We start from the raw sequence: 144179 nt of genomic DNA on the forward strand, positions 1-144179 counted from the left end.
AGATATATAGGGGATGAGGTATGGCATGTGGTCTCTAAAAAGGTTTACCATCACTGGCCTTGAGTGATTTCCTTTTCCCCTTCCATTCTCGTTTCTCACTTTTCCCCCAGTACTTTTACCTTTGAGCAATACCCTTAGCACTTACACCACTCACTTGGCATTACTTTCTGTTATGATTTTTGTTGTTGTCAGTTGTTTTATTTGTATATAACTTTTTGTGACCCTATTTGTGGTTTTCTTGGCAAAGACACCAATGGTTTGACATTTTCTTCTCTGGTTCACTTTATAGATGAAGTAAAAGGGGGTAAAATGACTTATCCAGGGTCACACAACTACAAAGTGTCTGAAGCAAGATTTGAACTCAAGAAGATGAGTTTTCTTGACTTCAGGCCTGGCACTCTATCTGCTGAGCCACCTAGCTGTCTCTATCATTTGTTTTTATAGCTCTCTCATTAGACTGTGAGTTCATCTTATAGTTTCTCCTCTATATACCCATTGTTACTTACTATAGGGATTAAGGTAGGTGGAAAGAAAAGATAGCTAACAGGACAGTTCCTAAATGAAGGAAGCTGACTTCTATGAGGTGTGGAGTCCCCTCAGCTCAGAGATTTCAGAACTGGGAGGACCCTCAATGAAACAAAATCTACAGCATATATAAAAGAATTCCTTCTACAACTTCCCTGTACAGGGTCAGGCAGCTTTTGCTTAAAGACTCCCAGCAAGGGAGAATCCACTATCTGAAGGAGGGAGCCTAGTCAGGCTACTTTTGAAAAGCTCTAATTGTCAAGAAGTCTTGCTGTTCTTTGTTGTTTTGTTTTGTTTTTGCTTAACATGGAGGCTAGCCTTGCTATTTTGAAACTTCCAATGATTGGTTTTGCTTCTGTCTTCTGGGACTAAACAAAGCAATTCTAATCCTTTTAATTGATCCATATCATATCTTTCTCCTCATGCTAGGAGAAGCATGAGATGAAGAAACACAATTCCCAGCCATTTTTTCTTTGCCCCTCTTCTCTACAGAATGAAAGAGAGTAGATGTAGTTGCAAGATTATTTAGAAATAAATTTTTGTTTATGCCGGTGTTGGAGTGTGCTCCAAAGAACGAGGTGTGCTTAGGCAGAAAATTATCTTATTTGCCTCTGTCAGGAGGATAGAACTCTGGGCCAATTCAGATTCAGAAACTTATTACATAAGTGATCTTTGACATTTACTTCTGCCTGCCTCAGTTTCCTCAACTGAAAAATAGGGCTAAAAACACCACTGCCTAGATCCCAGGGCTATTATGGGGATCAAATGATATATTTGTCAGAAAACATTTAGCACAGTGCCTGGCACATGATACATGTTTAATAAATGCTTGTCCTTTACCTTCTCCACTTTCCCTAATGCAACCCTGTCACTCCCTCCTCTGGGCAGATAATTGGTGCTATGTTGTTGTTCAGCCATTTCAGTCATGACCCCTTTTGGGTTTTCTTGGCAAAAATACTGGAGTGGTGTGCCACTTCCTTCTCCAGTTCATTTTTCAGATGCTAAAGGAGGAGAAAATGTCCCTGTATTCTAGAATAGTCAGGAAATCCTTCATGGGATTGGTGGGTCATCAAAGAAGTACTGGATTTTGATAGGCTGAGAATGGTGGAAAATGCATCACAGATAACTGAAGCCACCCCCCTCAAAACAATTGTCTACTCAACCTTAATGGGGCTTCAATTGTTCATTTTGGGTTTGGGGAATTTATTTCCCCTCGTGCCTGGTTAAATGCAGGTGATATCAGCCATACTTTCTTGTTAAGAGGCAACAAAGTGGTTTGAGGCTCCGATAGGGAATCATTTGCTGCTACAGGAGATGATAGGAGCATGGATTTAGCCATTGTCCGAATGAGGAAACTTGAGACTGAGGATTTTAGGTATTTCACTGCTTATTTTCTTAAAGCATCATTATGGAGTCATTGACAGGGAGCTAAAGTATTTGAATCTTAATGGTATTCATTATGAAACTTGATTCTCCTCTAGATTACCTAGACCCAAACAATCTTTTTACAGAGGAGGGAAACTGAGGAGCAGAGAGCTAAAGTTGCATAATGAGTCTATGGGAGAGCCAAGGCCAGAGACTACAGGAGAGCTGAGGCTCATGCCTCTCCTGGCATGAGGTTCAATATGTTTTCTACTCCATTAGGAGATACTGATATTTAAGAAAGACCAGGAAATCCATGAAAACAGGAAAGAGATTGGACAGGGACAATTGAGAGGTAGGATACAGATTGGTAAATGTTTTTTAAAGGATTATATAAAGATGGAAACTTTTACAGAGCTTTGTGAAAATTCTGCCTGCTACTGCTTTCCTGTTCCCATTTAAAGATTCCCTCAAGTTCCTGGAGACATCTGACACCCCATACATCAGCAGCAGATCCCACTTTATTTTTTATGCTGTCTGCCTCTGGAACAGCAGGGTGGGAGCCAGGCAGGCTCCAGAAGGCTTGGGACCCCTATTTTCAGAAGGTTTCAAATCATCCCAGGCCCCTTGCTCCTGGGACCGATGCTGGTTGAATCAACATTGCAATCTATAATGCTTGCTTGTGTGAGCTCCTTCTTTTTTTCCTCTCTTTCCCTCGCCACAAAGGGAGTGGTGTTTCAGCAAAACTTCCCAACACTGGGCAAAAATCAATTATGGCTCTGACACTTTCCAAACGAACTGTTTAGAAGACTGAGGGAGAACAGTGAATAAGACTTGTCTTTGTGAGGGCAGCAGCCATGGAGAGCTTTATGGGCATTAAAACAAAAGCCCATAGTTCAGATCCCACTGGAACGGACTCCACAGATGAACAGCACCACACAATAGTGATTGATGGTGCTGCATACCTTTGTCCCAGAGGGTCCTGGTGAAAACCCCCATGTCTCTCCCTAGTAAGTTGAAGGACTCTGAGCTACTGTTTTTGGATTTGCTATGAATGGAAGTGTGTCGCTTTGGGGTACATCTTCCATGTCTTGGTATCACTCTATAGCCTTCTGTTACCTTTCTGCCTTGCCAGGATGGGATGAAAATTCCACTTGGGGGATACTGTCTTTGTTCCTAACTGGAAAGCATGCGTATGTAGTGGAAAGAAAACAGTGGTATGAACTGGGAGACCTTGTTTTTTAGTCCACTGACTCTGCCACTAACTCTCTGTGTGACCTTGGACCAGATATTTCATAGGATCCTAGGCAAAGATAGAAGGACCTGAAAGATCATCGAGTCAATTCTCCCTTCAGTTTTGTGGATGGTAAAACTGTGGCCCAGATAGGTTTAGTGATTTGTCCACAGTCATTAAGGTTATAAGTGGCACTGCGTAGGGAATATGGAAATACTTATTACATGAATAACTATGGTGTAACCTGTATCAGACTTGACCTCCTCTGGGAGAGGGAGAAGAAAGGAGGGAAAGAAAGAGAGAATCTGAATTCAAAAATGTCAGAAAACAATTGCCAAAAATTGTTTCTCTGTGTAATTGAAAACAATAAAATTTAATTTAAAATAGTTATCTCGTGACAGAAGTTGGATTCAAAGTCAGGGCATCTAATTCCAAATTCATTGTTTTCTAAAATTTAAATCTTGATGATTCTTTCTTGTATATCTGTCATTGTCACAGAATGTAAGAGCTGAGGGACCTTTAAAGATCATTTGATAAATACACATTAAGTGAAAAATGGCAAAAGCCCCTACCAGAGGACTCACTAGCTTGCAATACCTACTGATAAAAGTATACCTCAGCTACCATCATGCAGGAGTAATTAATTATACTGCCATCTTAGATTAGAAAAAGAACCAGGACCCAGGACAGGGCAGTATAATGATAGAACTGTGTTTGTAGAGATTCCCACTGCAGAAGATGGGTCCCAGGGCTGCCTTTAATATATTATTGGTGCCCAAAAGGATACTCAGACTGGGCAAGTGACCTGTAGGGAAGACAGGGTTGCCAGTCAGAAGTCTGAGGGAACAGAGAGGGCGAAGCAGAAAAGCATGGAACGTTTCAATAATATGAATGTCATCTTTGGGCAGGGACCATGCTTCGAAGCCCTGCATCATTCCAATTTTAGCATATGCGCTGCCCAAACCAGCACAATTTATTATATTCTTGTAGTAACCACTAGATGCCTTGAAATTTCCTATTGAAGTTGTATCCACTGCCTCCTAACTTTCCTCATCATACACCTTCTTTCCCCATCAGTATCAATGCATTATGGTGTGGAAGCTGCTGGATTCCTGCGGTGTTTCATTCATGACAACGGTGATGGCTATTTGGTGAGTAGGACTGAATGTCTTGACAATTAGGAAAAGGAGATGCTGGGGGGGAAATTTTTTTTATGTTGGATTTGCTCCCTAGAAAATGTGTTAAAAGATGGTCTGAGGAAGTTTGAGAATTTATTGGAACTCTATTGGGAAAACATATATACATATACATATATATTTACATAAAGAAATTATACAGTGATTATCATGTAATAGTAGTTGTTCATTTTGACAAGGCAAAAAATATATGGTGGAAAAAAAGATAGAAAATCATGATAAACATTTTTACTTACTAAAACATGAAGATATTCCTTTTGGGGAGTCTTGATTTATTAGTGAGAAGTGAAATGAGACATCAGAGGCCTGTGTAACTGGATCAGGAAATTCATCAGTCACAAAACAAGAGCAAAGGACTAGAGAGACATGGCTTGAGAATCTTTGAATTATTTGAGGCTAGAGGAATGTATCAAGCACATGGGGAGGCTCTTTCATGGAGGATTCCTAAAGAAAAATGGACATGTTTCATGCTAACTGTGAAAGTATAGGAGGATCCCTACATCACTGAGGTCATTCACGAATTGAAAAAAAAAAAAAAAACCCTTCTTCATAGAATTTTGTCATGAACTCCTTTGACCAAGCCCAGAAGGCAATCTCTAGCAAGCTTTCATGAATACAGATCTTAAAATGAGTTTTAAGCAAAGAAAAATAAAAAAAAATTGAATATTATTTTAGTGTTGGAATAAGATATTAGAGGTAACTAGGTAGCATAATAGATAGATCTCTGGCATGAGTTAGGAAGACTTGAGTTTGAATCCTACCTCAGATAGCTGATAGCAGTGTGACTGGGCAATTCAGTTAATTTCTCCCTACCTTAGTTCCCTCATCCATAAAATGAATTGAGTTGGACTCACTGACCTCCCTTTCAACTTTGAATAAATGAACCCCTTAAACTTTTCAACTCTTATCTTTCCTTTTTCAGGGGAGCCATTATAGGAGCAACTTTAGTCTTCAGGGGAAAAAAATGATGCTTTCCCCATCCTTCTAATCTTCCGTTACAAAGTTCCATTACAAAGAATCACTACGTGCTTTTATCACTAGTGTTATGAATAAAATCAATCTCAGGAACTTTATACTAAATTACAATCATTATTTAGTAAGGAGAAAGAAGAAAATTTTACCAACCTAACTTCCCAAAGGTATTATCCAAATGCCCATGGGCTCTGGTTCAATTCATAAGCCAGGGCCAGGGGATCGAGCTACCCACATGGTTTATGCCAGACTAGTTAAGGCCAGCCAAGGGTTAGGGTTCAAGAAGAGATTAGAGCCCAAGAGACCAAGTTCCTGGATTCCTCCCCCTATGTGGCCACCTGCTGCACCCCTTGACAGAAATAACTTACACAGATAAGCACTGACCCTCTAGCAAGATAGAGCTCTTTTCGAAAGCCCCCCAGTCATCAGTCATCATCGGCTTCCTTCACACACTGACTTTTTAAGGTCAGTCTAAACCCTTCCCCTAAGATTTTCTAGGTGGCCTGGGTTTCAATTCAGTTCCTACACATCACATCCCTTGACTACTGCTGACCAGGATTCTTGTCTGCCCCACTGGCAAGTTAAGATACATGGCTCTGTGACCCCCAATAGGTGAGACTTCCAGCACTGGACTAAGTTGGAGGTCCCCTAGATATTTAGTTCTCACACTAGAGACAAAAAAACAAACAAACAAATAAAACACTATTTTCCTTATGTAGGACTGGAATTTTTTCATCAGTTGCTGTTCAATGATGAATTATTTGAAGGACATATTGGTCCCTTTTAGAGAAGACTTTAAATGCTTTGCAGTGAGGACATCACATGAGGTCTATGGATGGTGTTTGGACAGATGTCAAGAAGAGGACTGAAAGAAGTCAGAGAAGAGAAATAAATTCCATGTTCAATTGTTTCAGTCGTGTCCAACTCTTTATAACCCCTTTTCTCGGCAAAGATACTGAAGTGGTTTGGCCTTTCCTTTTCCAAATCATTTCACAGTTGAGGAAACTGAGGCAAACAGATAAATGACTTGCCCAGGGTTGCACAACTAGTGTCTGAGGCCAGATTTGAACTCAGGAAGATAAGTCTCTGTCTCTATCTCTATCTCTATCTCTATCTCTATCTCTATCCAGCATTATATCTAATTTGTCACCTAACTGCACGAAATTCCATATTAGGGAAATTCTAAAGTAAAGAATGGGCAAATGATCAATGATTAGTAAAGAGGAAAAGCCACAAAGTATCAGAATATTATGACATGAAATGTTATCTTTTATCTTGGTTGGTAACTTAAAAACTTTTTTACTAAGTTATGAACAGATTCCAGATCATAATGAGTCCTGAAGTCATAACTAGAGTGGGGCAACCAGACATCTGTCCCAGAGAACTAAATTTAGAGGGTGCTGCTATCAGCACTCAGAGTCCTTTAGCAGCCCATAAATGTGGTTTAACATCTAGTAAGGAAGTCAGAGGCTAGACCCAAGATCTTTTCAAGGAATTCTCAGATGAAATGATTCACTTTACTAATGGTGCAATATGTATTTTTAGAAAATTGCCTAAGATTAATCTGTGCAATGATATCCATGGTTCCAGAGATGAGGGTCTTAAAATGAAAAATAAGATATTCTGGATTAATGTGGGTATTTGATTGTGCATATTTGTTATGAGGGTTTTCTTTTTTATTGCTCACTTGAAGGGGAAAAGTGGAAGGAAGCAAAAAAGAAATGCTTGTTAATTAGAAAAAAATAATAATTATAAAAACAGAACAGAAGCCATAAAAAAAAAGAAAATTGCCTAAGAGCACTGGGAAATTAAGTGACTTGCTCAGGGTTATACAGATGATATTAATCTGAGGCAGGACTTAACTCTAATCTTTCTGGGTTCAAGGCCACTATATCAAGTTTGCATTTTGTGGGCAAACATACATTAATTAAATAGAAAGCTACCAGATGACAGGCTGGGGTGATCTTCCTGACCCACCCTTGTGGCAGCTTCCCCAACAGTGGCCTTGAAACTGTGTCTCAGGGTTCCTGTCTCCCCAACAAGGGGCAGGAGCAGGTCCTGATTTTGCCATTTGCACTGAGCATGAAGATTCCTAGTTCCTTTTCCAAGTTACTTTTCAGACTCCTGGTTCCAATAAAAAAGGTGGGGGAAAGTCAATATCTCTGAGTGGATTATGAAGAAGTCAGTTCTTTTATTATGACTTCTATGGCATATTTGCAACTGTAGTGACTCCTCCCCATGTCTTTCAATCTTCTTCTTGGCCTTGACTGGCAGCACTTTTTTGATTAAGAAGAAAGGTTTCCACAATCAGCAAGTGGTTATCACCAGACCCTCCGGCAAAATTTTGGGAAGAAAAATCCCAAATGAAGGTTATAACTGGATAAAGTTCTGTTTATGGGAGAAGAACAGATGGAAACTTAGGCTTTTTAAGACTCTGGGTTAAAAATAATATAGTCTATCCTCAGGGAAGCTAAATATAGTTTTTGGTACTATGCCAACAGAAGTAGCAGGATCATAGCACTGAGAGGAAAATTCTCAGGAAATCAGGGCTGTGACAATCCCATTCTTGGTTTCTTCTCTCAAGAAAGGACAAGTAAGGGTTTTTCCTTGGAATCCACACAATGAGCAAATTCTGCTAAGCTAATTGGTGTCATGGACATTTATGCTGCAGCTGTGACTTTGATCTTCTTTAGAAATTATCTGTTAGGACTCTGGTAAACACATGGCCTCGTTAGCAATAGTCCATTAAAGTTCAAGAGAAAGAATAATACTTATTGCTTTAACCACCACCTACTAAAATCTCACACTGTTTTGCTTCTTCAGAGAAGACCTGATTTGGTTGAACAACTTTAAGGAGAATATGTGAAAAACAGTCAGAGCCTGCTTCAAATATTTGAATATAGGGGGCAACTGGGTAGCTCAGTGGATTGAGAGTCAGGCCTAGAGATGGGAGGTCCTAGGTTCAAATCTGGCATCAGACACTTCCCAGCTGTGTGACCCTGGACAAGTCAATTGACTCCCATTGCCTAGCCTTTACCACTCTTCTGCCTTGGAGCCAATACACAGTATTGTGGTAAGGTAAGGTAAGGGTTAAAAAAAAAAAGAATATTTGAATGTAGTGAAATATTTTACCCTATTTCTGTAGCAATCAACCATTAGCAATTTATTGATTCTCTACTATGTGCCTGGCATTCTTGATGAAATCAAGATAGTTCATTAAAAAATCCCTATGGAAGCTTTTCCAGATTTGAAAACTTATCCAATCTAACAGTCACAGAATTCAGAATGTACCCATCTGTTCTGGTTCTACATCCAACATCAGAAGTACTGACAACTGCAGAAATGACTAAACGACCTTTGGTCATGGTAGATATGAGCGAGCATGTCTACACTAGGTAAAGAAACCCTAGTCTATCCAGTCTCTGCTAGAAGATTTCTAATAAGGCAGATGGGTAGGTGGGTAAAAAGAATCTCTGTCTCGCTTTTTCTGTTTCTCTGTCTCTGTGTCTGTCTATCTGTCTGTCTCTATCTCCCTCCCCTTCCTTTCTCTCCCCATCTCTCTCATTCCTAAGGATAGTTCTAATCAGTCTCAGTTTCCTTATTTATAAAATGGAAAAAAATAATAGCATTTACCATATAGGTTTTTTTGGTAAGGATAAAATGAGATTATATTCAGATAGATTTAAAATATACACACATGTGTATAAATATTCATATATGTATGTATGTACCTGTATCTATAGCTATCTCTCTATATGGAAACATACAGACATATACATCATAATTTGCCAAACTTAAAGATTTATATAAATGTCTACTATTATAGGAAATTGTTTTTCTCCTTCCACAAAGCTGACATTGCTTCTAAAATCGCCTCCCTCAAACTTGCTCTTGGTTCTCCTAATAAAACAAACAAAAAGTCTGATCCTTCTTTACATAACAGACCTTAAATCTTTGAACTTGTACAGCGATACCGTGGTTTTAATTTACATCAGTTATTGTTAGTTTCATTTTTCCTCGATTTTTTTTCCAGGAAAAATTTGTCTTGGTTTTCCTTACCCTGTCCACATGCTCTCACTACTAATTTTGAAAAAAACAAAGAGCAATCCATGTATTCTGCTCAGTGCGGCATTGTTTCTCTTTGTGTGAGCATCACCCAAATGTCTAGACAAACAATTGCATTCAAGGATCCAGGTGGGCACTCAGTCAAAGAGCCCAAAACCCATGTCATATTCTGCTATTCTGAGGGCAACAACTCCCCACCAAAGCCAGATTACTGCTCCCCTGCACTGAGTGATCACTTCCTCCATGTTTTAGCTGCTGAACTTACCAATGACATTAAGACACTCCTCATCTGCCTTGATGCTGATGCTGTCTAGGATCTTCTTCAGGTCCTTGGAGTTGGGGAAGTCATTGCTGCCCAGGACAGCCAAAAAGCAGGCAGCCATGCAGTACTTCCTGATGGTCTGAGTTCCATTCAGGTGTTCATTTATTCTTTACACAAGTCTTTGATATTGTTTTATATTAATTTCTAATTGTTTTTATATTAAACACTATATTTATTCTCTATGAAATGTGTCTTTGATATGTATTTTGGAGTATCTAGAATGAATTCTTTGGATTTACATTGATTCAAATGAAAATAATTGTTTTGATTTTCATCAGTTTTGAATTTTGTTGATTATTTTCAGACAAATTATCAAGGAAAACCAAGGTATCACCATACTCTCCTTTCCAGGCTAAACATCCCGAATTTCTAACCAAACATTTACTTAGCATCTGCTATATGCAGAGTATCATGTTAGACATGAGGTATACCATATATAGTTCAAGAGGCCATCTCAGAAAAGGACTCCAATTCTGGGCTCAGGTTGATGAGGTTTTTTAATAACTCCAAAAACTTCATGGGAAGCCAGCAGGCAAATGAATAGGTAAAGTTTAAAAATGTAATTGTAGCCTGTAAGAGTTTCATGATTAGGCTGATCTTAGGGGGGACTTCACAGTCATGAAAACAATGTGAAATTACTCTCTCAGCCATTTTTCTAATCATGTTAATGAGTTACAGAGTACAATGCAGTACTTGTGGCTTGTAGAGACATATACTTGCCATAAAAGAAATTCAGGAACTTTGAGGGCTTTAAGGTTTTGTTTAGGGTTCTATAATCTTAAATTGGGCTATATTTATAATGAGTTGTGACCAAAACACCTCTTATACCCTAAAAGTTTAGAAAATAAAAAATGAACTGGAATTTTTCAAGAAATAAATTCTTTCATCTTATAGAAATTAGGGACAATTTTTTTAAATTGGAAGATTCAATATTCAGATTGATTTTAAGGGCTTACTAGGTACTCTGCTACAAACAATGGAATCATTCTCTACTCTCAAGGAATTTAAAAGCCTGGCTAGGGGGAAGGGAAGAAATAGGGATAAAGATGACTAGAAACAGGTCAGTTGAATAACCTTCCCCTTTGCCAGGACACTGCAAAATGTGGCAGAAGTCGAAGCTAATTTCTTCCTGAATAACTTAAGATCTTGTCTTTGAGATAAGTCAGCAGAGTAGCTCTAGGCCAAGAGCAATTGGCTTTTGTCATAGGTTATTGGAAGAAAAAAGGAGATGAATTAAGGCAATGGTGTTAAAAGAAAAATTGATTTAGAGAATCACTTTGCAGGGAGGGAGAAGGGATATTTTGTAGTGTTAATTATAAGGTCTACTTGGCTTATTTACAGTATCTCATTAAATTGGTACCCTTGAGAATAGTAATACTATTGCTCTAACATTTTCTGTTGCTATATTTTATATTTATCTATCCATACATGTGTGTATGTGCATGGACACACATGTGCATGTGTATGCAGCTTCTTGAATAGTTTGATTCCATTTCCTGAAGCATTTATTTTCACTGAATTTCCCTGGAATTTACATAATGAAAGATAGACTGTTTGCATTTATGAGGAAGATATATTTGGAAAAGATAGCCAAGGAGATTCAACTCCAGAACTGAAGTATATGGAGGAATTTTGTTCATGGGAATCGAGTAGGAACCTAAATATTGGGAACAGCTTGAATGACTATTGTCAGACACAGTGTTATAAGTCTTGAAGAAGGTTATGTAAATACATTCTAGTCCCATTGTACAACCAAGAGTTATAAGCCAGACTCAGACTTAAAGATACATATACCATGCTATCAGAAATGATAACAAGGTGGTGGCAAAATGGAAAGAACTTGACTTGGAGTAAGAGGAGCTGGTTTAAAGTTGATGCTCTATCATTTATTTATATGACTTTGGGCAAGTCATTAAACCTTGCTTGTAAAAGGAAAAGGCTAGACTAGATAATCGCTATGGTCCCTTATAACTCTTAATCTATGATTCAATGTAGAAACTCAAATAAAAGTGGATAATCTACACCTGTTCTTTCCTGTCCTTGTGACCTTTACTTACAGCATCCCCAGCAATGGAAAGGTTCTATTCCTTGTTTCTATCCAATTCATTTATGCTCTTTTAAATCCTTCTTTCTTCAAAGATGTTCTTCCTTGAAGCTTTCCCTGACTCTTTATTATGGAAGCAATCATTACAGTTTTCTAAAGTTTTGAGCTTCTCTTCTACATATATAATTTGTTTATTATATATTTATATATGGTACCTTCCTCAGTAGACTATATAAAGATCCTTGAGAACAATCTTAATTTTATCTTCATGTCCTAAGCAATGTGCACAACAGTGCTAAGCTCCTAGTAGGTACTACATCAAACCAATATAAGTGTTTATTTCAAGTTAGGTTCTATGGTAAAGGTGCTAAGAAATGGGGAGATGACTAAAGGGAAGACTTTCACTGACAGAAGAGAACCAGAGTGATTGGAAAATTCACAGTCTGAGCCCTTGACTAATTTGTTGAATATATAAATAACTATAGGAGTTCCAATAATGTTCATAAATCCATGACCTTGGATATTGGCATACCTGAAAGACTGGAAAAGACTCCATCAACAGGGACATGTCTCTGACCTTTTGGTCCATGGTCAAAACCAGCCAGGCAAAGCCTAACAGTCAATCTAAGACTTTATATTTGGTACAACTTAATATATAAGACTTTCCTTAGTACTAAGCAACAAAGGGAAAGACCAATGGACTTACAAGAAAAACTGTCCAAGAAACTGGACTCCTTAAAGCTGTATCACCTCACCACAACAAGAACTCACCTCAGCTTGTTACTTGATTTTGCTCCTATTCTAGTTAAGATTCTCAGTACAGTAGTCATAGAATCAGCAAGGTGTTGCAATGGAGAGAATACTGGGCCTGGAATAAGGAAGACTTGAGTTAAAATCTAGCTTTAGGTACTCAAAGTTCTGGGCAAGTCATTTGACCACTGTCTGCCTCAGTTTCCTCCATTGTAAAATGGTGATAATAAAAATAATAACACTTGCCTCACAAGGTTATTGTGAGGATCAAATGAAATTATATTGATAAAGTGCTTGACATATAGTATTTAATAAATGCTTCCTTGTTTTTTTCAGTAGAAAAAATGCTTTTAGGGGTACCAACTCAGAGAGCTAGGTTTTTACTACATTTATAAATATTCTGTATATAGTTAAGACCATGAGAGAGATGATGGCTTTTCATTTGTGTCCCTCAGTATTATTTCCCTGACTCCTTGATTACACTAACAATAACAACCATTTCTCAGGATTTTATTTCAATGCTTTCCTTTTTCCCCTTAAGAGATATATAGGTAGGGCAGCTGGGTGACTCAGTGGATTGAGAGCCAGGCTAGGTTCAAATCTGGCCTAAGACACTCCCAACTGTGTGATCCTGGGCAAGTCACTTAACCCCCATTGCCTAGCCCTTACCATTCTTCTGCCTTGGAAGCAAAACCCAGTATTGATTCCAAGATGGAAAGTAAGGGCTTTAAAAACAGAGAAAGAGAGAGAGAGAGAGAGGGAGAGAGAGAGAGAGAGAGAGAGAGAGAGAGAGAGAGAGAGAGAGAGAGAGAGAGAGAGAGAGACAGAGACAGAGACAGAGACAGAGACAGAGAGAGAGAGAGAGATAGGTAGTAAAATAAATACAACAATTAGAAGTTTATCTAATATTCTTTAGTGGAATTGTTTGTTTCTATATTTAAGGAGATATTTGGACTAGATCTCAACTCCAGGGTAGTTTAAGAATTTAAGAACTCAATGGACTTTAAGGGTCTCTAGAATATTAATAGCTCAATTGAGGTCAGGCACCCCAAGTCTGAGTTTCCTAGATTATTTAGGCCCTTAAGGACTAATTAAAGGTAAATTTAAAAAGAATGAAGGGAATCAATTATGAGATAATTGGAAATAAGACCAATTATGGGAATTCACTATGGAACTTCTTTAACTGATGATCATCCTTGGATCCCTTTATTTTCAGAATACCCTTTATGTCCTTTCTACATTTTAGATCTTCTTCCTTCTCTACCAAGACTGTCACTGCTTTTTCTAATACTTTTTAGGTCAATTCTTTTGCTGCTAAAAATCTACACTCAGAAAATGTTGCTTAGGGAAATATTTGTCATGTTAACACAACTAAATACCATGTTTGGTCCCAGTTCTTGGTCCCCTCAAATAGTCAATCATTACTCCAAATGATTTGTTCTGGGTATGGACTGATTATAACTTAAGTGGTTTTAAGTATTTCTCAAAGCACAATGTGTCCATTTTAAGTTTTTTATTCTATCGTACTACAAGAGATCAGATTTGGCACTACTGAGCCAATATATTATAATAGAGAGAGCATATCCTCGAGATATAAGAAACAGACCCTCTAATTCACTGTTGGTAGAGTTATGAATTGGGCCAACCATTTGGAGAGAAACAAATTAGATGGTGTTGAAAGTCATTTCCTGCTCTAAAATGCTGGGGTTGATTCAGTCAATTGCTTTTAGAGTGGTACAAATAAAATTTAGATTAAGGTAGTAAGTAAAGTTACAAAAGTAAACTCTTTAAGGGCAGGGACTACTTCAGTTTTACTTTGTTTTTGTATCTCCAGTGCATAACATCATGTGGGACATCATTATTTGATGAATATTTGTGGATTGATTGATTAAATCATTTAATTTTAATCTGCCCCATGGACAAAATCTACAGGTCTTCCAATTCAGAAATCCATGCTTATTATTATAAGAGGGACAGAAGATACACAGGCTCTCATACTCATATGATGAAGTATTTGATTCCTTCCCTTAACAATGCTCCCCACTTCAAATTGCCTTTCCTGCTAGATGGTCCAGAGCTCCATGACTACCCTTCTCAGTGATGCTGGAAAAAAAACCATAGTAGATCAAATTGTTAAAAGGAAGGATGGTGTAATGGGTTGCTGGATTTCAGATAAGAAGAACAAGGCTTGAAATCCAGTTTTGCTACTTATTAACTGTGTGACAAAAGAGAAGTCATTTCACTCCTCTCTGAATTTTATTTATGATTTAAAAATAAAATCAAAACCTGTACCACAGACTTTAAAAGATTGTTGTGAGGAAAGCCTTTTGTTAGTGTAACGTATTCCCAAAGTGTGAACTCTGGTTATTTTGGAGGATGACTGAGATTCAGTAAATTAAAGGTCTGAGGAATGGGGCTTCATGCCCTTTGGTTCAGGATTCCCCAAGGAAGCTGCTCTCAGATGAAGTCGGCCATTATGCTCATACAAGATTGAATATGGTTCTGTTCAAATGGCATCATTCCTAGAATACTAATGCATTACACTCAGCATTTTAAATACAGAGCAAATTTCTCCTCAGTCTTGGTTAGAAAGTGTTATTTTGTTGTTCTTTTTTGTTTGTTTGTTTGTTTCCTTTCTAGCCTTTTGAACTGATGCTTTAATTTCTATCTCTGATATTCAGATCCAAGTCACACTGAACTGTAACATATATTACAACTGACCAATTTCCATATAAATAAAAAAAAACCTCAGTGTATTCATAAACTGTGCATTTGAAACTTGTTTCTTAAAGATGCATTGCTAGACTTTACTGCTAAGAGGTTTATTTCCCCTGACTTATCAACAATTTTATCCCCTCAAAACACTCTTTACTATAAATTATTCATTGCCCAGTTAGTAGTAGAATGCCTGGGATCCTTACAGGATGCTTCCTTTTCTATTTAACTGCAAGAGTTTGATTTGTAAATTTTTGAGGAAAAGAAATAGGGGAGAATTCTTAGACTTATAAATGACATCTTACATGTAGTAGATGCTTAACAATGTTTATTGAATTGAGTTGAAGGGACAGAGAATTTAAACATGTAGCCCATGGTTCCAAATAAAAGGTTCTTTGTTGTTAGTTTTGTTTTGTCTTATATTTATGTCAGAGTTTAGTCTTGGGGACATCAAACAAATGTTCATTTTGGTTAATACTACCACCAGAATTCCTCTGGGATTATTGAACTTGTCTTGCACACTACCTTCCCTTCCCCTCCTGGTTTTCCCTGGGGATATAGAAATTTTGTTTGTTTCTAAATTGATGAAAAATGAGAGAAAAGGACCCTCAGCTCCACATAAGGATTTAGGCTAAGAACAACAAAAAAGTTAGGTTTTATGCACCACTAAAAATATGCAAAAGTCTTAATCTGAAATACTTAAAAAACCTTTGTGTTCTCTTTTCTTCAGTGGTTCTCTATCACTCCCAGGTATCTTTACAGTTCTTCAGAGTCATAAAATTATCCTTTCTTTAAGACTTTCCCCAATATAAAAACATACTTCAGGTTGCTGGTAATTCAAGCTATCCCTTCTTACAATGATTCCAACACTACTGAATATTGATATAGACAACTTCAGATTGATGTTTCTAGTATAGTCGAAGAAGTCTCTTGTTAAGGGATAGAACTCATGATTTTTAGAGACTCTACTAATAGAGCCTAATGTTCCCAGCCTTCCAAGGAACCTTTGACAAACTCTTTGACAAGTTTATATTGCTTCCTTGGTTAGGGTCTCTGTGAAAATGTTGTAGCTGACAGCCCTCACTCCCAAGATTTGCAGAGTTCACATAGCTCACAGAATCAGTTAACAGTAAAATCGATACTTTGTCCTCCAAATCATGGCTCTGATTCTTGTTATTCCTAACTTCATCTCTGGTTTCTTTCTTTCTCTTTTATTTTTTTAGGATATTTTTCCATGGTTCTATGATTTATGATTTTTCTCTCCCTTCTCTCTTTTTCCCTCTTGGACCTGACAAGCAATTCCACTGGGTTATACATGTAGCATTGTTCAAAACTGATTTCCATGTTACTCATATTTGCAGTTGAGTGATCTTTTAATATCAAAACCCTAATCATATCCTTATCAAACCATGATCATATGTGTTTCTTCTGTGTTTCTGCTCTCACAGTTCTTTCTCTGGATATGGATAACATTCTTTTTCATAAGATCCTCTGGATTATCCTGAGTATTGCTATTAGTAGAAAAGTCCATTGCATTTGATTATGTCACAGAGTATCAGCCTCTGTGTAAAATGTTCTCCTGGTTGTGCTCCCTTTGCTCTGCATCAATTCCTGGAGGTCTTTCTAGTTCACATAGAAATCCTCCAGTTCATTATTCCTCTCAGCACAATAGTATTCCATCCTCATCAGATTCCACAATTTGTTCAGCCATTCCCCAATCAATGGACATCTCCTCATTTTCCAATTTTTTTGCCACCATAAATAGCATGGCTAAAAATATTTTTGTACAAGTATTTTTCTTTATTATCTCTTTGTGGTATAAATCCAGCAGTGGTATAGCCAGATCAAAGGGCAGGCATTCTTTTAAAGCACTTTGCCCTCCAGAATGGTTGAATCAATTCACAACTCTACCAGCAGTGTATTACTGTCCTGATTTTGCTACATCCCCTCCAACATTTATTACTTTCCTTTGTTGCCATATTGGCCAGTCTGCTAGATGTGAGGTGGTACTTCAATGTTGTGTTAATTTGCATTTCTCTAATTAGGAGGGACTTAGAACACTTTTTCATGTGCTTATTGATAGTTTTTATTTCATCCTGTGAAAATTGCCTATTCATGTCCCTTGACCATTTGTAGATTGGGGAATGGCTTGATATCTTTATAAATTGGCTTAGTTGCTTTTGGGAAATTATTTGGGAAACTATTTGGAAAATTAAACCTTTGCAGAGTGTTTCATTATAAAATTTCCCTCCAGTTTATTGCTTTCCTGCTAATTTTAGTTGCATTGGTTTTGTTTGTACAAAAACTTTTTAATTCGATATAACCAAAGTCATTCATTTTACATTGTGTAATGTTCTCTATCTCTTGCTTGGTCTTAAATTCCTTCCTTTTCCACAGATTAGATAGGTGTACTACGTTCAATTTATTTATGATTTCATTCTTTACATTTAAGATATTTAACCATTTTGAATTAATTTTGGTATAGGCTATAAGATGTTGATCTAAATCTAATTTTCCCCATACTGTTTTCCAATTTTCCCAGTAGTTTTTGTCAAATAGTGAGTTCTTATTCCAAAAACTGGGATCTTTGGGTTTTTCAAACACTGACTTGCTGAGGTAATTTCCCCTAGTCTATTCCATTGGTTTACCTTTCTGAATCTTAGCCAATACCATATTGTTTTGATGATCACTGCTTTATAGTACAATTTAAGATTTGGTACTGCTAGGCCTTCATCCTTCACATTTTTTTCATTATTTACCTTGATATTATTGATCTTTTATTCTTCCAAATGAATTTTTATAATTTTTTCTAATTCTACAAAAAAATTTTTTGGTAGTTTGATAGTTATGGTGCTTAATAAGTATATTAATTTGGATAGGATTATCATTTTTATTATATTAACTCCTCCTACCCATGAGTAATTAATGTTTTTTTTCCAATTATTTAGATCTAGTTTTAATTGTATGAAAAGTATTTTGGAGTTGTGTTCATATAATTCCAGTGATTTTCTTGTCAAATAGATTCCTAAATATTTTATATTGACTAGAGTGGTTTTAAATGGAGTTTCTCTTTCTAACTCCTGCTGCTGAATTTTATTGGAAACATACAGTAATGCTAATAACTTTATGTGGATTTATCTTGAACCCTGCAACTTTGCTAAAGTTGTTAATTATTTCCACTAGTCTTTTAGTTGATTTTCTAGGATTCTTTAAGTATGACATCTTATTATCTGCTAAGCATCTCTGGATTCTTATTGGTGTATGTGAAGATTGGATTTAGCTATTTCCTGATTGTAACAATGAAGATATTTAGTTTAACAAAATCAGGAATGTCTTGGGAACTCTAAATTACTCCACCCTACTTAGACCGTACTTTAGGGGAAGATAAAGTTGTAATCTCCTGATTGAACAATGAAGATACTTAACTCTTACCTTATAGTGAAGCTAGAACTTTAAGCTAAGTCTATTTTAAGATCTTAATACAAAAAAGTGTTAAGTAACTATAAAGGTTAAATTAATCACAAAAAGGTTAAGTAACTCATAAAAGGTGAACTTAACAAAGAAGTGTTAAGTAACTAAAGATATAATCTAATCAAAGAAGATGAGAACTAAAAAGAATGGGCATTTAGAGGAGGAAACACAAGAGTGAAAGGTTTATATATTAGCTTATTTCCTCTCTCTGGTACCTTTGGTGGTGGAGAGTTGGCTGATAGCAGCGTGCTGGGCCTTTCAGTATCTTAGTGTGGCTACAAGCTATTGTCTGGTTTGGTGGTGAGTTTCTGTCTGAGTTTCTCTCCTTTACTTTTCCAACTTTATCCTTTTAGAAGCCTCTAATCTTCTTCAGAGACCTAGAGGTGGGAATTTTAAACTCCCCCTGGCACAGGCCATGCAGGAGAAATCCTATATCCTCTTCCCTCCTCCTTAAATTCCTTCCCTTTGTTTTGATGCCTATTGTTTTCATGGGTCTTATTTCACATTGCATTAATTCACATGCCTTTTGTAATGATTTGATTATTAAAACAACCCTAGGAGAAAGATTGTGCAAGCATTGTTATTTCAGCCATATAGGTGAAGAAACCAATCATTGGAAAGTCAGTAAGGGAGTTAAGCTGGAACCCAGGTTTTCTATATCTTTAGATCAATATTTTTTTTAACTTTACACACTAGATTACAGAGTTGTTAATGGATTAGAGGGCTATATATATTAATTAAATCACCATAAATTTCTAGACTGACTTGGGTATTTTATTTGGAATTTCCCCTGGCGGCCAATTAAATCTAGATTTTAAGACACAACCCTCAAATTATCTTCACAGTCATAACTATTCTACTTGGTCCAATAGCTGAATGTTGTCTTAGAAATCTCGTTTTCCGTGAGTCTCAGTCCAGCAATTTTTGCTTTGGTCTAGGAGATTAAATCAAACACTTTCTTTAATAAAATAACTTCACTAATGCTGGAATGAATTCCTTTTGCTCTTGGCTTAACCAAGGAGATCTTCGCCACTCTCTCTATTGCTACTTTCATCTATTGACCTCTCTGTGATCATGGGGTTCCCTCCTGTCCTGGGTCCATGTGGTTATTCCTTGATACAAATGGTTACACATTGTGGTTCCTAAAAGAGAAGCCATAAAAACCTCCTTCCAAAAAACTAGGATCTTTGTACTGTAATTCACCTTAGCCATCTCAGCTCTGGTTTTCACATTATATCTTCATCTGATTTACTCCTTTCTCCATTCAAAAAAGTCAAGTAGCTTAAGTATATGACTAACTGTGACTTAATAATCCTCAACTGCTATTATTTGGGATGTTTTTAATTTGTAGAACAAAGTTCTCATCCTTTAATCTTAACTTTCACTAATATGTTGTTAACCATGACCAGCCTCTTCTTAGGTATATCATTTTCAGAAAATTACATAATATTGAGATATATCAATATTTCAAAAAGATTGTTGTTTTTTTCCTGTGGGTCATTCTTCTATGGTGGCACATTTCAAACTCTCTATAATTACATTTTTTTTTAAAAATATTTCTGTGGATGAAAATTTCATTGCATTATGGCCAACCTATTGATAAGTCTTTGAATTGAGCTAGGTTGGTTCTCAAACAGAAGCCCTCTAATACATTAACACCTCTACAATCTAGTGTGTAAAGTTAAAAAAAATATTGATCTAAAGATATAGAAAACCTGGGTTCCAGTTTAACTCCCTTACTGACTTTCCAATGATTGGTTTCTTCACCTATACGGCTGAGATAACAATGTTTGCACAATCTTTCTCCTAGGGTTGTTTTAATAATCAAATCATTACAAAAGGCATGTGAATTAATGCAATGTGAAATAAGACCCATGAAAACAATAGGCATCAAAACAAAGTAAATGGAAAGATCCATAACAAAAAAAAAACCCTAAATGTTGCCTAATTGTCATATGTAAGCCTGGAATCAAAGAAAAAGTGAGAAAATGTGCCTTCTTTTCACTGAAGAGGTACAGAACTATAGAGTTGGAACATTGCATATATCATTATACTCAGATAATGCATTAGTTTTTACTCCTGCTTATTTAATGTCCATTGACACAAGGAATAGCTCTTAAGAGAGTAAAAGAGAAGAAATATACTTAGAAATTAAAATATGAAAAACAAAATTATTTAAAAATAGAAAAATGAAAAGGCTACATGTATACATGTATCTTTAGTCTATCATAACTATAATTATAAGTTATATGCTATCAGTAATGTTACTAAATTTAGTTCTCCAAGGGAAATGTGTTTCAATCTATGGGTTCATCTTGGGCACTGATATAATAAAGGGGAATATGATAGATTCATATATTTGCCTCTTTCTCCCTTCTAATCCAACATAACATGATTTTTATAATTTTAAAACAACAGGAGTCCAAAAAAAAACCCCCCAAAAACAAAAGGAGTCCAATATAACTCAGTAATTAGTTTTAAGTAAAATCAAGGTGTACCCTGGTTAGAAAATTGGACTACATTTGAGGAGCTTCAATTCTTTTTTTTTTTAAATGCTTACCTTCCATCTTGTGTATTGGTTTCAAGGCAGAAGAGTGGTAACGTCTAGGCAATGGTCAAGTGACTTGCCCAGAGACACACAGCTAGTAAGTGTCTGAGGCAGATTTGAACCCAGGACCTCCTGTCTCTAGGCCTGGATCTCAATCTACTGAGCCACCCAGCTGCCCCTGAGGAGCTTCAATTCTAATTGTACTTCATATAATTCTTCACTGTTTGTATCACTAATATATTGTTTTTCTGCATTTATTGACCAAAGATAACAGCATTTTCTGTCTGTTTTTCTCTGGAGAAGTGCTTTGCAGGTTAACCCTACTCATCCCCTGCCCATCTATGGATGGAAGTTATACTCCCTGGTTGTTATATTAGAAACAAGAGTCTATGAGAATCTCCTTAAGCATTTTACTTGTCTAATTATTCATTTAATTTGGGACAGATCTGTCCTGCCTATTTCTTAACTCTTTCTGCCATATGCCACTCTGTTCCCCACGCCCTCACACTCTCATCTCTAATTCCCTACCCCCAACAAGGGTTCAGGACACTGATGACACCATTATTGTTATAGCTTTAGTTGAGGGGATATTTATCAAGCTCTTTGGCATCTTTGGAAGAATACCAGCTAAGGGAGGGTAAAACAGAGTATACACTCAGAGCTTGCCTTTGGAAGCCTTAGGAGTCCAGATTATAGAAAGTTGGCTCTTGTGTATTAAACTGCCCACTTTGCAGATGGCCTGGCATGAGAACGTGGTTCAACATGAGACACAATTGAGACTAATGTGAAGATTTTGCATGGCTTCACATCCTGCAGTCTAGTGATTGAATTATTTTTTCCCCTGTACCAACCAGACTGAATTTGGGAAGGGAACTTTTAAAATATTTTATAAAATTGTTGCTTTCTGACACTAGGCAGAAAGAAGCAGGCTACATTTCTCTCCGTTTTCAAATGAAGTTCTCAGGCACTGGCTTTATAAACATCTTCAGTCTTCTGTATCTTGTCAACATTATTTCATTGGCCTCCTGGCCTTCAAAGAGAAGAGTTCTAAGAAGAGCAGGCTTCAGACTCTTTCTCTTGTTAGTGTTATCATGTATAATGATTATCACTTCCCATTACCATGTAAAACAATGCCAAAAAGACAGAGCACAGTTTATACTCTCTCCAGTCTAATTAGATGTGTTTTGTTATTTTCTGGATCATTCACCCTTGGTTCAATTTGAGTTTATTTTAAGACAGCCTAATCAACCCTTTAACTAGAGAATCCCTGGCTTCCTTCTGCTCTTGGGAACTGATGTCAAATCATGTAGCAAGAGGAATTCAGCTTTGGACAAAAGAAAGACAGAAAATGGAAGAAACAACCATCTTGAACCAGTCACCAAAACTGAGTGGTCAAGTGGGGACTTGGAGGTGGGCCCAACATGAATCATTAACCTAGCAGTAAGCAATGGGTTTGGCACCAGAAGACCTTGGCCAAGATCATGGCTATGGGACTTACTGTCTATATGACAACAAACTAATCACTTTACTAACTATTCTGAGCCTCAGTTTTCTCCTCTAGAAAATGGAGAAATTAACAGTTTTACTGCTTTCCTTACAGAATTGTTCTGAAATACATGAAATGCTCAATTGATTCAATTCAATCTAATTACAGGCACATTTATGAAGTGCTTTAGACACTGTATAAAGGACCAGTGATACAAAGACAAATGTATAATCAACCTTGCCCTCAAGGAGAGTATATTTTATTGAAGTTAGAAAGATTTCAGGACCCTTAAGAGGAAAGAAATCAATTAAAATATAGAATCTGAGGAAACCAAATCCAATGACCTAAGGGATAAGCATAGATTGATATAAACAGATTCTAAGTTTCCTTTCTGACAAGTTATACCATATAGCAACAGAAGTAGTAAGAGAGAAGAAGCCTGACATCTTTAGAAGATCAATACAAGACAGCAAAAGAAAAACGACTGCTGCTGAAAGGGTCTGATCCCTTGAACTTCATGGGTCCCCCTGAAGATCTTTCCCATCCCTTGACCTTCCCAAAAAGGACACTTGATATCTGTTTTGTTTAGGATAGTAATAGTGATTAGAGAGGAAGGAGAAAGAGAAACTGAGGCTGAGTCATTTGACTCAGCTGAAAGAGGACAAAGACAATGTGTAGGTTCTCCTATTCCCATAAACCTATTCTCCGCCCCTTTTATTACTTGAACTTTATATTGAAGAAACTTGCAGTCATATTCACATCATAAAAAAATAAAGAGAGAGAGGGTGTTGGGCTAGGTAGCCATTTAGCCTTGACTCACAACAAAGCCAACAGGGACTGTCAACCTGCCAGACAAGTGGGACTTCTGGGGTTAGAAATACCAGCCAACTCTTGAGAGAAGTAAACTCTATTATACCCCAGAAGCCTACTCATTGAGACACAGTCCCTGGTCCTCTTTGCCTTAACATCAGCTCAGGGGTACCTCTCTCTTGGTTTTGAAGGGTGAGAAAAGGAGAGAATCTCACAAATCATCTCTCAGTCTGGGGGATCTCTCCCTTTGCCTCATCAGTCCTCCTTATTCCCTTTGTCCCATCACTCCATTCCATGACACAAACTCTTCCTCATTCCCTGTTCCAAATCCTTACAGCATTCTTCTTTATGAGAATGAAAACTTTACTCCATTCCAGAATGGAAACGTTTTATCCCATGCTAAATATCCCATTGTATCTCTATTTCTTGACCTTGGTCAAGGTCAGGTTAAAAGGTCCATTTTACATTAACTCCATTTCATCCCATGATTCTTGTTAACAGAGGTCCTAAATGATATACTAAAAGAAGACATGGTTGTCCTCCATGAGATAAGCCTTAAAATTGTGTCTGGTTTAATTTTTCTTAGTATGCATTTGTGACTGTCATTCATACTTTCATCTAAATGCTCCTTGAATCCATTTCTGTTTCATGCTTTTCTCATTTCTTGGAATAAGAACTTTCCCATGTTCATTTTATTCTATCTTAATTTCCTTAAATTCACATTAAATTTTATTGAATCCCATTGTATTATAATATCGGGGCACATGAGTGTGCATATTTGCCTTGTTCACATAATTCATCATGTCATAGATTTTAAATATGTTTCTCCATCTTTCCTACTTGTAGCTTCTCTTTTTGACTGTTTTAAGCCAAACTAAGTCATGTTGGGTTCTTCCCTTGACCTCTCTGAGCTGAAGTTTCTTCATGTGTAAAAATGAAGAGATTAGATTAGATAACCCCTAAGATTCTTTTCAATGCTGACATTTTGTGAGTATAATAATCTATTAATTTAGTTGAAGCTCTTATTGAGGAATATAGTAGAGATAACTATTGAATACACAACATTAAGCTATATACTATTTGGTACCATCATTAATATTGATCAAAATATTAATTAATCCATTTATATTTATGGCACAATTTATACAATATTTCTCAGGAAGAAATATGGAGTAATGTGAGCGTGAATTTGAATCAAGGTTTTCCAACTATTAATTTAGGACTTGTTCCTTGGTACCACTACTTTATAAGTAAAGTAAGAAGCAACATACCAAGAAAAAGAGATTTCTTTAAATTTTTTTCCTATCCAATACTTTATGTATTCATTATTTTGGAGATATCATGTATTTGGTCAGTATACAAATGAGATCTTATGTGATAGATTTCCTTCTGTGAGATGAGGTTTGTCATTGAATCTTAAGTCAGCATGTTTGCAAAGACATTTTCACTTTGGTCACAGACTTTGTGTAGTGGTTTTTTTTTGGTAATATTTTTTCCATATCTTTAGTTATGTATCAAAAGTGATGAAAGAAAATAATTGTTAGTATAATTGTTTCAATGGCTGCATACCGCAGCATCTTCTGGAAGCCACCAGATGTCACTCTGACAGATGAGGTCTAAATGGGTTTGAGAAGTTCCTTACTTACACACATTTTAACACAGATCCACACAAAATATCAAGAGACCGTGAAATTCACTTATTCATATCCCCTCATTTCACAGAGGGACTTAGTGCCCTGGGTCACACAATGGATCCAGGATTTAACCACCTAGGGTTAATCCTCTATCTATTATGATTGAGAAAATCCCTTTACTGTCATTTTGTCATAACATCATAGATTGTTAAAGCTAGAATTTCTTTAGAGATCATCCATCTTGTCCACCCCCTTCATTTGACATAGGGAGATATGGAAGTCTAAAGATAGAAAGCTTTAACCAAGATCATCTAGCTAATTGGTGGTACTGACCAGACTAGAACCAGGTTTCTTGATTCTTAGCCTAATATTCTTTCCAAATGGGAGGGAACTAAGTGCTTAGAAATATTGGCATTCCTTGTTCTGTTGAAAGAGACTCTTAGGCATCTGTAACCCAGAATAGCACTGGCATCCTCTGTAAAGTTTGTGGAAACTTTCCATTGTCTTTATCCCATTCTTCATGATGATGTATGGGAAAGGACATTTTTTAAGGGCAGTTCTACATAGCAGGGATTATGACACTAACCACCCCTGCCCCCACCTCCAACTTACTGTCTTTTGATAGTACCAAACAATAGATGAAACACTCTAGTCAAAACCATACTATCATAAAAGTTAAAATTAATAATTCCAAAATCCTGTATGAAATATATGATTTAATCAGCTTTCAATTGACCCGGGGAGTGATCAACTTTAACACAACATTCCTCAGGGGCAGGAAGAGATAGAGTAGTTCAGTCCTAAGAATAGTTAGATTCAGAGCCAAAAGTCCTCTATCACATGTTCTGGATTCGAGTCTCTCTGGAATCAAGTTTTTGCTTTGCTTGTACCCTTAGGAAAATCATTTAATGTCCCTAGTCTAAATCTCTTCTGGAAAATGAGGCAGTTGAAGTTGAAACAAATTATCTCTGAGGGCCCTCCCAGGCTCTGAAACTCTGAAAGGACATTTCATTTACTGATATATGAATGCCAATTTGGATATAAATGCCAGTTTGGAGGGCAATGGGGTTATGTATTATCAGGTAGATTCCTACTTGAAATTAATTATTCTCTGAGTGTTAAACTCAGTTGTTTATATGCTAGTGCAAGAGCCAAAATACTATTTGTACCTTCTAAATTTCAGAACCCAGAGAAAAAAGCAACTCTGTCACTTGAACACTAAATTTGCATTGATATCTTTTGTTCTCATATCACCTACATTTTGTGATGCATGGATTCCCTTTTCCCTATCCAGTAGTAGTAGCAGTAGTAGTCTCTCAGTAACAGAGGATGATGATTGTCTTTGTGCATTTTTGTGCACAAAGACACTCGTGCATAAAGATTTAAGTGGGAAAGTCTATGCACAGAGACAGTCCCACTCTCTCAGTGTTGGAAGCCTGGATCCAGTGGCACAAAAAGTCCTTACAGCTGGAGACTTCCTCAGCTGCATTGGATGGCTGTGTTGTCCTTTGTGCTCCAACACACCCTAAGCACCCCACAGTGCCTTGCTGCATCGCCATCTCAGCCGTTGAAGCTTCTTATTGGTTTCTTCCGCCTGTTCTGCTGAAACAGTCTTCACATGCTGGGTGAGCAAAGCCCTAGTTCACCAGGGGTTGACGAGGACCGGATGGCTACCCTCACAAGGGTTTAGCTGGCCTGTCAAAGCCATTGCCTGGGGTGTGGCTGCTGCTGCATGCTAGCAGCTACTGGGAGCCACAAGTGAGAGCTGGGTGTCAGGTGGGGGTCAGAGGTTGGAGAGCTACCCTAGGGCTACAATTTACCATTAAGATGGAAAAAAAGCATTTCTACAAAAAGAGGCATTTCTACAAAACTAATTAACATGTCAGCTGAGTCTGATAATATATGCAATGTTCTACAGTCCTAGCCCACCTCTGCAAAGAAGGGAAGAAGGGACATTTCTTTATCTCTTTTTGGGGGCCAAGTTTACTCATTCTAATTTCACAGAATTGAGTTTTGTTTTTCTTTCCTTCCATTTGCATCAGGATATTTTCCTAAATAAAATAAGAAAATGAGCAGAATATAGAAACCTTTGGAGAGAAGAGGATCACAGATTAAAGCATAGTTCTTGGCAAAAATAGGTGCTTATCAGCATTTCCTTATTTACAGGTTAAAACAATTATTACTCTTTACCACATGAAGCCAGGATCCTTAGTGTCAACTATGAGTTGCTCACTCAGACTTCCCAATAAAGCTTCCTTATATATAGCTCTGTTCTCATAAGTTCTTTGCCCAAAAGCCTTTGACATTCTAGTGCTTACAAAATGAAATCCAAACTCTTTAGTTTGTTATTTAAGGACCTTCACAACCGAGAATCAGCCTAACTTTTCATCCTTATCTTATTTTCCTTATAAGAACTATACATTCAAACTAAAATGAATATTCATGGTCCACCTATGGTCATAATCGGTCCCCCCAAAATGTTCCCTCTTTATGAGTTTCTGCTCTGCCCATTTCCTTATGTTGTTTAGAGAAATAACCTGATGTAAGTGGAAGGAACAAAAAATAAAATTTGATGAAGTGAGATTAGAATGACTAAGGTCATTCTATTTCAGAGAAGAGATAGGAAAATGTACCTTCTTCCCTTCTTGAGAAGAGGTAGAGGGCTAAGACCATGGAACCACATGTATACTATATATCTATATTTATATGAGTAATGTACATATATATATGTATAATTATATATCATCAAATAATATTTGGGTTACTTTTGTTGAAATGATTTTTTTTCCTTTTAATGTTAGTGGTAAGTTGTGGTTCAGTGGATGAAGAAGGGGAATATATATATCCCAAAATGTAGGTGATGTGAAAAAAAGAAAAGATCTCAATGCAAATGTATTGTGCAAGTGATAGACTAATAACTAGCAAGTTGTAACTATGGCTTTGCCCCTGGGTACTGAAATTTAAAAGGAACAAATAGTATTTTACCTCCTCCATGCCTCTGTTCATGCCAGTTACTATGTTTCTCCTACACTTCTGGTAGTTAAAATCCTGCCCATCTTCCAAAATCCAGCTTAGATCCCATTTCATTCACAGAGGCTACCTTGATCCTACATGGTGGAAAATAATCTTTCCTTCCTCAGATGTAGCTCTAGCACAGCGTGTTCATCTTAGTAGCTACATAATAAGTTTTCTGAACTGAACATAACTGGATTAGGAACAATCTTTTGCCATTGTTACGTGTACATCTTGTATCTCTCCACTGAATTGTAAACTCCTGGAGAGAAAGAACCTCATTTATTTTTATTTGCAAAAAGATGATAATAATACTTATGATCCTTATGTCACAGGGATGCTGTGAAGAAAGAATTTTGCACACTGTAGAGCACATAAAGAAATATGTTTTGTCATTATTGAACTGATTATTTTGAAAACACTCACTTGTTTTACTCTAATATTCATTTTCCTTACTCTTTAAACCCAAGTTGTATAGTTTTTAATGATAAATTCAAAAACTGTTATATCTCTCTTTCTCCATATTTCTCCTCCCAGTTTTTCTTTTCTAACTACAAACATGTACAGGTCTCCACTATCAAAAAACATAAACCTAATATCCCTCAAATATCATCTTATATCTCTCTTCCTGTTCACCATCAAACTTCTAGAAAGAGCACTCCCACCCCAACTACTGTTATCATTTTCTTACCACCATCTTAGCTAACAGTCTGAAATCTGATTTCCCTCATTATCATTCCCACAATTCTATTAAAATGTTCTCTCCCTGGTCTCCAGTGGTCCCCAAACTGCTAACTACAATGTTTTATTCTTTGTTTTTTTGTTTGTTTGTTTTCATCTTCATCATCTTGAACCTCACTGCGGCACTTCTCATTGTTGATTATTCCTCTTTCACTCCTTTGGCTTGTACAACACCATTCTCTTCTCACTTCCCTCCTACCTTTACAATGGCTTTTTTGGTCTTACTGATTCATCATTCTCCACCCACCTCATGAATTTCTCCCCAAAGCTTTGTCCTAGATTCCTTCTTCTTTTTGTTTTTGCTCTATATTTTCCCCTTAGTGTTATAATCTACCCCATGGCTACAGTTATTGCCTCTGTTTAAAATAACTCCTAAATCTACATACGCAGCACTGATTTCTCCCCTAATGCTCTAGTTTAATCATTTTTACACGTTCTCCCAACACATTCGATCATTTATTAATCCCTCTCATTTATATTTCCATAATTAACTCTTGCATCCATCCCCTATTCTCCAATTACATTGCAATCATCTTATTACTTTTTGCTCAAACTGTTGTAATGGTTTCTTAACTGGTTTCCCTGACAAACTCATCAATCACTTCTCCAATATGATCTTCAAAGAGCTGCCAAAATAATCTTCCTAATGTGCAGTTCTGGATATGTCATTCTTCCCTTAGAAATCTTCAGTAGCTCCCTATTATCTAGAAGATCTGTACAAATTACTTAGGCTAACTTTTAAAGTTGTATACAATCTGGTTATAACTTATAATTTTATCCTTTCTTCCCTATCATGAACTGTGTTTTTAATTGGCTAGATTGCTCTCTGATCTCATCTGTCCCACATTCATGCATTCAGTCAAAGCTTTCCCCCATGCCATGTAGGGAATAACGGTCTTTTAACATCTTTATCTACCACAATGCTTCCTTTATGATCTGGCTCAACAACAATTGCATTGGGATGGCTGATTAAGGTCCAAAAGATGAAAGTTGGGGCAGCACTAAATCACAGAATGTTAATTGCTCAGGAGGCCCCCTTTAAGATTCCCACAGGCACTTGGATATAAAAATACTCCACTGTCCCCTGAAATTTCAGAAAGTTTGGCTGTGCTTGATGTAGCCACAAAGATAAACTTCTCATTTGACAGATTTTCATCTCCTTCCCATCTCTACTCCCAACAAGAGAAATGTAAGTGGCTTATTAGGTGAAAATAGATCTATAAATGTTTTGCTGCTTTGGCAGTATTCCAGACATATTTCAACAGATCCCAGTCCTCATCCTATATTAGATAAGAAATTCTGTCAGAGACAGGGCAGTCTTGGGAATATATTGTGGGATCATCCCATCTGTAGGATCAATCAATCAATCAAAAGGTTGCAAAGACTCAAAGCAAATATCACATGTGGTGATCAATAACAGTACCTTGTCTCCTCCCTAGTGAAAATGCTGGGAAGCCCCAAAGTGGAAGCCAAGAAGGAAGGGGAAGTAATAAAACCCCAGACAGGAGTATAAAAGGACAAAGATGGGATATTAGATTGGGCTATCATCATCCATAGATGTTTCCAGGTTTTTTTTTTTCCTAGTAAGTAACCATATAGGCTCAAGAAATGAGCCTATACAAAAAAGAATGTATCAAGGGAACAAAGATAGACAAGATATATTAAAGCCAAGTTTCAGTAGCTCTGGAATGTGAATCTTTTCAAGCATCTCTAAATAAAAGGATAAATAAGTGATTGATTTTTTCCCCCAATGTTAAAAGGAAGTGCTGTGGTACTGATCTCAAAGTGGGGAGGTACTGATCATGCTGATCTACTTGGCAGAGATTGGCATTGTGTTTGCCCATTTTCCAGATTGCTATGAGGTAGGCTGTCCCAAACACCAACACTTATAAGAAGCTTCCCAGATTCCCCAGCTCATGATACTTCACAAAATCACACAATCAAAGAATTTGGGAGTTTTAAGAGATCTCAGCAGCCATCTAGGCCATCATCATCAAAAATAAGTATTTATGGAACTTGCATTTACATATCCTCCTTCCCTCCTTCTTTTCAATGTTTGTTAATGGCTTCTAATCCCATTTCTTGCATGAGAAATATATTCATAGTTGATGTAAAGAAATATCTTGGAAAAAAATTAAATAAAAGAAGCATAGTCCAAGTATCTTTTTATTTTTTTAACAACTCTAAAATCAATCATAGACTTACTAAATATACTTGGTTACAGTGAATTTCTAAGTTCCTAGGGCCTTTGGCAGGTGAATTAAAGATACAAAAATGCACAGATTATTTTACTCAAAGAAGGGGAATGAAACTGCAGCTGGGTGGCTCATTGGATTGAGAGCCAGGTCTAGAGACTGGAAGTCTTAAGTTCAAATCCGACTTCAGACACTTCCTAGCTGTGTGACCCTGGGTAAGTCACTTAAGCCTCATTGCCTAGCCCTAACTGCTCTTCTGCCTTGGAACCCATACACAGTACTGATTCTAAGACAGAAGGCAAGAATCTAAATAAAGAATTTATAAAGTACTTTCTATATGTCAGGCATTGTGCTGAGAATTGGACATATAAAGATAGACAACAACACAATCCTTGCTCTCAAGGAGATCACATTTTAATGGGGGAGACAATTATGTACACACAAAATATATACAGTGTAAGTCATCATGGCAATACACATGTATTAAGTGTCCGCTATGTATAGGCACTGAACTAAGCACATGAAATAGAAAGACGTAAGAGAGGAATTTATCTCCAGGACTTCATAGTCCAATAGGGGTGACAGCATATAAACACTGGTTCAGACAAGATGAGGTAGTCTTAGAGGAAAGCCACAACAATTAAGGAGGACTATAAGGAGGACTGGAAGTGGTTTCTTATAGAAGGTGGGACTTTAGCTGAGAACTAAAGGAAGCCAAAAGGCAGAGCTGAGAAGAGAAAGAGTTTAAGCATAAGGCACAACCAGAGTTGGGACATAGAATGTCTTGGTCAAGGAGGCCAAAATCTCCAGATTATAGCAGAGTACTTGGAGATTATTGCAGAGTACTTGGAGAAGAGGAGGAACAATAACATATGACAAGCCTTGGAAGGAAGAAAGAAGACACATTATAAGAGATTAAGAAATTCTCAAACAGGATTTAAAATTTTATTTTGAAGACAGTAGTGAACCACTGACTTCGATTGAATACAGGGATGGCAAAGTCCTAATCTCAGAGGGAAAGTATACAGTGTGTGTTAGGTGGGGAGAAGAGAACCTAGTAAAGTTTCTTGCATAAGGAGGAATGTGAGGAAGTCAGAGAAGCCAGGTAGAAGAGAAAAGGAGGGAGAGCATCCCAGGCATGGGGTATAACTGATGAATAATGAAAATATTTAGGAGATGTAAGAGTGTAAGGAGTAGCCAGAAGCCCAGAATCACTGGTTCATCAAGTATGTTGAGAAGAGTAAGGAGTAAGAAGAATAGAAAAGTAGGAATGATACCAGTTACAAATGGCTTTAAAGGTCAAATACAGATTTCATATTTGATCCTAGAGGTAACAGAAAACCATTGAAATAATAAAACAAACAAACAAACAACCCAATTCTTACCTTCTGTCTCAGAATTGGTTCTAAGAAGAATGTCCAGGGCTAGACAGTCAGGATTAAATGACCTGTGTAGGGTCACACAGCTAGGAAATGTTTGGGGCCAGATTTGAACCCAGATTTTCCCAACTCCAGATCTGTCTCTCTATCTACTGAATCATCTAGCTGTCTCTAACCAAAGGGATTTATTTAATGTGGTGGTGGTTACATGATCATATTAGCACTTTAAGAGAATCATTTGTATGGGAGGGATGGAGGAAGGGGAGGGAGGAATAGAATGTGATTTTTGTAACCAAGGAATAATGTTTGAAATTGACCAAATAAAATAATTTTTAAATAAAAAAAAAGAAAGAAAAAAAAGAAAATCATTTTGTAGTTGAGTGAAGGATGGATCAGAGTGAGGATTTAAAGTGGAGAGACCAACCAAGCAACCATTACAATAGTCCATGTGTGATGTGGTAAGGGCCTGGACAGAGTGATGACTAGGTCAAAGAAGGGAAGGGGGCATATACTAGTAATATTGTGAATGTAGAATCAATAGGATTTGTCAGAAGATTAGACATGGGGCATAAGAGAGTGAGGGGTTGAGGGTGACATCCATGTTGACAGCCTGAACTGAAGGGAGGCTGATGGTACCCTCAAAAATGAAAGAGTTCAGAAAAGAGGAGAGTTGAAGGATGAGGGGACATAGTGCAGAGAATGAATTCTATTTTGAACATGTTGAGTTTGAAATGTCTATGGAACATCCAGTTTGAGATATCTAATAGGGAAATGGACATGTGAAATTAGAGGTCAGACAAAAGTTAGGGCTGGATGTCAATGTGACAATTATGTGCATAAAGATGATTATTAACTATATGGGAGATGATGAAATATCCATGTGAGATAGTGTAAAGATAATTTTAGAATTGTGACTTAAAATCTAAATTAATTGGTTGCCAAGGAAAAAATCCCAAATAAAATACCCAAGTCAGTCTGGAAATTTATGGTCATATAGAGGGAAGGATTTAAGGAGAAAGAGGGAAGAGGGTATAGGTTTTCTTCTGCCTGGCCTGTGCCAGGGGGAGTTCAAGATTTCCGCTGCTAGGTCTCTGAAGAAGATTAGAGGCTTCTAAGAGGATAAGTTTGGAAAGTAAAGGAGAAAAAACTCAGCCAGAAATTCACCACCAAACTGGACAATAGCTTGTAGCCACATTAAGATGCCAAAAGGCCCAGCACACTGCCACCAGCCAAATCTCTGCTGCCAAAAGGTCCCTGAGAGAGGAAGTGAGTCAGATATATAGATCTTTTACCCTTGTGTCCCCTCCTCTAAATGCCCATTCTTTAGTTTTCATCTTCTTTGATTAGATTATATCTTTAGAGTTACTTAACACTTCTTTGTTAAGTTCACTTTTTGTGAGTTACGTAACCTTTTTGTGATTAATTTAACTTTTATAGTTACTTAACACCTTTTTGTATTAAGATCTAAAAATAGACTTTACTTAAAGTCCTAGTTTCACTATAAAGTAAGAACTAAGTACCTTCATTGTTCAATCAGGAGATTACAATTTGATCTTCATCATAAAGCAAGATCTAAGCAGGGTGGTGAAATTTAAATTTCACAAGACATTCCTGATTTTGTTAGGCTAAGTATCTTCATTGTTACAATTAGGAGATAGCTAAATCCAATCTTCACAATAGTATAGAAAGAGAAGAGGGCACAGAAAAAAAGAAACTTTAGATATCTCTGTTTAGTGAACATAATTTGAATGATGATCTAGCAAAGGATATTGAAAAGATGAAGTCATATAGAGAGATATAAAACCAAAAGAAAGCATTAATATTGTTAAAACATAGCTCGCAGAAGAAGAGGGTGACCAATAATGTCAAAGGCCACACAGGAACCAAAAAGGCTGTAAAGAATCAGAAAAGACCATTGGATTTGTTATCTAAGAGATTATTAGTCCTGTTGGAGAGAAGTGTCATAGTTGAATGATGGAGTAAGAAGGCAGATTATCTTAATAAGGGTTTAGTAGAGAGTGATTGGAGAGGAAGCAGAAATAGTGATTACAGCTGGTTTTCTCAAAGAATTTATCCAAGAGAGGGAGGGGAGCTAAAAAAACAAAGCAAGCTGAATGGTCATATGCAGTCAGGGTTTTTTAAGGATAAGGTTTAATCCATATACAAAAGGAATCTTTACTATACTTATCTCTTTATAATTCACTTTCTCTAGACTCCTCTTCTGTCCTTATCACATTCTTCCATACATCATGCTCATTTGTATGATTATCATATCCTTCCTATTAGAAATCAATTCCTTGAAGGTAGAGACTATGTTGTTTTACTCATTTGTATCCTAGGATCTCATATAGTATCTTCTCATTAAATGCTCATTAAATTTAACTGAGAACAAATGTGAATAATATATTATTACATGTCCTTATGGGAACATATAGTACAATAGGAGGGAATAAGATTATATATATAAAAATCAATGCATCAAGCAACAAGCAGTTGTTAAATACCTGCTATATGCCATTATCATGCTAAATTCTGGAGATATAAAAATGAAAAATGGCATAGTCTGAACTCTCCAGGAAATATGATATAATAAATTACTTACCACACAAGGTAGCATGCATTAAGAAAGATATAAGAAAAATGCTATATATTTTGAGAACTGTAAGATGACTTCTGAGACAACTAGTTGGCACAGCGAATAGAATTCTGAACCTGAAGTCAAGGAGATTAATCTTCCTGAGTTCAAATCTGGCGTTAGACACTTACTAGTTATTTGGCCCTGGGCAAGTCACTTAACCCTGTTTGCCTCAGTTTCTTCATATGTAAAATGAGTTGGAGAAAGAAATGGCAAACCACTCCAGTGCTTTTGCCAAGAAAACATCAAATAGATTCACAAAGAGTTAGAGATGATTGAAAAATGACCAAACAACAAGTTATTGCTTCTGCCTCAGATGGGGTAATGGGACTTGTTCTAAGGGAAAATTGAAGACATAGATTTGAGTTAGATTTTTATGGTTAAAGAAGACTTCTTTCAGCAGATTCCTCTAATGTGGGGATGGAGAGAGATTTTCAAAGCAGAAAAATAAATAAAAAAATAAAAATGAATAATATGGGAATAGGAATCAAGCGATAACACATGTATAACACAGTGCAATTTCTTGTCAGCTCCAGGAGGGGGGACAGAAAGGGGGAGGGAGACAACATGAATCATATAACCATGGAAAAATGTTTAAAAATTAAAATCAAAGCAGAAAGAACTAATTTGGAGAAATATTAAACATCAAGTTAGGCTGAAGAGTAAGTTATGGATAAGAGAAAGATAAAGAGATGTTATAGCCAGAGATAAAGGTTATGGGTACACTGAGGTCTACTCAGTAGGGAAATAGCAATACTGATAGATTAGGGACTTGCTGAAGGTATTTCCATAGCACCATGTGTACATTGCAAAGATTAACTTAACAGCCGTTTTCAGAATACATTGGAGACCAGAGGAAGAGGCACCATTTAAGAGACTATTGCTACAACCTGTGGAAGAAGCCATGAGGGCATGAAATAGGGCAATACTGTTGGGAAGGGAAAGGCTAGGCTGAGTGTTGTGCCAGCATATAGCTTGCCATGCCAACTGTGCACTTCTGAGTCATTACATCCTTCCACATTCCCAAGTGAGTTACCAAACCAGTCTGTAATCATTTGGATGGGTTTGGTTGCAGTTTGAAGTACATTTTTAGGATGTGGGTAAAAACTGGGTAAAGAGGTAGTTCTAAACCATGTCACAGTACTTCTGCTACGGTCTTCAGTGGTCATACATTTGAGCTTTGTATCTTTTCGTGTAGTGGTGCAGTGGAAAGAATATTGATTTAAAGTCATATATGAACCTGACATCATAACTAAACTTTGCCATTAACCCCATGTAACACTGGACAAGCCACTGGACCACTCTGAGATCCAGTTTTCCTATCAATAAGGCAGGGGGAGTAAATTAGATGTTGTCCAAAGATTCCAACTCTAAATCTTTGATCCTACATTGCATATTCTATAGAGGTGAACTAAGTCCTTTAGAAAATAAAGTATAGACTCACAGAACCTTAGAACAGAATGAGTATTGAGAGACCATCTGATCTAACAGTTTGTTTCACAGATAAAGAAATTGAGGTCAAGAGAAGGATATAATTTGATCAAAATCATAAAATCAATCATATATCAATTACATAATCATATGATCAATAAGAATCAAGACTAATAGTAGACAATAAGAGTTGACCTAGGAGCAACTAGGTGGCTTAATGGGTTGAGAATCAGGTATAGAGATGGGAGGTCCTGGGTTTAAATATGGCCTCAGCTATACGACCCTGGGCAAGTCACTTTACCCCATTGCCTAGCTCTTACCACTTTTCTGCCTCAGAACCACTACACTGTATTGATTCGAAGATGGAAAGTAAGAGGTAAAAAGAAACAAAGAAAAAAGAAAAAAAGAGTTGACTTTCCTGAGACTAGAACCCAATTCTTGAAGCTCTAAAATCAATACTATTTCCTGTTTACTAATATACTCTTATCTCATTTGCTTAGGAAGGTCTTTGAATCTACAGAATTATAAGACTCAGAGCTTGATGAGCCTTACAAATAATTTAATACAAGACAGCTAGATAGCACAGTGGATAGAATGCCAGGCCTGGGGTTGAGACAACCAGGTTCAACCCTGGACAAGTCAGTTAACCCGAATTTCCTAGTACTTGTCACTCTTCTATCTTAGAATTGATCCTGAAAAAAAAATGTTTTAAAAATCATTTAATAAAACTGTCTCTTTTTATAGAAAAGGAAACTGAGGTAAAGAGACTTGCCTAGGTTTTATATCTGCTAAATAACACATTAATATGGTTTAGCATATTAAAAATAATTAAAAAGTCTTTTAAAAGATTCCCTAATCCTTTGCAACCCTCTTCTCTCCTCTCTCCTCTACACCTATCTGTCCAGGTCCTCTTATTCATCATCACATCTTTCCTGACTTTCATTTCTTTCATTTCTTCAATCTCTATCCTGTTTCTTACCCTATTACTGTATCACCTAAGTTTTCCAATTTGCTGAAAATGCCAGTGGCTTATTTGGAGTTTAATAACTTTTTGTTAGTAGTTGGGCTTTGGTTTTTCCTTTTTGTGTAACTCTTGCACGTCTTCCTTTTTGGGGGCATCTCCACATGTAACATCAAGAAATACACCCATTTCTTTTGATATTATCACAAAAGTCCTCTACCATTACCCAATAATACTTTCTCTCTGTCTCTTTCTGTCTCTCTGTCTCTCTCTGTTTCTCTGTCTCTCTCTCTCTAAGAACTGGTAGACAATTTCAGTTCTAAGATAATAAACCTACTGACTAAAAAAAAAATGTTTGTACCTCTACCCACATGATCTGATTTGATCTTCACAAAAACCCTGGGAAGACATTCAGACTCAATCAGTTTCCCCCTCTGGTTTTTCAATCCTTTTAGTCTTGCCTTCTATCTTTGTTACTAGTACATCTGGGATAGAGGAAAGTGTACCTTCAGTTTTACCTTAGCCAGATCAATCTTCAGACTATAGCATTCCTCCAACATTTCTTTTTGGGAATAATTTTAATTTCCTTAAAGAATAGTTTCTTCCTCTTCTACAAAATGAATGTCCTCCTGGCAGCCAACCTATCTTCTCTGTTTTGTGAGTGTGGATCAAATTATGTAGTCTTGGTTTTTAATTGTTTATTAATTTCATACACTGCTCTCCTTAAATGATCATTGCAGTGAGTACTTGGATATTCCAGAACTATATTTCAATTTATCTCTTGGGTCAAGATGAGTTCATGTGTTATGTTTTATATGTGTGTGTGTGTGTTCTTTAAAAATAATGATGCCTTTAATCTAATAAGTTTGCTTTGTTTATTGTCAAGTAATTATCTCTCCATTCATAAATGTCAGAGTGAATGCATTGTGTATTTACTTCTAATTATTCCACTAATCTATACTCAAATGCTGTTTTCTACCTTTGTACTTTTCTTTCTTAGATTTTATTCATTTTCTCTACTGGTTCCTGGATTCTTTCAGGGCTATTTTAGGGGAAAATCTATTAAGCCCCCATGAGACACTCAGGATCTGAAATTCTTCTTGTTTTTGTTTTGAGGGGTTTCTACTTGCATGGGAGATTTATGCTCCATGGGCAAATCAGCTCCGAGATTTTCTCTGACCTCAAATGAAGACAGGAAACATGATCCTTCCCTCTCAAGGTGCAGAACCCAGTGAGGAATCATAAGATACCAAAATTGAAAACAGCATTTTATCCCTCCCATGCATACTATGATATCCTCAATAAGTGGTCATCTAGTCTCCATTTAACCTCAGATTCAGCTGGACAGTCTTTTATTTGTTACCATCTCGTCTTACTTCTATGAACTAGGGAAGCATGAGGACTCAGTCAATACTGATACTGGTCATTGTCTTTCTCTGAGCTCAAAAATTTCCCTTTTCCATCTTGTCATATACTATAAACCAATAAAACAAACAAAAAAACCCAAAAAATATTACCAATAAATTTTATCTGCAGCAGTTCTTCAAGTAAAATGCAATGCATGCTGATAAGAAAGGTTTGGATGGTTTTTTTAAAACAGGAAAGTAGCAATCCTTTCATTGCAAGCTTTTCATGTAATAGGTGTCTAGAGTAAATGTTTATGAAGAGACAAATAAAACTTTAATTAAGTTACTTGTGTATTGGCTCTTTACATTTATTAGGTAAGGGGCAGATGTAATTCAAAGTCCATATATACAATAATCAGTTTTAAAAAAATAAATCTTTCCCATCTGGGTTGTTAAGTTCCTGAATATATTAATGAGTAGAAATACTTTCAAGGAAAAAAAGACTGCAAGTTGTCTGAAAAGGCATCTAGTGCCAACTCAATCAATACATATATTAAATTCAGAATAGAAAAGAGATTACCATGACTTCTGTGCAAAGATGATTTGTAAATTTGTGAAGCACTTTGTATTTTTGGTTGGATACAAGGGAGGGTTCTTTTGAGAGTGGAGAGGGAATCATTAGCAAGTGTTACTCTCAAATACTCAAATGGATCTATAATTACATTGATTCAAGAGTTTCTTCCAATTATGCAAATCTCAAGCCATCTTTGCTTGCCCATCCTGTATGACTCTTGTCCATGTTGTTCTAAAAGATTGCCATCTGGGAGTTCATCCAGTATGCTAGAGGCCTTGCTCCATTTCTTCTGAGATTGTGAGGGTACCAGTGAACACTTCAGCTGTATTCTTGCCAACTCTCATTCATGCCATGTGAACAGCCCATCCTCTCTTCCAATCATACAATTTCTCAATAGTGTCATTTACTCCTACTCTTCTTCAGAGCTCATCATTGGTTATATGTGGCAAACTGCTCACACCTATTATGTGCTTCTCCATTGTCCTCAAGATGATGCTCATTTTTAATTTCTCAGAGGCAGTGATACATTCCATGTTTCAGGACAATATATCAGCACCACATGAATGCTAATTTTGAAATGATAAGCTTTTGCTTTCACAGGAAGCTTGGGCTCAGCAGGGAGATTTGCAATTACCTGAAAGCAATCTAGCTCACTCTCTTCCTCTTCAACTCTAGGTGCAAAATGTCATCCAACTATACTGTCTATATAGTATAGATAAACTATAGATACACTTAAACAGGTTTGACAACAGGGATCCTTAACCTGAAATCTGAATTAAAAAAAAATTGATCACTCAATATAATTGGTCTCCTTCGAAACACTAAATATTTTATTTTCTTCATTTAAAAACATTATTCTGATAAGGGATTCATAGTCTTCACCAGACAGCCAAACAAGTCCATGATACACACAAAATGTCAAAAATTAAAAAAAAAAAACTTGGTTCAATTGGTTGACTATCCAAATGATTGCTGAGAAGTAGGTAATGGACAATTTTTTTTATCTATTTGGTCTTTCCTGGTCAGGCCAAATTCCTTTGAGTGATTAGAGATCTCTTCTAGGAAGCTGGGACTGGATGCAATCAGAACACTATATATGAACAGGAGGTATGTTAATGGAGAAGATAGAAATGGGTGTAAAGACAACAGAGATGGGAGAGGCACCCGAATTCGATGTGTATGTAAAAGTACTATGAGCTAGAGGTAATACAACTGTGTAGGTGATACAAATGGGGAAATGAGAAAATATACCCCATGGAGGGGAAGATATTAAAGACACAAAAAAGTTTTTGACCTTATTAAAACTGAAAAAAGGAGACCAAGTAAATACCAATAACTACTGACCTGAATGCTTATTCTCCCATCTATCTTTATTAGTTGAGGTCATCTTCAATGAAGGCATTGGCAGGGAGTAATCAGATTTTCATGAGAAACATTGAACAAGGGATCATGTCTTCACCATTATAATAAACTGAAAGATGTATATGATTAGAAATCTCATTATGCTTATTACTTGTTGACCAACACCCCCCCCCAATTACAAATAATTAAAAAATTGATTTGCTCAGTAGAATAAAATGCTATTTTATGGGCTCCTTAATAACAAGTTCTCTCTCATCAATACATTTAGGTCATTTAAAATCCCTTAAAAGTTATAACAAAAATAACCCTATTCAAAATCTCTTTAACAACGAATAGCAGGTGTGGTATAAAAAAAGGGAGATATAAATTTGCCAAGCAATTCATGATTGCAGTGGAAGAGATCACCTGGAGTTCAGGGCAAAGAGGATTTTCCTAAGAATGAAGCAGTACTCAAGAAGCTCCTGTTAGGGGGAATATTAGTGATATTTTAAAAATTAAGGAAAAAACATCAATATCAATAAACATTTTTAAATGAAAAAAGAGAGGGGAAGAGAAGAGCTTCCTGTGAACTTGTCACTTTGACTACTATTATTTCCATTCCAAAATGGGCAGGCAGAAGCCAAATGTATGCACAGAATTTCTGAAGCCTATGAAAACTGGATAATTCCAACTTAATGAATTATATTCCAAATAACTTCAAACTTAGCATGCCCCTACTTATGACTCAGCCTAAAAAACTTCATTATGGAATCAAGACTGAATTGGCTATACAAGGAGAAAAGGCTACTTCAGGTTGGTTAGCTCATATATAAAAAGGAACTAAATTGTTTCCACATTTGTATGAGATGATGGTACTCTCACTTTTTAAGCAGCCCAATTGTTAAATCACTTCTATTTTAAATAACATTTCTTTCTTAAAAGCCAGCATAAGGTATATTACAATAAGTATATGCCAGTTAAATAATGACCTGCTTCAATAGAATGATTTTCCTAAATTTCCAAAGTTTTATAATTGTTGACTTATATACCTTCTGAGCCTTAAAAAATGCATTTACTTGAAATCTATACTTATCTTTTATCCAAGTAAATCACCTTCCTGGACTGGTGTTTTTCCTTTCATATGCTATTCTCATTAGTCAGCTTTGTGATAACTAAATATTTTCCATAAAACTGAAGTTTGGACCAAGTCTAATGGCATGTCTTTCATTTCAAAACAGATTTTAGAGCCATAGAATCTCTGAGTTGGCAGGCACTTCAGAGATCCTTTACCACACCCCCTCCAAACTGGAACAGAAGAATTCTCTCCAAGATTCCCCCAAATTGATCATATTTGGTTTTTGGTTGAAGAGCTCAGATGATGGGAAATTCACTGTCTCCTAAGGCAATACATTCCACTTTGGGACAGCTCTCATTTTTAGGAAATATTTCCTTACAAAATCTGCCTCTGAAAATTCCATTCATTGTTCCTGTTTTTGCCTTCTGGGGCCAAGCAGAACAAATCTCAATCCCTCTTCTATATGGCAGGGCTTCAAATATTTAAAGACAACTATCATCTCTCCTTTTGTTTCCCCAGACTTTGACTGACCTCAGCCTATTTTTTTTTTTGAGGTAGGTATGTGGCATAGTGGATAGCATTAGACATATAGGGAAATCTGTGTTTAAATCCTCTTTCAGATAATAGCTTAGTGTTCCTGACCAAGTCACTTAAACTCCCTCAGACTTTGTCTCCTCTTTGGTGAAATAGAGATAATTTTAATAGCACAGAGTTCATTGGATTATTGTGAGGATCAAATGAGATACAATGTAAAATGCTTTGTAAAGCTTAGAGTACTCTATAAATGACTATTATTATTATTATTATTATTATTATTATTATTATTATTACTTCCCTCCAGGATAAATATTTTTAGTTCTTTTTTTTAAACCAGTTTTCTTAATGAAAAGATTTCAATCCCCTCTTTTTCCTGACAGTCCTTTTTTGAATATTTTAAGATTGTTGATGGTCTATCAGAAATGTAACACCTCAAATTAAAGATAATCTCTAGATGTGGCCTGACAAGAGTACACTATACATTCCTTATTTGTGGATACTATATTTCTTTTACTGCATCTAAAATCCCATACTAGCTTTTTTGGCTACTCCATCTTATGTGTGCCAGCTATGTCTTCTATGTCAACTATGCCTCATCCAAGGCATTAACAATCACTGTTATCAGAAAAGGGCCAACCACATATTCCAAGGGCACCCTGTTATAGCCCTCATTCCAATCTGACATTAACTCATTAATCACCATTCTTTAGTTCCAGTCATTAAACTCATTATGAATCTACTTAACTCTACTCTCATCTGACCCACGGCTATCCATTCTATATTGGAGGATACCATGAAACTTTGTCTTGCTGAAAACTCGATATGTTATATCTTTAGCACTTCCCAAACCTACCCATCTAATAATCCTCCCGAAAAGGCTTGGCATGTCCTGTTCTTGATGAACCCACATTGGTTGGTAGTGATCACTTCCTCTTCTAAGTATTTATAAATCATCCCTTTAAAATTGAACAGAAGTATCAAACACATCACAGACAGCACTCCTCAGTGCTACCTGGGCCAGGTTAAAATAAAACTAGGAAATATTTACAAAATTAATAAAAATAAATAAAAATAGATAATGTTAATATGTTATTTTCTAAGTCAGTATCTCACCCTCAGAAATCTTTATGTATTGTTTACTACATAATAGAGTAATACCCATGTTTTATAATTTTACTCAAGTGTTTTCTCTCTTGTAATGGATGGTGAAGTGAGTGGAGGTGGGTATGAACCTAGGATGACCTTGACTTCCAGTAGAGGAAACTGTATACATAGGAGCATCTAATCATACTATATTCATCACCAGATAACAGAAATGGCATAGTTGTTTTGGAATGGAAAACCTACATTTTACCAAAAAGATATCCAAATTCCTGAATGACTGGACCGATTCACAGCTCTACTAACCATGTACTTGTGTGCCTGTTTTTCTATAGCCTCAGTGGATAAGGGTTTTTCAGCAACAATGTGACATGAATAGCTTAATAGGTCAATTAATAAACATTTATTGAGCACCTACTATGTGCCAAGTACTGTATTAAATGCTGAAAATATGAAGAAATGCAAACCCTGAGGAATCTATCTAATCACAATCAAATGGAGGAGACAATATGAAAAGTTACATATAAACAAGCTCTATGTAAGATAAATAGGAATTAAAAGACATTGGAATGAGGAAATATTAAGAAAGGATATAGACCTTGTAGAAGATGGATTTTTTCTGGGACTAAGGAAGCCAAGGAATCCTGGAGGTGGAGATGAAGAGGTAGATCATTCTAGGCACAAGGGGGCATGGAGTGATGAACATGGAGTTAGGAACATCCTGATTCAAATTCTGCCTCTGATATTCACTAATCATATGTCCCTGTGCAAGAAACAACTTTTATGATCCTCAATTTTTTTAGTCTGTCAATGAAGAATTCCTCTAACCCCTGTCTCATAGGATTGTTCTAAGAATGCAATGGAAAGATAAATGTAAAGCCCTTTGCCACGTTTAAAGTTCTATGAAAAAGTCAGTTTTTACTAAGATCATTTTTCACTTCTTTTTAAGGTCTAGATCTTTTTAGTGGTAGAGACCAATGCACCTTAGCTTTTATAATTTGGCCCAACCCCAGCATGGAACACAAACTGCTGAGAGTACTAAAAGGGTTATCCCAGTGATTAAGGATTGATGTATGAGGAGGATTAAAGGAATTAAATTATGTATAACTTAGGTAAAATGATGACCAGCCTGGTGGAGGGGGCTGTATTGCAGTCCAAAAATACCTGAGTGTCTAATTGCCAAATAGGGGTAATGGTATGTTTCTCAGAGAATACAAAGCACTTAGGAGTGAGTAGAGCCTGGCTCTTATATCTAGCTCGGAGGGATTAGTCTGCTTTTGGTCATCAATCTCTTTGCATGCCCATTTTCTTACCTGGAAAATAGGACTTTTATGCCCATCCACTGTTTAGCACACAGGATCGCTAAGAGGTCTAATAACCTAATAAAGGCTAATAAAGAATTTCAGTGCCTCATAAAAAGGCTGTTTATTGGGGCTCAGTGGTGCTTACCGTTATACAACAGGGCTGATCCTTGGCAGATATGGAAGGAAGTTAAAGAAGGAGAAAACACAGGCTTAATATTAATATTAGACTATTTCTGTCAGGAGATGGGAACACTGCAGGGACGGGAAGCAAAGAGGCTGCAGGTGATGCCATTCACAGCATGGAGGAAATGAACCCCCTATAGCCTTTTTAGTAATGAGGAATGCGTTTGAATTGCTGGCTTTTGTCCAGGGATATTTAGAGACTGGAGGGATAGGTATATCTGCTGACATATGAAGGGTCAAGGCTGAAGTGATCGGCCATTATGTTGCTGTCCATAATTCGTTCTTTGGCATCATCTGTGAATCTTATAATGATATGAGTGTTTCCAATCCAATGCAACACTGGCTCATCTAAAGGTTTGTCCTTTACCAGTGCAAAATGAAACAAAAAATACCAGTAGCGAAAGCTTTTTTGTTCTTATCTTTGATTAATTGAATAGAAAAATTCCTGAGGTATGACATGGGATGGGGCAATGGAAAGCGAATTGGATATAGTGGTAGGAGACCTGGGTTGAAGTCCCAGGCACATCTCTTATTCCGGTCAATTCAGTAAACATTTATTAAACAACTTAAAAGTACCAGGCTCTGGGCTATGTGTCTCTGACAAACCTTTGTTCTTTCTGAATTTTAGTTCCTTACCTCCACTTCATAGAATACATCTTATCCTTCAAGACCCAGCACAAGTAATACCTTCTACTTGAAGTCTTTTCGGATCCTTTCCAATGGCTAGTGCCACCCTCTCCTGAATCACCTTACAGGTCCAATATTTTGTTTATTCTCTTTATTTTTAAATATACAATCTTTGTTCCTACTAGAGCGTAAACTCTTTGGGAGTAGGGATTGTTTTCTCCTTTGTATATCCAGTACCTAGTATGAAAACTGGTATATGTTTGTTGTTGAGTCATTTTTCAGTCATGTCTGACTCTTTGTGACCCCATTTGTGGTTTTTCTGGGAAAGATACTGAAATAGTTGACCATTTCTTTCTCCAGCTCATTTCACAGATGAGAAACCGAGGCAAACAGGATTAAGTGATTTGCCCAAGTTCATATACATTTAGTAAGTAGTTGAGATTAGATTTGAATTCAGGAACATGAGTCTTTCTTACCCCATTCCCAACACTCTCTATTCTAGCTGAACTGCCTAGCTGCCCACCTGGTACAGAGAAGGCACCTAAATGCTTATTGACTGATTGATTCAACTGTAAAATGAGAATAAGAATATTTTAGCTACCTAAAAGAGCTATAAGCCATCAAATACTAGATACAGATGAGTTATTATTATAACATTCACAATTCACCAGACATTCTTATTAAAAACTCTATAAAAAAAAGTTATTCACTTTTCTTACTGCTTGAATGAGATGGAGAGTTTCCTTAGACTACCAACCTTCCAAAAATGAAATTCATTTATTAACCATTGAAAACTTTCCCTCAAACACACTCGACATTTACCATGTCAACAGTGAAGTCTAATAAATAGCAACACAACAGGATATCTATATGGGATAGAGGTAAAGTTGAGCTCCAGTACTGAGTGACTGACTTCCCTTGTAATCAGTCACAGCTGAGATTGGAGCCACCCCTCTGAGTCCCCTTGTCTGGTTTTCAGATTTTGGTTCTAGCTGGAGAACTTGATTACTGGCTTGGATCCCCAGGCTGTAAAACTTCAAACTGAGCCAATAAACATCCAGCCTCTTTGAATTAATTAGAAAAGTTAACAGTGCACTTCATTAGGAAACTGCTCAACTGGCCTTGCTGATGCTACCCTACCTAGGGATGCCTCTTTGAGGATGGCTTGATAGCTGGAGGGGAAACATAGCAAATAAATTGGGCTTTATTTTTTTTTTTAAGGAGTCTGATGCTTGTCTTTCCTGACTGAAAGTACCAGTCATGGTATTTTTGTGAACACTTTGGAATCTACAAAGTCCAAAAAAAATGAATTGATTGAATTTTTTAAAGGAAAAATGAAAAAAGATGAATAATCTCATCATTTTGATTCCAGAGACTCTTAGTTAAACTTGCTAAATCCACATGTGCATAAATAAGCATCATTTTCAGTAGTATGGGAGGGAATTAAAACAAAACAAAATCATGACCCCCATCTCAAGAGTGATAACTAATTTTGGAGAGACTCATTAAGAGAGAAGGCAGGAGTTAGCTGTGCTCACACATAATTTTTGAAAATTAATGGAAGTCAGAGGACAAGTTCCGCCTCTGGAAGGTACTAGCTCTGTGACAATGGACTTAACTTCTCCCTGTCCCTGACTTTTCTCTAACACTAAAAGTTATTGATGAACTGCAGACTGGTAGAAAGAATTTGCACACTTAAAAGTTTCTAATACTGACAAAATCACAGGTCTATTTCAACTGATTTTTTTTTCTTTAATCAAAGGCAAAGAGAGTAGAAGGAACCTTATAGATCTTATGGGTCAGTCCTCTAATTGAAAAGATGAGAAAATTGAGGCCCAGAAAAGATTTTCCCAAGAGTTGCCTGGAAAATACAGACATGCCATTAAGGAGACAGTATGAATATCTGTCACATTCAAACACTGTCAGATGATTTGGTATCCTCCAACAGGGCAATGATGAAGGTAGATGACCACAACCAGAGGTCGCCATTGGACTCAGGCACTGGGATGAGAGCCAAGACATCTGGGTTCTGCTCCCAACTCTGCAACTCACTGGTTATATGTCTTTGAACAAATAACTTGACCTAGTCCAGTTCACCTCTCTAGGATTCAGTTCCTTGATCAATAAAGTGAGGAGATTGCACTAAATAAACTTTGAAGTCCCTTCCATGTCTAACATTCTATGAGTCTCTGATTCTGGAGGCCCCATTTTTCTCCATTAAGTCCAATAAGATGTATGGAACATTTCCTATGCATAGGATGCTATGTTAGACCTACTGTGTATAAGCATGCATAGAATAAAGATAAAATGGATCAGTCCCAATCCTCATTGGAACTCAGACTAGTAAAGCTGCTATGCACTGAGAGATTCTTAGCATCCTTCTTGGCCTTTTTTTTTCCTTTTTTTCATGACTTCATCACAGTCACTGTAAAAATGGAAACTTTTCACTTCCAGGCTTGGTCTCTCCAGGTATTCCGAACTTCTAGAAGGGCCTTTGACACCCCCTTGCCAGTCTTTGCTAAATAAAACATAATAATGAGCATAGGGGAGATATAAGGATTATGCAAAATGCAAGGAAGGAAAGGTCTTTTTTTTTCTTCAATAAATAAGGGGTTTTGACTAGATGGCCTCTCAGGTCTCTGCCAGCTCTATACTCTCCAACAGAAGTTCTTATCTTTTTTTTTTTTTAACATGTCACCTTTCTGGTGGGCTGGAGAAACCCGTGGACTCTTTTTCAGGTTAATGCTTTTAAATGCAAAAAGACAAAAAAAAAAGTACAGGATTCCCCCCACACCATTGAAAAAAGTTCTCTAGCTTCAGGTTGAGAATCTCTGTTCTAAAGCAGAATACTTTGCATTTGTCAAGAATCCTACAACTTACTTAGTGGTTTAGCCATCAACATTTTCCTCCAAACAAGATAATTGTTCAGTCATGGGACCCTTCATGAACCCATTGGAGACTTTTCTCATAAACATACTGAAGTGGTTTGCCATTTCCTTCTCCAACTCATTTTACAGATGAGGGAACTGAGGCAAACAGGGTTAAGTGACTTGGCCAGGGTCACACAGCTGGTAAATTTCCAAGGCCAGATAGAAACTCAGGGAGATGACTCTTCCTGACTGAAGGTCTAATACTCTATCCACTGAGCCCCCTAGCAGCCTGAAAAATAGAGAAAGCCGGTAGAATTAGCTCCATTTTCCAGATGAAAAATTTCAGTTCAGAAAAATGAAAGGATAAAGCCATATTTGTTAGTGAGGGCAAGAAAAGGGTTATGCTGAACACAGTGACCAAGAGCTAATTCTTAAAGTTTCAGTGTAATATTACACCTTAGAAAAGATCAAATGCTACAGATCAGAGCCTGATTTATTATTTTGTTGATTATTTAGACCTAAGAAAATGATGGAGAAATGGTTAATGGTAGAGATAAAACTTTAAATGTGTTTCCCCAAAAGTTTTTATTTTGTTTTGCTTTATTCCCCCAGCCCACACTCCTAAACTCCCTCCCCCCCAAAAGTTAACTGTTGTTAAACATTGACCAGCACACCACTGAGGAGACTTGGGGAGAAGAGCTGAGATTTAAACCCATGTCTTTTGACTCCCAGTCCAAATGTTCAACTCCTCTGAGCCAGGCTATCTAGTGTGATAGTGTTGACATGTTTAGTCAGTCTAAGATGAGACAGCAAGCCCCTAAAAATCAAAATATCAACTGTAAGAAGTCAAAATATTGAAGAGGGTGGAGGGAAATGGGCTGATTATAAATTCCAGAGCTGGAAAATGGCAGCCTCAGGAATGATTTGTCCACTCCTATGGCTCAGCCTCTCTGACTAGCAATTTAATGGTCTCCCAGTCTGTTGGAGAGGGGCATTATAACTGTGTTATCAGATACAAACATTTAATGGCTCTGTTTGCATTTCAAAGCCTAAAGTCAGAGTCCTGCTTTTCATAGTGATCTAATCTCTCATCTAATTGTAATTGTTTTAACTGGCTCTTCTCAGAAAGATACATTAACAAGAAGATGGCTGGAGATACATAACTGCATCTCTTTGAATGTTGCTGACAGGTCTGGCCTTATCACTCCATCTCAGCTTTCCTCAAGGTTCATGGAAGTTCAAATTCATAAACATGTCACACAGAAGATTTTCCAGTTCCTTGTTCTTTTTTTTTTTATCCTTGAAGGGGAAAAAATGCCTAGCTACCAGAAAAATCAACTCAGTGGGAGGCTCCTAGCTGGATTAAACAATGTTGAGGACTAGGGGTGCTTAAGAACTTGGGGAGGGGGAGCTTAATTTTATCAACAGTGGAAAAAATAGAAGGAAAACATTATTCATAAACACATATATTTTATTAAATTTAATGGTGCACTGTGGGGTCTAATCTGAATTTACTGATAAAGGTATTTATCTTATAGGGCTCCATTTAAGAATTTAGGTGAAAGATGGGGGAAGTAGGACTGAAAGAGGGGAAGACTTTTGTTTATGGCTTGCCCTAGACTAATAATGTCAAATTTTTGGAACTTTTTAGGGACTCCTTGCCCTGCTTCACCCATCATTCCAGGCTATATGCCTGTGCCCTGTCCCAACTGTGTGCCCCTCCCTGTGACTACATGCAGTGTCCTAACCTTGTGTTTGGAGATGGGGCTGGGTTCCCAGCAGGCCAACTTTGGACCCTACATGTGCTCACAGAGAGGTCTCTGCATGCCATCTTTGGTATGTGTTCTATAGATTCACCATCATAGCTTTAGACAAAATCATGAAGTTAATTACATTTTAAATAGAAAGAGTAAGCTCCTTCCATCTTCAAGGCACTATCTTGAGTGAGGAGAGGGATAAAAGAATTGTTAAGAAAATTTTGTTTCTATTTTTTCTCTCCAGTAGCTTCCCAAAGGAAGATATATGTATGTGTGCACATATATATTTATGTATGTATATATTTTCATATAGACATGTAGATGTGTGTGCATATGTCTATCTGAACTGGAACTGGGCTTTCATTGATATAAGGAATTCTCAGACCAGGAAATTGCCTCTATCAATGCAACTCAGCACCTTTTCTGCAACTTATTGTCTTAGACAGCTTCCCCAGAACACAGAGAAGTTTAATGACTTAGCCAGAGTCTTTACACAGACAGTGAGACTCAGCAATGGGACTTGCACTCAAGTTTTTCTGGTTCTGGATCTAGTTTGCTATTCTCTAGGCCAGCACTTCATCTCTGAAACTCTTTCAAGGCTAAAATTATTTTCATAACAGCATTAAGATGTTTCAGTCTCTAAATTGGTAAATATTGATATATAAAACCCTCAAAAAACAAAATCTCTTTGGGAGTGTCCCTCAATCATTTCAAAGTGTGTAGTAGAAGGGTCCTGAGGTCAAAATAAAGAGGTTTTAGAACCTCTGCTTTATGCCAAAGTTCTCTCAAAGTTGAAATAGTAGATATAGATTAGAAATAGTATAAATAGATATAGATTAGGTATATATTTAGAGAGATGATCTATATTAGGTATAGACAGACATAGGTATAGATATAGATCTATATAAGATCTAGAGAGATATAGGCATAGGTATGGATTAGATATAGATATAGATATGTATATAGACATAGATATAGATGAAATATAAATCCAGATCTGGATCTGAATACAGATATACTTTGGGGCAGCTAAGTGGCACAATGGATGGAGCATTGGATTGGAGTCAGAAAGATCCATCTTCCTGAGTTCAAATCTAGCCTCAGACACTTATATCTGTGTGATCCTGAGCAAGTCACTTAATATCACTTCACCATGTTTGCCTCCATTTCCTTACCTGTAAATGAGCTAGAGAAAGAAATGACTTTGACATGAAATATCTTTGTCATGAAAACCTCAAATTGGGGTCACAAAGAGTCAGAAATAAATAAGTGACTGAACAATAACATATAGATGTAGATGGGGTTATACATATGAATTTGGAGAGATGGAGATAGAGATAGAGAGAGATGTGGATGTAATTAAACATATAAATATGTATATAAACAGATAAAGAAAAAGCTATAGACATAGAAATGAAATATACATATGGTTACATATAATGGTATGATAGTTATGATATTAATATAATAATAACTGGTGAAATTAGTTTCATACAAAATGCTGTAGGGATTCAGAGAAAGAAGAGATCTCAGAAGAAGTTATGCTAGTGCAATCATAAGTTATATTGGAAAAAAAAAACACAGCATTATGGAATAGGGAGGTGATCATCCTTCTTGGCAGACAACCCTTGGAGTATCATATTGAGTTCTCTGAGCAACTTTTCAGGAAGATCTTGAATAAATTAAAGGGTGACTAGAAGAGTATAACCTGGATTGTATAGGGTCTTGAAATCATGTCATATGAGGAGAGAGGAAAAGACTGAGGGTGTTGAGTATGGAGAATACTCAAAAAGCTAGAAGTTTAGATGCAAACTGTGTTCAAGAATTTGAAAGGTTATCATGTGTTAGAGGGATTACACTTGCTCTGTTTGGTCTCAGAAGTCTGTATTAAGTACAATAAGTAGAAGTTGCAAAGAGGCATATTTAAGTTTAATCTGAATAAAAAACTTCCTAACAAATAAAACTATTGATGAATGAAATGGACTCCTCCCACTAGAAAATTTTATTCTTTTGATTTTGTTTCATTATTTCTTGATATCTCATGAAGTCATTAGCTTCTACTTGCCTAATTCTAATTTTTAAGATATAATTTTCTTCTGTCAGCTTTTGAGCCTCCTTTTTTATTTGGCCCATTTCTCCTTGTATCTATTTCATTTCTCTTCACCATTTTCCTCTGCCTCTCTTAATTAATTTTTAAAATCTTTTTTGAATTCTTCCAGAATATGAGTTCAATTCATATTTTTCTTTTGGACTTTGCATGTGTTCATGTGTTTGCTTTATATTCCCTGTCCCCTTCTGTGTCTGTGCCTTGTTTTTTGTCTCCATAAAAAGTCTCTATAGTTAGGTATATATATATATATATATATATATATGTCTGCTCATTTTCTCAACCTTTTTAAAGGTATACTTTGTTCTCCAGGAGGTTAGGGCACCATCTTAAACTTTAGTCTTTCCTTGATGCTACCCTTACCTTATTTTTAGATTTTTGCAAGTTTTGGTTCTTCCAAGATGGTATGATGTCCTCTAGCTGTCTTAAGTAGAGTCTAGGGAACTTTGTAGCATTATCTTATTTCCCTTTGCCTTTGCCTTTTGTCTGAGAGCTCATAAAAATCACAAGATTTGAACCTGAAAGGTGCCTTAAATATCTAAACTCAGTCATTACATATTAAACAAAAAAATGAAGCTGTTAGAGTTCCAGTAATTTGCCCAATGTCATGTAAATTATAGGAAGACAACATTCATATGCTCCACTTTCCATAATATATATTCAATTAATATTCATTTTATTAAATTGAACTATTTTTCAAAGGAGAGGAAGAGACCATTAGAATCATAAAATCTAAAGCCGGGAGGGACATTAGAGAATATGCAGTCTAACCTACCATCCTTATTCCTCTTCTTCTTTACTTTCCCTCCCCCACACATTATTTTATAGATCAGTAAACTGCTCCCAGGAAAACCTTAAATTAGTTGCTTAAGGTCACACAATTTGTTTTGAGCAGAATTGAGACAAGAATACTAGTCTAATGCTCATCCCACAATGTCTCCAGTAATATGTTTCTAGGTAGAAAATAAAATAGGAAATTAAAATTAAATAAATATTCATTAACTCTGATGTCTATTACTTGAGGTAGTGTGTATAATAGGGGGGAAAGTCTTCCATCTAAAGTCAGAGAACTGAACTCAGGTGTTGACTTTGACATTTTGACATTATTAGCTGTGTAACACTAGGTAAATTGCTTAATCTTTAAAAGTCTCCATTTCTTTATGTGAAAAATGGGTATAATAAGATTACTTACCTTGTATAGCTGTGATGAGGTTATTTTATAAATTGTGAAACATTATAGAAATGAGATCTATGACTATTACTTTGTATAGTAGTAAAAATAATGGTGGCATTGAAGAGGTGCTGTGGATAGAGTGCTGGAATTGGAATCAGGAATATTCATTTTCATGAGTTCAAATATGGGCACACTAACTGTGTGATTGTAGATAAGTCACTTAACTCTGTTTACCTCATTTTCTCATTTGTAAAATGTACTGGTAAAGAAATACCAAACCACTCTAGTATCTTTGCTAAGAAAACCCCAAATAGGGCCACAAAGAATCAGACATGACTGAAATGACTCAATAGCAATGACAATATAAGAATTTTAATAGCAATAAAATCACACATTTAAATGTATCAAATCCTGTTATTCTTTCCTTTGGAGAATAAGTAAAAAAGTAGAAGTTTTGGGAATAAAAGAGACTTCTTTTTTACTATTCCTATAAGTCCTACTATTTAAAGAAAACCTAGCTTTCAGGGCCTTTAATCAACAAGGTAGCCTCAATTCAATAAGAATTTGTTAAGTATTTTATATGTACCAGGCACTGGAAATGTCAAGTCTCTTATATCCTACTCACTAAAAACAACATGTAAACAGGTTAATAAATTCAAAATCTATTTTAAAAAATAGAAATGAATTTTAGGGAGCAGGATTTCAGAGCCTGATAGGTAGAAAGAAAAGAAAAACTGAAAAGATTCTTGGAGTTAGAGATTCTCAAAAACTAAAATGAAGATGGAGGACATTCTAAGCTTAGAGGACAGTACATTTAACATCCCATAGGTGGAAGATGGTCTTCATGTTTAAAAAAATAGAAATTGGATTATTTGCCTGGAATGTAAAGAACATGATGGGCTATTTTGTAAAGTCAGTCTGGAAAGGGAAATTGGAGCCTGTATATGGAGAATTTTAAATATCAAATAAAATATATTTTTTTTTATCCTAGGGAGGCTGTGTAATTTCTTGAGTAGAAGAATGGTCATGGTTTTACCTGTGCATTAACGATATCAGTTTGGAAGCTATGTGAAGGATGGATTAGAGAAGGGAGAAACTGGAAGTGGAAAGAACAATGAAGAGACAATGATAATAGTCTAAGTAAAAGGTAGTTATTATTCAATCATTTTTCAGTAATGTGTAGCCCTTCCTGATTCCATTTGGGATTTTCTTAACAAAGATACTGGAGTGGTTTGCCATGTTCTCCAGATGAGGAAAATGAAGCCAACAGGGTTATGTGACTTGCCCCAGGTCACATAATCATTTGTCTGAGGACAAATTGGAACTCAGGAAGATGAGTCTCCTGATTTCAGGCCTGGCACTCTTTTCTACTGAACCACTTCACTATCTAAGAGTTGGTCAGAACAATTATGATGGTTACTCTTTAAAATTAGAGACAAGTACAGGTGAAATGGGATAGAATGGATGGAATTTGAAACTGACTGGATTTAGGAAATAAGGGAGATTGAAAGTCATAGATAATGCCAAACCTGAAAACTTGGGTAATTGGAAGGATGGTTCAATAGAAGAAGAGTTTATAAAGAGATGTAGATTTGGAGAGAAAGATGAATTCTACTTTGTATGGTGGTGAGTTTGATGCTGAGGGGATTAGAGTTATAGAATTGAAGAAAAAAATGAAGTCCCAATAATAGCCTCAGTTTTCTCTGTTAACAATAAATGAAGGTTTTGTTGAAAACAATGGGAAAGTAGACTGTACAAGTGGGCAACTTGAGAAGACAAAAGCAGAAAATATGAGGAACTTGATAGGAGGTTAATCAGAGAGGAGTAAAAATATCTCTGTATCAATGAGGACCCTCTTCAGATAAGATGACATAAATTTATCATAGTCCCAGTCAACACAGTTGTGGTTCTTCCTTTAGCAACATTAATCAATACTGAGGTGGGGAAAAAATCCAGGGTCAGGATCTAGAAAGGAATGAATGATGAAAGAACAGGGGTACAAAGGATTAGAGGGCTGCTATAAAGTTGAATTGGTTAACTGTTGAGTCAGGGTTACAAAGTGGGAAAAGTGAGGAGAGAGTGGAAGTTATCACTGGGAAAGCAAAGAGAGGGGGAGTGACTGAAGGTTGCAGTGAGGAAAAATAATAGATTTAGGAGATAGTGAGAAGATGCAAGATGGGAAATTCTAATCCCAGAGAGGAATTTCAGCACCAGGAATTATAATGAAAGTAGCTAATATTCATGTATCACTTTAAGGTTTGCAAAATGTTTAACATTTGTTTTCTCATCTGATTGTGGAGTTGAAGTGAGATCAAGATTATGGCCATCATCTATAAGAAGATGCAGGTCTTTCCAGGTTGAGGGGAATGATTAATTGGTGTTTGAATGGAACTTCTCAAGTATAAATGACAAAGGTTGGAGTGGTAGGGAAGACAATGAGTTAGGTCCTAAGCTCCTTGAGAAAATAAGGATGAATGAGCTGAGAGCTGGTAAATGGTGACCACCAATATCTGGTAGAATGATAAACTTCAATGAGGTAAAGTTCACAGGAAAGGTTGCTGAGTGGTGATGGCAGAGAAGAGTTGTGAATGTGGCAGTGAGAGTCAAGATGTATACATATACTTGTCTAGTATACTGAGAAGCATGAATAAAGGTCCATGAATAAAGGGATTCAATGTTTCCTGGGAGCAACTAGGTTTCCATGATTACAAGGAGATGGCAGGAGCATGAGAGGAAGAAGGAAAGTGTGTAGGATGATGCTGAAGGCACTTTTCTTTGTAGCATATCTGTGGGGTAGTCGCACCTGCCCTTGGGTAACAACCAGAGAAGGAGAGACAACAGACTCCAGCTGGGCAACATCTGGCAAGCCTGGAAGAAAACAGAACTGCTAGAATTGGAAGGAAAGCTGGGTGGAGCCAGACTCTGGCCAGGGGGATTTGTATGGCTCACCATGCCAAATGGTCCTTGGTTCAGCTGTTACTCTTCTGTAAGCCAGCTGAAGTCAAGAAAAAGAAACATTGATTTAATTATGAATGATTTACCTCTGAGGGATCCTGTCCCCAGCCCCTAAACCCACCCCAAAGGAATTAAACATGGAGGGGGAGACAGGAAAATGTTGCTTAGTTCCCTTTTGTGAGTAGGGCTTACTTGTTCCCTGTTGAGGGGAAGGTGGGGGTGGAGGGGTTGGAGGGGAAATTGTTGTTCATAGTAAGGCCTCCAGGATATAGACAGACAAATATCAGTCAGGCAAACATAGGGAGAAAAAAATCAAGCAGAGTGACCAAGGAAATCCTGTTTGGCCGATAAACATCCTCTTATTCTTAGCTCTTTAGTAGAGATCTAACCATTTCAAACAACTGGACCATACAGAGCCTATTCACAGGTTTAAAGTGTCTGAAAAAAAAAAAAAACTGTTCTGCAGAACTGACTCCTGGCCAGCCATAATCCCCTCTGTGTTACCCATTGCCTCAGCAAGCCTTCATTTCCTGTCCCCTGCAGCCTGAGTCTGTCAGTTTATCTGACATCCAGGACTAGCAGGAACAGTTAACCTTTGGCAGTTAGTAACAGCCAGAGATCAGTGAGATAAGGGAGGAAATGGGGTCAATAGTCATTATGGTGCTCCTTTTCTTCCCCAGGAACACACCAAAGCATATCCAAATGAACAGGCTGTTGTCCCAGAAAGATACTGCTTCTGCCTCTCTTCTGAGGGGAAATGAGTGAAAACGTTGGGTCGATATGAAATGATGTAAAAACATAATGTGTGTGTATGTTTGTGTGTGTGTTTGCTTGCATGCTCTAAATGGTAGCTACCTCCTCCTAGGGGACTCATTTCCTGAGCTCCTTCTCTAGTGTTTTTGTATAATTTCAACCAGGATAAAACAAACAAACAAACAAACAAAAGATTTGGATGCTTCTGGCAGAGAATGGATGGATCTCATTCCCTCTGCAAAAGTGCAAATGCCTTCTAACACTGAGATGCTTGAGAACCACACACTCCCTGTGTGTTGACAGGAACCTCATACATGACCAAGAGGAGCCTCTACAATATTTCTGACCACTGAAGAACTCCAGGGAGCAGGAGCCCACAGATGTCAAAAGAGCCCACTCCATACTTGGACAGCTCCTTCAATGGAGCTACACACAGTGTGACTCCCAGACAGTTGATCTATTGCCACTCTTAGACCTGCCTTGTGAGGCCAAGGAAATGTCTAATCTCTTATGCCCATGACAGTCCTTCAGATGTATAGAGTTGGAAGGAACTTTAGTTGTTATCTAGTCTATCTCTTATTTTTTGGAGGTAGGAACTGTCAATGTCCTTCAAATGTGATTCTCAGAATGGAACATCATATGTAGACATGGTGTCTGACCAGGGTAGAATGCAATAAAATAACCTATGTTTATGAAATAAGAATCGACTGTTCTATCTCTGCATTTTCATAGCATCATTTATCCCATCTTTCAATAAGTCCACCTCCTTTGGTACAAGGCACTGATTTAGCTGCCCATATGGGTGTGTGTGGCATGGTAGTGATCTAAAATAATAATATATGACCACTGGCCTTTTCCCCTTCCCCCAAGGAGCTTACACGTGGATCAGGGGCAACACAACTAAAATTAACTAACAATTTAAGACATAACCCCCCTTTAAGACTGTGTGATGAATTCTTAAATGACAGAGAGGAAAGACCTCTGTGTTCTAAAACTATATAAAGGATGAGAATAAGTAGATGGGAAAAGGGGAAGCATTCAAGGGCTATCTGAAAGCCCACTTCCAGGGTTGGTTCGCCTAATGAGGTGGCTAACTCCCCAAACTTCCTTGTCTTTTAAGAAGTCAGTGTGGGCATCTTCATTCTGCATTTAAGTAGGTTTTGCACATTCAGACATGTAGTCATTTCCCCCAAGGCAGTGACATCTCCTGCCTTAGGCAGAGCACAGAAGAGAGGCAGAAAGAAGAAGAGGGAAGAATGGAGGAGGGGAGGGAGAACAGAGGGGGATATGTTACTTTGGCAGAGAAGGAAGAAAAAAATGGCTGTCACTCGAGGGAATTTATTTAAAATACATTCTAAGGAAATGTCTTTAGGAAAATCAACTGGTATTTACATATATTTGCCTGATTTAGGAAAATACTTCATTTTCAATAGTCTGAAGACAGTAAGTTGTCTGCCAGGGATTTCTAACAGACTTTCCTTCTGCTTCTACAGCTTCCTTATTTCTTCTGCACCAACCTGATATGGAAGATCTGGGTCAGAATGAGGGGGTGAGGAGTAACTGAGAGAGAGGGGGAAATGATAGGAGCCATTAAAATCATTTGAACTTGAAGATTGCTGAAGAATGGATTGTCCAGCTTGTTACATTGAACTTAAAGTGATGCAAATTAATGAAAATGTCATAATTCATATTAACCCTATGTTATCTGATGATTATGTCATAAATGTAAAGCTTCTGTGGAGGAGGAAGTTGTGATTCTACAATCGGAAGGTCTATGTTTGCTTCTGGACTCTGCTTCTTACTACCTGTGTGATCTCAGGCAAATTACTTCTCTTTAGGTCTTAGTATCCTCCCCTATTAAATGAGAGGAAGGAATTGAAGGATTTCACATGTGCCTTTAAGCTCTAAGTCTATAATCTTGAGGTGGTTGTTGTTGGTTTATTTTTTTTAGCCAGAACTGTGATGTCATCTTTACCTCCTGATGAAAACTTATTATTAATGCAGTTCTTTACCTTCTCTGCAATCTAGGGTCTTAGAGAGTTTTGTCTCAGCTAATTAGAGCTGAAGTGAGCTGCCTGGGATCACAAAACCACTATGTGGAAGAGGCAAGACTTAAACCCCAAGACTTCTTGACTTTGATGCTAGCTCTTTCCACTATGTCCCCCTGCCTTTCTAATCCTGAATCATACTTCTATTTCAATAATAATTTTGATTATGAATCATACAGGGTGAAACTGAATTACAGCCCAAATTAAAAAGGTTTTGTTCCTATCTGAATATAGCACAGAATTTGAGACTGTCCCTTCCTACAGAGGGAAAGATGATACCCAGGGAAAAAGCTAGAATAACAGATGAAGCTATAAGTAAAGCTTCTGAACACAAAAATAATTGTACCAACCATTGTGTGCATCCTTATCCAGTTTATATGGAACTGGAATATCTTGAGCTCCTGAGGTTTCCTTAACCCAAGTTAGTACATTTGCTCCTTTTGTTTACTCCCAGTTGTGGAACAATAACTCCAGACACTAAAGAGTCCTTCAGGTCAATTTCCAACACAGGAGAAGTTGCCAGCTCCTATTTAGACCTCCTGTATTCTGTGGCATGTCCCCAAGTCAGGACAAAAGGGACCCAAGATAGCTATTTTGCAGTCTGGTTTTATGCCCCCTAATGTATCCTTTGTTTTTATATCAATAAATTTTTAACTACGTAAATTCCCTGTGATTATGAGGTATGTCTCTCTTCCTTAAGATCCAAGGTAGCATTTTATAATTAAAAAGCACCCCAGGGACCAGTTGATGTCTCCAACCATTTTTAATGAGGAAATTGAGACCTAAACTCTCAATGTGTCTTTGCCAAGGTCGTATACCTAGCTAATTGCAGAATTAGGACTAGAACTAGGGTTTCTGAAGCAGTATAGGGTAGTGTACTGGAAAGGGAGAAATGTGACAGAGAGAGAAAGAGACACAGAGAGGGACAGAGAGGTGGGGGAGATAGAGGAGGAGAGAGAGCAGAGACAGGGAGACAAAGAAGCAGCAAAGGAAGAGAGAGAGAGGGAAGGAAGGAGAAAGAGAGAAGGAAGGAAAAGAAGGAAAAGAGTAACAATAACAATAATAACATTTTTTAATGCTCACTATACACTAACGCACCAGGCATTGTGCTAAGTGCTAGAGATAGAACTTTTTTTTTTATTGTGTCTATGAACAAAGCACTATTAAATTCTAATTAAGGAATATCATATATAAAATAGAGAGGGAAGGGAGAGATGGGAAGAAGGGGTCAGTGTAAGGCTGCTGGAGAGAAAGGAGAAAAGTCAGAAGAATGAAGAATGAAGAGGAGAGTAAGTGGTGATGGCCTGGATACTTTAAGAAATGGTGGTCCAAGGGAGAGACTCACTAGTCCCAAAGAGACCTGCAGAGAGATATCATTAGTTAGGAAAGTTGACTCAGTCCTATTTCTGACTCTGTCACTTTCCAGTCACTTGACTTTGGATCCATTAATTCATTTTCCTTACTATTTCTTTATCTGAAAAATAAGAGTTGGATGAGGTAATTTCTAAGGCCCCATATCTCTTATCTATTTACTCATTCATCAGGTATCAGTGTTTAGTAAGCACTTATTGTATTCACTCAAACCTTCTGACTGTCCTGATTCAGATGAATAAGTTTTGTGATTATTACAAATTTGCAACAAATCATGATCAAGCTCCAATCCCAGGTAGTAGATAATTCTATGTATTGGTCCATGGGAAGGCAGTGTGCCCTGGCACTCTGCTGGATGTAGGGGACACAAACCAATCCTTGGCTTCAAAGAGCTTGTATTCCATGGAGGAGAGACAGGTTAACTTGAACACAGAGAAGTAAATATAAAATATGTAAGTGAAAACCAAATAACTTGCAGTAGGGAGGTCACTTGCTGGGGAGAGGATGGGGTCAGTATAAGGCCTCAGGGATGTAGTGGCATTTGAAGTGGATCTTAAAGGAAACTATGAACCATATCCTATAATTATTCCTACATCACTACTCCTTTTACCACTCTTCTTAATGTCAAGAGAACCCTTTTAAATGGCTATCAGGGGCAAAAAAAAAATTAATAGGCACTTTGGAGGCTAGCCATGTTATATTAAAATTATAATAATTACAACATCTACAAAGCATTTTACAAATATTATCTCATTTTTCTTCTAAATTTCTTCACCCTAAGAAATTTAGATGCTGTTTTTATATTCACTTTACAGATGAGGAAATTGAGGCATACAGATTAAGTGGCATGCCTAGAGTCACTCAGTGACTGATGAATGATTTGAATTCAGGTCTTCTTGAATCCAGGCCAAGTGCTCTATTCTTTGTAGCACCTGGTTGCCCCTATATTGGGATTTTACTCTTGGTAGGAAGGAGGGTGGAAAATCACAGAACGATAGAAAGAAAACTAGATTTAGAGTAAGAGCAAATACAAGCTTTATCATTTGCTACTGCCATGACCTTGTGTAAGCTGTGCTTTTCCTTAATGGACCTCAGTTTCCCCATTTGTAAATTGAATGGGATGGAGCAGTTGATCTCTAAGGTTTCTGACAGCTCTGTCATTTGATAATCCTAGGATCTGATCATAGCAGGGCACACCAGGACAGGCGGTGGAGGAGGAAGGCCAGTCAGTCTTGACAGATAGGAACATTCTGATCAGCAATTAAATTTTGGAAACTTTGATGGGAAATTGACAGTTCCAGTTGCTTTGTATTCTCTGAGAACTACTTTAGCCCAATTACTATCACTCAGGAACATAAAACACAAGCTGAATTCTCAAGTGAATGACTATGTGGTGCTTTGAAAAGTCTTGGTTCATCTCCATTCAATGTCTGGTTTTCCTTTTTCTTCCTTGGGCTATGTCAAAGGGCAAGACCAATCAAGGGAAATGATAAAAACAGTGTGCACATTTAATATGTATCTATGTTGTCATTTGGTTGCTGTTCTGACAATTGTCTTCCCATAGGAGAAATAGCCAAGTGCTTCCATCCATGGGCCTAATGGAAATTTACAGCTTACAGATCATTTCCTTCATCCAACCTCAGGAAGACTGAAAGGAGTAAAACTGGCTTAGCTCACCATTCTTATGTAGATGCTGGAGTAACTAGCTGGGTCAGGGCCTAGACTCATCACTCACCTCACATTGGGTGGGAATATTTTCTGGAACCATGTACCCTCTACTTGGGTTCGAGTCTAGGGATTGTCAGCTGGAGGCCTTTAATGACTGACAAGGGCCTCCATAGTTGGCAGATGTTTTCCTTCTCTTCTCTTTCTGAACATTTTATTTCCAAGTAGTTTTTAAAATGGTAAACAGAAAGAGACCAGATTTCTTTCCATTAGTCCTTCTCAACCTTGTCAACAATTTTTTTCTCTTTTCTCCACTTTCACCAAGAAAGTTTCTGAATCCAAAAGAAAAATTAAAGACAATGAAAGATTCTAAATCTGTACTCCTTGAAGCCAAGCAATAGACAGACTTGGGATTTGTGTGGATTTTAAGTATATTTTTGAGGAAGGAGGCAGGAAGAGCCACTATAATTCTACCTTAGAACATAGGCACCACCACAGTTCCATCAGGCAAAACAAATCCATAAGTTAGTACCTGAATTGGACTAGATGAGTTTAAATTCCATCAATTTATTGACTATATGAATTTGTGCCCTATGTCTCTTCAAGGATTATTGAAAAAGGAAACATCAGAAAACTACCAGCAACCTCTGACTTTGAATCTGTCAGTGATATGTTGCAAATTTGTAAATAAGTAACATTTACTCTTCTACAACCAGAGGCATCAAAAGGATTGGATATTTAGGAATCCATGCAAAACAACAAATTTTAAGTGTCTACTGCATGCAAGGTATGGTGCTAGGCTATTAGGATCTATTGCTGATTCTAAAAAGGGTAGGGTAGGAGGATTTTTTTAAATTCAGTTTTATTTTATTTTCAACTACCAATTTTTCTCCCTCCTAAATTTTCTTTCTTAATCTACAATAAGAAAACTAGAAAAACAAAAACCATAATAAAGATAAGTTGGCATGCAAAACAAATTCTTCTGTTATGTAGCAACTGGAATTTGAATCAATAAATAAAATAAGGCCATTTCTCTGAGTATAACATCATTTATTAATAGAGGCATGTGATCTGTTAATAAAAGAGAGGTCAGTCTCCAATGCCTCTTTGGGAAAGATCCTCAAGGAAGTCTGACTTAATATTTTATTCTGAGTTGTGTCTTACTTTTCTGATTGCTCTGATAGTATATAGTTTGGACCTTCCTTGGCAGTCCTGATTGGTAGATATTTTAATGAGGAGGTGGGCTTAGATCTTCGTATCTCACCCAATACTTCATCTATATCTTCAGTATAACAATCTAACCCATCCATCTCTAGCACTTTAGAAATGGCATTTTATTTATAAATGAACACAAAGTAGAGGTCCCTGACCAGGTAAATGCTCTGGAGGCCTTCCTTACTCAGTTATACCCATGAGAATATTCTTAACGTTCAGAGGTTAGAACCTGATGAAATGAATGGATTCATGATCCAGCATTAATTGTCCTCAGTTAGTTATGATAAAGGTGCTTATGTAAAAAGAGAGCAATAGATACGTGTGTATGTGTGTGGGTATATATATATATATGTATATATATATATATATATATACACTTCTCATATTCCTTTGATATAATCCCCTTTATCATGCCTTATATTATCATAATTTTCCAGTACATTCATATGCCATAATTTATTCATTCATTCCCCTACTGATATGGGTTCACCCATTTCTATCAATTCTTTGCCACCATGAAAAGATTTGCTACAAGTATTTTTGTACTATGTCTTTTTCTTCTTCCTTTGATCTGAGATATAGACAAAATGATGGTATTCTTAACTCAGAGGCTTGGTACATTTTACTAATTTTTAGGCATAGTTCAAAATTGTTTTACAGAATGAACAAGTTCACAGTTCCACCAAAGGTGCATTAAAGGTACTTGTTTTCTCACAGGCCCTCCAGCATTTTTCATTTTCTTCCTTTCTTTTTTGGTCAATTTTGCTAAACTGTTGGGTATCCCTTAGTATTTGAGCTGTTTGAATTTGCATTTTTCCAATTATAAGTGATTTAGAGCATTTTTATTTATCTGGTTATTAATAGCTTGGATATCTTCTTCTGAAAACTGCAAGTTCATACCCATTGATCATTTATCAATTGGAGTGCTAAAGAATTTGATAAGCCAGCCATTGCTTAAAGCAACAGATTTTTTTTTTATTTTCCCATTTAAAGGGTAGCACATGATTTAACTAGAGACATCCAAGAGAAAACAGTGGGAGAGCAGGGAGAAAGAAGGGAAGGATATTAGGGCATAATTTCTATCCCTGCCTCCAAACTGGTCCAGCAGCTGACACCTCTAAAACTAGGCAAGTATTCCAAGGACCAACACCCCAAAAGCAGGATAAGAAGATCCAGGAAAACGAAGGGTAGAAGTAGGGATATCATTAAAGAGTTTCTGGCAGAACGATCTTCAGGTCATGGCAGGAGAAGGGACTCCAAAATGGTCTTTCCAACAGTCTGCTGCTAGAATTTATATCAAGCTCTTATCTTTTCAAGGAAACACTTCATATTGACTCCATGTATCAGGATAACTCAGTACAGCTAAAAAAATTGGAGTGTATACGAGAAGGAGGGGTACTAGGAATAGATCTCACTCAGGTGTGCCTGATAAGTTTTGCATCTCTGATGTCACAGAGCCATGATGTGCCAATTAGCTAGGAAACTGGATGTCTAAGCACAGAAGATTCCAGATGTTGGCTTTCCAAGAAAAGAAACAGGTCAGGAAGCCACACAGGGGATGGGATCAACTTTAAAGCAGGAAGCCTATCACCAGAAAGGCAATGCTTAAAAAAAATTGAGGTTTTATAGCACAGGCTGCCAGAGAAAAGTGATATAATGGAAGGGATGCTGGATTTGGACAAGATCTAACTTGAAATCCTACCTTTGATGCACAGTAACTCTATGGCCATGAGCAAGACAATGTTTTTTTTCTCTTTGCCTCATTTTCTTCATCTGTAAAATTGTTAATAATATCTATATCACCCACTGTAGAGATGAATGTTAAGAGTCTTCTGAGGGGACAGATATAAACCACTTTCTGAAGCTTAAGTGTTATATGAATGTGAAATGTTAGAATTAAATGAATTATTTGAGATATGTGCATTTTCAGGATAGTATTAGAATCTGTTCATGAAAGATTATTTCAAGTCCATTAACAGAGGCAGCTAGGCAATTTAGTAGATGGAGTGCTGAACCTGAAACTATGAAGATTTGAGTTCAAATCCAGTCTCAGACACTTAGTAGTTGTGTGACCTTTGATAAGTCACTTAACCTCTATTTTACCTCAGTTTCCTCAAATGTAAAATGGAGATAATAGTAGCACCTATATCCCAGGGTTATAGTGAGGATCAAATGATAGCACTTAGCACAGTTTCTGGGACACAAGAGATACTTAATAAATGCTTATGAACTTCATTTTTTAAAAACTCTCAAATCCTGCCTTAGAATTAATACTAATTATGGGTTCCAAGGCAGAAGAGTAGTAAGAGCCAGACAATTGGGGTGAAGTAATTTTCTCAGGGTCACACAGCTAAGAAATGTCTGAAGTCAGAACTGAACCCAGATCCTTCTGACTTCAGGTCTGGTGCTCTATCCAATGAGCTATCTACCTCTCCTGGTTTCCTTCCTCCCTCCCTTCTCTCTTCTTAATTTTCTTCTTCTTCTTCTTCTCCTCTTCCTCCTCTTCCTACTCCTCATTACCTTTCATTTTGGAATCAATACCAAAAATTGATCTCAAAACAGATAAGTATTAAGGGCTAGGCGATTGCATTTAAGTCATTTGTCCAGAACCACACTGCTAGGAAGTGTCTGAGGTCATATTTGAACCTAGAACCTCCCATCTGTAGACCTGGCTCTCAAGTTTCCTTCTTTCTTAACAAGCCTTAATTCTCTTTTATATTTGTGCTAATTAAGAAAACAAACAACTTGGATGAATCCTTATATCTGGGATAAAACCCCAACTCCTGAACTTGTCACTTAAAGCTCTAAGTGGCAAAGGGGATAGACTACTGAATTTGAAGTCAGGAAGACCAAAGTCCAAAATCTTCTCTGAGATACTAGCTGTATGATGCTGGGCAAGTCATTTACTCCCTCTCTTTCTTCATCACTTAAAAATGAAAATAATAGTAGCACTTACTTCATAGGGTTGTTAGGAGGATTAAACAAGAGGGAACATTAAACTGCTCCTTAAACCTCAAGTCATTATATAGTGCCAGCTAGCTACAATTGTTATCATGAGAACTTCACAGCCTTGGTCTGCTTTACCTTTCAAAAACCTCTGCATTTTACTCCCTATCACACACTCTATCTTCCAATGGAACCAGCCTGCTGGGGGCTCAGAGTACTTGTCAGTCCATGAGGAATCTCCATGTGTTCCTACAGGCTTTCCCTCTATTACTTAGATCAGGCTTTCCCCCCTGCCCAGGATCTTACTCTCTCATTAACTGAGCCTTTAGAATCTTTAGCTTATCTCAGGGTTCATTTCAGTTACCTCTTCCTATGGAGGTTGTTGTTGTTGAGTCATTTTTCAATCAAGTCGGACTCTTTGTGACCTCATTTGGGGTTTTCTTGGCAAGGATACTGGAGTAGTTGGCCATTTCATTCTCCAGCTCATTTGACAGATGAGGAAAAGGAGGCAAATAGAGTTACATGACTTGCCTAGAATTACACAGCTGGTAAATGTCGGAGGCCAGATTTGAACTCAAGAAGACAACGGTGCCTGACTTCAGATCTGGTTACTCTATCCACTGTACCACTTAGTTGCCTATGGATACTTTTCCTCATTCCTTTGGTTGTTAATTTCCCCCTCTTTCCCTAAAGAGCCTTGTATTTCCTTATCTGAATTCATATGTATCCTCTCAATAGAATGTAAGGTCCTTGGGCACATGAGAAACAAGATGCTAGACTAGACATTTTTTCTGATTTCCTTGACTTCTCCAACCTCTCCTGAACAGAAGATAGGTAACAAAGAGAAAGCAACTGCAGCTATCTCCATCTTTCTATAGAGGTATCCATACATGTCCATGGTCTAGGACACCCAGAATTCAAAAGCAGATTTAAAAAACTCCATGAACTGAATGTCATTGATCCTGAGCTCATAGACCAATGAACTCAGGCTTACAAGAAAACACATCCCCACTTCCAGCTAGGCCTCCCCCCACCCCCATACACTTTCCAGTGCCTTGAGGACCTAGGTCCCAGGATGCAGAAGTTTGCCTAGGCTGTCCATAATATCAGTGTTGCAAAGCTCTGAATTGCCAGTGCTAGGCAGACGTTCTGTAACATCAGCAGATGACACCTTGGCACCACTAAGGAAGCTCTCTGAAATGCAAATGCCAAATCGGGAAACTAAGGAATAGAAGGATGGGGACTGGATACCTCATCTGTGTAGGGAGAGGTGGTACTGTTTAACCCTCCACTAAGCCTGAGAGAAAGGGCACAGCATCCAAATAGCACCAGTTCTGACCACCCAGAAGAAACTGAAGCTAGAGAACAGTGAATTGTCAAGAATAGGAGGGAACTGAGAGCTTTAAGTTAGACCCTAAAGAAATCATCCTCAGAGGGGAAGGGGTCAGAAAATAAAGAGGGGAAAGCCAAAGTTGAGAGAAGAGCCTGAAATTATCAAAAATTTCTAGAAGAAAATTCAGAGTCCTTGAGCATAAGGAAATAAATCAACAGGGAAAATATTAACAGAAGAAGGAAATATGGCTTCTAGATTTAGCAAACAAGTTTTGGCATACATAAATAATATTATAAAACAAAGGGAAATGATTTAATACTTGTTGAGACAGAAGACCCTATAAAATTTGAGAACCTGAAACCAAAGCTTGTGGTTCCTGAGTGGTTTAATGGAGAGACAAAACTTATGAGGAAAGGATTTATGGCTTGCACAGCAAAAAGCAATCATCAGAATAGAAAAATGAGAATCTGTGAAGGCGAATCTCATCAATGAAATGAAAGAGAGAAAATAGACTAGGCATACAAATATACAGAGGTGAAGGAAAGCAAAGAAAAGAAGAGAAGCAAAGAACAATAATATAAAAAGAAAGTATGCTCACTATATAAGCAAAACACACTGATCCTGAAGACAGGACATAGATAGATAGATAGATAGATAGAGAGAGAGAGAGAGAGAGAGAGAGAGAGAGAGAGAGAGAGAAATATAAATATATACCTAAGGATCATAAATCTCCCAGAAGAACATAACAGAACAAAAAGATCTTAACATTAAAATGCAGGAAAGAAAAGAAAAGATTGATTGAGAACTTCTGATTATAGGAAATTAAATATCATTTGAAAGAATACACAGATCATCTTTAGGAAAAAAAACCCAAGTTTGCAAACACCAAGAGACACAGTGGTTAAATTTAATAATTCAGTTCAGAAATAAATTCTGCAAGACACCAAGAGAAAGTTTTTCAAGTAAAAATATCCCTTCCATGTTGAGATTTTCCCTGTTATGGTTTTAACATATCACAGATCAAGAAAAGAAATTAAATGGGAATTTTGGGGGAGTTTAGTAGAAGTCACAGATAATATATGATTCTAATACATGATACAAAAAAGTTCAGAAACTCAGAAATGCATAAAATATATTTAATATTTTATAATATCAACATATTTTACTTTTAGCAATATAAATATACATGATTTCCTTTATGAAATTAAAATAAGTAAAAAAGCTTATTAGATTGCAGAACTGTACTATAAGCTAATGAAGAGTACCAGTATGGAGTAACAGATTATTATTTAAATGTCTTTTGTTATATGCAAAATGTTTAGTATTATTTTCCTCAAATTTGTTTATTTTTAAAACATTTTCATATTTATTTAGTATTTTTAAATTGTATTTTTCATACAATATTTTTCTAATATTGACCTACATATATCCTATGACCAAGTACTTAACCCAAATTTTACAGTTAGGTATTGTAAACTCTACACAAACAAAAACAACAACAACAAAAACTTCAGGCTTCTTTTCTAGCACCAAGGGAGGTCCAAAAATCTTTACCTGGATTTTCCAGATCCTGGGGGCACCATCCCCTGACCCCTGAGATTTGGAAGTGTTAACTGTTCAAAGGAAAGAAAATTCAAATAATGCAAGAGTATTCTGCAGCTACTAGAAAACATTAGAGGAAAGAGGGAAATAGGTTCTGAGGAGCAGAGGAGCTCAAGAGGTAGCCCAGAGTGACCTGTCTTGGAAATTCAAGTTTAGTTTAACTATATGTGGAAAAGATGGACTTTCTATAATAAGGATGTGTTTGAAAAGTTTTTAGAAAGAAAACCAGAACCAAAGAGATTATTTGATTCTCAAATACCCCAAACAACAGAAATTCAGGATGACTGAATATACCAGGCAGTCAAAGACAGCAATATTAACAGAGTAATAGCTGGAGACTAGTATGAAACCTCTTTCTAAATATATTCAAGAAGCCAGAGGTGAAGGCAGAAGGAGGATGTAATAGTGAATTGGTGGGCAAGGTACATTATGAACAGAATGTGGTGATGCCCTGCCTTACAGGAGAATCATTTTTTATTTTCATGGTACTATTCTATAATATGAAAAGGTATGTGAAAGTGGGGAGGGAAGTAGGGGAATAGAGAGAAATGTGCCATATCTTGTTCAATGTAAGGGCTGGCAATGAGGTAAAGGTGTGGTCTTAGAAAGTGAACAGTCATTGGAGGAGTGGGTGAAAAAGAGGAAGGGAGAGCAGTTGAAAAGGAAGGGAGAGGAAGGAAGTCTTGTTTTGGTGTTGGGAGGGAGAGGTCTCATTGATAAATGCAGAGAAAAAAATCTATGAAGGGAAACAAAGATCTTATGCTGAACCTAGGGAAATTTAGAAATTTCAACTCATTCTAGCTCAGGAAGGGAGGAATTGAAACCCCTAAGGCACTTTTAAGGGGAAACTATTACCCTTAAAAATACACATCAATTATATATGTGTGTATGTATGTATTATATAGAGGGAAAATTAATGAACTGAGGAAAAATATTACCCTTAAAATACACATCAATTATATATATATATATATGTGTGTGTATGTATGTAAGTATTATATATAGAGAAAATTAATGAACTGAATATGCATTTAGAGTTAGAAAGCTATAAGGTAAATAAATGTAAAATCAGAACATCAGAGAAGATGTTAAGGATTAGAGGGGAAATAAATAAATGGGAAGCAAAACATTTCATAGTAATGATAAAACTAAAAGCCAGTTCTTTGAAAAGACTAACAAAATTGATAAAGTTTTAACTTATTTGATTAAAAAAAGAGCAGAAAATCAAATCAATAACATAAAATGAACAAAGTATAAACACAGCAAAAAGAGAAGAAATAAAAAGAATGATCAGAACTCATTATATGCAGTTATAGGCTAACAAAACAGAGAACATAAAAGAAATGGAGAAATACCTTAAAAATGTAAAATATCCAAACTATAGAAAACCAAATGGAAATGTTATGTAACCAGTCTCTGAAAAGGAAATAGATTTTGCTGTAAAGGAACTAACAAAGGAAAAATACTACTGGTGCTAATGGATTCAAAGGAAGAATCAATTAAATGTTTAGAGAATGACTAGTATTCAAACATTACAAATTTTTCTCAAAAATAGAGATAGTGCTTACTGTAATTCTTTTATGAGACAAATATAGTCCTAATATCTAAACTAGGAAAAGATAAAAACGGATAAAGAAAATTATAGGGTAATACCCTTACTGATCATTAACTCAAAAATTTTTAAACAAAATCTGTCAAACAAACTACATCAATTTATCCAAGAAATTATTCATTATGATAAGTGGGATTTCTATTAGGCATGCAAGGATGGTTCAATATTAGGAAAACAATCAATGTAATTAATCATTTTAAAAACCAAAACATCTCAAACCACATGATCCAAACCAATAGCTGCTTCTAGAAAAATGCCTTTGACAAAGAAACATTCTTTTATGCTAAACATGGTACAGAAGATAGGTATATAAGCACCTTTTTAAAGTATCATTAAAAGAATCTATCTAAAAGCCCAATCAAACATCATTTGCAACAGGGGTAAGCTCCACCTTTTCCAAAAAGTTAAGAGTGATGCAAAGGGAGTGAATATGTCCATTGGGTTTTCCAAGAATCAGTAGACCCCCAAATCTTATAACTGGAGATAGAGCTGAGGCAGGAAGAAACTTAGAAATGTTCTTATCCAATTTATTTAACTGATAAAGATATTGAAGCCCAGAGGAATTAATGATTCATTCATCATCAAAAAGCTAGTTACTCAACACTTCTTCAAATAAATAAGCAAGCAAAACACCTCCATACGTATTGAATGGATACCTGAAATCCCTAAATATATTCCTTTAGGTGATATATAGTGTTTTGGGAGGGATGGTACATTAAGCATCAGCTGTCATTCCTACATTAGTGTGAATAATTCTCAAATCCTTTCTTCAATGAAGCATTTGGGAAAGGAGAGAGAATTACAGGGCACTGGTCACCCAGGGGTACAGACATGCCACAGAGGGGAGAAAAAAAATCTCAGAAAGAAGAAACATGAAATTTTCACCTACTTCAAGGGTGTCTTTTAGGATATAAGAAGGTCATATGGGTATTAAGTAATCTATACCTGAACATTCATATTCAAGATGTCTGAATTTAATCAGAAACTTGCTATTTGACCTTTGGTAATGTGCCAAGTCATCCTGCTTTTTATTTGTAGCTTTTAGGAAATTAGAATGTCATCTATCACAAATTCATTTTAAAGAACAATAAGGTGTTAAAAACATTCTTAAAAAGAAGATTGTTTACAAATGTGATACTGAAATACTCCATGGCCTCTGTGATTTTTTCCAATGTGAAGCTTCCCTCTAGTGATGCACATCTAGCCAACCCATTCATGCCTGTCTCTCCAGTGACACTCTGGTTCATTTTCTCCTATAAGTTAACCCCATGGAGGTCAATCCAATGTAGGAAGGGTTATCAGTTCTCTTGATATTGCAAGGATACCAATGAATCATATCACACTGCCTAACCTTACCCTTTGTTATAGCTAGTTATTTCAATGCAATTGGTTTCTTTTATACTCCTATCTATTTTATTCCATTCATTTAAAAACATTAAAGAAATCCCATTCTGAGAAGGGGTTCAAAGACTTCACCAGCCTCCCCAAGAGATCAATGAAAAAAAAAAGGTTAAGAATCCCTGACCCAGTTGGACTTCCTGGGTTTTTTTGTTCAAGTCAGATTGGCTCCTACAGATAAATCACACTGATCATGGTCTAGTTGCTATCAAATGTAGTGACTTTATCATCCTGGAGCAGAAAGAAAAATTTTACCTTGAAAATTCTGGTTATCTGACAGTTCAGTTAGTGTTTGATCAGTTAATTGTGTAAGTATTAATGAGCCAGGAATTGCTATTCCTCTCTTCTACCCCATGACACTTCTCCCATTTATTTTACCACAAGTCTATGATAATGGCTGAGATCCCAAAGCATGAAATAAAAAAGGGATGTGGAATGATTGTTTCCTGTTGTCTAAAGCTCTGAAGGTGAAATAGAAATGGGAGTCTATGCAGCTCTGAACAGAGAAGGCAGCAGCAGGTTGGCCTGGACTACCTTTTATCACTGCTTCAGCTAATCAATGGCTTGTAATAAGATCTACTAAAAGGCTGGGGATTTTATAGCAACACTAAAGGGAGATTTGTAGCCTTACCCCAATGGAAATAAAGACTTTACTGAAAACTAAGAAGGCCAGTTAATGTAACCAATGAGCTGGGGTTCTTTTTAGCAAAGTCATACAGATTTCATTCACCTGCAACCCCAGGACAATAAAACTCAGCATGCAACCAATTGTGGAAAAAGAAGACAAGCCTCATTACTTTGAGTTGTTTTGTTTGTGGAGAGGGGGAGAGAATGGGAAAGGGACCTTGCCTTTTAACTTTATATCCTGTTACCCTCCTTCTCCTCTCCCCAGCTCATCTCCACCAGTGGATACTCATCTAAATCTAACAAGATCATTATGTAGTGTCCCCATGAAGCCTTTCCTCACTCATATTCCATCACTGAAAATGACTTCTCCCTCTTATGATATCACAAGAGCATCAGTGGTACAATGGACAGAGTGTTAAACTCGAGTTCAAGTCCTAATCCTGACCCATATCTTTTGGCCTGTGTAACAATTACATTAGTTCTAGTAATATAAATATTATATTTTAGGAGGTTTATTAAAGATTATTAAAAATAAAGAATACAAAATAATAAACCTATGTGTAATGGGCTGATTAGCCCATTCACATCTTACTCACTACATCTTGCCATGTCCGAGTAGAGGGAGAGGCCAAAGTAGATGTTACAGACATTTTAAATACAAATTTTGATCTTGCCCAGGTGGGGACTCAGGTGAGATTATAGGGAATTCTGGGAAGTACCAAGGACTTCTGGGGATTGAAGTCTGGGGTTCAACTCTCCATTTTATACCTGGGATAAATACTTAAGACTGATTTTCTTCATTTATAAGATGAAGATAAAGATGGAAGCTAACTCAGAGGTTGTCCTGAGAAAAAACATCCTTTGAAAACCCAGAGCTTTATATAAATGTATTATTATTATTATTATTTCTATCATGACCCGTTATACAGACATATTATGCATCTGTCCTAGTCTAATTTTGATTGTACTTATCTATGTACAAAAGTAATTTCCTCCTATTCAATTGTAAGCTTCCTGAGGGTAAGGACAGTGTGTTAGTCATCTCTGTATTTCATCCACTATTGCCCACAGTGATCCCAACCCTAGGAAGACTAAGAAGAACTTATTGAATGAATGAATGGACCTTTAGACCTTTTATCTTATCCAAAAATGAATTTCTAGAATTCTGATACAACAACTTTGCCCTCTAGCTCTTTGTAGCCTGGAAGATTTCTCTAGTTTCTCTGTCCTCTGAATTGGCCTTGTCCTTGAACTGCTGTAAAACACTGAGTGAAGATAGACCCAGGACTCCCAAGGAGAGCTTGGGATAGTAATGCACCAAATCCTGGGAGCAGCTTCCTACAAGCTTATTATGGACTCCCAACTTTTTTAGTTTGAGGACCATCATGCTCCAGGTTTCCTGACAAAATCCTTGACCATATAATTTTCTGTCAAATTTTGGATGAGTCTGTCATGGTTCTATTAAGTGGGTCTAGTTTTTTCTACAAGTTCTAGAAAACAGGTCAATGTATTTATTGTCTTAGCTTTATCATAAAAACAAATGATATCCTATTGCAAAGGTTCTCAAACTTTGTGATCCTAGGACCTGTGTATACCCTTCAAAATTATTGAGAACCAGGGCAGCCAGGTCACTCAGTGGATAGTGATCCAGGACTGGAGATGGAAGTCCTGAGTTCAAATGTGACCTAAGCTGCTTCCTAGATGAGTGACCCTGGGCAAGTTAATTAATCCCATTTGCCTTGCCCTTATTATACATGTGTGTGTATCCATCCAAAATCTGATAGAAAATAATAACACCACAGGATTTTGTCAGATAACCTAAAGCATGATGATCTTCAAGCTATGGTAAGAATTGAGAGTCCATGGAAGTATTTGTGGGAAGCTGCTTCCAGGACTTGATACGTTAGTATTCTAGATCTCCTAGAAGTCCTAGTCCCATTTTCATTCAGAGTATGTTGGAGATCAAGGCCAATTTAGATGTTTTTATAGGGAATAGTTTGGGTCTACTTAGGTGGTCCTTACTGGTTTCCTACCCCTGAGGTCACAACCAGGTACGCATCAATTAGCCAGGAAACTCAAATTTCCAAGCATAGAAAATCCAGAGCAAGGAAAGAGCTAAAGGGTAGGAGTATCAGGAAGTAGGAGGAAGAAACTTGGTTAGAGGAAAAATAGCTTATTGGACTGAAAAAAGACTATCGGGAAAACCAAAAAATTTTCTTGACTACCACATTAAGAAATGCCATTGGACTATGGAGTGAGTGATGCTGATTAAATTTATTCGAATTTTGATTTTTTCTTTTGTCAAGAACTGCTCTGTCATTCATTTTCTCAGAACATTCATGATCTTCAATAAGGTGATGAACTTTTAATTTCACAGTACATTACCTTTGATGTTGCTTATGACATTGGGGCCCATGGTTGTATTCACAAGGACCGTATGCCCTTTACAACCATTGATCTTGGCTGTTGAATCAATGTTCACATGAACTAATCTTCCAGGAGGAAAAAAAAAGTGTTTGGTCTAGATTGTGCTAGATTTCATATGTCATTGGTCTTAACTTAAATTTTAAAAACAATTGGTGGATGCTGCCAGACTCAGACTCTTGGTTGTTTGTCTCTTTTATCTGGGTTACCTCTTCAAAGACAAATTGGAGAATGAATATATACTGGAGATGAAGGAAGAGGATTGGCTTGCTGCTCTCTTTGTATGAAGAAACTAGACTTTTCATTTTTGGCTGTAAGAAAAAAGCATTTGAAAAGGGATAATAAGACTTGACAGATAACATCTAAATCAATATTCTTTTACTATGCAAGTGTTGAAGAAATGAAAAACTGTTTACTTCACATTTGTCACCAAAATTAGATAAATTAGCTTAATGAATTATAATAAGTCATTTACATATATTGCTAATTTGATTTTAGGGAAAATATGCTTAGAAAAGACACCATCAAGAATGCAAGATTCAGTTTGACCTATATTTTTTTTAATTGTGAGGTTGCAAAGTCTGCAGAATTTCTAGTTTGTGTTATTTTCTTTTGAAATGAAATCATCAGTACCGACATTTTTTAAAACAAAGTTAACCCAGTTCCCACATACTCATGAATGGGTAAGATCCCTGGAAATATTTATATGCAGAACATAGAGACCTAATAAACTTGGAACTATTCTGTGTTTTCTATGGTACAACAATGTACTATATAATAATCAGAAAACTAAATTATATTAATAGTAATAATAGCAATTAATGATAGTAAATAATATTAGTGATTAATATAATACTAACCCACTATATAGAATTTTAAGGTTTGCAAAATAACTTTACTTTTATTCTCTTATTTGGTCTTTTTTTTAAAAATTTGATATTTTCTCCTAACTACGAGGTGGTTACTGCTATTTATTCCCATTTCACCAATGAGAGAACTGAACTGAGGTTGAGAGTGTAAATGGTTCACCTGACATCATACAACTAGTAAATATTTGAGTCAGAATTCAACCCTCAGTCTTCCTGGAACCAAGTTAAGCTTTCTATTCACTGTGCCATGTAGCTATATGCTACATAAAATGGTAGAGAGGAGATGAACATTATTGGTGATTTCATCCGCTCATACTTTCTACAGAAATCCTCATCTCTGACAGGGGACAATCCAGCTAATTCATGATTCCCTTCCTCCCTCCTCCCCCCCAGTGACAGAGAGACTACTATCTTGTTCATTCTTGAAGAGCAATCATGGGGGGACATTCTTCCTTCCACTGTACTTGTATATACCTTCTTTAAAAACTTACCTATGAAGCTAGTCCTATCCCTTAGAGCTAAAAAGGAATAAAAAGCCTATTTTCTCTTCCATATAGAATGTCAGAGACAAAAAAAGTTCGTGTATCATCAAATTGTAGGATTTAGAGCTAGGATCATAAAGGACATCTAGATGGTTCAGACAAGGAAATTGAAAGTAAAGATATTAAATGACTTGTATTAGATCATATAGGTAGTATAAGAGGGAGAAATAAAGGGTTTTTTTATATAAAACTTTGGACAGAGTTATTTAAGAATAGGGTCACCATGAATTTAATTAATTCCAAAGAGGTTCATTTGTGATTTATTTACAAAATATGGAAAGAGTGAAAGTAAGAAATAAGAGAGAGGATTGGGTAAGATATCTAGCCTACATACTAAGTATTTTGCTCTGACCCCTGGCTCAACTCCAGGCAGGGCTTAGCAGGAGAAGCTTCAGCCTTGAGCTGAGAATTTGGGGATGCAGGAAGCCTTTCTCAAGAGGACAGGTCTCTCCTTAGGCTAGTCTCTTCAGAAAATCCAGGAAAGGAGTCAGCTATTTTCACTCACCATGTGTCAGTCCAAAGGGAGAGATTTAAGGACAGTCTAACCAGGAAAAGTCTCAGGTCCAGTCAGTAGATTCGTCACCAGCCTCCAACTCAAACTCAGAACTCCAGAAGAAGACCATGTTTTTTTCTGAAGATCTCTCTGAAGATCCCCCACAAGAAGTTGTAACTTCATTTTAAAGCACTTTCTTTTGTGTCACTTCCTGTGCCTTCCTCCACTTTTTACACCTACCACTTACAGTTGAAGCAATTGCCCACGGGACAGTCAGTTTGATTCTGATTGGTCACCCATGATCACACACATGGGTCAAAGACCTCCTCCACTCAAGTGTGAATGGGGTGTTTACACTTTTGGTGATTAAATCTAAAAAAAAAAAAACAGGAAAAAGCAGGGGAATTAATTTAATCTTCACAGTAGAAAGTGACAAAACAGAATGCAAACTCTTATCTTTGACTTCAAGTCCACTTCTTTGTCTATCATGCAATTCTGTCTCCTAAATGACCAAGTCTAACTCCTATCTTTTACAGAAAAGAAAATTGAGTCACTTAGTCTCTAACTCTACTCAAAATGAAGGCATTGGGCATGAAGAACTATTCATAGGGATGTGTTTGGCATCTTGAGAAGTAGAAATATGAAAACTATCTCAAATATTTTTCCTCCTTTGAGAAAAAAAAATATGATTAAGAAGCCATATACTGGAATATTCTAGCCCCTGTCAGGCATTAGTAACCTTCCCAAGGTAAATGAGCACACAGCCATTTGGTTGAGCTGGCATCTGGTCAGTCTAAAGAATAGCAGTAAGGAAAGAGTGACCCCTACTCACCATTCATCTTAATGGGGTGTTAAATTTGAAGCACCATTCTGACCACATAAATGCCAACACTATTAAACACCTCATTGCCTGGATGGTGTTCCAGACACTGCCAGGAATTGCAATTACCTTTTGTTGAATCAGAAAGAAAATTATGCTATAGATTCTCCCCCACCCCAGCAAATTTCCTGGGCTAGGTGAATTCCTCCTCCTCCTTCTTTCCCCCCATTTGGCATTCCATTACATTTACCCTAATTGTGAATTTTTATCATAGAGTCTTAGGTCCAAAGGCTCAGTGAAATCTTATTACTCAAAAAGATGGTTTAATGCCAAGTCTCACCCAAATCAAAGTACCACTTCTAATCCAAGCAGACCATCTTCTCCCATTCTGATTATCCACTTTGTGTGATGCATAGATAATCCATAATCCATAGTGAGACTTTGATTTCTAAGGTGCAAAATGCTTGGATAATTCTTGAGATCATATTGAAAATCAACCAGAGATCAGGAAGTGAAAATGACTGAGAAATGTTTTTAGTTAGCCAAAAATAATTTATTAAGCTCCTACTATTGTGGAAAGGAAAACTGAAGCAAGTTTTGGACTTTCTGCCAATTAGGTGGAACAAGCTGCAGTTGGAATGTTAGAGAGAAGATATCAACAAGAATGATAGTTGGTGGGTGGAGGGGCAACTGGGAGTGGCAGTTGGTCTCCTGACACACTCTCTTCCTGGCCCTCAGACTGGAAGGAGCCTCTCTCCCTATCCCAGGATAGAAGTGCTTCTATTCCTGATTTTCCCACCTGTGTGCTCTACCTGGATTCCTGTGATCATGTAATCGAACAGAAAGACTTAAGGGAAGCAGTTTGAACTGTAATGCTGGTCTTTACAGGCGTCAACCCAAAGAGACAGGTCCGACTAGCTCTGAAAGTCAGAACTTTTCTTCCTCCTGCTGTCTATTGCTAAGAATTTGAATTTAAGAAAACTAGCACAGATTAGCATAGACAGGAACAAAAGAAACCCTCCACCAGCCTGTGAGGCCTGGCCTCAGTTTAAAAGCTGAGAGAGACTCAAACCTCATTTAGGGAATCATTCTTCCCTCTTCGCTGGTATCTCCCCAATCCAAACTTGTGGTTTTTTTTTTTTAAACATTATTTTATTTGGTCATTTTTACACATTATTCATTGGAAACAAAGATAATTTTCTTTTCCTCTCCCCCTCCTACCATCCCTCCCATAGCTGACACACGATTTTATAAATTTGAGTAATTAGACCTTTGTCAGAGGTTTTTGTTATGAAGATTGTTTCCCAATTTGTTGCTTCCCTTCTCATTTTGATTACATTGGTTTTGTTTGTACAAAAACTTTTTAATTTGAAGTAATCAAAATTGTTTATTTTACATTTTGTGACACTTTCTATGTCTTGCTTGGTTTTAAAATCTTTCCTTTCCCACAAGTCTGACATGTATACTATTCTGTGCTCACCTAATTTACTTATAGTTTCCTTCTTTATGTTCAAGTCATTCACCCATTCTGAGTTTATCTTGGTGTAGGATGTGAGGTGTTGATCCAAACCTAATCTCTCCCACACTGTCTTCTAGTTTTCCCAGCAGTTTTTGTCAAATAGTGGGTTTTTGTCCCAGAAGCTGGGGTCTTTGGGTTTGTCATATACTGTCTTGCTGAGGTCACTTACCCCAAGTCTATTCCACTGATCCTCCTTTCTGTCTCTTAGCCAGACCCAAATTGTTTTGATGACCGCTGCTTTATAATAGAGTTTGAGATCTGGTACTGCAAGGCCACCTTCCTTTGTATTTTTTTCAAACTTGTTATTAAAATGTATTTTTATTTGAAAATTGCAGTCCGATAAGAGGATTAACATTTCAGGGGACATAGAGGGAGCTGAAACTCAGGACAGCCATTTAACTATAAATGGTCCTTATTGGATCCTTGCTGGGTGACCTAGGTCTGGGAGAGGCTTGTCCCTCAGGAAAGTCTGGGCCTACCTGCTCTAGGGTATCTTCAACATCAATCCATAGAGAAGACATCCCCTCAGGCTATCATAAGTGGCCCATTTCTTGGGAAACCCAATTTTCAAAGATAGCCTCTCAGCAGTGGTATCTCCTTTTACCTCACCAGCAGCCATATTCCCTCTCTCCCTTCAACTCCATTCCCTGTTACAAAACCTTCCATATCCCAACACATTTTCCCTATAAATATTACACTAAGTGCTAGGTTGATACTCTGCTAAGAATTGAGAGCACAAAGAATGACAAAAGATTATCTCTTTACTTCTTTAGTCCATAAGAATGGAGGAAGTGAAATATTATAATGAATGATTGTTATCGTTATTACCCAATTACATATAGTATTATACAACAGTAATGTCATTGGATCCTCACAACAATCCTATCAGATAGGTGTTACCAAGAATCGTTATTTCTATTTTTCAAATGAGGAAACTAAGCCTTTGAGAAATGAAGTGACTTATCCAAGATCACACTGTATTAGTCATTGATCTCAGGCTGTTTACCTCTAAGAGTAGTTCTTTTTCCATTATAGCAGGTAGGCAGGAAAGATGAAATTGATGCCTAAGAAAATCTACAGCTTGTTTCAGAGCCATGTAGACTAATGGAAAACAGAGTAGACCTTTAGTGAGAGGACCTGGGTTTGAGACCCTGGTTCTACTAAATATTATTGATGTGACCTTGGCAAAATTAGTTACTCTCTCTGTTCTTCAGTTTTCCCATTTGTCAAATGACTTGAGTTGAAGTAGATGGTCTCTAAGATTCTTTTTGGTCTTGAACACTTTGTTTCTTATCTCAGAAGACCAAAGTCATCAATGTTCCTAGTCTGGAGTCCTTTGAGCATTTTTCCCTGAAGGTTTGTTGTTATAGATAGCCCCTGGACTCAAGGTAGACCACATGCTTAGGCAGAGTTGGTTTCCTATGGACTGTAATGATAGCTTCTAAAAAGGTTCCTCTAGACCAATGATGGCAAATTTTTAGAGACCATGTACAAGCTTTTCCCCCTCCCCCCCAACATAATGGAGGGAAAAAATACTCCTATTGGGTTGTTGGATAGAGGAGTAGTTTAAGGAAGAGGGGGGGAGGAGTGGACCGAAATCTCTGCTCCCCTCCAGCTTTGCCATCTGTGAGCTCCCTACCTTACCCTCCATGGATTTCCATTGGACTTCTGGGCAGAGGGGTGGGTGAAGTGAAAAAAATGTCATCAGGCACAGTGGAGAGGGGGAAGGGAAGCAGCTCCTCCTGAGTCCCTCTGCCTTTCTAGTAATGAACTCTGGGGGAAGGGGTGGCATGTGCATACAGAGAGCACTCTTAGTGTCATCTTTGGCATGTGTGCCATAGGTTTGCCATCAAGGTTCTAGACCCTCCTTGCTGTATTATTAACTCCACTTACAAGAAAAAAGCATGAAATTCCATGGTGTTTGTGTGTGTGTGTGTGTGTGTGTATGAGAATAGTGGTGATCTGTCCTGTTATTTCCTTGTATCTAATAAAGTCACAGAAGTCTTCTAATCCAAACTCCTCATTTTAAGATAGGAAAACTGAGCCCCAAAGAAGGCAAATGACTTAAGATGGAAGAAGTAATGGATTTAAACCAGTCTTCTGTCATTTGAATTTCATAGCCTATGTTCTTATTGCACCATGATGCTACATAGGAAAAGCATAGTAGGGAAAACTGTAACTGTAGATAGGCAACTCTTTTTGCAATGTATAATCTTAAAGGGTTGTCTAGAGCCCTCAAATTTTAATTAAAGCACTCAACCCATAAAATGAATATAAAAGATAGAATTTGAACACTGAACTTCCTGATACAGAGGCTGGTTCTTTGCTCCCTTTAAGAGATGGTTTTTCATCTCTTAAAGTTTAGAGTTCTGTGAAGTTAAGATTATCCCAGAAGGAGTAATATTTCTATTATCAATTATAACTGAGTCTTGAATAAGCTTCAAATCCTTTAAGAAACTATTTTAATAAGAGTTTAATTCAATAAATATTCATCAAGTTATTGATCATATACAAAGCTCACTGTAAGCTAGTTCAGGTGATATAAAGAAAAATAAAATATCTTCTTTGCTCTCAAAGAACTTATAGTTTAGTAGGGAGTTAGGTGGCATATTAACTAGAATACCTGATTCAGCATCAGGAAGACTTGGGTTCCAATACTACTTGTTTTGAGGGTTAGTAAGCCAATGAAGCATTTATTAAATGCCTACTATGGGCTTGACACTGCACAAATCAAATAACGTGAATTTTCAAATGAAATACCATATAAAGCACCTACAACTACTACATAAATGCTAACTATATTAATTATTTTTAGGGGATTTTTCTTTAATACTTTGGCATTTCAAAGGATCTATGAGTTCATCTCCTGGCAAGGTGTAGATCATCCACACCTTCTTACAATCTGATTCTTGCCATTGTCTTCTCATAAATTGTCTGCTCACTATGGACCATCTTCCAGGCTATTGTCATTTCATAGGCACTTATATAGTACCCTGGCAGTCCATTTATTATCTCTTGCTCTCCTGAAGGGACTGGCTCACTCTTTTGTGGATATCTCTGTCCACCATGTGGACATTTCACTTAAAAAACTTTATAAAGTTTATTGTCCATTGGGTAAACTCCTGTTTTGATTCCTCAGAGATGTGTTATTTCAGAATTCACTGAATAGCATTGCTGGAAGAATATTGATGTTAATAAAGATAGGATGTTGATTCATAAAGAGTCTCGAGGTTTGAGAAAGGATTGTTCAATTTTCCCAAATGTAACCTAGCCTTTTCTCCTTTCTTCTCAGTTCTGACCCCAATTTGTTGCCCTTCTGTGGTATTTGTCCAAGATAAATATATTACTAGGTCAACTTCAAGGGTCATCTATCTAATTATATATCATATTATAGACAATGAAGATTCTCCAACTACTTGATTTTTATTGTACAGATAGTTAAGTTGAATAGATCTCATTTAGGGAACCTTAATTTCCAAGTCTTGATGACATCAGCACAATACCATCTATTAGGATTAGCTTCTGAAGGTCTCTCTGTATTAAGTCCATCTTTTATTTAGTTTGTATATTAGGTACGTTCCACAATAAAGTTAAACACTTCTAACCATTATGGCTCTAAATTTTGTGCCTCCATTGGTATTAATAATGAGAAAATCATTATAGTTATCTCGATCAATCAAGGAATTTTGCATCAGTTTAAGATATTATGGGAGACACCTTTGCCATAGGATGGGACTTTAAGAATATTTTTTCTCCTACTAAATAACAATTAGAAAAGCCTTTACTGTCTTGAGAATTTGTGAAGTACTTTGGACACATTATGTCATTTGATCATCACAACTCTTTGAGGCATGTGCTATTATTATCCTCATTTTACAGATGAGGAAACTGAGGCCAAAAGAGGACAAGTGACCTGCTATTTGTTAGTTCATCTTATTTCTTCTGTACTAGATTCTTTGCTTTTAAATAAGAAAATAAATTTCAAATTTGAATTCAAAACTTCAATAGAATGGATACAGAGTGCTATGCTCATTTGAGGAAGGGAAAGGGAATCAGGAAAGACTTCATGGGAGAATTGGCTTTTCAGCCACATCTTGATGAATTGGTAGGACTTAAACAGATGGAGGGAGGACATAGAAGCCACAGAAAGTGGTCAGAGTCATGGAGGTAGGAAACCATGGGTTCTGTTAGGAAAATAAGAAGTAGAAGGATCCATGAAGAGGAACAGTGAGAGAATTTAAATGACCTTAAAAGTCAGATGAAGGAGTTTTTGTACGAGGACACTGGGGAATTAATTCTAAAAGATGTAGGGAAACTGTAAAAGGGAGATGGAAGTTGGGGAAATTGACTTCATAATATGCCCAAAGTAGGGGCAAGCTAAATTGATATAACCTTGACTCTTGAAAGTTCTGTTTTTTACATATATGTGAGACTGCCAACACTCATATTTACACTGAACCTAATTTGAAAGATTATCCCACAGACTACTCATTACCTGATCCCTCCCCATTCCATCCTGTTAACAGTCTCTTGTGCTCAGGGACACCACATGTTTCAGGCTTATTCAAACACTAATACTGAGGAATTTGCTTTTGGAAATAATTTTATCTTTGTTGGCTTTGAGACTAGAACCCTCCAGCCATAGGACCAAACTGGAATCAATGTGAATTAATAGATATATAATAACATCATACATGGAAAACTGACTACTATGATAAAGCTGAGTCAAATGTCAAATGCTATTGTTGCAAGAGAGGGGAAAAGAGAACTCCCAAAGCTAAGATGATATTTGCTAGAATTTTTGAGCACCTCTAAAAAGTGTTTGTTATAAATAGGGCAATGTCTTTTGTTATAACATTACTGTCAATTTCACAATGCTCTCTCCTCCTCCTTTTTCTCCTCCTTCCCCTTTCCTTCTTCTAGTCCTCTCCTCCTCCTTCTGCTCTTCTTTCTGCTCCTCCTCCTTCTTCTCTTCCTCCTCCTGTCAAATATCTGCATTATCAAATCTTCCTCTATGTCCAATATCCAGAATTTGTAGGCAGACTTTTCTTCTTTAAAATGTCTCCTATTGTGGATTCATCTTGCTCTCCTCCCTTTCAAAGCCTCCTCTTAGATCATTGAAATTTGAAAGGGTTCTATCTATCTATCTATCTATCTATCTATCTATCTATCTATCTATCTATCTATATTATGTATGTATATAACATATATGCACACAAATACATACACACAGCATTAGTTACTGATAAAATATTCATGTATTCTCAGGGTCATCTAACATTTTAACAAGGAGTTGTTGACTTAAATCTAAAGAATGAAGCTGTAATGGCAGAATTTCAGATATCAGTAGCAGAAATCACCTTCTCAACACTCTTCAGGTGGCATTCTATTCCCTCCTTGTATATGCATAATGATAACCCTAGAAGAACAACTAGAGTATGTATTGTACCTGTCTGGGCATTGTTGGGAAAATGTGGATTTACTATTATAGCTGCTCATCTCCAAGAGGCCTGAGAAAAATATTAATGAACCCTTTAGGCAATAAACTCTGCAGAGGCAGAGGGCAAAAGCACCTTCTATTTAATTCCAAAGAGCTTAGAAGGAGACTTAAGGATAAATCTGAATTTTGAAGCCCAGAAAATGGTACAAATTGACTGAGACTTTTTCATTGACTATAAGCCCCTTGAGGGCAGGAATTATTTAATTTACTGCTGTGTATTTTTAGTGCCTAGCACAATGGCTGGCAGTTAGGAGGCACTTAATAAATTATGGTTCAATTTAATTGAAAAGTGTGGAGGGCATTTCCAACTACATTCTATAATAGTTACATAGGCAGTGAGGTGACCCAGCAGATAGAATGACATGCCTGGAGTCAGTAAGACTTGAATTCAAGTTCAGCTTCAGTTACTTATTAACTGTGTGATCTTGAGCAAATCACTAACTCTTTAATATCAGCCTCATTTTCCTAAACTGTAAAATGGAGTAAAAAATAGCACTTATTTCCAAGGCTACTATAAGGATAAATGAAGCATTGCTTGTCAAGTGGTTAGCACAGTGCCTCACATATGGTAAGTTTTAAGAAATACTTGTTTCCTTCCCTCCTTCCTGCATGTCTTCCTTCTTTCCCAATTGGCCTTCTTTCTTTTCTTCATATACTGAGGCACTCTATTTACTGTCTCCATGACTTTGTCCTGGCCACCCTCCATGACTGGAAAGCACCACCTACTATCTCACAGAATCCCATACTGCCTTTCAGCTGCTTCTTAAACACCACCTTCTAATTGAAACCCTTCTTGATGCCTCCAATCACTAGTGCCCTCCCTCCATAATCACTTTGTATGCATTCATATTTAATCATAGTCACTAATTCCATATGTACTCATAGAGAAACATATTTTCTCCCATATAAGTTTCTTGAAAATAGAGATTATTCCATTTCTTTGATGATTGTATCTCCAGTATATAGCTCAGTATGTGTAGCACATATAGTAGGGACCAAATGAATGTTGTTAAGCACTTATTGATCACCAACTGTGCGTAAACCAGTGTATAATTTTCATAAGGTAAGGTCTTTTCCTTCCTTGAGTCTTTCGGGACTTTATGATGTTTATACAAATAAGCATTACATAAAGTAACACATGATAAATCTATTAGTGCAAGTGAAGGTATGACACTCCAAGGGATAAAAATCATTACCAACTGGGACTATGAGAGAAAACTTCCTAAAAGAGGTGGTTTTAGAGGAATTTAACAGGCAGAGAGAGTAGGAAACTTAAGAGTTTGGCAAGAAAAGGAATACAGGGTAATGGAACCAATAGAGTCACTTCTAACATGGTTGCTGGTGGCTTCTTTCTCATCTCTTGGCTGTTGGAAAAGCCAAATGGCAGGAGCATCAAGCTTTCTTCTAGTAGACTTGCTCTTAAGCTTCCAACTGATTTTTGGAATAAATTCCTCAGCACTGAAGTAAGCTATCTCCTTCATCTCTTCCTGCCCAGGGCCTTGGCTATGGGATAATATATTCTCTTAGAACAAATGGGGAAAGAGAAGGTAGCACCTAATCCTTCTAAATGGCTATTGAATGTCCTCAAGGGTTGGAGTACCTTGTACAAAATAGCTCTGGCTAGAGGGCCTGTCAGGAAAATGGAGAAAAAAATCCAGGTGAACCCCTGCATTTTCTCTAAGCCAAGTTCACCTCCCCCAGTTTTTATTACAGACCAATTAAACCTTCCTATTGTAGCCATTCAGGAAGGCTGATTTGTTCTCAGAAAGGTACAATGTAAATGAATTTCAGAAATAAAAAGGATCTCTATTCTTTTAAGCCAGTTATATCCCCTAGAAAATATAGGCTAGGCTCAGCTTCCAACTGAGCTTCTTTTCACTGGGAACTTCATTCCTCAGTGTGTTTGCATATCTGTCAGCACCCAATTACAGGAATGAAGGCATTTCAGCACATTCAAACTTGCCCTGAGAGAATACCTTGATCTCCACCTACCAGCTTACTCTCCTAGGACTTTAAAAATATGGAAATGACCTTGTGATATGTTGGCTAGAGGCAGAAATGTGATTCTTAGGGATAAGGGAGCCAAGTGGAGCCCATCAGCTACTCAAAGTCCATGACCTGAAGTGGGAAATTCAATAGTCCTAAAATCAGGAAACCTGAATTTAAGTTTCTCTGCTGAAACTTGCTATTTTTATTACTAGGGAAAATTTAGTCATCTGTGTGAGCCTCAGTTTCCTCATATTTACAAAGGGCAAAATACTATTTCATTGCCTGCTTTAAAGGATTACTGAGAGGATGGACATTTATAAAGCAGCCTGTGAATATTATTAATAATAATAACTTATCACTGCTACTTTCAGTAAGTAGGGGAAGAGTATGAATTCCCTGCCCCTCTCTCTTTCTTTCTCTCTCCTCTCTCTCACTCTCTCTGTGTTTCTTTCTCTCTCTCTGTGTCTCTCTCTCACTCTCTCTCTTTTCTCTCTGTCCAAACACATTCTCTCAGAAGACTAGTTTCCTTCAATTGAAGAAATGCAAATGGTGAAACAAATAGTGTATTCACTAGACTTGTTAAACTTGTAATTAGAAAAGACCTGGGTTCAAACCCCACTTATTACACCAGCTAAATATGTGAACAAACCTGGAATATAGTAAACATTTAACAAATATTTTATGCATTTAAGACTTAGTATCAGTTTCTTCATCTGTATAATGGTGAAAATGGTGTCCAGACCACAGGATTGTATTATAGTAAAGTTTAAATGAGCAAAAAATAAAACTAGATCTGTGACTTCACTGGCATGGGGAACTTCCAGATGAAGGAATTTGTTTGGGCAATAATAAGACAGCACCTTCACTGCAATTTATAATCTTAAAGAATTGCCTAGGGCACTAAGAAGTTAGTGACTTGCTCAGTGTCACATAGTAGTATGTATCAGAAGTGAGATAAACTGAGAACTTCTTGGCTTTGAGACCAGCTCAATAAAATAATCTATATAAAAGCACTATGCAAGTATCAGGTAGCTAGGTAGAAGCTAAGTGGTTCAGTGGATTAAGTGCGGGGCCTAAAGTCAGGAAGATCTGAGTTCAAATCCAGCCTCAGACACTTCCTAGCTGTGTGGCCCTGGGCACATCACTTAACCTCTGATTGCCTGATAAAAGTATTCACTGGAGAAGAGAATGGAAAATCTTTCCAGTACCTTTGCCAAGAAAAGTCCATGGAAAGCTAGGATCCATGGGGACACAAAGATTTGGACACAATGGAATAATAGAATAACAACAATGGTCAGTGATAACAAACTGAATTTTCTTCAAAAATCCAAGATAAATGATCCCCAAACAAATTATTTCTGTTTATGAACCATTAAAAGTTTTTATGATATAGCCCCTACCTCTTACCTTTCTGGTCTTTTTGATCCAATGACACTGGCTTCCTGTCTGTTCTACAAAAAAAAAATGTTCCATGTCTCAGCTGCTGGCTGTCCCTAATGCCTAGAATGTTCTCCCTCTATAACTCCACCTACTAATTTCCCTGATTTACTTTAAATCCCAATTAAAAGCACATATTTTACCGGAGGACTTCCCCAACTCCTCTTAATTCTACTCCTTTCTTTCTGTTAATTTCCTATTCATCCTATGGACAGCTTCTTTCATGTATATGTGTTTGCCTATTGTCTCTTAACCCCACCCCATTAGATTATCAATTCTTTGAGGGCAAGGACTATTGCCTCTTTTTTGTATCCCTAATGAGTAACATGTAGTAGATATTTAATATAGATTTACTCATTCATTGATTGATTTACAAGGGATTCCCACAAATGTTTTACTTTGATGTTCTATCATGGCATAAAAATGGCCTGGATTTCTAAAAGACTATGCCAATGAAAGCCCAGAACCAAATACTGGCCTCGCAGCAGACACTGCTCATCCTCAGATAACCAGCCTCACTAAATTTGGAGAGGCCCATCACTAGATGCAGCCTACCAAAAGATGAATGATTTTTACTTACAATAATTTGTGAAAACTATTTATACATAAGGAAATTCTGATCTGTATGAAAGAAGAAATAGCTATACTAATGAAATCACAGTTCCTGGAAGAACTCAGATTTAAAGTAAAGTACACAAGGTCTTGAACTCTTTGAAAACAATGCCATTTTCATGGGAGCACAGAAGTTACAGGCGATGAGACCTTAGAAATATATTGTCCTTAATCAACTGTGAAAGATTTAGTTATTCTGATGAAGACAGCGATCCAAGACAGTTCTCAAGGACCCATGATGAAAAATGCTATCCACTTCCAGAGAGAGAACTGATGCAATGAACTGTGAATGCAGAATGAACAATACTTTTTAAACTTTATTTTTCTGAGTTTTCTTTTTTTCCACAAAATGGATAATATGGAAATGTGCTTTGTATGACTTGACTTGTATAATTGATAACAAATTGTTTGCCTTCTCAGGAAGGGAGAGGAATGAAAGGAAGGGGGAAAATATGAAATATAAATTTTAAAAATTATTGTTAAAATTTTACATGTATTTGAGAAATATTCAATAAAACAAATAATTTTTAAAAAGTAAATAATAAGAGAGAAAGATTAAGACATTATTGTCCAACTCTGTCACATTTTAGATAACAGTATTAAGCTCCAGAAATGGGAAATGACTACAAGAACATACACACATGTAAGTATCTTTTTTTTTAAACACTTACCTTCTGTTTCCAAGGCAGAAGAGTGGTAAGGGCTAGGCAATGGGGATTAAGTGACTTGCCCAGGATTACAAAACTGGGAAGTGTCTGAGGCCAGATTTGAACCTAGCACCTCCCATCTCTAGGCCTGGCTCTCAATTCACTGAGCAACCCAGATGTCCCTGTAAGTATCCAAGTAAGGTTTGAAATCCAGAAATTCTAATTCTCTTTTCATTAAGTACTACATATCCCTTGGGACAAAGATTATCCCATAAGATCTTTTTAAAGAACAATAGATATCTATCATAATATATAGAATTGAGGTAACATGAAATTCTATAACCTAGAGCAAAATGTCAGAGACTATTTATTGCAAAATTTGCAGGTCTCCTTATTCAAGATCCCTTGGAAAAGTAGAACTGTTTAAATGGTATTTATTTATCTGAAATTTCAGTCCACTCTCCTGAATGATAGTTTTACTCCAAATAGTTTGCATATCCTGTGCTACTCAGGTGCTCCATCTATAAAATGAGGGCAATGATTATTAATAAATCTTTAGTTAATATTATCCCATATTTTCAAAATATTTCTAAGCATGATTCAAAGACATTAACCATTCTGTTTTGCAATCATCTGGATCCTTTTGTCACTTGTCAATAATTTTTGTAAAATGTGTTACATCTGTTGGTGGGATTGAGAACTGATCCAACCATTTTAGGGAGCAATATGGAATTAAGCTCAAAGAGCTATAAAATTGTGTATACTTTTTGATCCAGCAATAATACTATTAAGTATGTTTCCTAAAATGATTAGGAAAAAGGAAAATATCTATTTGTTCTAAATTATTTATAGCTGTTCTCTTTATTTCAAAGAACTGGAAAGTGAAGGAATATCCCTCGTTTGGGGAATGGCTAAACAAGTTGTGTCATATAATTGTGATAGAATAATACTGTGTCTAATGAAATGATGAGCATATTAATTTTGGAAAAATATGGAAAGACCAAAATGAAATTATGGAGATTGAAATAAGTAAAACCAAGAGAATGGTATATATAGCAACAGAAATATTGATTGAAAAATGACTTCTTATAGGGCATTGGAAGATGGTGGAATAGGGTATGAAACTTCCTTGGCATCTTAATACCCCCCAGATGTAATCAAAAATAACTCCACCAAATCAACACTGAAAGTGGCAAAAATAGACAGCAGTTGAGAGTGAAGTTGAATAGTCAGGGACAACCAGGGAGGAAAATTTCTGATTTCCTTGGTCTCAGTCCCATCTGATGCCATAGGCTTTGTGGGGGGAGGGGAAGGACAAGAGCAAATAATATGGAATCACAAGGCAGCTGGGGTGGGGGGTGGGGGGTGGGGGGTGGAGTCAGGACCTTCAACCTTACCATATTTGCTGAGCCTCAGAGCTTGTATCCTAAAGGATATTACTGAAAACATCATGGAGGTGAAGCTGAAAGCAACTGTCCTTGTAGCAGCAATGTAGGCTGTAACCTTGGTTCTATAAACCTCCAGTGGCCCACAGCTGGGGGGGACTGAAGAAGTGGACATCACAGAGTCTATAGGCACAGAGCCCTGGGATCAGGAACTCAAGACTGACTGCTAACAAAACAGGGATTTTGGAGTCCTAAAGAATGTGGACTTGACACCTAATGTATCCCAGGCTGCAGCACTAGGAAAGGAGGAATGAGGAAGGGGGCATATACCAGTGAGTGTGATTGCTGAGAGATTTGGGCCCCATAACTTATGGTGATGCCCAGGAGAGTGGAGTCTATCATTGCTGGGGATGGGGGTTGGGATCATGGACTGGGGCTTGAGCAGGAGACCTGGGATTACACCAAAAACTGGAATATATAAAAAAATAAGCCAGAATAATTAAATAGGACCCAGGGAAAAAAAAACACAAAAATAATCCTGAAACCTGAGGTAACATATCCTTGAATGATAGGAACCATAGGAATGAACTAAAAAGCCAATAATAAAGTCTGTTGACTTGGCTGCTAAAAATTAAAAAAAAAAAAAGAAAATAAATTAGCAAACAAAGGAAAAAAGAACTCAGTGGATAATGAAATAAAAACACTTATATAAAAAACAATAAAGAATCACAAAAATGGTTCCAAGCTCAAAAAGAGCTTTTGGAGAGCTTTAAAAGAAAGTCCTCCAAAACCAAATAAGAGAAGTTGAAGAAAAACTAAGAAAAAAATAAAAAATAAATAAAAAATAAACTAAAAAAAATAAGAGTAATTCAAGAAAATCAAGAAAATTGTGAAAGATGAGTCAAATGGAAAAAGAGATTGAGAAATTCTTGGAAGAAAATAATTTATTAAAAAGAAGAATTGGACAAGAGAAAACTAATGATTTCCTATGGCAAGAAGAAATAAGGCAAAATCAAAAGAATGACATAATAGAAGGCAATATGAAATCTCTTATGACAAAAATAATTGACCTGTAAAATAAATCAAGCAGAGAAAATATAAGAATAGTTGGACTCCCAAAAAGTTATGATCAAAGAATAATTTAGACACTAAATTCCAAGAAATCATTAAGGAAAATTGCCTATAAGTTCTAGAATAAGAGGGAAAGATAGAAATTGAAAGAATCTACCAATCACCACTTCAAAGAAATCCACATATGAAAATAAACAGGAACATGTTTGCTAAGTTCTGTGTTTCCCAGGTTAAGGATAAAATACTCTAAACAAAAATAACAAAAAACAAACAAACACTTTCAAACTATGGAGCTACAATCAGAATAACATAAGACTCAGTAGTTCCAACATTAAAAGAATAGAGGATATGGAACACAATTTTGTAGAGCAAAAGAATTGGGCTTACAAGCAAGAATAACATATCTATCAAAACTGAACATAATTATAAAGGTAACAAAATAGATACTTAAAAAAACTAAAGACTTCTAACTATTACTAGGGAAAAACTCAGAACTCAATAGAAAATTGATGTATAAAAACATACAAAGGTAATGATAAAATATTAATCATGAGTGACCCCAAAGGTCAAATTATTTGATTCTTATATGGAAAAATGTCATCTATGGCCCCTAGGGATGGTATCATTGACTGGGTATTTTGAAGGGGATATGTATGGATGGAAGATTCAAGGTTAAGGCAAATGCAATGGAATGAGCCAAAATGATAATAGAGTTGACCAGGAGGAAGTAAAGGAGGAGGAGGAATAAGTGGAGAAACTACCATAGAGAAAAGAAGGAAGGGGTGGAGAGTTGGTAGTACTAGAACCCTATTTTCATTAAATCAGGAATAAAGAGAGAACATCATATACAATTAGAAGGGTAAAAAAAAAATCTAATTAACTTACAGAGAAACATGAGGAAGGGGGATGGGAAATGAGGACTGGGATAGGATAAGGGAGGGACCAAGAATTCCTTTAAGGAATTAAAGGAGTAAGAGAAGGTAGAGTAGATTTAGAGAAAGGAGGGCAAAGGGATAAAGAAAAGAAGGGATTCCTAGAAACTGAGTATATATAAAGAAAAAGGGGTGGGGTAAGGTGAAAGGGTAAAATTGGAGAATGATTTTTAGAATCAAACCCCATATCAAGAAATAGAAGGGCATGGTTGGAGGGATAAGGAAGGGACTTTTGGAAAGAGTGATAGAATAAGAATTAAAAGGTAAAGCAGAAAAGACAAGGGAAGGAATCGAAAAAGTATACCAATTTGAAAGTAGGAGAGCAAATGGTGTGAATTGAAGGAGTATTAAACAGAAGAAATTCTATATGTGAGGAGGGATAAAGCAAAAAGAAAGAAAGAGAAGGGCAAAACAGTGAGGAAAAACAGAATGGAGGGAAATATAGAATTAGAAATTATGACATTGAGTGTAAATAGGATGAATTCACCCATAAAATGAAAATGGATGGCAGAATGTATCAAAAACCAAAATCCAACAATACATTGTTTACAAGAAACACACTTAAAAATGAGAGAGACCTATAGAGTATAAAGGACTAGAGCAGAATATACTATTCCTCAGTTGATACAAATATGGCAGGGGTAGCAAACATGATCTCTGATAAAATTAAAAAATAACAATAAGTTTATAAACAAAAGAGATAATTAGGGAAATCATATTATGTTAAAAGGTGCCACAGATAAAAAGCATTATCAATATTAAACCTATATGCACCAAATGTTATAGCATCCACATTTTTAAAGAAAAAAAATTAATGAGTTACAAATGGCAATAAATAATAAAACAATAATAGTAGGAGACTTTAATCTCCCCCTCTCAGAACTAGATAAACCTAACCAAAATATAAACAACAACAACAACAACAAAAAGAAGTTAAGGAGATGAATAGAATCTTAGATAAGTGAAATATGATTATATAAATTATATATGAAATATAATTAAGTGTAGAAAGGCAGAAATATTAAAGGCATCCTTCTCAGACCAAAGTGTAATAAAATTGTATATAATGAGAGACCATGGGAATAATAACTAAAAACTAATTGGAGACAAGATAACTTAATTTTAAAGAATGAGTGGGTTAAAGAACAGCTTATTGAAACAATAAATAATTTCATTAAAGAAAATGATTATAATTATACAGTATACAAAAACCTATGGGATACAGGAAAAGCAAAAATTTGAGATAAATTTTTATCTCTAAATGTTTATGTATAAAATAGAGAGAAAAAATGAATTGGGAATGTAATTTTAGAAAAAAGTATCAAAAAGAAAAAATTAAAAATTCCCAACTAAACATCAAATTAGAAATCCTAAGAAGTAAAGATAAGATCAATAAAATTGAATGTAGGAAAATCATTGAATTAATAGATAAATCTAAAAGTTGATTTCATGACAAAAACAAGACTGATAAACCCTTGGATAAAAAAACAGAGAAGAAAAGCAAATCACTAGCATTAAAGATGAAAAGGGTGAATATACCAATGAAAAAGGTGAATGTAAAGCAATTATTAGGAGTTATTTTGCTCAATTTCATGATACATATTTAATAATGAAAGAATCATAGAATACTTACAAAAATTAACTGTCTAGACTATCAGAAAAAGAAATAGGATATCTAAATACATCTTTTTTTGAAAAAGAAATTGAATAGGCCATAGATGAACTTCCTAAGGAAAACAAACATCAGGACAAGTTCGATTTACTGGTCAATTGTATTTAAGGATCATTCAATATTAAACAAATTATTTGTAATAACAAGCAAAGAAGGAGTTTTAACAAACTCATTTTATGAAATAAATATGTGCTGACACCTAAACCAGGGAAAGAGCAAAAGTCAAGAAAGAAAATTAAAGACCAATATCACTAATTAATATGGATGCAAAAATTCTAAATAAAATATTAGCCAGGAGACTAGAAACAATATGTCACAACAATTGTGACCAAATAGGCTTTATACCATGAATGCCAAGGTGGTGTAATATAAGGAAAACTATGAACATAATTGATGTTATCAGTAACAAAAGTAATAAAGACCATATGATTATAGCAATGGGTGCAGAAAGTCTTTGACAAAATACAACATTCATTCTTATTAAAAACACTGAAAAGTATAAATATAAATGTATTTTTCTTAAAATGATACAAAGAATGATGATATAAAATAATCAGCAAGAATTATGTAATGGGGAGAAGCCATCCCAATAAGATTAGGAGTAAAACAAGGATGCTCATTATCATCAATATTAGTTAATATAGCAATAGAAACACTAGCAATAGCATTAAGTGAAGAAAAAAGGAATTGAAGTTATCAGAATGGGCAAAGAGGTAATAATACTTTATTTGCTTGCTGAAGACATGATGGTATATGCGAAAAATTCTAGAAATACAACTAAAACATTAGTTGAAATTATCAATAATTTTATCAAAAAAGCAGGATAGAAAATTAATCATCAGCATTCTTGAAATCCTGTATGAAAAGACAAAAAGAGATTATTTCCTTTAAACTAAGCACAGATAGAATAAAATGTCTGGGACCAGACCTGCCAAAACAACCTAGGAACTACATGAATATAATTATAAAACACTTTTTTGCACAAATAAATTGTGTATTGGAGAAATATAGAATTAATGAAATATTGGAGAGAGATGGAGTTTGGAATATTGACATAGAAATATTGAATGAGAAATGTTGAAATATTAATAGTTTATGTGTGGGTAGAACCAATAAAATTAAAACGGCAATCCTACCTAATCTACTTATTAAATGCCATTCCAATTAAATTACCAAAAAGTTTTTTTTTAATTGAGTTAGATAAAATAATGACAAAATTAAATTTGGAAGAAAAAAGATCAAGAATATCAATAGTATTAATGGAAAAATGTACAGGAAGGAGGTCTAGCAGTATTAGATTTTAAATTATATTTTAAAGCTAATTAATTATCAAAACTATCTGGTACTGACTGAAAAGTAGAAAGGTAGATCAGTAGATCAGACCAGACATTCAACAAATAGCAGTAAAAGATTGTAATAATCTTGTATTTGACACAATTTGGGGATAAGAAATCATTATTTGGTAAAAATTTTTGAGATAACTGGAAGTTAGTTTGGCAGAAACTAGATAAAGACCAATTATCTTACACCATTCACTAAGATCAAAATGGATACATGATATAGACATAAAAGGAGATAGAAATAAATTTAAAACAGAGAATATGCTACCTATCAAATATATCGATAGGAGAAGAATTTATGAGTCAACAAGAGATGGAGAGCCTTGTGAATTGTAAAATAGATAATTTTGAGTATAGTAAATTAAAATGTATGTATGAATTAAACAAATGCTGCCAAAATTAGTGGGAAAGGAGAAAATTGGAAGAAATAGTTATAGATAGCCTCTCAGGTAGAGGTCTCATGTCTAAAATATATGGAGGACTTTGTCAAATTTATAAAAATAAGAGCCATCCCCCAAATGATAAATAGGCAATAAATATGAACAATTTTCTGATGAAGAAATAAAACCCAGATATGATATACTAAAAAAATGCTCTAAATCACTACTTATTAGAGAAATGCAAACCAAAACAACTCTGAGCCATCACCCCACATCCATCAGACTGGCTAAAATGACAAATGGGCAAATTGACAAATGTTGGAGGAGATGTGGGAAAATGGGGACATTAATTTACTGTTGGTGGTGTGTACTGATTCAACCATTTTGGAGAGCAATTTGGAATTACAACCAGAGAGTTATAAAACTGTGTAGACTCATGGGTCTGTTTCTAAGGAGATCAGACAAAGAGGAAAGGAACCCATATGTTCCAAAATATTTATAGCAACTCTCTTAGTGGAGGCAAAGAATTGGATAATGAGGAGATAGATGTCCATTAAGTAGGGAATGGCTGAACAAGTTGTGGTATATTATTGTGATGGAATGCTACTGTGCTATCTGAAATGATGAGCAGACTTTATTTTTTTTTTAACCACTTGGAGACAACTACATGATATAATGAACAGTGAAATTAGTAGAACCAGGAAAAAAATTATACACAACCATAGAATTGGACCTTCAAAAAGTGAAAAGGGTGAAATGTGAAAGACTTAATTTATGTACATGTTGGTCTCCTAGATGATATTTTCTGTGATGCAGGGAAGGTGAGGAAGGGCTAGAACACTTGTGGACAGGATCTATTATGTAGATATAAAGAAAGGTTAGACAAACCTAGATTTGTATTTTCATTTTTATACTATCTTCTTTTACTTTGTATATGAAAATGCTTGTTTTGAAAAATTTGTAATAACAATCATAAAAATTAAAAAAAAGAAAAATTACTTGAGCGCATACTTCCAGAAAAAGAACTGACAAACAGAAATAACTAAGATAGTTTTATATATACATGTATCTTTTTGTCAAATGATGCCATGTCTGGTGGCATGGTGAGGGAGATGGTGAGGAAGAGAGTTAACTAGATATTTTAATGTAACTCATCAATGAATAAATTTAAATTAAAAAAAGAAAATTATATGGAGAGAAAATGGTGTGAGCATAACTAATTTATTATTTAGGCTAACATTAACCTATCAATTGGATCAGTGATCTCTCTCAATGATCAAAAATGCCAAGATAGGTCTTACTAGTTTTCATTTAGTTTTGGGAAATACAAGAGAACAAATAATTGGATTTGGGTAGGTGGGGTTGACTTTGTGATTGATTCTAGGGTAGATAGCACCAAGCAGGGGAAGAGAACAACATTGATTATATCAAGGAAAGTGGCCTAGTATCATAGAAGGAAGAAAATATGTTTGGAGGGAAATTTTGAATGAGGGTTACAACCCCCTCTTTTCCCCATTTTTCATTCATTGCTCACTGTTCAAGCCCAGCTGCATCTGCAAGGACAGAGATAGAGAACCAGACTTCTTTGGGTAACAAACCAGACATCCTTGAAGGATAGCTTGGTAGTGTAAAGATACTAGACCAGATTCCCTAGTGTCTACCTACCTCCTTCAAGGGTAACAGATTTCCTTAACACAAGAACAAAACTAGTTTTCTAAATTTAAGTCATTGAGGATAGAGAGACAAAGAATCATGACTTGGGCAGTTACAGGGAAAAATCAATTAACTGTAAATAGGATCAATTAAAAAAGTCATAGAATCAATCTGATTATTTTATGTGCCATTTGAGTTCTAGATTTTAGCCATGGTCTGATATGGTGGTTAGACACAGGAGAATGATTACTCATTTACTCCTATATTCTATCCTTTTCTTGATGTAACCAGAGCTCATATTAATTTTCTTGGCTGCCATAGCCCATGGGTGACTTATCCTGAATTCATTGAGCCCCAAGGTCTTTTCTTTTCCAGATGAACTGCTATTCACTCCTCCCCTACCTTGCACATGTGTAGTTAACTTTTTGTGCCTCCATATAAGATTTATTACATATCCTCTTTTAAAATGAATTTTGTTACACTCAAACCAATTTTTTTAGCTTCTTGAGAGCATTTTGTAGACTCTTAGGTCTTTTGTAAATATGAGCTACAATATAAATTGACTTCAAATCTTCATAGGTCTTAGGGGTAGGAGGGAAATTTATCTAATTTAAACTCATGATTTTAGAAATAGGGAAACTAAGGTAGAGACTTTGAACTAGAGAGTACCTTTAAGGACATCTAGACCAATGTCATTATTTTATACATGAGGAAACTGAGGCACAAAGCCATTAAATGAATTGCCTAAAGGCACACAGGGAGTAAGTTTCAGGGCCAGAAATTAAATTCAGGAACTTGGACTGGATTCTTTGGGTTAAAATTCAATGATATTTCTACCATGTCATGCTGATTTCCCCTAACTAGTTCTGTTTTTTTTTCTTCCATTTTACCACTATGCTTCTTCATCTTTGTGTATCATTACAACTTTGTACTGTATCCATGACTGAGTTTAATGGTAGTATGTGGCATACTTCCAGGACAACTTTTTCTTTGACAAAATGAAACAATTCTCATGTTCTGGAATTTAAACTTTCCTTTTATTCCCTTGCTTATAAGGGTACTAGCAATCCCCGGAGTATGCTAAGCATGGCCAGAAGTTCTCCGTAAAATAAAGGTGGTCTGTGTATTGGGCTAGGTGAGTCTCAGATCTACAGGGATTGCTTTTAATTACCAGCCCCAATTGAGAGGCTGAGGGATCCTGGCACAGAGGAGAAAGCATATTGTATTTAAAGTCAGGAGATTTGTGCCCAATTCCTGGCACTCTGCTGCTTGCAATGTAGCTCAGTTTCTTCCTCCATAAAAAGAGAGACTTGAATTGATGCACAGCAAAGTTCAGTAAATTTCCCAAGATGACCCAGGTTTTAAGTGGAAGCCAGAATTCAAATCTCTTCATCTCACTCCAAATCACATTGCCTCCCTAAATCTACAGCAGCTAATATCTCTAGTAACCTCCCATCCAAATGCTAACCAGGTCTAACCTTGTTCAGCCTCTAAGATCATATAAATTTACATCCCTTACAGTGCTAAGGGTGTAACAGGGGTGTGCTAAGGGTGTACAGTAAGAGAATTTCTCTGAAGGACCTTAACCCACATATATTCATGTCATTAATTAGGAGAATGGGTATGCACAGGGATCTCAGGTAAGGAAACAAGGGAGGCCAGAATACATACTGGAGGGGCAACTCAGGCCTTCAATGCCTCAGGACTAGTGATTTCTCTGGGGATGTTATTGGAGGCATTGTTTGGCTGGTCCTGGGGAGATATTATTCTGCTGGTCTACATTGGACTTTTGATGAATTCTAGAGATAGATCTCTATTCTCTAATAGGGTTTGGTATTGCTCAGTTATTCTCAGATGGATTCTAGTTATTATTCCCTTGCACTAGCTTCTGAACAAATTTCTATCGGGGCTTCCTGCATTCTATCTCAGATTCAGTTTGCTTAGGACTTCCTTGAGAAGAGCAGGTTGACAAGTATTTAGTCAGAGCCCCCATAATCAGCTTAACAAAAGACAGAAAGAAGGTTCCACGGCTGCCTTTTCTTTCTTTTCTTTGCTTTTCTTTTTCTTTTTTTATTTAAATTCTTCTTCTATGTCTGAGAGGCAACATTATATGGTAAAAAGAACACAATACTCTAGTTCTTAAAACCTAGTCTTGGAACACACCTACTACTGCGTAACCTTAGCCAAGTCAATTTCCCTGAGTCTCACTTTCCCATCAATTAAATAAGGGGGTTTGGTCCAGGTGTCCTTTAAGGTGCCATCTAGCTCAAATCTATTATCCTCTCATTGCAGGCCTCTGTTACAAATAACTGTCTCATTTAGCATTAGACTATCCCAAGAGTTTCTCTGGTTTAGCAAGAAAAGGAATTGTAGTGGGAACAAAAGGTTAGCTAAGGAGACAGGGTCCTTGTTCTTCAGTCACCTATCATGAATTCCTGCCTTTAATCTGCCTAGCATTAGGCAGAAAAGAAAGGCCCATTGTCCCTTTGCTTTGGAGCTGTATTTTAGTCAATAGAAAATCTTACTATCTCCCTAGGAAATTAATTCAGTAATAAATGTTTAGATCATGTAGGATTTGAGAGATGTGATTCATAATGCATATCTCTCTTTCTATTGAGAATAAAATTCTGAGAGCATCGTCCAACTCCTCTCCCACAAAAGGGGTAAAGTTTAAATGATTCTATTTGGCAGCCTTGTCTTGAGACAATACTTTGAGCATTATGATGGGACAATGTGGTAAAGTATTAAGAATTTGGAGTTAGAACCCTCACTTGACTAAATCACTTTATAGCTCCAGGCCTCAGTTTCTTCATCTCTAAAATGTGTGTAGGTATGTGTATGGAGAAGGGGGGATAAAGCAACCCTCAAACTCTTTATGATCCTATGATATGATGATAATTTTCAACTAAATAAATAATCTTAATAACTGATCCAACAAATTAGGAGAAGGGATTGGGAATTATGTTCAAAATGATCATGATGTAAATTAGGGAGAAAACTGATCGGTATAAAAAGGGAGAGTGCAGGGAAGGAAGGAGAAATGGAGAGAGACACACAGAAACACAGAGACAGAGACAGAGACAGAGACAGAGAAACAAGAGAGGCTACCTGACACTTGGACTCACATTCTGGAATGGGATGTATGTGATCTCCTACACTAACTAAATGGGAACGGATTTAAAGACTTACAAATTGAGGGAAAATGCAAAGTTTATGCACCAAAATGCATCTTAAAAACAGGCTTTTTTTTCTTTATAAAGAAAGAAGGAAGATGAGAATTCCTTATTAAGTAGGTACTTATGTTCTAGGCAATGTATATTGCTAAGCATTAGGGATAGAAAGCAAGCAAAAGCATAGATAGTTCCTACCCTCAAGGAACTTATTCTAATGGAAATATATTGGAATATGTTAGAAAGGACTATATTGAAGCCTTATGATGACAAAAAGAACTTAGAAGCAGTGTGGTTCATGGTGTGTTGACAATTTGGAATTCTAGAACTGGATTCTAGATCCGAATCTTAATCCTAATCTTAAAATTTATTAGCCATGGTATACTGTTGGGCCATCTTGGGGACTCAGTTTCCTTGACTATAAAATGAGAAGACTGAAGAAGATTGTTTTCAAAGTCACATTTCTGATCCTATCATTTGGATTCCAGAGTTTCTTTCTCTCCAATTCACTCAGCTCCAATAACAATCTTTTTCAAAGCACAGTTCTGACCATGTCACTGTTCTCCTCAAGAATCTACAGCTACAGCCACTAGGATCAAATGCATTTCATCAGAGTGGCATTTAGGGTCATTCACAGTCTGGCTCCAGTCTACCTTTCTAGATTTATTTCTCATTACTCCTCCATCACAAACTCTGCTTTACAGCCCCAAAGGCCTACTTCTTGTTCCTTGAACTCAACTTTCTACCTCCTTCTTCCCTGCCTTTGTCTTATCTCCTTAGTGCTACATCTACAAATCCTTAGCTACCTTCAAGGCTCATCTCAAGTGTTTCCTCCTATGAGTAGCCTCTCCTGTTTCTCCTTATTCTTAATACTCTGTCCCTGCTTAAATTTTATTATACATCATGGTATTAGTCTTAGAATAAAGAAGAGTCAGTTTCAAATTCTAGCTCAGTGGTTTATTGGTTTTGTGACCCTGGGCAATTCCCTCACTGTGCCTGTCTCCTCATCAGCAAAATGACTAGGTCAAATTCAATTTCTTCCCAGCTCTAAATTCTTTAATTCGTGTAAATGTCCTATCCCCTCCAGTAAAACATAAACTACCAGAGGATAGGAGCTGTATTTATTGCTTGGTATTTATTTCTCTAGTGTCTAGCACAGTCTCTGGCACATGGCAGCAGGAGTATGCTGGAGCCAGCTCAAACAGACTCAGGAAAGCCAATAGTTAAATTTTCAATGTGAGAGTTGATACCTCAAAAAATCAGCAAATGTTCTAAGTCAGGGCTTGATTTATTGTTTAGTTAATTGTCTAGATTTAAGAAAGAAATGGAGAAAATATTAATGGAGATGAAATTTAGTATCCTGCATACATGGGATGAGGTGGAGGGTGTTGAGAGCTGATTATTAAACATTTGTCAAAATGATCTTGCATGGTAGTCGTGTTAGATGCTTGGCAAATTGAACGTAGACCACTAGCTGAAGGAGAAAATGGAAGAATAAGTTCTTCAAAGAGAGCAAGTTACATACTTAGATCTTGGAAATTATTAAATGACTTAAAATTGGTTCTAGTAAAGTTATATGATATATCCTGGATTTCAGGGACTTTAAGAATTCAGTTGCACAAAGAATCATCTCCACAACCTCTGGCAAGAAGGACATTATTAATTTTATTATCAGCAGCTCCCAGAATTGGTTGGTAAATTCTGTCACACACAAGTAAGAAATCCAAAAATAAACAGCTAGTTGCTAATTGGGGGAATTTCACAGATAGAAGAAGGTTGACCTTTTCCAGGTTTTTAATTGGGCTGATGGTTCTTGTAATAATATAAACTGGATGACAGTTCCCTTTATAGATATATGAGCACTACTTTTCAGAGTCAGGGTGCATGGATAGACTCAAGTTCTAACTCTAGTTTGTTCTTTGTCCTTGAGAAAGTCACTAGATTTCCTCAGTTTCCTTTAAATGATGCCTAAGGTTTCTTTCAGCTCTAACAGCCAGAGTTGGGATTGACCTTGGGCAAATCACTTCACATCTCTCAGCCTCAGTTTCTTCATCTGTAAAATAATAAAATAACAATTATTATTAATATTATTGTTGTTATTATAAAAATAGTATCCCTACATCACAGGAATGTTGTAATGAAATAAGATAACATATATTAAGCATTTTGCAATCTCTAAAATGCTATACAAATGTTAGCTAATTAACTAACTGAGTAGTAGCAGTTATAGCAATGACCAAGGTCTTCTCCTAAATCCCAGACCCAGAATCCTGAAGCCTATTCATCTTGACTTTTGTCTTGATTCTGGATTTTGATACACTAGAAGAAATAATAAGGCAGATGACGTTGTGCATCGCTCCCTCACTTAAATCCAATTCATGAGCAAGTCAAGATATCATCCTATGATGTTATTGATTGAAAATTAAGGCCCCAAAATGAATTTTTTATTCTTATTATTCCATCATCTCTTTGTTTTGAGGTGGGATAGTTCTTCATCAGTCTTTGGTAATCATGAAAATCATTCAGTTGACTAGAGTCAAGTTTTTTAAAATTATTTTTATAATAGTGATATCATATATACATAAATATATATGTAGTAGTGAAGAAAAAAAATTAAGGACCAGAGGCAGGTAGGTATCTCAGTTCGTTGAGAGCCTAGCCTGAAGATGAGAGCTCCTGGGTTCAAATCTGGCCTGGCCTCAGACATTTCCTAGCTGGGTGACCCTGTGCAAGTCATTTAACTTCTATTATGTAATCCTTACCACTCCTGCCTTAGAACCTTTAGATAATATTGATTTTATGGTGGAAGATAAAGGCTTAAAATTAAAAAAAATTTAAAGACCAACAACAGTAGCAGTAGTAGCAGTAGTAGTAGGAGATGAAAAAATAATGATAGATTATGATAGATGATAACAATAATAGTCATTGTAGTGGTAGAGATCATGGTGGTTGTGGTGGTAGTAGATTCTAAATGTAATATATTGTATCTAGTTAGAAATAATAATCACTCATGCTCCACATAACTCCATTAATTCAACCAACATTTGTTAAGTGTCTATTGGTCAAGATGTAAGATTAATAAGATACAGTACCTAACCTCCATGTACTTTGTAGTCCGTATGGAACACTTGAGTGGTGGGGCTGGGGGATATGAAAGAAAAGTAAATATATGTAATACAAACTAATACTTGGTAAGGGGGATGGAGGAGAGAGAGAGAGAGAGAGAGAGAGAGAGAGAGAGAGAGAGAGAGAGAGAGAGAGAGAGAGAGAGAGAGAGAGAAAGACAGAGACAGAGAGAGACAGAGACAGAGAGACAGAGAGACTGAGAGTGATGAAACATCCAAAGAAAGACTATTCTAACACATAGGATCTGGTAATTTTCATGGAGCAGAGAATACCACCCTCTCTCCTCTCTGCCACACACATAATCACAGAGATACACATATACTACTTGACGTAAATCTTCACAGTATTCTTGTGAAAAAGGCAAGAGTAAGTGTCCCCTTCCCAATTTAACTGTAGAACAGAGAATAAGATGATTTTCCCAAGGTCACCCAGTAAATCATAAAACTAGAAAAGAATTTATGATCTTAGAACTTTGAGCTCATTGCACTGATCAGATAAGATTTTGCTTAAGGGTAGTATGGAAGTAATATAATAGCAATAAGGTCTTATTTTTATCTGGTACTTTATGCTTTTCAAAACACTTTTAATATCTATTCTATCATTTGACTATTTCACCTTAGTAAAATATAAGCCCTGTGAGGTCAGAGACAGTTCCTTTATTCACCTTTGTAGGCTCTTGGCAGTATTTTACAAATAGTAACTGCTTAATAAAAGCTTGAATTGAATTAAACTGGATTTGGTCTTTGGGATAATTATGTGGAATAGATAGGTCAAATACACTTATCTCTACTTTCCAGCTCTAAAATATAAGATATTAAACAACTGGGTCTGGTAGATGATGTCTTCTGCACATCCAATTCCCTTCCAAATGCCATGGAGAGCAATGAAACTCTGGACATAATTCTTATCTTGTGTTTAGCATTGTAGCATATTCTTTCAGAAAAAAAAATGGCACTCCTCATGGGACTGGAACATGAGGGAGAAGTAAATGGAGAACTTAAAATCACAAGCCTTCCTCCTCCAAGAAAAAAAATGAACCAGAATCTGAAAGATAAAGCTCTATTCAATTGTGTTTTGCAGAATCAACATAAATGAAGGATCACTAAAGGCAATCCAGAAATTCAACAGCTGCTTAACTGCTGACTATATTACTACATTCAGGATGTTCCACTACCAAAGAAGAAGGCAATCTTGCTTTACAGTCCCACCCAGAGTGCTGACTTCCACTTGAGTTGTATCCAATCATGGTTTTTATTGTAAAGGAAACCCATGAAATTCCATCCAAGAAGAGCTGCTCTGAGGATGGATGGTTATTCTCCTTGGCATCACATTACTGATTAAAGTAAGCTGGATTCTCCTGCCTACCTCTCTTACAAAGCTCAGTCATTTAAGGTAGTTGAATTCTCTGTTAAAACTTTGCAAGTTGATTAATAGTCAAATTATAAAGAATCTTCATCTGCACCAACTTAATGCAATGTTGCATATTTTATTCTGTTTTTCTATGTCTCTTAACCCCCAAAAGAAAGAGAAAACTTCCATCTCAACTCTATTTCTGGGAGATACAATCCTAAATTGATCCAGTGATATCCTTGTTTCTCTTGGCACACCATTCTAGCTATTCTGAGTCCTAGTCCTATGAAGATAAACTGATGATAAGTCTTAAGCTGTCATAGAGAAGGAAATCCATATACCTAGTTACCATTTAATCATTGTGACAAGATTTATTCTGACATATTGCCTTTCCAATTAGGAAAAAAAATAGGAAAATGTACTAAGGACCAATGAATGAATATATTTTTCCTGACAAACTTTCACTTCAATCCTTCCTAGTCTATGAATGGAGACAATGACTAATAATCTCTTCTGTCCTTTTTGTGGGGGAAAGGGGTATGGATGCTTTCAGCTCCTGAAGAGGAACTGTTTTCATCCTTGATTGATTATGGGGAAATGAGGCATTTAAAGAATTTCAAATTCAACTCTGTTTTTTTTCCAGTTGCTAATTTAACCCTGGAAATGAACTAAGGCTGGAGGATTCTTGTCCTAATCTTAGATAGCCATAGTCTTCCCTTCTTCATTGAGTTTCCTTTCCTAAATGAGACTTCGGTAGAAATGATCATAAATATCTTAACTTCTAGGAATCCATGGACATTTGTGTAAGAAGAAGATCAATAAGTTCTTATTTTTTATTTTTTAGTTGAGGCATTTTGTCATATTTTTCTTAAATGCTTTAAGCATCCATTTTTTTTGTCTTTACTAAAGCAACTTGCTACCTGTTAGCAACTTGATAGAAGGTCCATGAGAGTTTCACCTAAAAGATTTCTCAGTCTATGGACAAGTCAATGGGTTTGAAGTCAAGGGATGATAAAGTTCAAGTCATGAATTGTAAACCTCAAAATTTCTTAGACTTATAAATGTTGGAAATTTCACCATTGGGAAATTTCATACTTGAAAAATTTCCTATTGATAGTGGGTCTTGGCTATTGGAATGTGAACCCCATTGGCATGAGAGTTTCCTCCTCCTCCCTTCTTAAGAGTACTTTAGGACAGAAACCTTTTGCTGAACAATGGAAAGGACTTTGACCTATGCTTAAGCATAGAACAGGAATTTCTTTGAGTCATGATTGATTTTAGAATTGATACAATGGAGATACTTGGAATCAATCTCCACCCTACTCAGTCCTAACAGGATTGAGGAAGGGCTGCAGCATAGATCAAAATTTAATTATTCCAATCTCTACCCTACTCAGGTTAACAGGATTTAGGAAGGGCTGTAGCAAAGGATCAAAGATTTAATTATTTGAAAATATGACCTTCAACAGACATGTGCAAAGCCAGAGACCTCTGGGCAGTCCTGGGTTAAGCTAGAGCCTCCATTGGCACAGGGAAATTGATGGACAGTGATTGGTAGATGTAGGAACTGAGGGGAGGTGGTGGAGGAGTTGGTCTGAGTGGTTGGAGTGTGCTCAGAGAGCTTGCTCTGAAGGAAGCTGAAGGTGGGGGCCTCTGAGACTGTTTCTCCATTTTGGTCACGTGAGTAATAGGGACTGATCTCTTTTCTTTGCCCCAGCTATCTAAGGGCTTGGGCCTTTTGGCCCAGCCTAAACAGAAGGGGTATTTAAGCCCTATTCCCTTCTCTCCATTTTCTCTCTCTCTATCTCTAATTCCTTTCTTCCTCCTGTTTGTAATTAAACTCCAAAAAAGGTTGACTGCTGACTTGTGTTTTCATTTAGGAATTACATAGCTGAATTCCTTGGTGACCTTAAATTAATATATATCAGTCTTTTAAAGTGATTTCCTTGTCACAGATTCTGATACAGCCTCTGAGGCTAAATTTCTTCACCTACAAATTGGGGTAGGAGGATTTGTTGTGTCTATTCCCACAGGGCTTTTGTGAAATTCAGAGAAGATAATGTTGTTAAAACACCTTGTGAACTCTAAAGTTCTCCACCCCAGGATCTCAGAGTTCATGCCTGAATGTACCTTAAAAGGCATCTAATTCAAGACTTTTGCCATACAGTTGAAGAAACTGAGACTGATGGAAGTTAGGTAACTTGTCCACAAATAATAGAGACAAGATTTGAATTCAGGTCCTCTGACTTCAAATACAGTATGCCTTTCACTGGGCCATGCTGCTTCTCTCATTGTGTTATGCTCTCAGTCAACATTGTGCTATTTTTCTTTCATGTTTAATTACCTGAAGTCTGTTGTACAGGTGGGTAAAATGACTAATATTTGAAGAGAGTAAAATATTGGCATATAAGATAATATTCTGTGGAGCAACTAAAAGCATCTTTGGTACAATAGGTGTAGGAATTTCATCTCTCTTCCATATGGTTAAATAAGATGTTTTGGTGCTAATTTCTCTTTAACTGGGAAGATATAGGATAATAGATGATAGATTTAGAATCAGAAGGGATCCTAGATGCCACTGAGTCCAACTCCCTCATTTTATAGATGTTGAAACTTAGGCACAGAGAAGCTAAATGATTACTAATTAATGCCCAAGGTAAGATTTGATACTAGGTCTTTCTGATGCCATGTCCTCTACCCTATCAGTTATATCACATATCTTCTAACTGGAAAATACATCATTTTGTTTAAGAGAAATGATCATGGATTTAAAGGTAGATAATGGGTTTAATTTGACTTCCGAAAAGTTGACACATTTTTTTATCAATTGTTATTCACATTATTGTGTTGGTGGCATATTTTAAATAGAGAACATTCTTTCTTTCATGTGAACATCAAATACTCTAAAATTCTCATGGTACTCAGGTCATTCTAAACACTTATCATACATAAACAACCTAAGAGTTCATATTTGAGTCAAATGCTTTGTAATAATATTTAAAAACTATAATATAAATAACAGACTTTTTGGAAAGATCATTAAATAATCACCAAATTGATAAGTTATACTTTAGAACACTGGGACTTTTTGATATAGCTTTTGTGCTCTTCAATCAGTATTTTCTTGTATAATCTTCAGAGATTTTTGTGTCAGTGATATAAGATGTAAATGCTTTATTGAAAGTACATGAACAAATAATTGGCCAATCTGGGGAAATATTACTGGTTTTCTCATCATTTGTCACTAGACATGTGTTGATACCTTCTGTTAAGAAATATGAGATCAAACTATGTTTTAGAGGAAACAAGTGAAGTGCTTTGCTAGTAATTTATGGGTCCCTCTGATAAGCTTGAGACAATAACTGGATTTTTCCCTGTCCTGCTATGTTCTTGTCCTGTAGAGAAATTATAGGAAAAGTTAAGTGGTTCAGTGAACAGAGTACTAACCCCAGAAGCAGGAAGGCCTAAATTCCATTATCTATCAAAATGGTTACAGAACATTCCAGCTAATTTTGTAAATGACTATCTTAGTTGATTTGCTAATGGGATCCAAGATGCAAAATAGGGCTTTTGAAATTTGAGTTTATGTATGCCTGCCTTTTCAAAATCATTTGAGATGCTGCTATTGATTTGTCATATGTTTCATTTTTAATTTTATTTTTTAATTAATTTGATTAAATTTTTTAAATTTTTAAATTTTTTGTTTTATTTTTAATTTTAAATTTAAATAGAATTTCTAGAGTTTTAATTGAGATTTTCAGTGACCTCATATTCTTCAACTTTTCCTTTGTATATTTTAATAACTTCTCAATTATATCTTTCATTTAATCTAGGCCCACAAATGAAATGATTTTTTTCAAATCCCCTCCACTGTTAACCAATATCTTCCTTAGAGGTGATGGATCTACCCCTTTCCCTTCCACCCCACCCCTAACACTGCTAGATGGGCAATGGATTTAGTTTGAGTTTTTATCTCATTACTTTTGTTACTAACCAAAGTCTCCAAACTTAGGTGAGCCAGTCCAACAATATATAGTCTAGAATCAGGTCCATACATTAAGTCCTTCTAATCTGATAGGACCTGAAAGAGTATGCATTTTGTGTTGATTTGGAGTACTGCATATTAATTTTAATTTTTTACAATTTACAATTTATATGACAGACTTTGTATTCATCTCTATCCCATGATGACAAACTGGGATAGTTAGGTGTTGAGTCCTAAATCAGGAAGATTCATCTTCCTTAGTTGCTTCAAACATTTATTTGTTCTCTGTGATTGTAAGCAAGTAAAATGGAGAAGGAAATGGCAAACCACTCCAGTATCTTTGCCAAGAAAACCTCAAATGGGGTCATGAAGAGTTGGTCATGACTGAAATGCCAGAACAACAACAAAACCATTTTATACGCTATCTCTATAGGACTGAATTGAGGTTAAGAGAGCAATTGGCTAGCTTTCCAGTATAATTATTTTTGTTAATTAAGTGCTAAGTTCACTTGCTTCTGTGTCATTGGAGGGATAAAAAGTGCTGGCAAATATTGAGTTTGACTAATTTGTAAATTGATCATCATTTTAATTTTGCAATGTATAAATTTTGGTTTCTTGGGACACAGTCTAAATTGTTCTGCCCTGGTTGCTTTTCTGATCAGGCAATCTCAAAAATTCTTTCCAACTATAGCTTTTAAATATTCTAGAAATCATAGTACCAGCTGTGGGAAAATCCAATTCCTTTTTGGAGATGCCCATTGTCCACTCAGAATGCTAGATGAAATAATGACTTGGATTTTGTATTGTCATCTAATAGATTTACTCTAGTGATTTAATCGAGCAATGATCTCATCAGGATCAAATGAGATAAAATTTATAAAAAGTATTTAGCAGTTTCTTTTAGTGCCTGGCACATAGCAGGTGCTATATAAATGCATATTCCCTTCCCTCCCCTTATCAATATCACTCATCATGGATAACTCTAAATGTTCATAAATTCCCCTGTGCAGGTGGAAAATTTGCCACATCTGAGCTACATTCTCAGCATCCTTTTAAGACACATCCTCATTTTATGTAAGGAGAATTGGGAGATATATTTGGCTAATACCCATGCTGTAGGGCACTTTTTTGGGAGCTTGTGCTTTTGTTAAAGTGCTGCAGGTGTCAGTCCCTGGCTCTCTTTGCTCTGCTTACTTGACTGAAAGAACCCTTTTTCTTTTCCTTCTCTTTTGATTATTATGAAAATCCTTTGTATTAATAAATACTAGGAGTATTTATTCATTTTACTACTACACCCCACAGAGGATATAGTTAACAAGACAGGAGGGACTTTCCCCTGGATCATTTAGAATTTTGTATATACCCATAAAGCACCAGAACTGTCCATTTCTTTTCTTTTTCTTTCATGTATAACCTGTCAACCTCTTTTTTGGTCTGTACCTCTGGTATTTTTCCACCCTCCTCTCCCTTGCTTGACCTTCCTTCCCAGGCTTTACCAATTTGCCTAGTTCTTTTGTTCCCCTTATGTTAAATGAAATGTTCATTCTTGATCTTCCATTGTTGATTATTACTACCCAAATAGCTTGGAGATATTGCTGAATCAGCTCCAGACCACAGCAATAAAGGGAACATCAAAATCAAGTGACACTCATGAATTCTTTGGTTTCGCAGTGCATTCAAAAGTTATGTTTATACTTATTGAAGTCTAAGTGTGCAATAGTATTCTATCTAAAAAAGATGATGCACATGCCTTCATTAAAATATTTTAGTGCTAAAAAATGTGAACCTTCATCTAAGCCTTCAACAAATCATAATCTTTTATCTGCTGATTGAACAGGATGGTGGATGCTGAAGGTTGGAGTGTCTGTGACAATTTCTAAAAATAAGACAACAATGAAATTTGCTGCATGGATTGACTTCCTTTCTCTTGAACACTTTAGGCCATTATAAAGTTATTAACTGACTTAATTTGAATGTTGTTTCTCAAGGAATAGGGAGGATAGAGGAGAGGGGAAACATAGGATAGCTGGTTGGGAAATGGTCAGAATGAATACAAGATTTACCGATGAAGTTTGCCATTTTATATGGTCATGGTTCATGCCACCCCAAAATAAGTATTATAGTAACACTAAAGATCATGGACTACATATAACAGTATAGTTATATTATTATATATCATCCAATAGTATATATTATAGCAGTGTAACTGATAGAATAATAATGAAAAAGACTGAAATATTGCAGGAATTCCCACATGATATAGCCACATGCTGTTTGAAAAAGGTTGCAGATAGATTTGCTTGATTCAGGGTTGCCACAAGTCTTCAATTTGTAAAATGTATCTGTGAAGCACAATAAAGACAAGCACAATGAAATAAGGTATGCCTGTTCCAGAAAGACGGAGTCTCCAAATTATCCCAAGGAATAGAATTAATGTTGAAAATGCAACTTTTCCATTTCTCCCAATAGGACTGAGGAGTTTGGTCTTACCTATGATTAAATTTTACTAGTGATTTGCCTAGACTAAATAGAGCCCCTAAGTAGTTGACCTTGCTTGCTCTCATAAACCAAAAGTTAGGTTAGTCTCTGGCTCAGCACAGTCTCTTTTGTATCCATCAACCTGGCCACTAAAATAGAAATGTCAGTCTTTGCTTTATAAGTAAAGTGAAATCCAAGAATTGTGGTCAAATCCTAGAAAAAAGAAAAAGAAAAAAATCTGCCACCAATAAACAACATACTTATTTCAAAGACTCAGAGGACTGTTGAACCAATATTTACTGAAGAAGCCCATGTGTGAAAATATTTTCCTGATAGAGCCATTACTATTTCCCAAACAGTCTTGGGAAAGTTTCACAAAGGATGAAAATCATTGACATTTCATTTGTTTTGCAACATATAACACCAGAGCAGCTAGAATAACAACTTAATATCATTTTTTGATGAATTTTCTTTTCACTCACTGTCAACCTAAGAAATTCTCTACCATCATTTATTCATATGAAGTACCCACACCAAGGTAGAAGAAGGCTAGAAAAATCCCACCTAATTTCATGTGATTGGGAGACAATTAAAGTGTGGAAAAATTCCATTGCACATTACTCTCAGAAGAATAAATAGGACTTCTTTTCAGGATAGCCTTTTCAGGTCAAATGAGATTGCTATCAGTTGAGGGATGACCTTGATGCCATAGGATTGGAGGGAAGCTGTAACTCTCCTAAGGCCTGTAGACACTGCATATATTAAGTGAATTTACTCTGAGAGGTGGAACATAGTCAATGCATTCTGCCTAATTCTGAACATATGCCTCAAATATGACGGGGAGGATGTGCCTGGATTGCACATGGAAAAGGCTGGCTGTGGGTAGCCCTGGCATTAGGAATTATTGATGGGATAACCAGGGACAGTTTCACAATATTACTTTTGGGGAAGAGGCAAAGTTATTTGTTTTCTTCAACTGGTGTCCATCGGTCCAAATTTGGCTTCTACAGGCACCAGTGTATGGAAAGAATGAGGTGGGTTCTCTTTGCATAAATTATTTTCACATTTCTGAGGTCTCAGGCCTAGAAAAGCAAATTTGTTTTCTGGTTTTAATGCTAAAGATGCAGATAAGGGTTCTGTCACCTTGTGGGTGAGGGTAGTCTGGGGAAAGATTTTTCAGGCATGGCTCTATTTATAATGACAAGATGGCATTTCAGAAATACTGAATAAATAGAGGAAAACCTCATGGCATGGATCCCAACCTACCTATTTTGCCCTATGTGGCAGGCAGTTGCTTTGCAAGCAAACCCTTGCAGTAATTTTTAGGATACATCTAATAATCCATAGAGGCATCACTTTTCAAAATGTGGAGACCATCAGAGACAAAATGGAAAATTACTGCCCCAAGGACAAACATGAAACAGTTTAGATAAGCACCCAGATGTTAGGACATTTAACTGAGTCTTTGTAGGGTCCACCACTGACTCTCACTACAATGCTTCTTCCATATTATTCCAGATATTGATAAGCTTGTTAAAATTCTTCCTTTCCCATTGACTATCATTTTTACATTTGGCTTTGGTCAAAGGGATGCTAGTGTGGAAATAACAGGGATGGTAAGCTCCTGAGACAGCATTGCCAGTGTGTTTGCCACAGGATAACCGTAAGTTAGGTGAATAGAAAAATGTTTCCATAAATGATTGTTTAAAGTCCAGTCATTCTTTTCATGTTTATTGAGACTCAGCCTGCCTTTTGGGAAAACTGGACAAGATTCTGCTAAAGTTGACCAAGTTAAATTTAATTCTACTCTCATATACTTGAATTAAATAATTGAATGTGGCAACTCTTTTGAAATCTAAACAAATCCTATTTTCATAATGGCAATTGGGGGCATTCTGAAATTTGACATCAGGTAGGGTGTTTCCTGGGATTTTTCTATAGGGAGATTTCTAAGCAAGCAACACAAAAGATCACAAAGAAATATGGGGTGGGTGCCTTCTAAAATACTATTTCTATTGAGCCAAGACTGAGGCATTCAATTCCAGTTTTGCCAGAATGAAGAACAATCATATTTAACTCTTACTCATCCAGCATTTGTTTTCCAGATATCCGGGGCACTTACATTCCCTGTTCACAGTCACCAAAAAGACAGACTGAGCAGGGCTGATTTCATGTGTAGCCTAGATCTTACAATTGGCCATGGTTTGATGCAATCAAATCAGGGAAAGCCCTTCTTTCTCAAAGTGACACTTCACCCTTTCTGAAATTATTTCATTATACTTATCACATTGAGTGACATTCTAACAATTAAAGATTAGTTCCCAATAGTGAAGAAGAACAACTCAAGAGAATACTAAAGGGCATTCACACCGTAGTACGAATTATTTTCTTCCTTTCTTACACCCATCCGAGGTCAAGGCATATTGAGAAAATAAGTCTCACTTTTCAGAGGTGGAGAAAGAGAAGAGAGAACAAAATCACATTAAAGCCTATGATACTTCTGGAGCGGGCTCTTATGGATGGAGGCTCTGGAAAATCAAAAGACAGTCTGATGGCGTGATGCACTTGGAAAAAAAATGGAAGGTGATAAGCAAGTGCGAAGAGGAAGAGTGCATCATAGGCAAATGATTCCTACTTTGCAATTTTGCCTTGTCTTGCATCCAATTCCTCTCCTTTTGCCAACTGGGTAGGGTGAATTTCCTTGGATGTGAGAGTTAAGTTCAAGAAGTTCATATCTTTTCTCCTGTAGTTTTAACTCTACTAGCTATATAAGAATGCTACATGACTAAATTATTTCAGACTGCAGGCCATATAACACAGACCTCAACTAAAGGTAAATCTGGGTGTGTTAGAGCAATGTGAATCGAGAATAAAGGTTAACAATAATTTTGAGTGTGAAGAAACATTGACTGGACCTATAAAGGTCAGAGAGATGATAACAGGAGACCCAGATGGGAGTCTTAGCCTGAATTGGGTGTTTTCTGGCTGCCATTTAAGCCAGACTTGTTTCAATATTTCAATGCCATTTTACATTTGGTGCCTGTGTTCTTAACAGTCGGGTTTAAAAACGAACCCTCAGAAATGTTCCTGGAGCTGGTGCAGTAATCTGCTCCGGCGCCTTCGTCAACTCATAAATAGGAATCTGTTGTTTACTGAAAAGTCCAGAACTGGTCCTTCAGCAGCATTATGTTCCTTAGTCTCATTAAAAGCAGGGTGGTCTAATTAGAACAGCCCCCTTTTTAACTATTAGTAGGGCCTGTGGCTGAGTGTGCTGGGATGGATACATTTATATACCTGGATGGAGCCAGTAGATTTGTTATTTTTTCCCTCTTCTTTCTTGCCCACCCTTACTCCTGGTCTTGTTATTGAACCCATAATCAGCCTACTCCATCAATTCCTTCTGGCCTACCCCTCTGAATGGCTCCAGACAAACCACTCTGAGCTAAAGCAACCTTTTTTTTTTCTTCTTGTCCTGTCCTCCACTTTACTTTTTTTCCCCTCTTGGATAAAGCAGTTTTGAAATATGTGACAATGACTTCCCTCCTTTCTCTGGGCTTTGCCCTTCTTCAGCTTGAGTTCTTTCACAGGGAAGTCCTTGGTAGACCTCTTTAAAAACCTTTAAACTGACCTTATTTCAAAACCTTAAGTTTCCTCTCTAGGACATAGTTTTCCCAGTTGATCCAATTTTTCAGGTGGCTCTGTTAACTAATAGAGATTACTTAATGCAGTACATGTATTCATCTCCATGGCTTATTAATAACAGCATCTGACTCATGATCCCAATTAGTCTAATCAAGAGAGAAGCCATAAAATACTTGAGATATGTGTCAACTTAGACTTTTGGGTGTCAACACTTTATATATACATTGAATATTTGTTACAGACCTACTTTTCTCAGATGATGAAATTAAGATTAAATAAATCATATTTAGGTATTTACTTTAGTTCTGGTTTATAACAATCTCACTACCATCACCTTTTAAATAACTTTCCATCATAAAATCTGCCAAGAAAGATTTTGTCATCCTTTCACATGAAAACTAACTATCCCTCCCCCCAATTCTCTGTAGGTAAACATGGTTAGGAGAGATGCTTAGACTTAGGTCCTCTGTGTGACTTCACACAACAACTCTGGGAGGTGGGTGCTCTTAATATTCTCATTTTACAAATATAGAAACTGAGACAAACAGGTCAGTGAATTTCCCAGAAATACATAGCTGGTGCCTAAGATAAGATTTGAACTCCAAGTTTATCCACTGTACCACCTAGCTACCTACCACTAAATACAAATAATTTGGAAAGGAGACCACTAGAAGTAGGCAAGGGATCAGGAAAGGTTGCATGTAAAAAGGTGCCTTTGAGTGGAGGAAGGAGGATTCTTTGAAGTGGATGTAAGAAGGAAGTATATTCTGGGAATGGGAGAATTTTAATTGAATGATACAGAGATAGGAGATGGGAATGTCCTGATTCTTCAAGAAAGGTCAGCCTGGCCAGAATAATGAGTATGAGAGGAGGAGCTGTATAGCTGAAACATCCATACCTTATTGAAGTCTATTTGGGGGATTGCATGTCATAGCTGAGTTTGTGTCCCTTAGTTCTGAAGATGTGACATAAATATTTGAATTTAAAATAATGAAAGTTACCCTGGTGAAATTCAGTCAGATAAAGGTAAGTATCCCTGCTAGATCATGAAATAATCCTATTGCTTCTCCTCTTTCTCCTCTTCTCACTCCACTTTTTGCTCTTCTCACACTGACACTGGAGGAAGGTCATAGAGAGCTGGACCTGATGTTAGGAAGAGTTGAATTTAAATTTAACCTCAGACACTTACTAGTTATTTGACAGCAGTTAGATTGATCTACCTCAGTTTCCTCAACTGTAGCATCTACCTCTCAAGATCACTGTGAGGATTAAATGAGATACTGTTTTAAAGTATTTAGCTCAGTGCTTGGCAAATAGTAATATATGCCAGGAAATAAATGCTTATTGCCTTCCTTCTTCCCTTTACTGAGCTTTACAATTTGCTTTTAGTCTTTGCTCTGCCTCTAACCAGTTCTATGACCTTGGATCAGTTGTTTGACTTCTCCAATTTCAATTTCACCATCCATAAAACAAGGGGGCTGGATTAGCTCTTTTCAAAAGTTCTTTTCTAGTGCTAACATTCTCAGAATTTATGAATCTAACCACAGCATGATGAAACTCACACTCAGAGAAGCTCAAAGTCTTGTCTAAACTCAGTGTCCAGTGGTATCACCTTGGCAAATCACTTTCATCCTTCTCAATCTCAGTCTGATCATTTGTAAAACATAGGGATTGGGAAAGATAATCTCTAAATTCTTTCCAGCTCTGACATTCTATGATTCTACAAGAAAAATGTTGCTTTGGCTGTAGTTATTGCAAATTTAAAAACAGAACAGGGTGTTTGCTTGTTTGTTTTTTGTTGCAAAGTAAAACAGGGACCTCTATACATTTTTCCAATCAGTGTGTTTGGGACACTTATTGGAGCTTGAGAGTTTGGAAAAATCTGTCTGGCAAGAAGTTTCTCTTTCACTATTTATAAAGAAACAAACAAAAATTGGTTTGTGTGCCTCAAGAGAGGAGCTTAATAAAAGTTAGGGAAAAGTAGTCTTGAAATAATAAGGCATAATAATAAGTATATAATTTTAATCATATTCTCATGTTTAACATTAATTTTAATGAGTAATTTAATTAATCAAAATTATTTTAATACTTAATGTTATATAATAAATATATACTTATTATTTTAATAGCATACATTTACATGGCATGTTATAGTTAAAGAGTGCTTTCATAGGCACAATCTCAAATAATCATCGCTTTCCTTGGAGGTGAGCAATGTAAATGTTACCTCTTTATTACTGATGAGAAAATATGACAGAGGGAAGTAAAATCATTTTCCTGTCAGTTTAGGATCTAAGAAGTGACAGAGGCAGAATTGAAATCCAGCTCTTCTGAAAGGTAAAATTTTGAGGGCAAAAAGTTCTTTCCCCTGTCCTAGGCCTTTCAAGATTACTGAATGAAAACATTTAAGACTTTTCTCTAATTCTACTAACGATAGATTGGAATTACATATGAGGGCTCATCTTACATGATATCCAAGAAAGTTAAGTTAATAACATATCCAAAAACATCATTGTGAGATTCAGAAACTTACTTTCTCAAATAAATGATCAGATACTTTATTATAATTCTTTATTATATAAGAATATTAATTCACTATGGGCAGTGGTAGTAATTCAAACATTCAACCTCTTTTGCGGTAAATATCTTCATTCCCATTTATATAATGAGTTGGGTCCCTAAAGTATGACTATATTTCCCTTTAAAGTTCTAGGGGTAACACTGATGGTTTTTGAGGATGCAGAATCTTTTTGATGCTATAGCTCATGAGCCCTCATTGATGTATTTCTTCTCATATTTATCAGTTAATCTGAACTAGTCAGCAAGATTTAATCAGCTTTTATAAAGGGCTATATATTGCAGTATAATATATATGTATCACATCTTAATTACATTGTACTACTATTATCATCCCCCAAATCTATGAAACACTCCCCCATAAGTAGAGTTTGGAGAAAGTAGGCATGGGTATGGGAAAAAAAAAAACATGACAAAGAAGTAATTCCTAGTTCTTTATTTAAATGGTTTTCTCCCCTGTGTAAGGTATTTCTGAAGTTCTCCAAATATGTCATGTAACTTTTTTGGTAGAGTTTTAAAATTCCTTTACTCAGTGTGTCCAGTTTGTCTTTGGCTTCTGATGTGGATACCTTATCAAGTATTCAAGGAATGATTTTTTCAGGAAGCAACTAGGTCTAGGACACATATGGGAAGTCAAAAAATTCTGAGAGAGCTAGTTTTCCTCTGGTTAAGGGGGAGAGGAGATGACCAAGATGAAGGCTAATGCTGAAACTCTTCTTCTTCCCTTTAGAAGTCTTCCTCAGGGGTTAATTAGAAGGACTTTCCTATATTCTGGAAGACATAGATATCATTTGGTTTCAAACATGCTATTTTACAGACAATCCATAGGATCTGATCAAGTTTCCTTAATCAACATATACATTATCAATCCAATTCATCTACTGTCTTTCAAAAACATTTCAATTGATCAAGGAACTTTACCCCTTATTCTGGAGCTTGTCAGTTATTGATTTATGGAAATGTTCACATCTTTAATTGATTCAAATTTTGATATTTCCTCAATTTATAGAAGTGTCAGATGTAAGTGAGTGAGAGAATGACTGATTGATTGATTAAATTGCCACTGTCCCCCAAATATATATGTGAAATACTTGTGTAATTTCATTAAATTGTCATTTGTTGAGAGATATCTTGAAGGGTACGAATGGATAATATCAGTATAAATGGGGATCTAGTGAATAAATTTATTAAATCTTCCATTTATCTTTCATTTTATTGATTTATGTCAACCAGAAATTATTCTCTGTTGGCCTCATCATTTCTCCTTGTATAAAGCTACCTTTGAAGCAAGCTTTGTGTGGGCCTGATACTCTGAAAGCCTATCCTCAAAGTGCTAACATCTGTGTTGTTTTTCCCTAGAGAAATAGGGACTTAGACTTAATACTCAAAAGGACTTTAGATTTAGATTAGTAGTCCACTGCTCTCATTTTTCAGACAAGTAAACTAAGGTACAGAAAAAGAGAGTGACTTATCTGAGGTCACACAGGTACTATATGGCAAAGTGGAGATTTAAACTCAAATTCTTAGACTTTAAATACAGTTCTATTTTCAGAATAATCAATATTACTCAGGATGATGCCTGTGGAGATCCTGAAGTCCCTTGAAGATCTTTGAAGTCCAGAGTTACAAAGTCAGGAAGTGTTAAAGCCAGATCAATTGTCATTTTTGTTAAATGTGATTTAAGTTTTTGATATCTCATCATTCACGCAAGGTATATCACTCACAAGAACATCCACTTTTACCATTTTCCCTTTTCCATTTGTCCTCATCTCATTTACAGATAAGGATGGGTTTGAAAGGGACACCAACCAGTGAATATCATTTCCCAATAAAATTGTCATTGTATCATTTCCAACAGTTTTATTCTTCAACTAATAAGATGAACTCTTCAGCCCTTTCCTGAAGTGGGATCCACTGGGTTCAGCCTTTTCTAGGTCTCCAACTTCTCCCAACCCATTTCTGTTCTAGGATAATCCAAAATGCTTCCATTCAGCTACAATTCATGCCTATTTTTCTCTGACCACCCATTCCCTGCCAAGGAATTTATTTCCTATAACTTTCTTCTCAAATGTTCTCTCACTTCTCATTCTACTTTTGCAAAAATTGGTTAGGAGCTTTTGGCAGAGTAGTTCTCTACAAGCTTAGATGGCCAAGAAAGATCATTTTATTGTTGCCTCTTGCTGGGGAAAGGCAGGCACAATGGAAAGGAAAGAATGATAAATTTGGTGACAATTGATCTGGCTTTAACACTTCCTGACTTTGTAACTCTGGACAAGTGGCTGGATTTTTCTGACCCTCAGTTTGCTCATCTATAAAATAGTAATCAAATGAAAAAAATATAAAAACATCCCTCAGGATTATTTTAAGGATCAAACACAGTATTGTGTGTTAAGTACTTTATAACTAGGAGCAATAATAATTATCTTACCGAAACATGTCTCTAGTTGTCCTAGACACTTAATGGATCATAGACTCTAGTCTATGACTAAAGAGGCTTAATTGTGTTGAATCCCAAAGCATTTAGGAAAATAATACAAAGAATGGATTATTTGAGGAGAGCAATATAAAAAGGATTAATCATGTTCTACCTTCCAATTCCCATGTGTAAATTATTGCATAAAAACAGTCAAGGTTATGTATGGGATCCAGGATGCAAGATAGATAGACATGTAGATAAATGACAGACGATAATTGTCAGTTGTGATTTACTCTTTGTTTTCAAAGAGGGTGGGCAATACACTGAGTAATAACAACTCAGAAACATTGAATTAAAAAGATCTTTCTGCCCAAGCTACATTATTTTATAGATCTTTCTGGAGACACATCAACAAATCACATAGTCTTGCAAGAGGATATTGACACATGAAGAAATATTACTAAATGGGTTTGACAGTGGACTTGGTTGAAGCTTAGACCCTAGAGGCTATTCATCCTGGAACTTTAGGATCAGTTTTATAGATTTGAAGGGAATAAGGCAGGTAACATTTATATGTGTAAATATAAAGGAGGGGTGTAGAGTCAAGATGGCAGATTAGAAGCAGCAAAAGTCAATTCCTCTGTGAAAACCCTTCCACACCAATTAAAAACAAAGTGCTTCAAGCAGGACAGGAAACCAAATTCAACAACAAGAGAGAGCTACGGGGCCCTCTTGTTCAATTCAACTTAAAAGGTACATAGAGAGGGCTACATTCTCAAGTTTATGAAAAAGAAAGAAGGAAGGTCCCCGTTTCCCTCCCCCACCAACTATGCTGAGACTCAGGTGGTCAATGGGATCTCAGGTTGAGGGCTTCAATTCAACTGGGACAGAGTTACACAAAGCTAGTGACTGACCATAGCTAGGAAGGAGGCAGTTGGAAGAGAGGAGAAGAGAAGAGGGCTGCCTGGTTATAGCCTTTAGCCACCACACCTCCATTTTAGGTCTCTGCAGCTGGAAGTGTTGGCCTTAGGGCACATTCAGCTCTGCAGATCAGCTCAGTTGGCTTAATCCAGTTTATCAATATAGAAGAAGCCTTGAGAGGTCAGAAAATCCCAAACTCAGAGCTAGTAAAAAAAAACAGAAGATCAAGTGTACAAAATAGACAGAAAGCCAAAATAAACAACAAAATGGAACCACAGGTCTCGTTTACTTGATCCAACCTGAAAGACATGCAGATAAAGTCAAATTCTTAGGTATAAGAGAAAGATCCAACAGCCCTCCCCCACCTACTGCAGGGAGACCCATGGTAGGAATCCAATTGACTGGGATCTCAGTGTGAAGGATACAACCACAACAGAGTACCTTGGTACCTCTACGGAAGCTCAGGGCTCTGACCAGGCAGCTGGCAGGGAGACCCCAGGCAGAAAGGAGTAAAGAGAAGGACTGAGGGTAACTACCTTCAGCCTCCACACCTTCACTTTCTCCTTCAGCCTCTGCTGGCAACTGGGAAAGATCTGGCATCAGGGCACATTAATAGAACAGGTGAACTTCATCAACCTAATCCAGTTAATCAGCTGAGCAGAGAAAAGAAGCCCCTTCAGGACAAAAAACTCACAGATGCAGCAAATAAACAGAGGAGCAAAAATACAACCAATAAGGAAGGGGAAAGAAGGGAAAAAATATGAGTAAACAACAGAAAAAGAAAAAAAGAAGTTACAATGAACAGCTTCCATTAAGGTAATGAATAAAAAACAAATGAAACAGAGGAAGACCATGGAACAACAAGCAAAAACTCAGAAATTCCAGTGAATTGGACTCAGGCTTTCAAAGAACTCAAAGCACAATCCAAAAAATAATTGAGAGGTTGAGGAAAATTGGGAAAAGAACTTAAAAAGCATTTCTATATATATCCAATACAACTCAGCACCAAGAATTAGATTTAAAATCAGTCTAGACAAGTTGCCAAGACAAACACAGGAATTATATAGACACAACTATAAAACAAATTCCACAAAATAAAAACTAGACCTAAATAATTAGAAAAATATTTCTTGTTCATGGGTTGGAAGAACTAATATAATAAAAATGACAATCCTACTGAAATTAATTTACTTATTCAGTGTCGTACCTATCAAACTACCAAGAAACTACTTTATAGAATTAGAAAAATATAATAAAGTTCATTTGGAAGAACAAAAGATCAATAATATCAAAGGAACTAATGAAAAAAAAAGTGAAAGATGGGGGCCTAGCAGTACCAGATCTTAAACTGTACTATAAAGCAGTAATCATCAAAGCAATATGGTATTGGCTAAGACACAGAAAGGTTGATCAATGGAATAGACTTGGGGTAAATGACCTCAACAAGCTAGTGTTCAATAAACCAAAAGACTTCACCTTTTGGGACAAGAACCTAGTATTTGAAAAAAACTTCTGGGAAATTTGGAAAACAGTATGGGAGAGATTAAGTTTAGATCAACATCTCACACAACATCCTTTAAAGAGGAATATCATAAGTAAATTAGGGGAACATAGAATAGTATACCAGTCATATCTATGAGAATGGAAAGAATGTAAGACCAAAGAAGAGATAGAGAATATTAAAAATATAAAATGAATAATTTTAATTACATTAAATAAAAAAGAGTTTGTACAAACAAAGCCAAATGCAACCAGAATTAGAAGGGAAGCAAAATCTTAATAATAAAAACCTCTGACAAAGATCTACCTTCTCAAATATATAAGGAGTTAAGTCAATTGTACAAAAAAATCAAGTTATTCCCCAGTTGATAAATGGTCAAGGGACATGAATAGGTAGCTTTCAGATAAAGAAACCAAAACTATCAATAAACACATGAAAATTAAAGAATTGCAAATCAAAACAATTCTGAGGCATCACTCCATACCTAGCAGATTGACCAATATGAGAGTAGAAGAAAATAATAAATGTTGGAGAGTATGTGACAAAATTTAGACACTAATGCTTTGCTGGTGGAGTTGTGAATTGATCCAACCATTTTGGAGGGCAGTTTGGAACTATGATTAAAGGGTTTTAAAAGACTGCCTGCCCTTTGATCCAGCAATACCACTGTTGGGTTTGTACCCCAAAGAAATAATAAAAAAAAAAGATTTGTACAAAAATATGTACAGCCATGCTCTTTGTGGGGGCAAAAATTTGGAAAATGGGTGGGGGTGTCACTGATTGGGGAATGGCTGAACAAATTGTGGTATCTGATGGGGTTGGAATATTATTATGCTAAAAGGAATAATGAACTGGAGGAATTCCATGTGAACTGGAAAGACCTCCAGGAATTGATGCAGAGTGAAAGGAGCAGAACCAGGAGAATGTTGTAAACAGAGACTGATACATTATGGCACAATCAAATTTAATAGAATCCTCTACTTTCAGCAATGCAATGATCCAGGACAATTCTGAGGAAATTATGAGAAAGAACTATGGGAGCAAAACACAGAAGAAAAACATATGATTGATCACGAGGTTTGATGGGATTATGATTGGGGTATTGGCATTAAAAGATCACTCTACTGCAAATATGAATGAATAAAATGGATTTTGAACAATGATACATGTAAAACCCAGTGGAATTGATTGTTAGCTTTATGAGGGGGGTAGGGAAGAGAGGAATAGTTTCATTAAGGAGGTCACAGATTGATGTAACAATAGTAGCTAAGATTTATATAGCATTTCAAGATTTCAAAGTGCTTTATAAATATTATCTCAAAATAATTCTCATAAGATAGGTACTATTGTTATCCTCATTTTAAAGACAAGGAAACAGAAATAAGCAGAGGTTAAGTGACTTATCCAGGGTCACACAACTAGTAAGTAAATGTCTGAGGCCTGCTTTTAATTCAGGTCATTCTAACTCCAAGTTCCAGTTTTCTCTCTCTATCTGTGTGACCTGATGTTTCTTCATAGGCATTTAATTCTTGTACATCAACTGATTATAATTTATTTATGATGTTAATGTGTGGAAGGCTTCTCATTCCACTTTAACAGATTCTTTTTTTTTCCAGCCACAGTTTGAAAAGTTGTAAAGAGCTAACAATCAGTATTTGTGGAAGGAGTACCACCCACATGAATGAAATTAGAGATGACTGAAGTATTTGAAGAAGTCATTTTAGAGTATTGGAAGGACATATATGATGTCTGGAAGAGATTCATTTTATCAGCAAGGGGCTGAAAGGATTCTTGAGCATTGTGTGTCAGTTTCTCCTTGTGCCAAATTGAGACAGTTAGACTAAATATTAAAGTCTTTTGTATGTCTAAAAGCCTGTGATTTCAGAAAGCATGGTAGAGTAGAAAATGTGTTGCTTTTGAAATGAGACAACCTGGGTTTAAAACTTTGCTCTTCCACTTACCTCCAGTGACCTTAGGGAAATCACCTAACCTTTATGGGCATTGATTTTCTTATTTATAAAACAAAGGGACTGTCCTAGATAACGATAAGGTCTCATCCATCTCATGATCTCATAAATGTGTGTGTGCAGAATTTTATCAACATAGGAGCTCACTAGAGGGGATTTTCTCTTGGTCTCTGGTTAGCTGAGAGGAGGCTAACTGGCTGGCCAACAGTTGGCCTTTGTGAAGTGTGGGTCAGTTATGGGAGTAGTCCTGAAGGAAAGATGGATGAACCTTTTCATCCCCTCTGGTATGACATTCCAAGGAACAGCCACATTCCTCACCCTTTGCAACTCTCATTGGTTGTTTCCCATCAAAGCTAAATGTCTTCAGCATGGCTCTGCTTTGCTTATAACTCAGAACTCTCAGTTCCTAGTACTTCTGCCCTAGTGTGTTTTGCCTCATGTCATAAGTTAAAAGAAAATTGAATTATTCTCCTTCCTGTCCTGAATGGTGATGGCACAGGAAAGTGAGGCAGAAGTCCGCAGAAGGGCCTGTTGCATACATCTGATTCATTAAATTGTCCCAGAGTCATAAATCTCCAGGGAGAGCACCCTCCACATTAATGATGAAATTGCATATGTTATTCTCTATCCCACCCAGATGTTGTGATTTTCCAATAATGGGGTAATGAACTTTGGGGCAAAAACCAATTTCTCTTTCTGTAAGAATGTTTTCTTCTGTCCAGAGCTCAGGACTATCACCTCTCTGAAAGTTTGCTTTGTTTAGTCTGTGTTCTGGTCCAGCATCCTTTTGTGCTGGCTCTGTATGTGCTCGCTGCTTCCCTTCTACTTCTTAAAAGAGTAACAGTGTCAAATGAAGTGGCCCACAAAGGCTTTATTTACCAGTTAAATTGGAACTAGTTGGTTTCTTATGGATGGGATTCCATTTAGCTAGTTCACAGTGCCTTTTGGGCCAGCATAGAAAAGCAATCTGGAAAAAATTTGAGGTGGTTGTATATGTTCCACTATACCACACCCAATTGATGGACTAGGCTTCTTTCTGAATGGGTAGGAGAGTTTCCAAAGTACTCAAGAGTCAAGTGAGAAACTGGTAATTTTGTCACTGCCAAGGACAGAATATGATATGGTGCTAGAAATAGTCTTAGATAACTAACGCTCTGTCTTGTGTTTAAAGCAAAGAATATCAGAGAATTGTGTGGCCTCATGGATATCTTTTCATGACAAGAAAGTAAAGGATGTCAGCTTAATGTGAAGAACTTTCCTGAAGAACTGGGAGACTTGGAACACGGAATCAAGAGCGACAATATGGTTATATTTTCTGCATGCAGGAGACTTACCCACCAAGACTTTCTTTACACACTTAAAGCAACATCTACCTCCCAGTGGAGTTGTGAGAAACAAATGAGATAATATTTGTAAAGCACTTAGCACAGTACCTGGCCCATAGCAAATGCTTATAAATGCTGTTCCTTCTTTCATCCTTCCTAATGTTGCAGGAAACATGAATGAGTGACCTGTGACTGTTTTGACACTCTTTTCAAAGTACTTAATGCAACTGGCATATTATTGTATTGAGCCATCCAGTATTCCTTGATAAGGAAGTATTTTTTGAAAGTCAGAGATTCTACTATTGAATACATATTTCCAATGAGGTCAAGAATGGAAAGAAAGTTCTAATACACACTAAAATGTTCATAGCAGAACTTTTTTGTCATAACAAAAAATTGGGGGGGGGGAGTGGATGTACTCTGACTAGGGAATGGCTAAACAAGTTTTAGTGTGTGAATGCAATGGGATATCACTATATGGTAAAAAAAATTGAAGAAGGATAATATAAGAAGTCATGGAAAATATTTACAATGTAAAGGAAGCAGAAACAGAAAAACAATAACTGAAATGAATCCAACAATGTAAATGAAAAGTCAACGAAGACCAGCAAAAGTCAAAATTGAAAGCTATAAAGTTATAAAGATCAAGCTTATCCCCAGAGTAGGGATATGAGAATTTACCTCTCTCCCCTCTTTTTGAACGTGTGTGTGTGTGTGTGTGTGTGTGTGTGTGTGTCTGTGTTTAGAAGGGGAAATACTTCATGAAGGTGAAACTGCGCCTGCTGAATGGATATGTTGATTAATTTTTGTTAAACTGCTTTTCCCCCCTCTTTTTTCTTGTCTATCCTATGGTATAAGGTATACCTTTCAAGGAAAAGAAAGTCCCTACTGGAAAATGAATGTGATGTGTTTTTTTAATATCTTTTTTAAAAATCAGTAAAGTATTAGAGACAAGTTGAGGTAGGAGTTGTGATGGAGCTACAGACCAAGGTGTTTATTCCTAGATCTAATCCCCTTACATTATCATTGTTCTATAGAGGCATATTCTCAGGTTACCATGTTGGTCTGGGGCCATGGTTAGTACCACTCCAGAGTTTCTAGGTTTCAGATCTAGTCTGGTCCTGTCTTTCTGAATGGTGCATGCTATACATACCTTCAATTTTTAATCTCTATTTCTAAAGAATACCTCTCCCCATTTCTAAAGAAAAGATCCCATGAGTTGAGATCATATTAATAAGGAAAGACATAGGAAAATGATCTGAGTGGTTTAATAAGAGGACAAAAAAATGCTGAATCTTCCTGACACTTCCTATCCTACCCACATCCAAATGCAACTTAAGGAATAATTCCCAGTTTCTTCATCTGCCTCAAGATGGTTCATTGGATAGAGTACTGGATCTGGAGTCAGAAAGTCTCTTCTAAATTCCAATTTGACCTCATACACCTACTAGCTGTGAGACCCCACGCAAGTCACATTATCCTGTTTGCCTCAGTTTTCTAAAATGAACTGGAGAAGGAAAAGTGGGCAAACCACTCTAGTATCTTTTCCAAGAAAACCCCTGATAAGGTCATGGAAAGTAGGATGCAACTAAAATGACTCAACAACAAAATCCATTTCTGTGAAAAGAGTCAATAGGTAATTCCTATGAAAAATACATTTTCTTTTCTACCTTCATACTTTTGCACATGCACTACTCCTAAACTAAACTGGATCCATTCTTGAAGACTCAGATCAAGTTCTAACTTATTCAAGAACTCTTTTCTAACTACATGCTCCAATCTACAATGATCACTCCTTCCTCTGAACTCCTATAGTACCAGTGATTTGATGACTAATTGGAGACAGCTTGGTGCAATGGAAAGAGAATAGAATTATAGTCAGAAGATTTAAATTTGATTCTCAATTTGTTGCTTATTACCTATATGACCTTGAAAAAATCATGTAACATTTCTTGGTCTCAGTTTCCATAGCATTCCAAAATGAGGGAAGATCTCTAAGATCCCTTTTAACCCCAAGGCTGTGGTACTATGTATCACCTTATGACATCACATATATTGTAGTCATATATTATTTTTTAACTTTTCACATATGCATACCTTCTCTCTGTGCAAATCCTGCTAATTGACAGCATTGCCCCTTTAAGAAACAGAAATATACATGGCCAACTTCCAAGAATCCCCTGTCAAGGAGCATACTGAGCCCAGCAAAAGCTGTCATTCAGCAAAAAACACTGCTCTTTGGCTTGTTCTCAATTTACCTGGCTCTTGACCTCTCTGCTCCTTTGGATATTTCAATCTCTCTCCAACTCTTTCATTCGTGTTGACTTCTGAACAACAACCCAGCCTATACTTAGGTCTCTTGCGATTTGCCATTTTACTGTGGACCCTGACAGAGCTGCTCAGTCTTTACTTACTGAGTTAGACCTGAGCATCTGTTTGTTTGTTTTTTTTTCATCCATTGCTTCTTCTTTCCACTAATTACTGTTTCTTATCTCTTCCCAAAGACCCAATAGACTTTTCTGTCTGCCTTAGAGCCAGATTCTAATCCTTACCTAACTCACATTGCTAACCTATCTAACTGAACTGTAATCTCCTTGAGGGACACATCTTTATGTTGAAATTTTGATTTGTTGAGAATTAAAATCAGTAATCTTGTAAAATGTTTTCACTCCATTATCTTAATAGTATATGGTGCAGTAGATAAAGTACTAGACTTTGAATCTGGAAGACTCATCTCCATGAGTCTAAATTCAACCTCTAACACTTAATAACTGTGACTATGGGCAAGTTACTTAACCTTGTTTGCCTCCATTTCCTCATCTGTAAAATGAGCTGACAAACTACTTCAGTAGCTGTGCCAAAATTTTTTTTTTCTCCTTGTGGGAAGTTAATATTAATATGAATACCTTTTGGGCTCCATATCTCTCTGAGGTGGAGTCTTCCTTCTTGTTTATCATGTTCAAATGCTATACGTACAATATACAGCTATTCTAAATGCCACATGGTTACTCATGCTGTCTAGAAGACACATCTCTTGTCTGAACTGAGCTATGGAAACTCCAATCAGAGAGGCTTGGGGAAGTGACATCACAAGAATATAAAATGGAAAAGGGGACAGGAAGCCACTCTCTTCACTTGCAACCATGGTGAAGGGAGGGTGAGTTATCTGGCTTAGGACTAATTGTCTGCTCATAGGAGAAACAGCAGAAAAAGATAGCTGGCTATATGTGACTCCTGCTTCCATCTTTCTCTGGACTGATTTTTGCCATTTGACATATAATAATTACAAAATTAAGCTAGAGTCTCTAGAGAATTTCAATCATAACACCACCCCCCATAGGGTCAGGAAGAGTTTGAAATGATTGAACAACAATAACAAAATGATATCTTATTCAATTATCTTTATTTCTTATATTTACAAAAGGAAAAATAATGTCTATAGTAATATCATTTAAATAAAGTACTTTATGGTTTACAAAGAGCTTCACATGTCACTTCATATAGCCTTTATGTTAACCTTATCAGTTAGCTACTACATTATCTCTATTTTTTAAATGTGGAAACTATGGCTGACCGAGATTAAATGGCTTACCCAGGGTCATACAACTAGTGACTGAGACAAGATTTGATCTTAGGTCATTGTGACTCTATATTCAACACTATCCACCGTACCATTAAGCTGCTTCCCAGACCAAAAGGTCAGCTATATGTTTTTTTTTTTAAATCTATCTATATTGCCATTTATGTCTAAATGTGGAGAATTACCAAAGAATGACATCTCTTTAAGGACAAAAACAATTAAGCATACACTGAAAAATATGTGAAATTTGAGCATCTAAAATAAGCATTTGAAATAAAATTTGTATGGTTGAGGAGAGTGACAGGTTCTATAAATGTAGGCAGCCTTTCTACTTTTCTCTTTTCACTCTACAATCTGGTCATAGTGACTTACTTACTGTTCCTTAGAATTGATACTCCATCTTTTGCCTCCCTCTCTTTTCCATGGCTGTCCCATACCTCTGGAATGTTCTCTTTTTAGCTCTGCCTCTTAGAATTCATGACTTCATTTAAGACCTTGCTTAAATGCCATTTTCTGCAGTAGGATTTTTGCAATTCAAAGGACCTTCTCTCTAAGGCTACTTTCTACCCATAGTGTATTTCTCTTATATACAGCTATTTATTTGCATGTTATCTCACACATTAGAATGAAAGCTGCTTGAAGTGAGGATTCTGGTTTTGCCTTTCTTTGGATGCTTCAAAGCTTAGTGAAATGTTTGTACAGAGTAAGAATGTTTGTTGATTGATTGATCTGTCCAGAGACTGTGCTAACTGGAACCAAGGGAAAGACTATTGCAGAGGTGTAAAATAGCTCTGGCATTAACCAATGGAGGCAAATTCACAAAATTATGGTTAGAAGGAGGAGAAAATACCAGATCAGTGGCAACTAACTGCAAATTTCATGAGTCCTCCCAGTTCTTAGGGCAAGTGACTATAGTAGGAAGTCTTTATCTAGGGACCATGGATTGTCAATAGGTCTGTAGCTAGATTTAAGTGAGTCTGTACACTTGGATGAGAAAAAGTTACATCTTTATTTTCACTAATTTTTAATTTTCTTTATAATCCTAAGAATTTTATTTTCTTCATTTAAAAACATTATTTCAAAAAATTGTCCATATGGTCAAAGAAGTCCAAGACACAAGGGCTAGAGGCAGGATGAACATTAGCCAATAAGAGTACAATCAGAGGCTACACTCACGTCTTTCAAAAAGGCCATTTGGTGGAGGGGCAGATGAGGGGGCAGGCTGGACTAGAGGAGGAAGAGGTTTAGTGTCTTTTCAAATTAATACATGTATAGCAGGGAGTGGTCTGGTGAAACGGCAATGGTTTTATTCTTTTGGACTGTTTCTGTACCATTCTTGCCATTGCTGCAGTGATTTCTAGAATGAGGCTTTTCCCTCCTTCCAGAGTAGTTTTGCAGCAATAACAGATTGGCAGGTGAAGGACTTTCATCCCAAGCCAACAATTTTACCATCTGTAGGCAGTTTTCATCTAATGGACTAGGAGGGAGAGCTGGTTAATTATTTCCTAAGCTTTTCACTATAATTCAGTGTTCTATATAAAACCTTTCTGTGGGGAAAGCATAAGGACTAGGAATGTAGGAATCCAGGAAATCAAGAGGAGGTGAGGTTCTAGGAGAATCAATTAGCTATTATTGGAGCAGCAGGGGCAGAAACCAAAGACAAATGCTGCTGACTAGGCACTGACGACTGATTTAGCTACTAGACTTCTAGCCTGGGCCTGGATGTTGTTGACATCTCAGTCTCCTTCAATTCCTTACTACCCTTCTCTTCTGGCCCCTGGTCATAGTACTGCCACCATTGAAACCTAGTATTCAATGAACTCTCAAGATAAAAATATGTTAATGGGAAACAGGAAAGATGAATAATTCTCCAATCTAAAAGCTTCTTATAAATTATAAGGAAGGCAAACTCAAGTGCAGGCACATACAAAAAGGTGATTTATTATTAGAGGGCCCTTGGAAGAAGCAATCTTTTACAATAGATTTCAGGAATTTACTAAATTTCATATAAAAATTAGTCAGAAATGGGAATTTGTGTGAAGGAATGATTACACCATGCATTGTTAAGATGACTTCCAAGCTCTGATTCATGCTAATGACTTAGTGGATTTTAATTCCAGAGACCAAGAGCAATTTGGTGGGGAGCAGACATTATAAGAATCCATCATCAAGCTGGTCAATAATTCATTAGTTCTTTTGAAATCTAGAAACCTTCATTTAGTCAAACATTAGTAAATCTTGATTATAGTAGATCTTTATCCAACAAAATACAAAATAGAAAATTGTACTATTTCAATACAAGGCATACTTTTGATACTACACAGAAGTTATATGAAAGGAAAGAGAGTGACTTGCTTAGGTATATAGAAACTAGGAAACTGATATGCCAGCATTTGGACATTTTAAACTGTGCTGAATTCTATTGACCTATTAAGGGAAGTTTATTGAGTTAAGCCACTGTTTGTTAGAAAGAAATATTGACTTCTGTGAGTCTTCAGGTAAATTGTATAAGTCCTCTTTATCTCAGCTGATCCATAAAATGAAAAGAATAATGTGTCTCTCAATGGAAATACAAGAACTAACAAAATTATTTTAATATATTTTTGAACTGTTATGTAGAGCACCCAAAGGCTTAAAAGCAACAAATAAGATTATTGCATGCCTTCTATGTGCAATTTAATCATAAGGTATCATGCAGGCTAAAACTTCAGAAACAGCTTGGGTTAATAGAAAGCATGCTTGGTCTAGGGTCCGAATTGGATTCTGACTACCATTTACCATATATGAATGGCAAGTTATTTTACCTTTCTAGGGAAATTACTATCTATTGACATGATGGTGCTATAGTAGAACACAACTAGTTGTTTGTTTTTTTGTACTCAAGTACTTAGTAGCAGGGCCCACCCAGGTATGTGTTGGTTGTCCATCACCCACTGATTCTATGATATATATTACATCTTCCAGACTCATGTTACCTAGAGGTATGGCAATTAATCTTTTGATTCTAACACCATTTTCTGGTCACTCCTTTTTCTTTCCTTTTCAATGTGTTGCCCTCATTAACAATACCTTGCATGCATAGCTAGAAAAATGTTTAATCATTAATAAAAACATCATAAAAATAGAGGGATAAATAAGGATTGCATTACCTCCTATCTACCTGTAAATGTAGATTTACAAGTTTTATTTTCCCATCTCAAATCACTGTGTTCCACCCAATATCTCAAGTAGGAATTTCAGGGTATGAATATTAGCCAGAACAATGAAGTTCATCACCAGAGAAAAACAGTCTAAGCATGGTCTAAGAATCAGAGAAAAGGTCTTTGGATTTCTGCTTGTGTGGTTCATGGAACAACTTAGTCTCTCCTGTGGCTTCTGCTATAAATGTTACTTTCTAAGCTGGCTTTCCACAGCTCATCTCACTACATTCACTGCTCCATGCTTTGATTATACAAAACACTCTATTAAAATTTTGGTACAAGTAAATGGCTAGAAGGGTTAGGTAGATTGATTACAAAGCTATTACCATGCTCCTTGTCCATCTTCAAAAAACACTCTCCATGCTCTTGATATTTTATATATTCTATAAGCATTCACTACTTTACCTGCAGATGTCAAACCAGATCATTGAAATGAGCATCAGAACATTAGAGTTTCTGGGAGGACCATTTCACATTCAATGAAGGGACTGGATTAGTTGATTTCATGCTCAGTCTATGATATTTGATGCCTCCATTATGGACATGATGCCAATTCTTTCTTTGTTAATGTCTTGCTCACCCACATTTCCATTCTCATTGTCTGTCCCATTAAAGTTTAGTCTCTGTAATATTTGAATAGCCTTCTAACCCATTCTCCCTATTCCCTTCAATTATTCCTCAATACCATTTATCCTATATGTCAAGAGTGTGACATATGAGAATGAGTCAGTCAATATACTTTTTAAAAATCATAATGTGTACCTAAACAGAAAAAAAATGTTGATTTTAATTTTTCTCCTTTTGTTCTTGCTATTATATAGAACTGGATTTTGTCTGGCTTTTATTGAACTATTGAACACAAGCAAGCTTTCCTTTGGGAAGATTTATAATAGTAATCCCTTTAGTGGGTCAATTGGTTGGAAATTTTAAAATGTTTACCAATTTTGTCAATCTGTTTAAAAAGTGGTAACCTAATATAGTTGTCTATACAATTGACACTTTCTCCTGCTTCTAAAAAGGAGCACACCAGCAAATGAAAAAAAAAATTACTTGGTCATAAAAAGGAGAGACTAAGACATAACATTAGAAGATAACAATGTGAAAAGAGTTACAAACAAAAAAAGTCTAACACGAATTCCTGGAAGAGTTAAAGAAAGAGTGATAGAAAGAAATTGTGAAAAGGAATGAGAATGAGGCAAAATATAACAACTTGGTAAAAGAGACATAAAAATACTGAAGAAAACTCCTTAAAACACAGAGTAAATCTAATGATGAAAAAGGCAAAAAATATCTGAAGGAAAGAACAGCCTAAAAAGCAGATTAAGCCAAGTGTGGGGGGAAAGGACATAAACTCATTGAAAAAAATAATCCCTTAACAATTGGGTAAGTGGAAGCTAATGATGCCACATGCATCAAGAAATAATAAAACAAAGTTTGAAAAATGAAAAAAATAGAAGAAAATGTGAAATATCAATTTGGAAAAACAAACTACTTGGAAAATAAATCAAGGATTGATAATTTTAAAATTATTGGATTACCTGAAAGCTACAATTATAAGAAAAAGAACCTAGACATAATATTTCAAGAAATTATAAAGGAAAACTGCACTGATATCATAGAAATAGAGGGTAAAATAGAAATGGAAGGAATCCACTTATTACCTCCTAAAAGAGATCATCAAAATAAAAGCTCTCAGGAACATTATAACAACATTCCAGAGCCTTTAGGTCAGAGAGGAAACACTGCAAGAAGCCAAAAGGAAACAATTCAATTATCATGGACTCACAGGTAGGTTCACACAAGTAGCTCCCATGTTAAAGGAGGAGAACCTTTAGAATATGATATTCTGGAAGGTAAAGGAGCTAGGATTACAATCAAGAATAACTTAACATAAACTGTGTACAATTCTTAAGGAGTAAAAATGGATATTTAATGAAATGAAAGACTTTCAAGCATTCTGGAAAAAAAAAGACCAGAGTTGAATAGCAGATTTGACATTTAAACACAAGACTCAAGAGATGCATAAAAAAGGTGAGCATTAAAAATTAAGAGACTCAATAAATTTCAACTGTTTGCATTCCTAAATGGGAAGATGATATGTGCAATTCCAGCTATCTTTATCATTAGGCCAATTAGTATCAATCTACATAGACAGAGGGCAGAATTTTTAGTTAATTATGTTGAAATTATCAAAAAAATGAAGAGTTGGGAAAGAAATATGTAGTAGAAGGGAAAGGAAGAAGTAGATGGTGAACATATATCTTACTTAAAATAGATGTACAAGGAAGAACTTTTACAATGAAGGAGAAAAAGGGGGAGTACAAAAAATGTCTGAACCTCACTTGTATTGGATTGAAATTGATTCAAAGATGGAAGTTCAGTGTATGTTTATGTATTTTGGACCTGATGTCAGAAAGACACAGCTTCCTGAATTTAGATCTGACCTGAGATATTTGCTAGCTGTGTGATCCTGGGAAAGTCACTTAACCTTGTTTCCTTCAGTTTCCTCATCTGTAAAATGAAGCAGAGAAGGAAATGGCAAAGCACTCCAATTTCTTTGCCAAGGAAACTCAAAATGGGGTCACAACGAGTTGGATATTACTGAAAAAGAACTGAATTACCAAAAACATATACATTATACTCACTCAGTTGGGTATAGAAAGTCTATTTTACCAGACAAGGAAATAGTAGAAATAAGGGATATGATAAAGGAGGTTGTGGGAAGATGATAAGTAGGAGGGTAGATTAAGGGAAGCAGTGGTCAGAAGCAAAACAGATGTTTGAAGAAAAATAAAATAAAAAGAGAAAGAGAAGCATAAACAAAAGAAAATGGGATGAAGGAAAATATGTACTAGGTAATCATGACTGTAAATATGAATGGGATGAACCCACCCATAAAATGGATGCAGATAGCAGAATGATTTAGAAAACAGAATTCAAAAATATGTTACTTTTGAAACAAAAAGACAGTTAAAATAAGAAGATGGAGCAGGATCTATCATGCTTCAGCTGAAGTAATAAAAGTCAGACATAGCAATTATGATCTCAAACAAAGCAAAAGAAAAATTAAGAGATAATCAGGAAAACTATATTTTGATAAAGGAATCATCAACAATGAAGCAATATCAAAATGTTTTCAGCAAGTTTCTCTGAAAAAGGCCTCATTTCTCAAATACATAGGGAAGTGAATGAAATATATAAGAATAAAAGTCATTTCTCAATTCATAAATCACCAAGGAGTATCAACAGCTAGTTTTCATGAGACAAAATCAAAGCTATAATTGTCAAATGAAAAAAATGTTCCAAATTGCTATTGATAGAGAAATGTAAATGAAAAGAACTCTAAGGTCTTACTTTACACTTATTAGCAATGACAAATGCTGGAGGGTATCAGGGAAAATAGGTACACTAATCAACTACTGGTAAATGTCCAACAATTGTGAACAATTTGGAATTATTCCCAAAAGGCTACAAAACTATGACATTTGACCCAGCAATACCACTAAAAAGCCTGTGTTCCAAAGACATAAAAGAAAAAAGAAAAGAACACATATCTACAAAAATATTTATTGAAATTATTTTAGTGGTGGCAAAGAATTGGAAATCAAAAGGATGTTCATCAGTTGGGGAATGGCTAAAAAAGTGATACATATTTGTGATGGAATGCTATTGTGCTGTAAGAAATGACAAGCAGGATCAGAAAAATATGAGAAGATGTGAATGAATTAATACAAAGTAAAATGAGCAGAACCAGGAGATCACTGTACATAGTAACAGGAAAATTTTAAATTCTCACCCACTAAGAACGACTTAGTTACTCTGGGCAATTAAATGATCAAAGACAATTGCAAAAGGACTCATGATGAAAAATGCTCTCTAGAGCTCTTGAGAAAGAACTGATAAACTCCAAATGCAAATCGAAGTATAGTTTTCTTGTGTTATTTTTCTTGCTTTTTTGTGATATGATTTATATGGAAATATTATGCAGAATTTTACAGGTATAATTGATATCATATGTATGGTATGCTTGTATTCTCAGTGTGTGTGTGGGTCGGAAAGAAAGAAAAGTTGGAATTCAAAATTTAAAAGGAAAGAATATTAAAAATAAATAAATAATAAACCTTGGTGTTTGTCTTCCCTCCTTCAAAGTAGTTATGATTGCTCAACATCTCAGATTATGGACCAGTCTGAATTTCTAGGGTCAAAAAATTGGTTTTGTTCTGGTGATACTTCATGGGTCTATGTTCTTGTATCTATCTTATCATCAAGAGCTTCTTATCTTGAGATAAGCCTCTGGAAATTGAGCTCTTCCTTGGACAAAACAAAAGCCTCTGATTAGACTTGTACTAAAAAACTGTCCAGCCTTGAAAGATCCTGTACTGGACTAGCATAACTTTCAACAAGTATGGATTTTGTCCACCTCCATAATTAGGTATGAGAGGAGGAAGATTTTTAAAGATCTCCTAAAAAGAATCTTAGGAGACAGAGACAATGGTTAGAAGGATACAATCACAGATAAGAAAATACCAAAATTACAGGTTACAGACTGCTAATCTTGTTTCTTTATATCAACTACAGGAAATTTTTTGTTCACTTGTTTTTTCAGTCATGAAAAATTCTTCCTGACCCCTTAGCAAAGATACAGGAATGATTTACTATTTCCTTCTCTAGCTCATTTTAATAGATAAGGAAACTGAAACAAGTAAGTTAAGTGACTTGCCCTGACTAGCTAAGCAAGTAAGTTTCTGAGACTGGATTTGAACTCAGGAAAAGGAATCTTCCTGTCTCCAGGTTTGTCACTCTATCCATTATGCCACCTAAATGCTCCAAAATCATCTGATGAATCATTTGTTGTTCTTTTAGTTGATTCCAGACATACTCTTTATGACCTCATTAGGGGTTTTCTTGGCAGATATATTGGAGTGGTTTGCCATTCTCTTCTCTACCTCATTTTACAGATAAGAAACTGAGGTAAATAGGGTCAAATAGCTAGTGTTTCAGACTGAGTTTGAACTCAGGGTTTCTTGACTCCAGGCCCAGCACTCTATCTACTCTGCCATCCATCTGCAGACCTACTCTATCTTAGATGCTTCTTCCTTTTTGGTTTACTTTCTTTAGGACTTGTTCTTGATAGTATTTTAATTCTAGCTTTCTGACTGTAAATTCACATAATTACATTATTTCTGTGTTTTCTTGAATGTGCTTCCCCAAATCTCAGTTATAGATGTAGGAAAATAAGGTCTACTAAAGGCAATTCTTGACTGAACTCTCCCCTTTTCAGATATTACAAGTGTGGCTATGGACCTGGAAAGGTCTCTCCTCTACAACCTCTAACCTGCCACCTCTCACAAGAAAGGCTTCTATATGTGGACCCCCACACTTACTTTTTACTTCAGCTAAAACCTTGCAGTTCCCTTACCCTTCTATTATAGATTTTCACCTGCTAATTATTCCTGGGAGTTTGTTTTACCTATTTATGTCTCTCTGTCCCCACTCTCCCTACATCCTTTTTGCCTGTCCTCTCTTATGGCTTGATCTGCCTGAAATCTCCTATCTAAAGTCTGTTAACTGGTCTTCCCCTTAGTGAGAAAATTGCTGATATTTTTGTCTGTCTCCTGCCTTCATTGAACATTGAAGGTTCATGTGATTTAGTTCCCATGACCCTCTTCCCTGTGCCTGCTCACTCCCAACCATAACCACAACCAGGAACATTAGCTGACATCTATATAACACTTAGTTTTCAAAACTCTTTACATCTATGAACTCTTTTGATCCTCACAACAATCCTATGAAGTAGGAGCAATTATTATTTCCATTTTACAGAGAATAATTGCCTTCCAACCCAGACCCTTTGACCCCACCAACATAAGCTTTCTTCCTTGAGTAATCTTTTCTGCTCCTCTGATGTCTGATGACTTAACCTAACCCCCTTTCCACTGGTTGAGCTGAGCAATCCCACCCTAGGTTCAATAGGCAATAAAAATCCCTTTTCTTGAACACTGACCCAATTTACTTGTCTCTATCAAGGTGCTTGCTCACAGCTCGGCCTCTACCCCTATCCCTCCACTGGATGTTTTCACAATAATTGCCCCCAAATGTGTAGGACATATCACAACTGCAGGACACATTACTCCCCTCCTCCTTTCCTACTCTCAAGTAGTTTAACAGGCTCAATTCACCATTTGGAATACATCATAGCCAGTTGGTATTGTTAACTCATTTTCTACTTACGGATGACTTATTTTCTCATCTAAATTATAACCTTGTGAAGTCAAGAAATATATCTTTATATACCTCATTTGCCTACTCCATTTCTGTACACATAGCAGGGACTGGATGTATATTCTCAACTGAGACTATTCCTCTGGAAAATACACAGCCATCGGTAGAAAGTAATGCAGAGAATCTCCCTTAGAAGACAGCATGTTTCAATTTCCTTCAGCAATGAACTTGAGAAGTTCCTCATGGCCATAATTCTGTCAGTGGCAACCGAAAGGCCTTAGAGTGAAAAATAATTCTATTAAAGACTTTGTAGATAGCAGCAACAGCTGGGCTGGAACGATTTCCTCCCTTTCAATGGGTATCTTAAATAGTTCCCAAGCAGGGATGAGGGGGTGTGAATTTGAAGTTCAATGACATTTCCCCTCTGTCCCCTGAAGTTTCTGGAAGTGGCCTCCACACAACTAGGAAGACATTTTTCAATATGTTGTAAACAACTCATTTTCTTATTCTACATCAATCCACACGATTTAAACTCACCAGTAAATAGTCTTCCAAGTGGAAGAGAGAATCAATTCTTCTCAAGCATGTACATTGCACTGAAAACACCCTAATTTAGAGTAGCTAGCTATAAATTGTATTTTCATAAACTGATTTATTGAGCATTCTTAATATCACCCATTTCACTAGGTCTTAAGAAAACAGTTTCAAAATTGAATTATTGAGTTTTCTCATACAGAACAATTTCCTTCTATGAAAAAAGTTTTCATTACAAAAAGTGGCCTAAATAAATGTAATCATGCTTTCAGAATTCATTACTTCTTGGTGAAAACATTTTATTAGGAGTATGTTCAGTCACCAGTGTTGAATAGAAATTCGGAAAGAGTTGTGTTTGTTTTCTGAAGCGTGCTTAATGTAAGCCTAACCATTGGACACAGTGCCTTCATTACCATTCTCGGCAGTGGGCTTGCATATATTAAAATTCACTCCCAAGCCCCACACAAGATTTTCCTAAAAATGAGCCTTGCATTAAATATCCCAGTTTGTGTGTGAGGAGAAAAGGTTATAGGCGATTAAGCATGCCAGCAGCACTCCATTCTCAACAATGTCAGAAGACTGTGGAGATGGGTGAAATCTTTGTGGATATAATTTCTTTTGGGTTTTTTTTTTGCTCCAATTTGAATTTTTCTATGACTAAAATGCCCTGAAGCTACTTCAATTTAAAATATGTTGAACTTATAGTAATTAATTTAGGGAAAGACTCATTAAAAATATAACGCAACCCACTGAGGGAAAGTTTCAAGTTTTATCAATTAAGCTCTGTGCCAGGGCTGGAGGGACAAAAGAAGGCCAAAAGTATAATGCCATAAAATTATTATATGATTTGGTCCTTCAAAACTGAAAGACTTTAATGGACTTATTCTTGTCAATGAGAATATTTAACATAGAGGCTTATTCCTAGGGTTCATTCATCAGAATGATTTCTGGAGCTGAAAGAAGGAATACACACAAAAAAGAGGCTAGAACAAATCAAAACTAATTTCATCCCATTTTCTTGGCAGAAGGGAGGGAGATGGACCTCATAATCTATTTGAAATGAGCAGCCAACTCATATTGGTATGAGTGAGACTGTGAGACTGCATTGTGAGAAAAAAGTCAGCTTTGAGATTTTAACTAACATAATGTTTATTTCATCCTCAAATGGATCACTTCAGTAACAGCTCTATAATTCTCAATTGAGGTCAGCTTGGTCAATTACAAACATAACTGGGTAACTGAAGGAAAAGATGAAATGGTATTTGCCCTTGTGGAGACCAAAAAAATTGATAAGGTCACGTGGGGTGGGAGGAAGAATATTAAAATGAAAAGAGACCTAAGTTTATGTCTTAAGTTGGACACTGATTAATTGTGGTACTGTGAGCAAAGCACCTAAGGTCTATGACCCTAAGGTTTCTCATCTATAAAATGAGGATAATGATGGTTTCTTTACCAACTGTATAGGTATATGGGCAGAAAATAATTTTTAAAACTATATACTACTATGCAATTATGGGCTATTATTATTGTTATGTATCAACTAGTTGGTTGATTGAACTTTATACTTTTTTTCTATTTGTATTTGTGGTTTCTAGATTGAACCTTGGAAAGCATAGTTGGGGAGTCATCAGAATTTTTTGCACATTTATGCCTTCATCTAATATTCTTCCTACTACCCTAGGTGACTTTGTCAACTTGTTTTGTTTTTTTTTTGTCATCACAAGGGCAAATAACTTGTTTCATCCTTACACGTTTTTCTTTGTTTATTTTTTTAAAAATTTGTCTGAGCAATTGTTTATTCATTGCATGTGTGTTTTATTGCTTTTCCTCTGGTACTTTTGGTGTAGAATATAGGCTCCAGTTCCCTAGGGAAAATTAAAAGATGATCCAAAGAAAATTGGATTTTTCTAATTTTGTTTCTCTTTTCTTATTAAAAAAAAAGTTTGGCATTTCCTCTGGTGTGGCTGACAAGATTAAGAAGTTCCTAGAGAGAAAGGCAATGTGCTTTATAAAATTATGTACTCTAAACTTGGTATTGAATAGAAAATAAATGTACATGAGTCAGTCCTGTGCTATGGATCTGCTGAAACATCAGAAATTCCCTTGGCTTTGTTGCTCCCCTGGGCTCTCAATTTACCTGGGTATTTGAAGACCCCCAATTGAATCATATAGTATTGTTAACAAACAGCATATTACCTATAAGAGACCATTTTTGTAAGCTCCACTCTTTCAGGGGTGTTCCAAGTCCTTCACACTAAAAATATTCCCAACCTTTATGTTCTAAAACATTTATAGTAGCTCTCCTTGTGGTGGCAATGAACTGGAAACTGAAGGGATGACTATCAATTAGAGAATGACTAAACAATTGTGGCATATAATTGGTTTTTCCCTTTATTTTTTAAAAGTATTTTTCCATGGTTACATGATCTGTGTTCTCTCCCTCTCCCCTCCCAGAACTGACAAGTAATTCCACTGGATTATACATGTATTATCACTCAAAATTTATTTCCCTATTATTCATTTTTGTAATAAAGTAATCTTTTAAAACAAACCCCCAAATATGTATCCTTATGAACAAGTGATAAATCATATGTTTTTTTCTGCATTTCTACTCCCATAGTTTTTTCTCTTAATGTGTATATTGTTCTTTCTCATAAGTCTCTCCATATTGTCCTGGATCATTGCATTGCTATTACTAGTAAAGTCTATTACATTTGAGTGTCCCACAATGTTTCAGTTACTGTGTATAATGTTTTCCTGGTTCTGTTCATTTCACTCCACATCAGTTCATTAGGTCTTTCCAGTTCATATAGAAATCAAGCATTTCATCATTCCTTATTGCCCAATAATATTCCATCACCATCATATACTGCAATTTGTTCAACCATTCCCCAATCAAAGAACAACCCCTCATTTTCCAATTTTTTTCCACCACAAAGAGTGTGACTATAAATATTTTTGTACAAACAATTTTTTATCTCTTTGTGGTACAAACCTAGTAATGATATTGCTAGATCAAAAGGCATGCAGTCTTTAAAAGCCATTGGGGCATAATTCCAAATTGTGTGGCATATAATTGTGATGGAATACTACTGTGTGGTTAAAAAAAAGACAGACAGGTTAATTTTGGAAAAAAACTTGGAAAGACTCAGATGAAATTATGAAGAGTGAAGTGACCAGAACCAAGAGAACATAATATGTCAATAGAAATATTATTTGAAGGATGATTTGTGTCTGTCCACCTCCAGAGAAAGAACTGATAAACAGAAATAAGTAAGACACACACACACACACACACACACACACACACACATATATATATATATTAGTCAGATGAAGCCTTCTGTAATGGGAGAAGGGTGGCAGGGAAGGTGTTAGCTGTATATTTTAATGTAATCAAAAGTATTAAATGGGAAATGAGAGAGTTTAGAGCTAGAAATAATATCAAATCTTAGTTTCTCCTTTGACAGAGGAAGAAAAGGATGCCCACTCATGTTCTTTCACATCAAATCTTCCTCTGAATGACAGTTATTAAGCCACTAAAATATGGAAGTACAGCTTTGAATCTTTCTATGTCACTTTTTTCCTTCTACACTAAAGTTCTCATAAAAGTAAACACGGTGTCTCATTTTCCTGTGTAGGTTCCTCAGCATAGCACATGCTTAATAAGTAATTGTTGAATGAATAAATAGCTGGTCTGCAAACATCATGTGAAAATTAATGAATGAAAAATAAACATACTTTGGAAATGTTACTTGCATAAGGAAAGGGAGTAAAAGCCTAATGTTTTAAAAACACTACGTAAGGTCAATAATCTTTGGTGGCAGATATTTCACAATTAAAAAGGGAAAAACTTCCAGAACTAATTAAAAAGCAGGAACAAAAGGCAGA

General features: G+C 36.3%; 2 long non-coding RNA genes and 1 other non-coding gene across 3 annotated transcripts; 1 reads left to right on the top strand and 2 right to left on the bottom strand.

The window, feature by feature from the left end:
• Positions 1 to 851: 851 nt before the first annotated feature.
• On the top strand, positions 852 to 107862 carry LOC130455076 (uncharacterized). Its single transcript, XR_008912916.1, has 3 exons — positions 852 to 1900; positions 4199 to 4272; positions 105671 to 107862. It is a non-coding gene; the product is annotated as an uncharacterized LOC130455076 (long non-coding RNA).
• On the bottom strand, positions 3985 to 4091 carry LOC130456662 (U6 spliceosomal RNA). The gene has a single exon (XR_008915726.1). It is a non-coding gene; the product is annotated as a U6 spliceosomal RNA (small nuclear RNA).
• An 11181-nt stretch (positions 107863 to 119043) lies between the features above and the next one.
• Positions 119044 to 129799, bottom strand: LOC103106715 (uncharacterized). The gene is made up of 2 exons (XR_460278.3): positions 129659 to 129799; positions 119044 to 119393 (listed from the first exon to the last, which is right to left on the bottom strand). It is a non-coding gene; the product is annotated as an uncharacterized LOC103106715 (long non-coding RNA).
• Positions 129800 to 144179: the final 14380 nt, after the last annotated feature.

Source organism: Monodelphis domestica, chromosome 1, assembly GCF_027887165.1.
Source record: "Monodelphis domestica isolate mMonDom1 chromosome 1, mMonDom1.pri, whole genome shotgun sequence".
In the NCBI taxonomy this organism is placed as follows: domain Eukaryota; kingdom Metazoa; phylum Chordata; class Mammalia; order Didelphimorphia; family Didelphidae; genus Monodelphis; species Monodelphis domestica.